Source organism: Anabas testudineus, chromosome 11 (assembly GCF_900324465.2).
Source record: "Anabas testudineus chromosome 11, fAnaTes1.2, whole genome shotgun sequence".
NCBI lineage: Eukaryota > Metazoa > Chordata > Actinopteri > Anabantiformes > Anabantidae > Anabas > Anabas testudineus.
This window is the reverse complement of record NC_046620.1, coordinates 11,495,940-11,640,118: the sequence shown is the minus strand read 5'-3', so window position 1 is coordinate 11,640,118 and position 144,179 is coordinate 11,495,940. Positions and strand designations below refer to the sequence as shown.

General features: G+C 40.5%; 8 protein-coding genes across 10 annotated transcripts; 3 read left to right on the top strand and 5 right to left on the bottom strand.

The window, feature by feature from the left end:
* Window positions 1–8,087: 8,087 nt before the first annotated feature.
* cibar1 (CBY1 interacting BAR domain containing 1) lies at window positions 8,088–14,508 on the top strand. The gene is made up of 9 exons (XM_026346921.1): window positions 8,088–8,234; window positions 8,855–9,089; window positions 9,167–9,235; window positions 10,000–10,101; window positions 10,357–10,362; window positions 11,224–11,328; window positions 11,612–11,725; window positions 13,070–13,189; window positions 14,122–14,508. The coding sequence occupies exons 1-9, from the start codon at window positions 8,173–8,175 to the stop codon at window positions 14,245–14,247; spliced, it is 939 nt and encodes a 312-aa protein (XP_026202706.1). The 5' UTR covers window positions 8,088–8,172; the 3' UTR covers window positions 14,248–14,508.
* Window positions 14,509–41,235: 26,727 nt separating this feature from the next.
* Window positions 41,236–48,496, top strand: trib1 (tribbles pseudokinase 1). Its single transcript, XM_026348646.1, has 3 exons — window positions 41,236–41,930; window positions 42,697–42,989; window positions 45,960–48,496. The coding sequence occupies exons 1-3, from the start codon at window positions 41,634–41,636 to the stop codon at window positions 46,432–46,434; spliced, it is 1,065 nt and encodes a 354-aa protein (XP_026204431.1). The 5' UTR covers window positions 41,236–41,633; the 3' UTR covers window positions 46,435–48,496.
* A 22,639-nt stretch (window positions 48,497–71,135) lies between these two features.
* On the bottom strand, window positions 71,136–73,155 carry lratd2a (LRAT domain containing 2a). Its single transcript, XM_026347792.1, has one exon. It carries the CDS (start codon window positions 72,627–72,629, stop codon window positions 71,805–71,807), a length of 825 nt encoding a protein of 274 aa, XP_026203577.1. The 5' UTR covers window positions 72,630–73,155; the 3' UTR covers window positions 71,136–71,804.
* A 4,257-nt stretch (window positions 73,156–77,412) lies between these two features.
* Window positions 77,413–97,868, bottom strand: fam91a1 (family with sequence similarity 91 member A1). 2 transcript variants are annotated; one of them, XM_026347790.1, is made up of 24 exons: window positions 97,325–97,867; window positions 96,569–96,653; window positions 95,912–96,063; window positions 94,281–94,338; window positions 92,241–92,308; window positions 91,739–91,852; window positions 90,200–90,290; window positions 89,182–89,244; window positions 88,812–88,918; window positions 88,624–88,662; window positions 86,782–86,894; window positions 86,592–86,701; window positions 86,345–86,457; window positions 86,143–86,229; window positions 85,857–85,986; window positions 84,056–84,204; window positions 82,258–82,392; window positions 81,172–81,285; window positions 80,915–80,987; window positions 80,061–80,207; window positions 79,521–79,622; window positions 79,240–79,363; window positions 79,054–79,123; window positions 77,413–78,141 (listed from the first exon to the last, which is right to left on the bottom strand). In XM_026347790.1, exons 1-24 carry the CDS (start codon window positions 97,394–97,396, stop codon window positions 77,956–77,958), a joined length of 2,502 nt encoding a protein of 833 aa, XP_026203575.1. In that variant the 5' UTR covers window positions 97,397–97,867; the 3' UTR covers window positions 77,413–77,955. The 2 variants fall into 2 exon arrangements, with proteins under 2 accessions (XP_026203575.1, XP_026203576.1); XM_026347791.1 differs by having other exon boundaries at window positions 77,956–78,141; window positions 86,345–86,454; window positions 97,325–97,868.
* A 2,045-nt stretch (window positions 97,869–99,913) lies between these two features.
* klhl38a (kelch-like family member 38a) lies at window positions 99,914–103,414 on the top strand. The gene is made up of 4 exons (XM_026349103.1): window positions 99,914–100,256; window positions 101,250–102,606; window positions 102,781–102,886; window positions 103,006–103,414. The coding sequence occupies exons 2-4, from the start codon at window positions 101,251–101,253 to the stop codon at window positions 103,293–103,295; spliced, it is 1,752 nt and encodes a 583-aa protein (XP_026204888.1). The 5' UTR covers window positions 99,914–100,256; window position 101,250; the 3' UTR covers window positions 103,296–103,414.
* Window positions 103,415–106,615: 3,201 nt separating this feature from the next.
* On the bottom strand, window positions 106,616–130,636 carry spire1a (spire-type actin nucleation factor 1a). Of its 2 annotated transcripts, XM_026348669.1 has the most exons (18): window positions 130,133–130,636; window positions 127,023–127,054; window positions 119,547–119,813; window positions 117,979–118,104; window positions 116,251–116,325; window positions 115,980–116,144; window positions 115,642–115,728; window positions 115,223–115,352; window positions 113,494–113,541; window positions 113,034–113,188; window positions 112,454–112,535; window positions 112,217–112,359; window positions 110,746–110,775; window positions 109,717–109,854; window positions 109,543–109,613; window positions 109,424–109,451; window positions 108,522–108,685; window positions 106,616–108,411 (listed from the first exon to the last, which is right to left on the bottom strand). In XM_026348669.1, exons 1-18 carry the CDS (start codon window positions 130,476–130,478, stop codon window positions 108,144–108,146), a joined length of 2,355 nt encoding a protein of 784 aa, XP_026204454.1. In that variant the 5' UTR covers window positions 130,479–130,636; the 3' UTR covers window positions 106,616–108,143. The 2 variants fall into 2 exon arrangements, with proteins under 2 accessions (XP_026204454.1, XP_026204455.1); XM_026348670.1 differs by lacking the exon at window positions 110,746–110,775.
* A 301-nt stretch (window positions 130,637–130,937) lies between these two features.
* Window positions 130,938–133,389, bottom strand: si:ch211-215i13.3 (brain and acute leukemia cytoplasmic protein). Its single transcript, XM_026349258.1, has 3 exons — window positions 133,116–133,389; window positions 132,738–132,862; window positions 130,938–132,270 (listed from the first exon to the last, which is right to left on the bottom strand). The coding sequence occupies exons 1-3, from the start codon at window positions 133,252–133,254 to the stop codon at window positions 132,145–132,147; spliced, it is 390 nt and encodes a 129-aa protein (XP_026205043.1). The 5' UTR covers window positions 133,255–133,389; the 3' UTR covers window positions 130,938–132,144.
* Window positions 133,390–134,735: 1,346 nt separating this feature from the next.
* On the bottom strand, window positions 134,736–140,276 carry atp6v1c1b (ATPase H+ transporting V1 subunit C1b). The gene is made up of 13 exons (XM_026350201.1): window positions 140,126–140,276; window positions 139,150–139,329; window positions 138,990–139,057; window positions 138,765–138,850; window positions 138,506–138,600; window positions 138,243–138,334; window positions 137,611–137,709; window positions 137,269–137,337; window positions 136,399–136,491; window positions 135,873–135,966; window positions 135,441–135,538; window positions 135,136–135,259; window positions 134,736–134,961 (listed from the first exon to the last, which is right to left on the bottom strand). Exons 2-13 carry the CDS (start codon window positions 139,279–139,281, stop codon window positions 134,863–134,865), a joined length of 1,149 nt encoding a protein of 382 aa, XP_026205986.1. The 5' UTR covers window positions 139,282–139,329; window positions 140,126–140,276; the 3' UTR covers window positions 134,736–134,862.
* Between the last annotated feature and the right edge of the window lie 3,903 nt (window positions 140,277–144,179).

The following is a 144,179-nucleotide window of genomic DNA, read 5'->3' as shown; positions in this document are numbered from 1 at the left end:
CTAAATAGGCTTTGCATTAATATAGACTAAAATAATTATGTTTAATTATTGATTGTTGGACTTGATAGTGAATTAGATTTGTGCTTTATTTTAAGTTGATCTACCAAGAGAGAAAATAACAAGCAGAGACTTTATCTGATTTTATCAGTTTTATCTATTATTTTATCCTATATTCTGTTTTTAGAGAGAGAGTTTGACAATACCACAGTTTTCACCGATGTGAGAAGTTATCTTGCTTTCTGCTGCTTGCAGTGAAGTGAAATCCTGCTCACCACCCACTTTTAAAATCCACAAGGGTAGAAAGTTCACGTGGGATACAACTCGGCCTCGCTTCCAACAGCTGCACTTAGGCTGCATAAAAATGGGACCTGGATGTGTAAACGCTGTTCTTCAGCAGCAGCGAGAATAACATCTATAATTTAAAATAGTTATTAGGTACGGGGTGGGGCTGTGATCACAGAATCCAAACTAAGCAACGTCGAGAACTTAGATCTTAAAAGCTTGTGCGCTCGTTGGGTCCCAAAGGTGTTCAGCAGTCAGCAGCAGGGGGCCCGTGGACCTGGCTCCAGCCTCATGATTTACACAGGGCCATAAAATTCTAAATGGAGATGGGAGGCTAGTTGCTTAATTGACCTTTATTGGACTTTCTGCTTCATTTGAAGACTGGATATTAAATTAACATGATAATTCAGGCCCAGCGTGTTAATGCCACTATTGCCCTCCTCACCCCCCACATTTTAATATCACCCTGTAACGTTTATGGCTCCCATTGATTTAGCGCTGCTTTTTATTAACTGGCTTTAATTTTCCATATTGGCACACACTTACACAAAGAAGGTTTTATTCCAATTGAGCAGCACGCTGTTACAGAAATGAAGGTTTATGAGGCCATTTCTATTAAAAACCTCCTCGACTCTCACTGTGACATGTATAGGCTGTAACATGAAGATGAGATGTAGTATGTATAGGTGGAGCCCAGGGGTTAGTTATAGTGCTCATGTCACGAGGTGTTAATGAAATGGTTTAATGATGCACCACGGTCAAGTATTGTGTATAAACACTGGCAGCTCTATTTTACATAGAGGGATTATAAGTATTTTTAGAGGTTCATGTAAAACTTAACTGACTGAAACTTTGTGTTATCACTGACAACTTGCACGTCATCTACATTCAGTTGATAAATATTTTCTTTTATCTATTATCACTTGTTCATGTGTCTGTCACTGCTTTTGGGGGTCTTTCATACATCAACAGTGTACTTAGTGGGTGTCAAATATCTTTCTGATCTTATCTCAGGTAGCTCAACAAAATCTGACCACAACATTGCATATACTCACTGCAATGCACGGACTCTACAGCTGATACAGTGCAATAAGATTTGCACCCCAGTGGTGAAGTTGCACAGCCAGGTGAGATGGAAGAGTTGGTCCATCTCAGTGTGGTCTCTGGTCCTAAAAGAAGAAGTTCAGAGAGTGCTACTGTCCTCTGGTGGCAGCAATGTGAACTTAATAAAGCTAATGACAGCCAGTGATTACCAGCATTTCAAAGAAAAAGGAAATCTAAATAAAGGGTGGCAAACAACAAGAGGAATGCTGTTGCTCAATAGTGGTGACAGCAGCGCTGGTGGTAGTGGTGATTGTATTCATTTTACCCCAGTTTTGGGTGAGGGTTGGGTTTTGTCCAACCCATTCATTTAGAGGCCCTTCCCTGTATAATACAGTTCAACATCAAGTCACCACAAACAGCATCAAGTAACACACCGAGTAGTGTGTGTTTGTGTTTGTGTTTGTGTTTGTGAGGGTAAGAGAGAGCACTTCAAATTTAGATGGGAACACAAATCCCACACAAAAGCAGTCTAGACAAACACACATACACACACACATCCAGTCTGACAAAAAGCCAATAACCCAGCAGCACATTAGAGGTGAATTGCTTCCTGGATGCAGCCCCCTTTTCCCCTCTCCTAAGTGGATGCATTATCATTTTGTCTGTCACAAAAAAAAAAAAAAGAGGAGCCAAAGAATATGAATATGCTTTTACATCTGTCTTCCATTAATATGCATGCCTGAATCCACATCTCAACACAAAGCCAATTTTCTGGCCATCTGGGAGATGGCTGGTAGAGGTAATGAATATTCTTTATGAATATGTTTTATTGTGTGAGGTGGCGATACATCACGAGCACGCCGCAATTTTTCTCCCCTCACTCTCTTCTCGCTGTCCCTCTCACTCACTCTCTGCCTCTTCGAGGTGCTGGGAACCTTCACTGCACAACTTGATGAATTTAATTAGACTGTAAAGACGAGGGACGGATGGATGGACAGATGGAGAGAAGGTTGGATGGAAAGAAAGAGAAGTGCTTTTTTTTTTTTTTTTTTAACCACACAGACTTTCTCTCTTTCTCTAATAGGAGCCTTAATAAGCCACACACCTGCTCTGAATGGTGATGCTGTGGAGAGAATTACGGCTGAAGTTAATAGCTATCATGACTTCTGCAGTAACTAGTCTGCAGTCCTGATGTTCATTCAATTACTAAAGTAGCCTATGACTGAGATTCACCGCACAGACTACTCATACTGAGTTTCTTTTAAACACAGTGAGAACAAGAATCAAAGTTTAGCATAATAAATGAACTGACTTAACATAAGAAGTCATAAACTAATACTTATATTGATTTTTTAAAATGTCACAACAATGAGCAGTTTCACTCTCATAAAATATTATCCAATTACCTCAAACCATTTCTGGCATGAATCCAAAAGCTGCATCTCTGACAAATGCTGTGCTGAGGCTCATGTTGCTTAATTATAGGCCACATACATTTTTATGACACAGTGTTAAGAAATAAGGGTGGAAAGGTGGAGCAGAGGATATGTCGGCCTGTAGGCACCTTTATATGTCACATCGATGATTCAGACATCAGTGACAGTATAACTGTTGCTTGCACAGTCTCTGGGGCCCTGGCACAGTCCATTGGCTAGTGGTGTCCTTTAAAGATTTATGATTGAAGTTAGCCCGTGAGGTCCCCAGAGAATCCTCCGGAGCAGAGAGGCACAGGGAGTGACCAGTTTTATGGCAGGACTGGGAATCAATTATGCTAACAGTGGCTAATGAATGCACTTGAGGGAACTGCTCCCCGCACTCAAGGGCCATTTTTTATCATTTGCATATTGATGGAAGAAGGACATTGGCCACTTTCATCTGGCTGTGATGGAGCACCATGGAAATACACTCCTGTGTGTTCCTTTCACTCTTGATGCAGCTCACTCACTTTCTCTCTGTCTCTTTTTCTTTGTTTTCACTATTTTATGTCAGAGCTCATCATTTATACTCATTCAGACAAGAATGACTGACCACACAAATAAGATTTTTCCCTACCTTTTTAGACTATAAAACAGACCTCATCCTCTTTTTTGATAGTCTGAAGTCATTTTCAATTAGACTGTTTTACAGTCGCTAGGTGAGGAGTGCTGGAAGTGCTCCAGCTTTCCTCCAATGAACGCTTATAGATCCTGTAAGGTTTAAAAGGAATAATGGCGAGGCCTTTTACTGCCACCAAGGTTAACATGCATTTAAGTCATCTGTTTGCAAGGATGGACGCCTGGCAATATTCCCCACTCAGAAATCACTACGCCTGATGCATCTCAGTGAAGTAAAGAAGGCTATGAATATGAAATGTGCAATGAATAAGTTATGTGGTGGCCGTGACACTGCAAAACAAAAAAAATGGGTATGAGATCAATGGGGTTTTTTTTTCAAATGCAGAGGCGTTGCCTTCCTCAAGGATGAAGAAAGTGAAATATGATTATTATTTGACATGTTTAAAGAAGCCGTTCTCAGCTTTCATTCCATTACATTAATGGCCTGGCAGATGCTTTTAGCCAAAGCAACTTACAAAAGTGAGGTATACACACAGGAGCAACTCTAGGTTCAGGGTCTTGCTTAAGCACCCTTCAACAAGTGGACTGGAGGAGCTGACCTCGACTCTGCATTTTGTTGACAACCTGCTCTACCTCCTGAGCCGCAGGCGTCTACAATGACTTACTTCCCAAGAACTGGAAATATATGAGAACATGGCCACTAAATATGAAGGAGCTGGTTAGCTATCCTTAGTATTAAGACCAGAAATGGGCATTAACAGGCACACTGGTTCTGTCTGAAATGGGAGGGTTTGTGCACGACTATTTCTTGGCTGGATGCAGTGGTTTACTGGCACGTTCACAGCAACAGCAACACATACAGCTAAGAAACAGTCAGGCACACAACTCCCAATGTAATTTTTACTCTGGATTCATTGGTAGTACATTTTAAAGCTAAGCCAATCATCTTTAAAATGCCAAACAGTTCCTTTAAATGGCTAACCAACTCATTTCATGAAGTCCTTGGAGCCACGGCAGCACAGCAGCAAGGCTGTGCAATTTGGCGTTGTGATTGATTGGTTTAAAAAAACAAAAACTTACACGGATCAAAGAAAAAATGAAGTAGTAACAATATATTGTGAGGACACATTGCTGCTCAAGTTATAGAGAATCACACCTGAGGAAAATAAAGTTTGGAAACAAACAAACTTCTAAAAACTTCCATGAGTGACGCTGTCACTTGGTGGAATAGACAGACAAAGGCAGACAGGCAGTGTTGGAGGCTCCAACTAATTTGATTTGGTGACATTTTCTTCCACAACTCCTCAGGGGGAAAAGAGCAGCAGAGAGAGAGTTGGAAAAGGAGGTGTTGGAGAGAGAGTAAGAGAGACAGGGCGGGAAAAAAGAGAGCGATGGCGAAGGAGACACTAATGAACGCAGACAACAAAGACCCTAACCTGAGCTCCGAGCCCGTGGAGACACGGGGAGGTTTTTCATTGGGTCAATAAAAGCACTGGACCGTGTCTTCGTCGGCTTGCCCTTCAAGCACCCGCTTAACTGCAGAGGGAGGACTTTTGTTCAAGGTTGCTGGAGTTAAAGGAGACTATCACTGAATTCCACATGTGAAATATTCAGAGAGCATTTATCATGGCCATCTGCGCACCAGAGGAAAAAGATCTGGATTTTGTTTATGTGCGATGTCAAACTAATGTGCATCTACATAAAGAATTCATCAGGAGAGATGGAAATGGGGGCGATGACAGTGGCTACATCAGTGTATTTCATTCAAAGCTGACAGCTTTGAATAACATCAGGTTTAAGGTTGGACATAAAAGCAGCTGAACAGGACTAATGTCTTGATTGTATGATGAACTTGCATCTTTTCTCTTTTAACTTCATATACAAAGTAATTAAAAGCTGAAAGCTCAATGGATATATATTTCCCACTGGATATCTCGGGGTTAAGTTCTGCAAGAGAGCAGCACTGTGTCCCTCTGCCAAATCAGAGGAATGTAGCAGTTAGAAGAAGGAGAGCAAGGTTAGCCAAAATCAGCATGATGAGATATTGACTCTTGGCTTGTAATTTCTTTTTATGCACCAAGTGGCAAACAAGATATCACACTGTTCATAATCCTGAGTGTCCCTGAACACACACACACACACACACACACACACACGCTTCCCACAGACTTCTCCTTGTTATTAACAGGGAATCTTAACCCGTATGTGTGCCTCTGTGTGGGAGGAAAGTCTTGGGTCTTCTCACCAGGACTCACACCTGAAGGGGAAGAGTCAACACATACTCACACAGACACACACAAGGACGCTGGGGGACACATTCATCGCTGCCGCACTAAGTCCCCCTACGTCTGACATATGTCACTCCCAATCTGTTCAGCAGGCCACATATCTCTCCGGTGTCATACTGCTGCTCTGGCATAGAGGGCTACAGATCGGTGGGGGCACGCTGTTCAGGCACAGAACGAAACAGAAAAAGCTGAAGACTGAACAAGAGGGCACAGAGGGACAAAGACAGCAAGAGAGAGAGAGACAAGAGTGCAGGGAAAAGGCAGCGAGAGCTGCTGCTGGTGGTTGATACCCTCTTGCTAATTGGTGGTTTGGAAACAACACCATCTGTTCTTAAAGACAGTCAGATGCACAGTCTAAAAAGATGCCACCACTCCTGAATAAATTCACCAACAGCCAAGGCAAATAACTCAACAGCCCCAGGCTTCTTTCAACGCAGAGATCCTGTAGGACACTGGCTAGACAGACATCTGTTAGATTTGTTATGATACTTCAGGATTTAGAATCTAGTCCTGGGTTATTGCCAGCAGATCCCAAATAATGAAAACATATGCAGATGATAACGATAGAGGGGACATACACAACTCGGTTTTCTCTGTGCATGAAGAAATACCTAAAATCCACCTGTAACCATGTCAATTACAGGTTTCCATCTTGGGCAATGTGACGAATGGAAGTGGACTGCCATCATGTGGATGAGAAGTGCAACTGATTAGAAGAAACTGCAAAACTCAGCGTTACACTGTAGTCTCACAGTTCAAATCACAGAAAATGCGCTGCACTCTTGCTGTTTGTTAGTTTTAGACTTTCGTGAAGTTTTATTAATCATTTTTATTCATGGGATTTTTGTACACACATTTTTTGTTCTGTTTTGCACGTGTAGCCTTGAAACAATAACAATAGACAATAAAATGTTGTAGCTCGTAAAAGGTCTTAATATTTCTTCCAAGCAATTTTATAATCAGCATAACTCTAAGGGGGGTTAGTTGAATAACCACACAAATGTATGTGCCACCTGACTTCCTTTTTTTATTTTCTTTTTCATTTAATTAAAAAAGATAAATTGTAATAACGTATCAGCCACAACGACGGACTGCTGTACAATAAACATTTAACCAATCTGAATCTATACCAGCATCAGCTGTAGCAGCTAGTTTAAACCAGGTACCAGTGGGATTCCAGGCACACAGCTCAATGCAATGACTGTGTTTTACATCAGCAGTCTGTTACAGTGGGATCTCCCCTGCTTCAATCCCATGGATGATTAAGCGTGATAATTAAGGTTTTTGGACATTTTCCACAGAGGAGCAGACATGGCAGCTGGTGACATTCATGCATTCCCAAACACGGAGGAGGGAATTACAATGAGGCCCCCATTCATTTCAGTGATCACAAAGTCTGCTCTTGGCACCGCTTCTAAAACAGTCAAGCTGTTGTTGAAAGGGACTATTTGTGGCACTCTTTGTTGCAATGTGGGCAATGTACCTTGATCTATTTGGGAAATTTCATAAACCATAAAGCAGCCAAATATCTGTATGTTTCAATGGGACATTCACTTGGTGTTTTCAAGGAAAGAGTAGTGATAAATTTAGTGTTTGAACTATAGTTGAAACCTCAAATAGACATGACACAGTATTAAAGGCTTTGTATGCACTTTGCATACTTGTTGTTTTTATATTTATAGTTGAAAATTGTAAATGGTACAGAAGCGTGCAGCAGTCTTAAAATGTTCATTTATTTATAGATAAAATTCTTTAATGGCATTATAGATTTCCCAAAACTAGAACACAAGAACAATGTGTATATAAGGTTACAAAAGCCCTGACAGAATTAACAGTGCAATGGGCAGATCATTAAATAAAAACAGATCATATTAATGCTGTAGCTGATTATTATTTTTTTATGGATTTTTTTTAGTGATCACTAATACAAAAAGAAGAAATCTCAGCACCACAGATGTGGTTAGGAGATTTATTGTAACAGTATAACTGTATAAGGTGTATAAGGGTGATGGGTGACTGGCTCCAGTGCTCCTGACACAGACAGAGGGGTCAAATACAGTCACGACCAGAGAGACTGAGATAATGATGAAGCAGACTTTATTAACCTGCACATCCCGGTGGAAGGACAGACGCTCTGGAGGAAATGTGCCCCAGAGGTGAGAGAAGATGGCAGGGCTGAGTTGGACATTTGCACCGTAGGACTCGACTGAACTCATTGCATGTATATGCACTTTGTTTATTGCTGAATCAGTAGTTCAGGATGCACATAGAAAAACTCTCAAAACATGCTAAATTGCCTGGCCTTCAAACCTCTAAAAGAAACTGCTCACAGCTGACTCGCCCTCTCATAAACTCGTGAAATTACTCCATTTCCCAGAATGCATTACTCAAGCGGAAACGCCGGGGACACCATGGAAACGACAGACTGGCGTGCTAGCTCTGGAGATAGCATAGTTAGCTAGTGTTACATCTGGATCCTGATAAATCTGGCTCCACACTGATTAATGATACACTCCATTTACTGCCTTTCTGCCAAGATGAGCCGTACGCCAGATGCAAGAGCGAGGTAAGAGGAGTAGAAACACGACGAACAAAATGCTCCGTTAATGTTAGTTTAAGACAAACTAATGCTTTGGAAGTTAATGTTAGCGTTGACAAGAATCAACCGAGCATGAGCGCCGAGTGCAAAAAAGCAGATTGTCTAGTTAGCTTTAAAATTATGCTGCACGTTTTACGCACTCATATTGTAAATATAACGTTTAAGAAGTTGTTGATGAACAGGCTTAAATTCAGGGATGTTGACTCGTCCTCATCAGCCACAAGCAGCTAGCTAGCTAAAATGACTTCCGTCAAAAGTATAGACAAACATTTATCTTATCTAATTAAGATTACTGAATATGTTCTTTTTTAGAAGAAAGACTAATAATAGTTTGCTGTTAATAATTACATATATTCTCCTAGAGTTTGCTAACTAGCTGAGTGTGTCATTAAGGATAACAATAGTTTTAATGAATGAATTTGGTACATCACATCCAGAAGTTTTGGTTGAAGGTACATATAGATGGAGGTGGAAAAGCCAATCTTATGTGTCTTAATGTACAAGAAACAATACAATAATTGTCATTGTGCACTGAGCTAAACTGCTATTTGATTACTCTTGGTAATGATGTCCATCACCTTCTCCAGAGACAACCAGACAAGAAAGATCCAGGAAAACATCACCAACGTGGAGAAACATTTCGGAGAGATGTGCCAACTGTTTGCTGCCTATGTTCGTAAAACAGCGAGGCTACGAGACAAGGCAGATCTCCTGGTTCGAGAAATTAGCTTGTACGCAGACACAGAAACACCAAACATGAAGAGGGGTATGAAGCAGTTTGCTGACCACCTGGCCAAGATTCAAGACTACCGCCAAGCTGAGGTAAGAGTAAAACTCGAGACCACAGTCTAAATGTGTAGGGTTAGACACAACCTAATATGACAATGTTTGCCTAACAGGTGGAAAGACTTGAGGCCAAAATCATTGAGCCATTAAAAAGCTATGGAGCTGTAGTGAAACGTAAAAGGGTAAGTGTTACTGCCATTTTGACTTCTACTCTGATTGCATGGTCGTCATTGACAGCAACAAAGCCTACTCCATACATGAAATAACTGAAAAATTAATAGTGAATGAGAAATTTGTCATACCGATTTGTAATAACTCATCCAGCTTCTCCATACAGTGTCTCTTAACTAAATGACTGCAGCTCTTTTGAAGCATACATTTCAGAAATGTGCTCTGGCCCACAAGAAAGTATTGATTATGTGAATCTGAGGATCCAGCTGGCAGTAGGAGGCAGTTTTGGTCTTAAGATGAAGTTAATATTGTCATAACCCACTGCAGGCACACGAGGGCAGCATCGATTTAATGATAATGTCCCTAACCTCCTAACCTCAGGAGCCATTTTTAATACTGTAATGCTGCACATACCTATCTCAGTATCATGTTTTACCAGTATCAGCATCACGTTACTGATAGGGAAAATGGTTCATTCTTTATCTGTGACATTTGGAGTTAATAAAAAATAAGTTTGTGCACTTTGAGAATGACTGGTCATTTGTTGTGCAGTGACTATGCCAAAATGTAATTACATCTGGCCAAATTAAGTTATCTCGGCTATTTTAAATTTTCTGTAAAAGGCAAAATAATATGTAATATATGTACTAAACCAAATTCCTCTTAGATTATGTCTTCAGTAGTTAAAGTACTGACTCAAATTTTCAATAATTGACCATCAGTGTTAATTGTCATTGTGAATACAGTGTCCTTGTGTGCTTGTGCATCCATGCAGGAGGATCTGAAGACAACTCAGAGTGCCAGAGACAGAGAAGCCAAACAGATGGCTCAGCTTGAGAGGACCAGACAGAGGAACCCCTCAGACAGGCAGATCATTGTATCCTTGCCTTTTTTTCTCTTCTGTTCTCAAATTCTCCAATAATGAATCAGCCAAAAGACTTCAGTGTATATACACATTTAATGCAGGTGGCATTTTGGATACAGCTGAATTCACTGTTAATGATAGTAATGATTCATAAGTATGATTATTGATGGAACACAACTTACATCCCAAAGTTACACTGTTGCTCCTGGGATCCACTTGCAGACAACAGGCAAATGCTTTTTGTTGTTTCCTTGACAAAGCATTCAGTCTCAGGTGTGTGCCATGTAATCTGTGCAGCTCATCACTGGTGACGTATGATCACAAATTGAACACATAATTTAGACATGCTTTAAAATTAAGGTATAACAACAGCAGAATTCATCCAGTATGTTCTAAGTCATGTTTTGATTACTGTCCAATGAGTGCTTGTTTTTAAGAGGAAACTAAACATTTTTTGTGTTTAACGATATGGTAATATATTAGCAGTATATTAATATTACCCTTGTATATTATTACTATTATGGACATGACTCGTAACTCAATCACAGATTCACCCACTACAGGAAGAAGGTGTTAAGTCATTTTTAGAATAGTTCAACACACGTTACCTTATAGCATATACAGGAAATTAAAGTAGTAGCAAAACTATTTATAAAAGTTTTTTTTCCCCTGTGTGTAGTTAGGGTGTAAAATGTGATATTTGCATGAGGCAGATTTTCAGAAAGTAAAGCAGTAGCTGATACTTTCCCTTCATGTAAAAAAAAAAGCATATTAGCATATCAAGATCTGAAGGGTTTTTGTAATAGGTAATGAAGTTTGGACTAAAACTGCAGGTCTGAAACTAGTACACACTAGTACAGTTGGGCTGTTGTATATTTGCTTTGTTTCTCGTGCTTCACATCAATTACACTTTTTTTGTAGTTTTGTATATTATTAAATACAGCTAGGGATCAAGTTTTCCCTTTTTATCTTTCTACATAAACCAACAAGCATGTATGGATACTGTTAGATTCCACATTTTTTACATCATTGTGAGTCACTGGTACTTTTCTGAAATGTTTAACCAGTTATGTTGGCTTGATAAGTTCTGTAGTATGTTGTTTTGTTTTGTTTTGTTTTGTTTGAAATCATCAGGCTGAAAGTGAGCTCCAGAGAGCCACTATGGATGCCACTCGGACCACCAAGCAGCTGGAGGAGACTATAGATGAGTTTGAGAAGCAGAAGATCTGGGACATCAAGGTCTGCTGCTCCAAGATTTCTATCCATCTCAACTTTCAATTGTAATATCAGCTGTAGTAAATGTCAGTTGAAGCAGTGGGTGACAGTGAAGTGAAACCAGACAGTGATAATTTTGAGGTTCTTTTCTGACATCAGCCCACTCCTCTTCTTTTTGTTGTTTGAAAGTGTTCTTGTTGTGTCATTTCAAAACTCTGCTAATGTCTTGTGGCCACCAGACCACTTGTGATTCTTTGGTGTCAAAGGTTACAGTGCACTTAAGTGTTGTCCTCATCTGCCCTTATAGAAAATCTTTGGTGAGTTTGTGACAGTGGAGATGTCATTCCATGCCAAGGCATTGGAGGTTTACACGTTGGCCTACCAGAGCATACAAAGTGTGGATGAAGAAGAGGACCTCGAGGTACGCTGATGCACTGCTCAGGGTCACCGACAGTTGTGTTGCCCAGTCGTTTTTAGCCTGCCAGCACTACTATGTTTACATTTAGAAAGATCAGGTAATCACTGGAGTCACACTGATAAACCTTCTGAAGGAAAGGGTTAGACAGTGGCAAGAAAAAGTATGTGAACCTTTTGGAATGGTTTTCTGCATTAATTTGTCATAAAATGTGAACTGATCTTCATCTAAGTCAAGAGTATGAACAAATATAATGTGCCTAAAACAATAACACAGAAGAAGTCTGATCTTTCATGTCTTTATTGAGAACAAAGTGTTATTACTTTGGGCACGTTATATTTGTTGATCACATAATTATTTGAAGATCAAATCACATTTTATGACAAATTAATGCAGAAAACCACAAAACTTTAAAAGGTTCACATACTTTTACAGGGTTAGCCCTTATGTACACCCCGTGGTGTGCACTTGATTAACCTGATGGGTATTTTCAACAGTTCTACTGTTCTACTATCACTGTGTTACGCACCCATTACTCTTTGACTCATTGCTCACACATGCAGTCCCCACCCTTTAACTGATAATAGAAGTAATCTGCTGGTAGGTAATCACTACTGCACAGAGTTACGCTGGATACTTTCTATTGTTTACAATTTGGTTTGTCAAACTATTTTAAGAGATAAAGCCTGTAGTGGGGAAAACCGTAATAAGTAGGGATCAGTAATATTCAGTGAGCGAGGTTCCTCCTGCAGATGCACTTTTTCCGCCCATCGCCATTTCATCTGTGTTTCTGCACTGAATCATCTCCCTTCCGTTTATATTGAAGCGAAACTCCTCACCCAGACAAGGCTGTTTTTCAGTGACTCATAGTACAAAGCATGGGAGATTGAATCATCTGAAAAAGGCACAATGACAGGCATGAAGATAATCCTGATCAAGAGCCCCTGTGGAATGTATTTTCTATACTGTGAAAGTCTTGGTGTGGTTTAAATCACAGTTTGCTGTCCTATCAGAGGCATACCTACTGATGTGCTTGGGTTATGTGTGACCTAAGCTGATTGGCAGCCTATTTGTTGATTTGCTGGATATTCCTGTCATTGTGTGTGTGTGTGTGTGTTTCCTTCTGAAACTCCAGGTTGTCCTTACAGTACGCATGATATAAAATATTGCCTAACATCCCTAAACTGTATGTGCTTAGTCAGTGTATACTGCGGCCTCTTTACAGTAACTTCTGTACTTTTGTGGGATATTCACTGCTCATGTGAAAATTACACATCAGTATATGCCGGCATTGCTCACATTTTTCTCTCTGTATCTCTGATGAATATCACTTCTTACTGTCTTTGGTAGGTGTTCAGGAGTTTGCTGCATCCCCCTGACTACCAGTCACGCTTAGACATAGTGCGAGCTAATTCCAAAACCTCTCTCGAGCTGACCGGATCTTTTCTGAGTACATCAGGGACCTTACAGGTGAGATACAGACGGTTCCCCTATTCTCACACAAAACTAGAATTTCCCCAGTCTTTTTCTCGATAAACCTCTGGTATATCTTTTAAACTGAACCAATGAGTTTTAGTATACTTATGAAATTTCAAAAAAAATAAAAAAAAACACTTCTTCTTTTTTTTAACCCAGTAGTTTTCCTCGTGCCAGTAGAGACTGGTGCTCGATAACCATGAGTCTTATCACCATTTGTGCCAGTGCTCATGCACAGTACTGCACCCCCCCATCTTTTCCTTTGAATTTCCACATGCCACAGCATGCCATAATGAATTTCCTCCTACATTGTTGGGCCCCTCTGGCCTTTTAACTGTGTTGTTTCACTTCTCAATTTATGTCATTGTCTTATACAGTATAATGTCTGGACAGCTAGTCGTCACTTTCTTAATAAATGAGGAGCATCATTTCGTAACGTCGTGTCCACATTGTTAACTGAGGCAGATTTCAGTTCACTCTTATCATTAGAATATGCCTCGAGTGCATCCTGTGTCACTTGAGATAAGCATTGATTTATCTCAGAAAAACTGCAATCACTGCTGAATAAAAATACACTTCGTGTACACAGCTAGAAAAGTGAATTGCAACCCCTGTTGCATACTGGATAAAATTACACAGGAAAACTGCTAAAAACTGTAAAACATGGCAGATCACATAGATAATATATTGTTCATCAAACCAGGCATAATGAGAGCAAATGTTTCTATAGAACTATACCACAATTATTGGAAAGTGTAACTTGTGTGTGTTCAAATCTGTCCCCGTATTGTCTCTGGTATGAACCACAACCCTAGAGCGAGAGAGAGAGAGAAATGTTGAGGAGAAATTCCATGAAAGCCCCAATTGCTTAATGACTACCTGCTAAGTGTTGTAGCTGCATAGTAACTGTTTATTTGTTGTCACAGCAACAAAGAGCTGGTAATCGGCAGACAAGAAGAAAGGAGGAGGAAGAGGACGAGGAGGAGGAGGAAGATCAATCTGAAGAGGAGGAGGAAGACGACGAAGAGGATGACACAAATAATGAAAATTAATGTCTCTTTCAAATGTGTTTGAATAGAACAGAAAGGATATTAAAATGTGTCTTAACTGTTGCTATTGTAAAAGAAAAAGAAAAGCTGCCATTGCCAAAATCACCTCACACAGGTGGCCTGTGCAGTATTGTAGTGGTGGAATACTGTAGTTATGTGATGCTTTGTCAGAGAACATGTTGTTCTTATGTCAGTTTGTTTTTAGTTATATTTTTATATCACAGACAGTAGCAAACAGTGTATTATCTGTTCTCTTGTCTTTATGAATTAAAAAAAATAAAAACATTTTTACGTATTGCATCGTTCCAGTGAATCGTTAGTCTATAATAAGCACATGGTGTACTCTCGCTTTGCATAAAAATGGGAGCAGCGAGGTTGATTGTTATTTTAGAAATAGTTTAGAGTGTGAATCAGTCTGAGTGACAGTAGTTATGTGACAACTGCCACTGAAAGTGACTCATCCCTTCCACAAACATGCAAAGGTGGTACAAATGAAGCCGGAGACATTTTGCACCAACGCTGTCTGTCAGAGTGTGTGTGTGTGTGTGTGTGTGTACACACAGTAAATGTGCATATATATATATGTATATGTGTGTTTTTGTATGTGTGTGTGATATATATATATATATATATATATATATATCTTTTAATGCATATGCCACTTTATGAAGCCAATTATATGCATGTTTCTTACAGTATGTACTTTGTGTCACAGCCACTGTGTCGACTGATGGCTCCTATGTTTGTCTTGCATGAGTCATTCAACACATTTATTATTCCTTAGCTGCTCAGTACTTTTGTGCTCCTGGACTGTGCACACACACAAATTTGTGCAAAAATCAAAGTCATGAAGCCACTTTGCAACCAACAAGATTTTTGTTCTTTGTTTTTTTCATATACAAAGTATGAGGACTACCAAAACCTCCCTTACAGCAACACCGGTTATCTCAGTGGCTCTGAGATGAAAGCTGCGTAGGTGGTGTGTCATCAGCCCTCTGCACAACAGCACCTAAATGCATGTAAAGGTTAATGTGTATGCAAACACAGTCACACTAACGCACGCTCTCATACCCGTTTGACTTTGGTGTACTGTGGATCTAAATGACCTGTGTTGCAGTGAGTCATCACCTATAAAGTGTGTGTTTGCGTGAGTGAGTCACAGAGCTTTTCCAATCGCACATAAACCCAAAGTCTCCACTCCCTCATCACAGAGGAGAAGAATGGCTGGTAAGCGCCGGGAGAAAAGGGTCTGAAATAATCAAAACAAGACCAATGAAAAGAAACACCAATGTTCATGCTAGCCAAGAGTCAGAGGTTCAAAAGGAGGCAAGAAGGTATTGTGACTCATTGACTGTGACAAACAAAGGCCAAAAAACAAACAGGAATAGCCATGCAAGAAACCAGATATGAAGAGAAAGAAGTAATATGGGGAAAGAGGACAGATGAGAGAGGTCAGTCACAGCCCCAGGTTCTTATCGTTGGCTCTGACTCATTGCCACTCCTGTCAAATCCAACACCCATGGCACACATCAGCCTCATGCAGCCACTTTCATTTGCAGTTAGTTTTGCCCTGAGGCAGATGCCACTGATCTCGCATCGCCAGAAGCCTTCTAGCCTGCCACAGGCTTTTCGTCTTTTAACATGAAACTAAGCTGCTAAATTGTTTCTTCAAATATAGCTCTGCAAATGTCTTCCATACTCACCAAAAATGCAACCGCTGGCATACGGTCTCCTTCTAATATATCCACTTCAAAAACAACCTTTTTTTTTTTTCTAGGATTGAGAAACCCCTTTTAATTCAATCACTGCCACAGTTCCCCTTCTGCAACCGCCAGGGGGTGGTATTTAAAGGTCTTCTTACCTGGACTGCTAAATTTGGGAAGCCCTGACTTGGAGACATTGTGTTCTTTTCAACCTGTGGGTAGCTGCAGTCTGTGTGTGCGTCACCTCTTATCAGTTACCTCTCTAGAGAAGCAGGCTGATCGTATTTTGACAGCCACAAAACTGCAAATCAAAAACATCTGAATATGCCTGATGAGATGTCTTTGTAGATATTTCATTTAGGACTGACTCTACCACCTCCGTGAGAGTTTTTGCAAACAACAAATCTAAACTTACCGATCCGTGCAGGGTTTGCAAAACGGTTTTGATCCATATTTGGAATTCACCACATCTGTGCTAAGAGCAGATGTTTTGTGTCTGCTTTGCCAGTTTAAAACTGTGGAGCAGGTGTGGGCACAGACTTCGGCTGGGTGTATTCGTGTGACATTTTATGTACACACATTTTCCTCCTTTTAAAGCTGCAAACATTCTCCAAATAGAACGTTTGGGGGCAGATCCAGTGAAGGTCAGTCTAATGAAGTCAGTTTCTGTGGGTGCAGACTGGCTCTCCTATACATCTGGCACACACGGAGGTAAGGATTCCCTCCTCTCTCCTTCTGACTCATCTGCACATGTTTCCAATGACAAGTGTGCATCTGTTTGTGTTTGAATAAAAAGGCACAAAGGTGTGTTTTTATTATTTGTCTGTGTCGAACAAATCCTCAGTCTTGTTAACTAAGGCTATAGAAAATGTGAAAATGTCTATGAACGTGCAGTATATACATATGTGAATGCATGTGCATGTGTGCCACGGAGTCATACAGTACGGTTCTTTGGAATATTAAATACAGTGCTGTGCTGGCGGCTGTTATAAAATCAAGAGGCAGCATAGCCGGAGTGTGACTCACACACTGACTCACTGACACCGCTGCCATGGTGTGTGTGTGTGTGTGTGTGTGTGTGTGTGTGTGTGTGTGTGTGTGTGTGTGTGTGTGTCTCACGCTGAGGTTCCTTTGAGACCCGCTGTGTGTTCTAAGAAGTCATAACTCTTCCACATTCCCTGGATTTCAGATCAGCAAACAAGGTTACATGCTACATGTCTGTCTCTTTCTATAACAGCACATGTGCTATGCGTGTGAAATGTGCACACAAACGATCTGCACACTGCACCGATAGCACCCAGCAAACTTCATTTAACGGGGGAAATATTACGGCTGGAGCAGAAAAGGAAAAGCAAACACATTTGGCGCTCATGTGATTGTATCCAGCATGATTCAGATTCAATCTGACTGAAAACTCTCAGACTGGACCAATTACGCTTAGTTTCAAAACTTACAAAGGGAAAGAGTTTTTTAAAATTACCAATTATAGGTCAGATAGAGAGATCATTTGATTCATGTCTGGTTATATCTAAATTCTAAACCAACCCAAACATGGAGACGTTTATTTAGAGTATAACAGATGAGCTACGTTTGCAAAACGTGTGTCAATCCAGCATAAATGACAGATTTACAGAACTAGAGTAATAAATGAACGAGTTATAAATACTGTGTTTTAAATTAATCAATTTCTTTTAGGGAAATTCATCAGGAAGTAAATAATAAACTCAACAGACTTAAACTCTGTCTCTACTTTTCCTGTAATTAATACCAAACTATATTGACCTTTTCTGGAAACTTTCTAAAACTGATTACGAAATAAGAGTCACAAAAAGCATTCTGACTAAACAACATCATACAAGCCCACGTTGAAATGAAACAAAACAAACATTCAACAAATGACATAAATTATCCAGTGAGCATTAAAACTACTACACAGTGGGGAAATAAACACAAATAAAAAAGAAATACAGCAACGGATATGAACTCCTGAAAGAGATAAACAAAATGTATTTGTACTAAAACACACAGAAGGATGCTGTGTAGTGCATTTTTGAGGAGGAGAAGAGGAGAGCTCGAGCTGCTCGTGCTCCTGTTATCTCAGATTTATGCACCAACATGAAAGGCTGTGCTCCTCTTGTCAAGGGCAGAAAGTCAAAACAGTTATTGTACAGTATCTGCCCCACATTCCAGATCACAGGTACACACGTAAATCATGGGACGCCTGCGCTTTAAAACAGGCGCTGCAATGTTGTACATTTGTGAGTGTCGACACTGTGCCGCTGTGCTCCGTTACAGTACTGCATGTCGTCTGATAGCGATAAAAGCAGAAAGTGACTTCTTGTTTACCCTCCGATACCTGATGGTGCTGGCGTCACTTGGATATCCCAGCATAGCGTAAATCAGTGTTTGCACTGAGAGCAAGAGGGAAGTGAGAAACACGTCATGTACTCAACGTGTTCTCCACAAACAGATTTTGATGCACGGGTATATTAAAAAGATGTGGGAAAGCTTTACCCTGCATGTAAAAGATGGATTATGTATCCAGTTTGTCTGGATTAGACATGGAGTTCCAGGTCTAATACTAAGTGTCCTTTCACACAGCTTCAGGGTCTGGTTACGAGAGCATGTGTCTTGAATACAAGTTGCTTTTTTTTTTTTCCTGTATCTGTTTTGTGTTGGACTTGATATCCCGGTCTAGCTTCAAACTCTGCCTGACAGTCCATTTTCGCCCCGTGGCTGTCGTTAATGATTTCGAAATCATCCACTTTCAAGGGAATGGGAAAGTGTGTGTGGCATACATGCGTGTCTGTGTGTGCATCTTGCGCAAGATGCTTATCAGACAGAGCCGTGTTGTGATCAGTGAGAGAGAGAGAGAGAGAGAGAGAGAGAGAGAGAGAGAGAGGCCTTGGCTCGGGCCTGTACAGGAGCTCGCTGTCGCATCACGCTTGGCATCTAGCTGTGTGTGTGTTTACATGTCTGGGTCTGCCTTGTTTTTTTGTTGCCAGCAGCCTGGTATCAGTGGGTCATTATGAGGTTGTTTGTGTGTTGGCCAAATTCAACCCATGCCAGGTGAGCTGCAAGTGTGTTTACAGTTGACCAACCGCTTCCTTGTGTAACACTGCTCTGATATCAGCCCTAACCTGCAACCCATCAGCCTTATCTCTGCTCCAGTCCATTACAATATCAAACTATTTTTATGAACTTTAACTCCATAAACAATTCCTGAACTTTGGCCACAGATTAATGTAACCACTGACAGATACGTTGTGTGAGTTCTTTTACTGTTAAATGAAGGCCATTGGGATTTACTTCTCCTACTGCCATTCATTATTGCTAACAAGAATAACTCACACTGCTCCGCCACCTGCTCTCTCCTTTACACTTGTTGTAAAATGTCCATTGATTTGAAAGTAGATATATGGAAGCAGCCACCCAGTGCCCACTCAGTAACAGATCCTCATGTGAGTCAAGAGCAGACGATGTGAAGCAGGCAGACAGACAGACAGACAGAACACATGCTGACGATTCAGTATTATTGTTCAGCTTACTTTCATATTCTGGGGCGTAGTGTAGTACTAGAGCTACAGTCAGGTTTGTAAGTAATGGACTCACATTTCTAGGATCTCATAAGTAATGGAACAAATGGCTGAACAGGTGGCTGCAGAACGTTTCTTTGCCTTGTGATGCTTCCGAAAAGCTTTTTGCTGTTTGTTTTGCATCATTATCCATCAATACAGCTTTACAGCCAACTGCTGGAAAACCTGTAAAACTGAGAAATGAACATAAACTTGGGGGAATCTGGGGGGCTGTAAATTTGTTTCAAAATTCATGTGAACTTGTTCATTTTGATCTCTGTGAACTGAACTTTGAGCCAGCTTAGTGAAGTGTGAACTTGCACAACACTGAATCCATAACCCCTCTAGACCTTCACCGTAGTCCAAAATCTGTTGAAAACACATAAGTGAGCGACATCATTGCACTGGATGATGTTTTTCTTCTTCACAAATCTTCAAAAAATGTGACCCTAATATTTTTGAGAACTCCACAAGCTCAGAACAACCATTATTCTCACTCTACTGTAAAAATGAATTCCCTTCTCAGCTTCTTCCTTTTATACTACAGTCATATAATCTTGGAGGTCTTGATAACAGCAAAAATATAAGAAATCACCTCAATAGTTTTATGTAATTGTAGTAGTTGTGTCTCTACAAACAGAAGGCAGGGGCTGCTCCAGTCTGTGTCCTAGGTGAGTTAGAATTCACAAGAATGTGTGAAGTGGCTGAACATGCACACCGGGTCATGAGAAGTGGAAAAAATATTTGTCTCTTGCACAACAAAGACTGCATTCTCCTTCCACATTTTGAAAAATCAGAACACACTGTTTCCCCTTAAAGCCTTACAACTCCCCCTTTCCCTTTTTTACTCTCCTCTGGCTGAAAAATAAAATGGAAACCAAAGACACAATGTGACACGAGAAGCTGTCGGGCCGGGCTCGGGTCAACAGCGGGGGGTCAAATGTATGTCTGCAGCCACAGAGTCACAGAGTGATGTGTGAAGTGTCTCTCAGGGAGCACAGGACAGCAGCGTGGTGGACAGAGAGACTGTGTGTGTGTGTGTGTGTGTGTGTGTGTGTGTGTGTACATGCATTTATGATTTGTGCAAGGCTGAGAGTCCATCAAGTACATCAGTACATCTCAACCACTTGTAAACTTTACTGACCCCCCCCCCATGTTTCCTGACTGAGTATCACACAACATGTCAAAACACAGACAGGAAGCCAGCTACAGCAGTCCAACCTGTGTTGTGTAACTACACGAACGCAGCGTATAATTGGAGCATCACAGAATGACAGAGAAGAACAGAGACAGAGACAGAGAGACTTTCGCAAACAGCCACAAGAGGACATGGACGCAGAATACGAGGATATGTACAAACAAACGCTTTCATCTTCACACGCACACACACACACACACACACACACACTAACACAGTGTAGCAGTGGCTATGAGACAGCCTGGGAACAGCTAGTCCACTAATGAGGTCTATCCCATGAGGATTTAGTACTGCACAGAGGAATGCAGGCTCTCTGCTCTCATGACTGACCTGCCTTGACACACACACACACACACACACACACACACACACACACACACAGATGGAGCTACTTTACTGTCCGAGAGCTGCCCTCTTACATATGAATGAGAACTGACAGAAGGCATCCAAGAATAGGACACTTGTGAGTTGGAAGGTAGTGCATTAGAAACAAACATAATAAGCACACTGGGGAATTTGACACTAATTTGAGACGAGGGTGAGTAGAAGCAGGAAGACGGGGGAATGAGCTGAGAAAACAGAATATGAGGAAGGAATAAATAAACACGGGCGCAGCGGGGTCAGAGACAGAAAGAGAGAGTTCTGAGGGTACGATCGTTGGAGTTTTATTTGCACCTAACATTTGTTCTTGCGATTGGCTCACGGTCTGGATGTGAGAGCCAACATGAGTTTACTAGAACAGATCTGGTGTCTGAAAGAGACAGACCCCATCGCTGGCGGCCTGTTGACGGTGCCTGCTGCCATCTGATAGACGGACAGCATGAGCGTGTCCGTGTCCGTGTCCGACTCTGTCACGACTCTCTCTGAGAACACACGAAGAACATTTCTACTGTTCCGAGAAAGTAGAAGTTCGAGATGAATAACTTCATAAGTGTGTTTTGAAACAGTTTGAAAAGCCAGTGCAGCAGCAGTTGCACAGCCAACCCAAACCATTTGAATGTGTGAATATATCACTCAACAGTACACAAACTCCATTGTATTCGACTATTAACATAAACCAAACTAAAATGTAGTGTAGTGCTTATACAAAGAGATTTTAAAACACAATTCATCTGAGAAACCACAGTGGACTTTTATGGTTTTAAGCGCTAAATTCCAGTTGTTCTCTGTTATTATTTGTCTAGTGAGATGTTCAGACTATTTATTTAACTCAGACACAGTAATGATATGTGGCTACTTAGGCTGAACAATATGGAAAAATAATTTTTATAAAGCAATATTGTGATTACAATTTAATACATACTCTTGACTCTTGAACTCAACATTGAATAGGAAACCATCATCATATAAACTCCTTTTTCGTGCAGGTCGCACACACGGAAAACATCCCAAAGACAAACATATTATTAGATTATATTATTCAACCATTCTATTCTTAAACCTTTCCTGGGTTTCCTCCACTTGGCACTATGAATAACCTTCCAAACTAGATATTGTAGCACTGCTATCCCTTGAGCCGCGCATCTTGCGTGACAAAAATATATTCATGTATATTGCTCACACATATGTATTCTCATATACATATATATATTTATATATTTGAAGTAAGTGTTTAGTACAGTGGTCTGGTTATTTGGTACGTATGACAGCCTACAGCGTGGCCTCTATGCTCTAAAAATGACAGTATTCAACCACTGTGCACCTTGAACTAGAAATAAACACTGTGCCCTGCTAATCGTCCCTGTGTCAGCCATGCGTAACACCATGTCACAGCTGCACATACTGAATGCCTCGCAGGCCTTTGTTTTGGAAAATGTGGCAGAGGTTGCCATGGAGCTTGTGTTTGATCTATTGTAATTAACCGAGTCCATTGATTGCACAACCCCTCTCCCTGCTTGTCTCCGTCAGCAAGAAGCTCTGGACGTCTCATCAAACACCACGTTAACCACTGTTTATGCAGTCGCCTCCCCACAATGATTTGTCTTTACATGGCCTAACTGGAATGAAAGGAGCACAGGAAGTGGAGTGGAGTGGAGGCAGGGCAATAAGGCTCACTGGGGGATTTAACAAAGCTGAGGGTTACCGTTTGAAATGAGTTTGATTGTGAGGATCGTGAGACCTGATCAGTGTTAACTGATTGCTGCTGATTATTTGTGCTCATGTTCTGTAGTGACAACACTGTTGACGAAAAATCAAGCATCATATTTGTCATTTTATTTTGTGGACAAAAGTAAGAAGCTTCATAGAAATACATGCTGATTGTTTATACTAAGCCAGCATAAGCTATCTCCAGACTGTACCTTTGTATGTAACACACAGATATGAGTTGTGTTAATCTCTAACCCCTGGCACGAAAGCCAACAAGCTCATGTTTCAAAAATGTCAAACGATTCCTTCGGTCGCATACTGAGGGGAACTCCTTGTGATTAACTGCAATCTTTTTATATTTTGGGAACTACGATATTTTATCATGACTAGAATTCTTCTGAAATCCACTTAACTTATATATAGTTTCATACTGAGGAAGTTCTAGATAACGACATCCCTCTGTAAATGTGTCCTTTGCACTTCAGTAGTCCAATCATCGTGTCCTGATGCGTGTCATGCAGTCTAGTTTAAAGTCCATTAGCCCTGATTCCCAGTCCCAGGGGTGACAATCCGGGGCTCACATGTCCCGCAAGGGCTGACTTTCACATGAGGGACTGTTCACATATGGCCAAGCCCTGGGGAAGGGAAACTGCCTACTCGCACCAAGGACAGGACCGTGTGTGAAGGGTGGAGGGATGAACATGGGGATGAGGCTGTAATCTCTAGATAACACACACTTGTTTTATTTTTAGATAAACACATGCTATTTTACAAGGATTCCTGTTTTTGTTGGACTATAAAAATATAAATGAAATTGAAAGTAGAAGAGAAATAAAATAAGCCCAGGTTCACACAAGTGAAAATGTGAATACAAAACACTAAGAAGTAGTATCTGCCGGGGAATTCCACTGAAATTCATCTCTACTATTTCTGGGCTGCTGGGAGGATAGAGCAATACTCGTAGAGCTAAATTTGAATCAAAACGCTGAATAAAGCCATTATATGGAATCTGGAATATGTTGATACGGTAGGCCCCCGTGACTCAAGTTTGGACTTTCCCAAAGCCTCTGAGAAAGCAACTTCACTTTTTTTCATTTCTTGCTTAGTAATCCACAGTGGATCAGGCGGGCTATCTTCCCCGAAGCAGAAACTTAGATTGGCTGGCCATGAAATATGAAACAGAGGACCACCCATCATTAAGCTACTGGTTGCAAGGAGGTCCACCCAGAGGAGCTAATCTGGACCAGGTTTTCACAAATGCAAATTTCAGGATGAATAACATGAGCTAAAAGCAGTTTATCTGTCAGAAGAGATTCCTGTGATGTAAGATACAAATAAAGTTGAGATGCATAACACTTCTGAAGCCATAATACAATTTCACAAGCGTTGGGGGTCAGCAAATGTGCTTCTTATGAAACTTCTCCTTGTGTTGCAGTTCAATAAAAGCATGAGTATAGGTGTGTGAGAGTGCTCACTATAGTAAAACAAGGCGTTGAAGGTCTATTAAATTAAACTGCATTGGAAAAACAGTGGTGTGATGCAGCATATTGCCCTGCTTGCTTTTCCCAACAGTGTTTACTGCAGTTTGTATGTGTGTGAAGTACTGGTGGCTGCACAGTTGTGCAACTGCAGCCCATTTGCCCAAAGCAAATAGCAACATTCTAAGAAAGAGGAAAGGGGTGGCAGGGTGGGGGGTTGTGCTTTGCAAAGGGTTTTCACATGTTTTCCCTTTTTTATTTTCCACCAATGTCATACGCTTTTAATCTGCGGGGCTTGCACAATTTTCTGTTTCATTTGACGTTGAGCAACACATTGATAAAGGTCACAAACAGCTGTGGCACTCCTTTAAAAAACACCTCAGTGGAATACAGTGAGGCATAAATATGAAACATGTACAGAGGCTTTGTAATAGTGTTTTAATTATAGTCTGCAAAGACAGGCTACTGGTGATTCTTCAGGATACTTGAAAAGGTCACTTGGTTTGCACAAATGTGTTGTTAAATAGGTGTTGGCTTTACTTGTAAGAGCCTGTAAGTCTACTTGCATTCCTGCTTAACCATAACCTCCGGAAGACACATGTGCCAAGTGAAAGCTTCAAGCTTTAGTTTGGTCTCAAACAAAAGGTAAAAGTGAAAGGTAAAATATAAACTACATACACGTGTGACAAAAACGTTCACTGAGTACAAAATGTGGACCAGTGCAAAAGATAAATTTAATAAAACTCAAACTAAACCCTACAACAAAACCCTAAAACAGTGTGATCTGTTTTGATCATTGCTCAGAAAAACTGAAGGACAAGATCTATTTCAAATGTTTAAAAAGCAACGCGCCCACATGATATAGTCGCTCTGCATTAGATTTACTGTAACCTGCAGTAAAACCTGACTCAGCCACAGCAAACAGGAAAAAGGAACACCTGTTTCAAAAGACAAATATGAAGGATGATGAAGCAGATGTTAACAATAACAAGGTAACCCTGTCAGCGCAGCAGTCAACAATGAGCTACGTATGAGTGTTTGCGTGTGCACTCACAAAGGGGTAATATCTTATCTGCCTTCCTGGTAGATCTGTTGAATCTGTGTTTACCGACAGGGACGCAGCCAGATGGATTTTACCAGAAGGCTAATGAGAGGAGGTGCATGACTGAGTGCACTGGGGAACACCGACCAGATTCTGATTTCAGATCACTTTTTCAATTTCCACCGCTGCTGAGAAAACGTGGCGAGGGCCAAGCAAAATTCAGATCTGTGTCAAGCTGGGATAAATTTCCCATGAGCCACAGTAACTGTTACTACCTTTGCTAATGGGAATCCTGTGTTTACTGACCACACAAACATCAGCCAGTGCCTGGTACCAAGATTGCTTACAGTTACTAAGCATACATATGTCAGCCTGTTAGTCAGTTCACTTCCCCATGCGGTGACATACGGATGTCTGCTCCTCCCATAATCAGGATGTAAGTCAGTCATCTGTTCAGTGGTTCTCCTCTGCCCAGTCTAATGCTGTTGGAAAGTCATCCTGTTTAATCGTCACATGTCCATAATTACTGTCCTGTGGCGACAAATATGGGTGGCTTCAACAGAGAATTACTGCAGCAGTGAGCGATGGCGGTTTCGCAGTGTAATTATAGAATCGGGCTTTGAAAGAAGCACTAAACTTCCACTGATGTTTGGTCTGCCTGTTTTGCACGACATAAAACCTAATGTTTGTTAAGAGGAAAAACACAATTTTCTGTTGTTTTATGTCTTCCATCTACACGGTTGGAATAGTTGCAAACTGAGGAATGAATTCCTTCTCGTTTCTACACTTCACTCGGCCTTTAAATCATCTTAATCACTCTGTATAAAGATACTGAACCGGCTCCACAGCACAAATCCATCATTATTCGATATGTTTTGTAACAGTGCAACAAAGCTGTGGGTGGATTTGGATGTTTGCATGTATATGGGTGTTTATGATTGTTTGCATTGTGCTCTTTTCTTGACCTTTCATAAATGGCATTTACTTTAATGGTATGCTAATTGTTTTCCAGTAGCTCATCTCAACTCAGGGTCACACACATTTCCAATTATTCAACATCGAGTATGATGCGAAACATGTTTCATATAAAACCAGTTCCAACACTGAAACTCAAGTTCACATTTTAATTGGCTGTATCGCAGCTCTGATACTCTCATATTTCCAGTAATAATGGGTTTCCAAGCTGAATGAATTTCTAACCACTGTTTGTCACTTGAGTCATCTCGCCCTGTGCAATCCTTTGTCTGCCAGCTCTATACGAGGCATAACCCACAGACAGAGGAGCTTTTCAAATGCAGCAAATTTGAAATGTAAAAATGTTCCTTTTTTTGTTTGATTAATGCCCCAGACCACACACTATGTGGGGGAGCGGTGGAATTTTTCTCCTTAATAAGCATGTTTCAGGTCGAAACAGGCTGTTTTCCTTTCATTCATATTCATGTTGCAGTGTCTGTGAAAACATTCATGTCTGAATCATCATAGCACATCACAAGGCAACTGTGTGTGGATGGTTACTTCAAAGCAACAGCCATTTACTTCCCAACTTCAAAATCACTGAAAATTATATTCATTATCTGAGTATAAGGAGCTCTTGGTTTTCCGAGGCTTCATTACTCTGCCGTGTGAAATTATTCGTTTGGCTTTTACTTAGCTCCAAACTTTTCTGAGTAACACTAAAAACAAAGAACCATCATAATTTCCTGCATAGTTAATGAACACGTTTGAATAGGTTGTAAATGCATCTCTTTCAACAATAAAAGCATCTGCTATGCAACGTGCCCAAAAGGCTTTATTTTACTTTCTTTCTTCAGCTCAAACACTGACTCGAGTCTGCGGAAAGAAATATTAACACTACAAAGTATGTTCATCCCTTGAATTACACATTCCACCTTCACTTTCAGATATCTTATCTTGACTAATGTGACATTACAAATGTTTTTTCTGACAAGGCAGGCCTTTATTAGGCATGGAATGCCGTCTTGTATACAACAGGAGAGATGGACAGAGACGCTGATCTTAAAGAGCTGGTATGTCACATTAAACAATAGATTGTTTGAGCTCACTAACAGCAGAGTTACTGCTGCAGGAGCCGTCGGGTCCACACTGACATCACACAGGTATCCTTTACCGTAATACTTGTCCATACCATAATCTGTGCTGTTTAAAAATTGTGTAAACTGCATTTGTCAGATTTGCTCTTGTCATATTAACTTTAGAGTGTATTTACTGGAGATCTTCTACTGCACAAACTTTACCTGAACCTATAGTAAAACTTAAAAGTCAGCGAAGTACCATGGAAAACCTCCTGTTACTGTGGGGGTAGCGATTAATTTGGACGGCTCCATCAAATCAAAAGTCATTTTTGACCACTGAGAGGAAGTGATCTGAAAAAAAGATCAGTGCTATGAAAAATGATACCACAAAATCCCAAAGCATGTGATGCCGAGTCACCGTTTCATCTCAACACGCAGCAGCAGCTCTGTCTTGTTTACGAGACACGTGAAAAAAATTGTTTCATTCATGTGACATGACATGAATGAAACAATTTTCATAAATGCTGAGTTAGATTGTTCATCGTCCTTGGTGTCATTTGCAAACGGGAAAGCTTCAGTTTAGTTTTGCTTTCTTCCACAAACACCACATTTCTTTCTTTATGATATTTTAAGATAATAAGCTCTGTGCCTTAAGAGTAACACAGCTATTAATGTAGTTCTGTTTAAAAGTAATTTTAGAGACAGCAGGAAGCATTAACTTAACTGACTATCAAGAAAATTGATGGAATGAATCATAACTATTTTTGACATATTAAATAATTACCTCAGAAATGTTATAAAACCTGGGGTTATATATTGGGAATTTATTTTTTATGTATTTTATATTTTATGAGACATCAGCAGACTTAAGGTAAAATATTGTTGACCTGCTTGAAGCTGGATAAAGAAATCACCTCAGAGACTTTATCAGGCCACAGTACCATCTGAAGGAATCGTCTCTGTTCATGAGTCTACTATACACAAGTCATAGTTCATGGCTGCTGCTCTCCAAAACAACGTCACCATGTGCTTGAAGTTTCCCCAAGAGCACTTTGACACAGCATTGCTGTGATAAGGGTTGAATTCTTTGGTAGGAACATGCAGCACTGGGGATGATTTTAAAAGGTCACAGCATGCCAACAGGGAAACATCTTCCAAAATGTGACATACTAATGATCAAGCTATCTTATAGGATAATATCAGGGTGTCTGCCCACTGGCTGAAGCTCAGGCCTTGGATAATGGAGCAGGACAATGACGCTGAACATCAAAAGAAATTTACGTCAGACAGACTTCTAACAAATAAAATCCACCTTTCGGAGTGATCCAGACTTTAATTTAAGAGCGATGCTGTGGAATGAGTTCAGAGAGTCGATCACACCAGACAAATATGTCTGAGCTGAAGTTCTGTAAAGACGAATGATCCAAAATTCCTTCTGAACATTGTGCAAATCTGATCTATATTTACTGGAAGAGGTTATTGTTGCCAAAGGGGGTCCAACCCATTATAAATGATTATTTTTCACCAGCACGATGAATGTTTAATTGGTTTGTTTAACACATACACAAACACATACATTAGTTGTGTGTGTGTTATTAACTTAAGGACACAAGGACTAAGAGGAAGAGGAGATTTTATTTTTTTAAAATAATAGTGTGTAAATGGATATTTTTTCTTATATACTATACAAAAAACTGTCTTCTATTCAGACCTACAGCATAGACTCTGTTTTATGGCCAGTTAAACAACCTGGGTTAAACATTTCTGGATGTTTTGCAGGTGATGATCTTTACACACTTCCTTGAATGAGTTCAACCATTACTTCATTCTTGCCTGTTGTGTCTCCTCCATAATGTAACAGTATACCGTGCCCCTGACTCTGGAGGGAGATGTGTGTGTTTGATCTATGTCTGCTCTGCTGACTAAATGTTAGATTGTTCATTACATCCCATCAATCATTCAGTGATGTAAACATCCCCCGAGTTTTGCTATATTCCCTTTTACAGAGCGAGCTTACAGCAGGAAAAGACACAGGACGAGGGAGATAACACATGCACTAGGAAGAGAGAAGACAGAGAGGGACACTGAGCCAGAGTGAAATATCCTGACTGCGAAGTACACTGAAAGTATCCTGCTCTCTCTACGAGAGGATTTGTTTTGGCTGGACAGGAGACAGGACGTACATCTGGACAGATTATTCCCAAATACAGTATACAATATCTTTCTTCCTGTGCTGTGTGAGACATGAAGAGTTTCCTGCAGGGGCTGTCAGTTTCTACAACTTCCTCCCTTCCCAGTTACTGTATGTGTTTCACAATACTGCAATTTGAACTGTAATGACAGGTATTCACATTGGCCATGCTTCCCATCATTACCAATAAGACTGTGGTTACAAAACTAATGCTGAGGTCCGGGAACGACTTCCCTAACAACTTCCCTAAAAAGAAGGGAAGCAGACGGTCATGCATCTTTTAAGATCAGTAAAATTATTACCCAACAGGCGGATTGTAAATATAAATCACAGTTTATACCACTCTCGATTCTTGTGCCTACTGTTTCCCTGAAAATGATTAGAACAATATCACACAGACCTGCTACGGGAAGAAATTAATGTCAGAATAATTTGACTGATGTACCAGACGACACCATCGCACCGTCATACAGAACCTCATATTAACTGATCTCTGATATTTATTGGTTCTCGGCTTATTTTATATTACAATTAAGCAGTTAGTATGTTCAAACAAAGTCAGCACAAAATAAGGCCCCTAATTCAGTCTGTCATACACACAGCCTTGTGAAACATCTGACAGCCCACTGGTTTATATTCTGTGGGCACCAACCTACTTGTCCTAGGTCAGGTTGTCCTGGGTCACAGCTACCAGCAAGAGGATGGGAAGTGATTTAGATAATCAGACTAAACTGCAGGCTGTGATCATTTGACTACCGTCTCTTTTTTAACCATGGTGCTGTTTAGTTCCCTCACACAGGACTGGACGTGTCAAAATGCTTGTAAAACCTGAGAAACTAAGGCGACTGTTACGTGATCAGAGCCTGTGGTGCTAAGGTGAGCGATCCCGGTGGCCTCGTTCTACTCTGGGGCTCATTCTTTTATCGTGAGTATTGAGCAGGTGAGAGTAAGTGTTTCAAACTCGGCACCTGAAATGTATCAGGAGAATGTCTGAGTTTCTCTTCTTCGGTCCGTCTGTTTCCAGTTACCTTTCAACCAGTGAAAAATATTTACTTGTGAAAATGAAGAGGATAACTTTCCATCTCCGACACCGTTCCAGGAGACATCTGGCCTTTGTTAGAGCACCTTCAGGGTGCGTGTGCGTGTGTGTATGGTGGAGACTGATAATCATAAGAGAACTGTATTGTTTCACTGTCTGTGTTCTCTCATGGGGGAAGTCAGCTGCAGCGGATCACACACAAGCACAAGCCACAAAGTATTTTTTTAAAAAAAGAAAGGCACACATATTCACTTTCGCACACAAAAGACCTTCCTATTATGAAAGTATTATATGTGTAGGAGGAGATTTTTGTTAAACTTCCTACTCACTTGAATACACATACTCATTTAAAAAGGATCCACCAGTGGAAAACTTCCCATTCATACATTTACCACTAACCTCTGAGGTCAAACATCATGTGTATTCAGTCTTCCTCTTACTTACACTGGGGACTTAGCTGTGATCTTTCAGATCTTTTGTGTCCTCAGTAAGTCTCTTGCACACTAAAAACCACCTTGAAGTACGGAGCAGCTCGCAGCACAGACTACTACTGTACTATGAGTACCATGCTGTAAAACCACATGGCAGACCAAGTCGTACTGTTGACACCTTTCAAATAAACAGTCAGGTGCAGCTGATGATCTGATCATCTTCTGGAAGGATTCATGTGTTTATAATTCTGTGCTGTGGCACAGATGTGATTGGTGTCCAGTTGTAAAACTATAATAAATACATTACAATAAAAAGGCTTCTCAGATTTCATAGTTGAGAAAGATAATAAATATCCAGAGTGCAAAGGCCACAATAAATCATAGTTAAGGACATTTTTCTGTGAAGTCTTGTAAACCCCTAAAATACTCAGAGGGATAGTTTGGACTATTTTATGGCACTTTAGAAAAAATGCTTATTTGTTTTTTTTCCCAAAATGATGATGATTGATAAGATTTTAATGTCTGCACAGTAAATATAAAGCTACAGCCAGCAACTTGTTAGCATTACTAGCACCCGAAATGAAGCCCCGTAACTACTTCACACTGCCAAAACACTATAAACACACACACACCTCTGTTTTTTTTTAAAGCTTAATTATCATTATTAAAAAGGTCCCAGATGAAAATTCACTCCTTTTGTGTCGTCATCTTCTCAAACATGTATTGGACTTCCCCGACATACGTAAGTGGGGGAAAAAGAAAGTTGCGCCTCCTTCTCTCTGCACTGTGAATATTTCACCCATTTTTTTCTAAGCAAGCCTCTGCACAGGTTCTCTCTCAGATGCACAGCCAGGCACAGTAAAGAATAAAAACACGTCAAAGAAGCTCACAACAGCACACACCACAGAAAATGGAAAATGCCTCAAGGTGGCAAATCTCTTCCAGATTTCTCACAGTCTTGAATTTGTTAAACGCCCTGACCCCTGCTGACAAATGAACAAAAAAAAAAGAAAACTGAACTAGTGAGTCACAACTTTCATGATGACCTTGTAATGCTACCTGTTAATTGCACCAGAAAGCTTTTTATTATTCCAGCATTACAGTAGTGTTTTTATTAGACTTTGCATAAAAAAATATCCAAATTGCTGAAAGGTTGTTGGTCTAGCAAACCCAATAACGCAATATTTATTATCATATTTAAACTCTACAATTGACAGTGTCACTTTAAAACAAGCTGCAGCTTTTAATCTTGCACTGATATGTATGATAGATTGTACAGACGTCACAGCATTGAGCTGATCCTTCATTGCCTGCAAACAAAAAAATCTTGATTTACTCGTTGAATGATTTAGCATTTCTGTGAAGTATTAAGTACAGTGTTCCTGAAAAGCATTTTTTTTTATCTGAAACTAATTTAAAGACTGATTTGTGCCCGTTTTCTGTGAATTCTTGGCTTCCTGTCTGAGCTGTGAAAACAACTTTCCTTAAGCTTTCACAGATCTGTTGTTCCATTTGTTACACCACTGCTCAACCTGAATTTAAAAAGGCCGGATCAACCTAACCCCTTCAGAATTTACCCTGAGGGAAAATGACATAACACTAAACACTAAAGGGAAAATCAACACCAAACATTGAGTCACAGCCTGGTAACTTGCCTAACACCTAAGCCTTGTCTCAACACTGTAGCACAAACAAGTATGGCTCCTCGTCAGCCCACTGAGCCACGAATAGAACATTTCTGTCCTCTTTTGTGTGAAGGCTCTGTCACGACCACACTCGCTGAGTGTCCCTTACAACATGTTTTTTTGCTGTGATTTGAATGGCAAAAATGACCTCATGAAACAAAAGCAAGATCGCATCAGAAATGGGACATGCTGTTTAAAGCACTAGCGCTGAAATAGGTCATACATGTATTTGTTTTTTTCATTCTTTAGTGAAACACGGATCGAAGCACGTTTTCAGTCACAGGCGCATGCATTAAAAGTAACACATCCACACAGCGTACTGTATTCAAGAAGTGTGGTTTCTTCCTGTCAGAGGAACCACTCACACAGGAAAAAAAAAAAACAACACACACACACACACACACCCCAGGGCAGTTAAAGTGGCCGGGCATGACAGATCACGCCTCTCCATTATTACGTCGTGTTACCATTAATAATGCATGTTTCCTGACACCTTAATTACCTCCGCCCACACCCTATACACACACAAACATACTCATACAAACCTTCAGTCAGCACCAGCTTTGTCACATCAACACACAAACCCTCTCCCCGTGGAGGAAACACATCAGCAGCACCCACAACACTGGATGTGGTCCTTGAAGTAACGGCAGCTGTTTGTCCCTGAACATACTCTGCAGGACGTGCTGTTCACTCGGCTGTCACGCGCCCATAGAGATCCTGTCACACTGACTCAGAGCTCACTGAAATGTGCAGCACTGGAGACAGACCCTGTTTCCTGCTGGTCGGACTGACTGGGTTGAAATGGGTGCAATGAATCATCATTCAACAATACAATGCATCACCATAATCTCAATAGGGATTTCTGACCTGGAGCTGACATCTGCAGAAGTGCTCTATGTCATGATCAGGTGTCAGCTGGGAAACCGTGGTGACATGCACCTTGTTCACCTTATCTGATGTTTAACTGATAGTGTCCAAAGCAGAAACCGGCACAATGTTGGAAACCTTTGCTGACGATGTTTCCAAGTCAAAAGGTAGTGAAAAATGTTTGGTAACACTGTGATTTATTGTGTAATTTGTTGCACAAATCATGTACTAATAAATTACTGACTTGTTCCAACTCACACCATCAATAAAACATGACTGTGGGGAACAAGGAAGTAACAACGGACTACTTTGGAGGAAAGGTGAAATAAATGAAACTCCCTAATTTTTAAAGATACCACGACTTTGTTAAGTGAACTGATCTGTTAAATACAAATTGATCATGGAGTATGAGAGGTCTCCAGCATCTTAATATACGGTACTGTAAGTTCTGACTGAGCAGTTTCAACATTTTCAAAAGATGCTTTTAAGAATGAATGAACCACGTTCTGATCTTTTAATTGGGAGGTGACAGGAGACAAACATCTGTGAATGAATTCCTTTGAAAGAGTTGTAAAGGACGCCTCTTCTGATAACACACTGTGTACTCCTTTATGATGACACTCTGCTGTTGAAACTCAAACACAAACTTCATGAATGTTAACTCACATTTTTAACATCCTTCAAAACTGATGAAACGCCAAGAAACGCGGGACCTATTTTTTTCGCCATCCATGGAGTCTGCTGTAAATGGATCGACGCTCGGCTTTCATCTTTGTCCCGTGAGTTGTAGTGCAATCATACTGTATCATTAAAAGCTCTGCGCTAGGTAATTTGTGAAGAGTGACAGGTTGTTGTTGCTGGCTAAACAGCAAGTGTGTATGTGTATACACAAACACTTTCATGTCTTTTCCTCCTGCTCCTTGCTTCCTCTTTCTCCCGCTGGCCTAGCCCTAGTTTAGGCAGTGTGTTCCAATGCATGGGAAATAATTGGCCATCCCTTTCATCACGGGATTATGAGAATAAATCTCCTTTTGGAGCGGAGAAGCACTAAGAGTCAATGAAATCCTGTTACACGGGGTATTATCCTGCAATTAATTGCTTTTTCCAAATGCTAAGCTCTTCTCTCCCTCTCGTGTTCGCACACTTTGATAGATTCAGCACTGGTAGACTCACTCTGGGATAGAGATTGGGGGCTATGGGAGTTGTACATGGGAGTGGAAACAAATAACCGTTTTCTACTCACCATATCTGTCCCCCACCCTTACCAGAAGTGTCATTAGTGATGATTCAACCTCTACAATTTTGGATGGAGGATGTACTTCGTGTCCTCACTGACTGAAATGAAGAGGGCCGAAGGATGTGCTCACTTCAGAGTATCATTTACTATAGGTACGTTAAAAGCACTCACTTCCTTTGACAGTAGCTGTATCTATCTTTCATCAAACAACACAGGAGATTAATGCTGAATGACTCTTTGATGTGCCATCCTCTAAGGCGGTGTTTGGAAAGGAATATTTTTAACATCCCTGATAAAATAAATGACGTGACACCGGGGGGGAACCGTGAGACAGACGAATGAAATAAACAGGAGTTTGTACGTGTTCATCCATCCTAATGACATGGTTCTGGGGTCAAACACTTTGCTTCACTCAAATACCGCAACAATATTTGATGCGGTGCCTTGATTTTGTCTCGAAATCATGTTTCGCTAACAATGGTGGTGAATCCCTGACGTTCCCTCTAGGTTGACATTTGGGGTTTTTGGTGAAATGTCAAGTACTACTGAACGAACTGCCATGAAATTTGGTCCTCAAACTGATGCTACCCTGAGGGTGAACTGTCACTTTGGTGGCTCTTTAACTCTTCATCCAGCATCTCCATCAGGTCGATTTGTTGGCTCTGGCATTATGAAAGAACTAAAAAGGCATTTTAAACATCTTGCACTTTGTATTTACAGTTAATTAGTAAATATTAGCATTGTGCCCTCTGAGCATGTTAGCATGCTGATACTAATAATAATAATTGATGCTGTTCCTCAGAGTTGGGTTATACTAGAAACCTTGTTAATCAGTTCATCTTTGTGTGCAAGTGGACGTTGCTGACGGCAAAAATCCTTTACAGGTGTTCCTGAGAGACCCTGTTCACAATGGATTATTAGACAATTTGAAAACATAATGCCATCAGCTGTCACTAGCATCAAGCCATAAAAACTGGATGTGACCGCATTTAAATACTATCAGTGTACATGTTTCTCATCATCTCTCCTGGAAAACATTAACAGTGCTTCACTCTTTATAGAGAAAGGTTCCAACTCTGGAGCACTTCTCATTTCTGCACAGCTGGCCAGTCTCCACACGAAGCAGGTGTGAATGTTGGATTGTTAATTTTGGAAAGTTACAGAAATGGTCGCCCACAGACTCCCCCTTAGTCTGACCTAAAAAAAAAAAAAGGTGTCTGGTTGGGGGGGGGGGGGTTTCCTATTCAACTATCTGACAAAAACTCTTAAGGAAGCACACAGGCAGTTTCACTCTAAGAGTACAGTTCTTTCCCAGCCGTAATCTCGCTTCACAATTTGATCTGATTTGATTCCCAGTGTCTAAAAAAACATCAATGATCAGCGAACAAAAAAGACACCTCCACATTTGTTCCCATCAGGTAAAATAAATGACATTCACTCATTGTTTCACTATCTAAATATGCCACCACCAGGGATGACATCATGGCCTCGGCCCGAGTGTGCGGAGACCGCTTGTGTAACTTTAGTGATGGGCAATATGGTGGTGACGTGTGTGTATTGTGGCTGCAACACAAACACGTCACCACCACATTCAGCCAACACAATAGCCCTCCACTTCCCATTTGCAACAGGAAACCCCTTGAGTCATCCTGGAGTGGAGCACTGAAAGTAAGGTCAACTATTTCAGTGAAATCATGTGTTGAAGAGTGACTGACAAAGACACAGCTATAAAATGCTGTTCAGAGAATGGAACAGGAAGTAAGCTGATCTGTTCAAGTGAAATTCTGCTGTTGGAGGCTGAGGGAGATCCCTGATACAGCATATGAATGGCCTTTCCAGTTAAATTGTGTTTTTGCTCAACTGGACAACTACATACAGTTTCACTATGAGTTTTATGGGTAACTAAAGTACAACAGCTCCCGTCCAAGTTGTCTAATAAAGATCATCATGTGTGGATCCTCAAAGGGGCCCTAAGGGGTCATGTGTAGTCTACTACAGTAGATGCTCAGAACACATTTACCTAAGTGAAGTGAAGTGTACATACTGTACTTATATGGTCTATGTGTTGAAGAGTCACGCCCCGCTAAAAAAAACAACCTTAACACTGTAGCTCTCAGAACATCTTTTTATTTGAGAGGGTCACACATGCGATACTTGTTAAATGAGTTTGAATGCAGCCAAAAAGAGGCTTCCAGCATTACGCCTGACAATCTGTTGTTTCTTATCATAGCCGCCTTTCTCTACAGCATTGATGGCGTCCAGGTTGGAGTCGTCTGATAAAACAGATCAATTCAGCACAACTCGGGTTTGAATCTTTAGGATCCAAACTTTCTCTCACAAGGCAAACAGCTCATGAACTTACTAGGTAATGTGATTATGAATATATTATTTCTGGAAAGACTGTGAAGCTTGACATAACTGTTTAAGATTAGTTAAAGGAAGAGAAATTGATTATTCCCAGCATAATAAAGAGGGCATCTCTGCCCATAGTAAATGCATTGTTATCAATGTATCACCACATTTCATCATTACTGGTTGCATTTTTGTTGTCGTTTTTATTTTATTATCATTACTAAAATGAAGGTTACAACTGGTTTTACACAGCAGCTAGAAGCACATCACATCAACACACTGTCGACAATTTTAGATTCAGCTTTACAGCTTCTCAGAAGACCTTTGGGGAAGTCTTAGTGCTGAGTATGTGCAAACATGACAACTCCCCTATGTGAGAACAAATGTTTTAAATCAGTAGGAAGCAACGTGTAAATGCGTGTTCTGATGTAAAAACAATTAGTGGCTGTGTGCTGCAAAATCTGAGCTCAGCATATTTAAAAACAATTTTAAGTATGTGTTAAATCTCAACTGGGTTTTGAATTGCACAAACATCTATGGAGCCAAAAACCCGGTCGCTCCAATCCAACTAACCCCGACTCAACCTAACAGATCAAAGAAATAGTGATGGACAGATCGGGATAACTAGCAAAGGAAGGCAGAATATTTTGGCCAGACTATAGGCTGGAGTCCATCCACATGAAACAATCCCCCATCCTGGCTCCTGGTTTGATTGATTGTCCTTGAGGCTAGTCGGGGTTGTGAAAATATAGAGCACATTCAGTGAAGATGGTTACAGTGGGCTGATGACTAATTCTGGATGAGACCAACACTTGAGTTCATGCAGTTCACAGAGTCTCGAAGCTTATGTCAAAATATGTACGGTAGACCAGAGGAGTATTGCAGGCTTCTAAACTTTTCTTTTTCTTTTTTGTTCTACAGACAGAATTTACTCCCTGAATAGAAATTCAATCATTTTTATTGCAAGTATATAGTTGAATAACCACTGGCCTACTTCTATCTCCCACACTGTGATTCTACATTTACAGCAAATTGTCAGCTGTCCAAAGATACAATGGTAATGGCAGACAACCAGACATTTGGAGAAAACAAGTTTTGTTTTATTAAAATTCATAAAAGAATCAGTGGCAGCAGTCAGTATAAAACTAACAGGGAGAGACGAGATGACGGACTTGTTGCACGAAGTACCCTTGCTTTCTTTTATCCTTAAGTGGTCTTTTTCAAATGCTCAAGAGGTTCAGCTGTAATTACTGTAAATACTCACTATACTTGAGGTATGCATGTAATTGTCTTAAAAAATACTGAACTGGTGTTTTGCAGCTGCAGAGATGTAAATATTTTAGCTTTTTGACTAGCGTATCCCAATAATGATGCTGAAAATTGTCACGTTACACAACCGGTGTGATTTTTGCTTTGAGATAAAACCAGCAGTGTTTGGCATAAGAGTGAGCACTGTAGGCTCGCTGTAAGGATATAACTAAACACTATGAAATTGCACAATACAAAAAAAAAAAAAAAAAGATGGTTGAAGCCCATTTATGTGCTACAGTTTCTGGGTTCTGTTTTTGAGCATGCTGACTCACAATCGAACAACACAATCATGCTCGATGCCACGTCCATGTCATGTTGGTTCGACCATAATTATGAGCAGATGAGTTCAAAATATATTCTCAAACAGCTGTCGTCACCTCTCGATTAATTATTTATTCATTATACTGTCAAAGCTCCAACAGGAAAAACTGATTGAATTTTAGTCGAACAATCATCAATATCCAACTGCGACACAAAAGACACATCTGGGAGGGAAGCACATGAAGCTTTTACTAGATCAAAACTGGCCGATATTTCAGGGTTCAACTCAAGACAATAAAGTCGTAACTGTGCATCTGACCCTTCTAGGCTCAAGTTTACAGCACTGTCTATTTCTTATATCTGAATGTGTGCATAAGTGTAATGTGACAGAGCAGCTCAAATGAAAAATAATTCACAGCGATGGCTGGCTGTCAGCCAGAGCAGACTCAACTATTCTCAGAGCAGATCAATTCCCAGCCTCTCTTTACCGCTGCTGGTGGTGAGTGACTCAGCTAATTATAACAAGGGAGAGCATGCCCTGAATACTGTTTTCTCTTCTGGCTCACTAGCTTGGGATTGCAGCCACACTCCTACACAAGCACTGTATAAACACCCACGTACATCATGAGGTAAACACCGGCTGACCAGCTATATAATGCTCACAGCTGCAGCATCTTTCACGAGTCTATGCATCCTACACATGTAGCATGGTGTGACATGTGTAATGACTCCAACCTAAACTCTCCCATTGTTACATTGAGATAAATTGTTATATCACACACACGCTGGATGCAAACAACCAGCACAAGAAAGTCAGTTTTTCCAGTGTACACTTAAACAGTGCGTCACACACAAACAAGCTAACCGACATGCATCATTGCTTTGATGAAGTGACACACACAGGGACAGACTATTGTCAGATAACAATAAACCTTTGGGCCTTCCATACTTCTGCCAACCGTTCCCACAGTGACAGTTCATGCAGCTTAGAAAGAGAAACAGAGACTACAGTAAGAGAGGGAACCTGTTCCTGTGCCTGCCTGACGGCATGACAAACACACTTGCTCACAGAGACACACTCACATCAATCAGTTGGTGAGTCACCTCATTCGTAGGACGACCACGGCACAAAGAAAGAATGAGAGGCCTAAAAATAACAACCATCATTCCTATGGAATCTGCAGCTCAGCCATGTTTGGACGGCCTGCAGAGACAGGTTCACATGACCTTTTGGAGACAAGCTGAGCCGGGCTGCTGTGCCCTGGTTGAGCGTATGACCTCCCGTGGAAGGAACTGAGTTGGAAATGTGAAGAGAAATGTTTTGGAACGGCAGTGCTTCTGTTTGGCAGGGGCGGTTGTGCAAAAGAGGGGTGACAGTGCACACACACACACACACACACACACACAACACACAGGCCAGCTGGTGCTCTGTTTTTTAGTCGAGCACTCGGCAAGCCCCTTCTGCAGCCACCGTGTTTGTTCAACATAAAGCAGTGGAAAAAGAGAAGTCTTGCGCAACGAGCACACACTCACACGTATATGCACACACCCCAACAAACACAAACATTCACATTTAATTAGGCCTAGCTCATAATGATCAGCTCATCATCACAGGAATGTGCTCTGGAGCTGCCTATATACTCTACTTCACCCTTCAATTTCTGAGTCCTGCATTCTTAAGTAACAGGCCACAGTTTATACTTTTATACTGTGTGAATCTTGCATAATTTTCACACAGATTGCACAGTGTTGGCTTGCTTGTTTGTGGTATTTGGGTATAGTTTTGACTTGAGATAAGTGTTGCTGGGTGCCTAAGCTGCAATGATGTTATTTACGGAGCCACGCTGGCATATTTTATGTGAATGCGTATAGCCCAGCACCGCTAAGGCTTTATGGGGGTGAGTCATATCCACATAACAAACAGGCTCTGCAATGGGAAAGTATCATGCTGATGTTAAAGCTAAACTTAAGGCTCATGCACTGGAGCTGTGTAACAACCAGTTCATAGATGGAGCTTAGCATTTGGCGAGTAAACAGCTCAGGTGCCATACAGCAGGGGTAATAAAGGTGCAACATTAAGGAACAACTGAGTCACAGCCAGAGTTTCAAACATGGTTAATTATTGTCTAAAACATGTGCATGCTTGATGAGGCAGACGTGATAAGTGGCAGATGATTTCTTCATCCTCACATGCTCGGGATCTTTCAGTATCAGCAGAATCTCGGAGTCCAGAGCAGAGGGTTTAGAGATTTACGACCCCAGGTGACAAACGCGTAAAATAAAATAAAATAAAATAAAACAGCATTAATGTTTGAACCGTGTCACGCAGTCTTGTGTCAAAGGTAAAGCAGCGGGCAGTTTCATCAGAGGCGAGCTGAGCTGGAGTCGGTGCCGTTACCAGGATTGCTCAATGGTTGTGTCACCAGGAGGCTGGACTGGTCGGGCGGAGTGTTTGAGCTCAGAGCTCCGTATCACCGGAGCGCACTCACTCTCTGTCTGTCTCTGAGTGTGAGGCGGTCTCTCCTGTCTCTCTCTGATTCTATCACCCTCTCTCTCTCTCTCCCTCTTTCTCTCCCTCTCTCTCTGTCTCTCAGTCTGGGCTCTGAGGGGTCGGGATTTTCTCATCCAAAAGTACACAGACCTCAGAGAAGTGGGCATTCACTCTCCACAAGGACCGGGCTTGGATTACTACCAACAACAACAAAAAAAAAGAGAAAGAAAAAGAAACGCGCCGTCACTGAAGCCGCTGAAGTTTCATTTATATCTCAACTAGAATGAGCGTCACACGGATGGAGCGCGCTGTTTGTAGTTTATTTTAACCATCAAAGGGACATATTTTTTTTAAAACAAGCCACGCTCTCGTTTGTTGCTTTCGTTGTGAATCAGTCTGTCAGGATGAACTTGCACTGGAGCCCGTCATCCTGCATCCGCACCGGGAGAGTCGCGCACAAGCGGCTGGATTCGGACGACCAGCCGCCGGCCAAATGCGCAAGGCTGAGCGCCGAAGCGGGAGACACACACGGACTCCTCGGCACCTCACCCGGGTCTCCGACCAGCCCTGTGTCAAACCCCACCCCGGCGACCCACCAGGGACCGTCCAGGATAGGACCGTTTCTGCTTCTACCTCTGGCGGACCGGGAGGGCATGCAAAGCGCGATGAACACCGACACTGGCGATGAGCTACTGTGCAAGGTATGCGCAATCCCGTCATTGTGCAATTTCTTTGAATGAATGGTGTTTCAAGACATCGCGTTGCTCAACAGCCCGTCTGACATGTCATCAGTATTTAGCCGACTTTTCCACCAAATGTCATTCTCACGCGAAATGTGTCACGCTTTGCGTAATACCAGGAGTCTTGCTTCATGATTTTTAAATCCCGAACTATATAAGGCTCTGTGATTCTTTTGAATCTGTGTATAAATAGCCCACATGTAAGAACAGGTAGCCCCGTCTAGTCTGTAGTGTGGGGACATCACTGAATGTAAATCCACCTATCGTGGGCACCACACTGTGGCTTCACACCCGTCTGTCAATTCGGCTTATTCCCATACATGTCGCTGCAGTACGCCACGCTATGACACAAAAATGTAAACATGTGACGCAAAGGAAGACTACGATGACAAGGAGCCGCTGTGATAACGTGAGGGCCCCCTGCTGTCTCAGATCCATATGTTTATTTTGCATGACAGAGCTGCAGGCGTTTGGCTTTGTTGATTAATAAAGTTAATCGCTTCATGCTTCGGTGATTCATTCGTCACGCTCTTGCAGAAGCAGTGTGTGGAGCTGGAATCAGAGAATATCCTGTGCCTTTTTACATTTGCCAAACTGTCACGGTTGTTTTCTCAGATGATCATTAAGAACAAACTGACCCGCTGCCTCCTCCTCCTCCTCCCCACCTCCCCTATGTGCCTAATTTTCATCATTGTCCCTCCCTGTTCTGCTCTCATCTCTCATCCAGGTCTTTGATATGGGGGTGTACCAGGACAAGATAAGAGCCTACGGGATCCTATCTGCACACAAGAATGTGGCCGGCATCAGGGACATCATCCTTGGCGAACGCAAGGCTTACGTGTTCCTGGACAAGGACTTTGGGGACATGCACACCTTGGTGAAGAGCTGTCGCAGGCTCGATGAGGAACACGCCTGCAGGCTCTTCCGTCAGGTGGCTCTAGCTGTGGCGCACTGTCACCAGGCCGGCGTCGTGCTGGGCGACCTCAAACTGCGCAAGTTCGTCTTCGCAGATGAGAAGAGGTGAGAAAAACGAGCAGGAAACCGAATGACGCGCAGGTGTCACCCATGAAATGTTTCTCAGCCCTGTTGAGTCATCCACCTGTTCAGCATCTCCAGTGCTTAATGGCGCTTAATTGTATGAGTTACAATAAATCCAGTGCAGTGGGACGTGTCAGTAAAGCCACAGAGTAAACATGGCAGCAGCTGATACGCACAGGCCACGTGTGCAGATACCAATGTGGGCACACGTCGAGTAGGAGGCTGTGGAGCTGCTTGTGGAGGCAAACTGCATGGCTTCCCAGATTCTCACCCTCTGTCTGTCTGTCTCTCCTGACGTGTCTCTTCATACACGTGTTGTGTGTTTGTTTTGCATACGTGTGTGTGTGTGTGTGTGTGTGTGAATCTAGTGGGTGGTTAGTTTGGCTGAGAGCTGCTAGACGAGGCTGCTGAATGAGACAATCATCCCCCTTCGCGGGCTATATCTTAGAATATATTCATTACTCATTATTTATTAATATATTACATCACAGCTATGCTGCAGGAGAACTCATGCGTCCAACAAAGATTCATTCAAATATACTTTCATCCATAAGGGAGTGAGTTCAAAGCACTAGGCCTTTGAACTCACTCACTCCCCCCACCACACACACACACACACACACACACACGCCTCACTGTCTGCAACTCTGAGTACTACATTCTGTTCGGGAAGACACAAAAATCCCTGCTTACCAAAGTATTTGTCGCCTCTTTGCCCTTGCGTCACTGGTTTTCCTGTAAGTACCTGCTGAGCCTGAACAACACCCCCACCCCCACCAAGCTTTCCAAGGACCTCTTTTTTCATTGGACACTTTTCAACAGAAACATTCTCCAGCCACGACCTGTGGGTTTGCAGGGTCACACTGGATGAATGAGAGCAGACAGCCAGTGAGAAAAGTTGAAGTTGGTTGTGTCCCTCTGATAGCTATACGGCTGCAGAGCGATGAGTCATAGTGTATATGTGCAGAGGGGAAGCGGAGGAGGAGGGAGGGGGGTGCATAGCTCATTTTCTCTCTCTATCTCTGTGTGTGTGTGTCCATACATGCACATTTGTATGTGTGCAGGAGCATTTTGTTATCTTGTGCCACATTAATGCAGGTAGACTGACTTTTCTAACACTGACTTCACTTAACAGTGAACGCCACAAAAAAAAACAAAAAAAAAACAATCGAGCTCTGATGCAAGTTCAACAAGAAAGCTGCAGATTTTGCTGATAACACTGAATAACTATGTGACATCATGGAATCTGGCTATAGTTTCCAGGAAATCAGTTTTGCACACCCTGAGATTTCTGCGTCCATCCAATCACAGCCAGACTTCTGACCCATAACGAGATAATACAGTCTGCTTCAAATGTTGCAAGTCTGCATGACCTCATTTAAATCATCATACATTTTTCCAAACTCGTAATCAGGCATCTGTGATGTAACGTCCCGGCCAACAATGCAGCACTCGAGCCAGAAACCCGAGAAAGTCACAACAATTTGACAAACGCTATCTCCATTCACTCACACACACACACACACACACACACGATGCAGTTGAAAAAGCCAGTTTAGGGAAGGTGACTAGCACTGTGAAGCATGCAGAGCTTCTCTGCCAGGCCAGCCTTCCCGTGCGTCACTGATGTGGCAACAGCCATTTGAGGGTAATTATGGGATGGCTGGCGCCGCGAGTGTGGGACCCAGGTGCAGATAGCCTCGGCTGGAGAAAGAGAGAGAGAGGAGAGAGAAGATATGTACTCTCAACAGAAGGATGAGTCACTCTCTCCACCCCTCTAACTCTCTCTCTCTGTTCCGTTTCCTTTTCTGTCTCCAGCTCTCTTTCTCCTCTCCCGACTTATCTCATCCACTATCTCAGTGTTTGAATATCACTTGCTTTCTGTCTTTGTCCTTCTGGCTCTCTCTCTCTCTCTCTCTCTCTTTCTGTCTGTTTCTCTCTCCAGCCACAGTGTCTGATGACTAAACTCTCTCACAGGGGGAGTCAAATCTCTCAATGTGAGATAAAACAGCACGCTTCCTAAATGTTTTTGTGCCACTTGATAAAACCTCGATCAATGTGGCAATGTTGGGTGAAAAATTCAAGACGAACAAAAAAACATTTTCTGTCTTGAAATTTGCTCATTGATAGATTTGGAAAATCTCTCTCATCATAGTTGTTCTGGTGCTGGACTGAATGTACAGTATGTCCTGCCATTAACATGGCTAAATATAGCAGTGTGTGTGTGAGCAGAAGAGGAGGAGGTGGGAGCCTAAGCTGTATTTTTATATGTGTGTTTATGTGACCATGTGTGTGGCAGTCGCTGGCTTATGCCGCTTCGTTTCTCAGATGAGACTCACTGTTGTGCACTTAGGTCACAGTAAGTTCACTGGTGTGTGTGTGTGTTTGTGTTGTATCCGTCTGCCTGTTGTGCAGCTTGAGACTCTTTTTCGTGTTGCAATCTGTGACTTGCATTTAACAGAACCCTGAAATGTTTGACAGTTTTAAACAGAGCTGCTGTCGTGACACACACACACACACACACACACTCGCACTGCTCTTACTCAGTGGTGTACTAGTCTAAAGAAAGGATGGCCTGTGCTTTAAATGTTATCACACACAGGAACTCTGGGAACAGTGTTTCAAGCAACAACATGACATTCAGCAAGATGTTCTACATGTGAAATGTCGATTTGAATGGGTTGACAAACATTATGTTCTTAGATTTCAGCATCATTTGTCAAGCTGCTTGCTGTGTAAAATAACAGATGATGTCATTGCTATTGGATCTGTCTCAGCTCTCCTAATTTACAGTACAGTCAGAGCACTTGTAGCTGCAGTTGTGTTAAATGGAGACTGAGGCTTGTGGATCGCTGTTGAAAGTAGACGAACAGAAATGAATCCCCTGTGTACTAAACAAACATCTGTGCTTTTAAAGGTCATGTCACATCATTTTGACTTTTTCCTTTGCAGGACACGGGTGAGACTAGAAAGCCTTGAGGACTGCCGCGTCCTTGAAGACCCGAACGACGACTCCATGTCAGACACCCACGGCTGCCCCGCTTACGTAAGTCCAGAGATCCTCAGCGGCTCCGCGCCTTACTCTGGCAAGATGGCCGACATGTGGAGTCTGGGGGTCATGCTGTACACCATGCTGGTTGGCCGTTACCCCTTCCACGACCCGGACCCTGCCACACTGTTTTCCAAAATCCGCCGAGGCCAGTGCTGTTTGCCGGAAGGTCTGTCGCCCAAGGCCAAGTGTCTGCTCCAGAGCCTGCTGAGGAAAGAACCCTGGGAGAGACTCACTGCGACCGAGCTGCTTGCTCACCCGTGGTTCCAGCAGCCGCCGTCGTCACAGGAAGTGGCACTGGGCGAACAGGAAGTGAGCTTGGCGGAACAGATGGTGCCATCCTTTGACGTAGAAGAGGACAATGATCTGTTCTGCTGACAAACTCAATTCAGCTGAGTCTGGCTGAGGGACCAAAACAAAAATTGCTCTGAGGGATTCATTGTTGTTGTTTTTTTTACATTGGCACTTTTTAGAAACTCATTTGTGTACTGTTGTGTGTACATACACCCTCAAGCTTTCTACAAAAAACGTACTGTACTGTATCTTGTTGTCGTATACGTGTTACTTGCGAAGGGCATTGTCCACAATGATCATTCATTGTGTTTTTATATGTGTGTTTTTGAAATTATTTGGTGCTAAAAGAAATATCAAGGATTCAAAACTCGCCAGGCAAACAGCAGTCACCATTTCTTGCTCTCGGCCTGGACTTAAAAGGCTTTCAGAAAGCATTGCATGAGACCTGAAGACAAGGCCAGGATGTTTTTCCTCTCACTCTCTGACCAGGCAGGAGGCCTCACCGGCTGACTCACTCGAGGAAGGACTAGCACAAGCTCGACGTCTCGCAGCACGCAGTGACATAGAGTGAGAAAGATGCTTAGTAGAGGACTGATGTGTCACAGTAGCGGTGACAAAAATGTGTCACTGGCAATCTGGCAACATTTCTGCAAATGGAGAGCATTTACAAATCTCACGCCATGTGCAGAAGGTTGAGAAAGGCATGGTGTTACTGGTGTAAGACTCAGAAAAGTGGGAAGAGTTTATCACATACACACTTATCAACAAGCAGCAAACACAAGTAACACTTAGTAAATGGCTAACAGAGAAAGGTGTGTGTCACTGATTTTGTCATCTTTAAACAGCTAAAATGAAATCGTGTACCCTTTTAAAGCATGGTGGAAGCTGAAGATACTATACATAAAGGGTCTGACCTTGCTAATTATACGGTCATCAATCCGTTTGGCTCGTCTGAAAGGCTGTGTATGCAATTAGCCCCACCTAAACTTAACACTAATGTTTCTGGTTTAAAAATAAATGCCGGGGAGCAACTCTAGTTTTAAAAGCTTGATCACATGTCTTAGCAGCCGCAGAGATAGGAGTCATTCTCAGTCAATTCTTAACCCCAAGGGAATGATACACTCGGATTTCAGTGGAAAAAGTAAAAAACAGAAAAAAGAAAAGAGAAAGAAAGAGATTTGTTTTTATCTCAATTCACTAATGTTTGTATTTTTAGGAAGATGTGTCCAATACCTGGCTTAGGAGCCAGCAAACATTATCACATCATTATACACATGAGCAGCTGAACCTGTTTTGTTCATTTCTGTCGGAACATTTTGTCAAAACTGAGTGAGTTGCCTCAACAAAGTCGAGCTGTGCTGAGTGTTGTGCCCGTATCACTGTGTTTCATAAACTAAATGGCTCTGAATCAGTCACAGTCAGGCAGTATTTGATGTTGGTTGTCTGATGATGACTCAACACTTGAGCGTGTCTGTGGAGAATGGTCCTGACCTTGGCTGGAAGAATCCGTTCTGACTGTTTCACCTCCTCAATGGTACTTTTTCCCTTTTTTCCTTTTTATTTTTGTTGCAGTCGGAAGCTGCAGATCTGTGGAGACTAGTCATCATAGTTAGCGACATGATGCACCATGTTCTAAAGGATCTTGTGACAGCCAGATGCAGTGTTTCACTGATGTTTAGCCTTTAACACCAGCTGCAACTGCAGGTCTGCAGCCAGCTATTTCACACTGGTATTTTGACGACGGTACAGGCATATGAAGATCACTGTGCATTTAACAGTTTGGGTTGCGCAGTGGGACTAATAAAACCTCTGTTTCAGTTTTTTCTGCTTGACATAGCAGATGGGAACAAATGTGTGACAACCTGAATTGTTCCTTGCAGAAAATGAGTGTTATAGATTTTTGATTCTGTTCCTCGTTCGTATATGTAGAGTGAGTCACACGTTCATGTGACATGTAGAGTAAACTGACACGGGTGCACTTCATATTGCACTGTGAATTATGTATTTGTGACACAGCCTAGAGGCTACTATTAGTCCAGACAGGTTACACACAAGAGTTCATATATTCATTGTACAAAAGTTGTAAATATGTATATTTGAAATATGTGTGGAGATGTCAAATAAAGATTATGATTTTTCATATTCACATGTTTTTGTTCTTGATTTTTTTTTCCTTCATTATCACCACTTGTCTTCCACACGCACATACTGTGCAACCACCTGCACACTGCAGCTCGTCTACATGCCTCCGAGGTTTTCCTGCAGGAATTCCTCCCCACGCAGCTCTTCATCACTGTGAGTGAAAACAATACGCTTTCTCATTTTTCTGAGCCGCTTCAATTTCATCCTCACAAGGGAAAAAAAAAAAAAAAGCCTCTCTCTCTCTCCATCTCTTCCTCTAACCGTTTACTGTTCTCTGACCTTTGCGTAATGTAACATTTAACTCCTCAAACACACAAATGTCAATAGCGGGTCAGTGTCTTTTCCTAGAATACACAAGGGAGAGCAAATTCACGTTCTCTTTTCCTCAGCTTCACCGGTGGATCTCAAGGCCAGCTCATAAACACCCGCACATTTAAACTCAAATACATGTGTTTTTTTCTATCCAGGCCACTTTTGCTTGTGAAACACCGTTTGACCTATAAGAGCTTGGCACGTCTCCACCCTCTGTGTGTTATGACTACTCTAGGCACGACCGGCTGGGGCTTGCGTAAGCATTGTGCGTGCATGTGTTCATGCGCATACCTGCCTGCATGCCTACATTTGTGTGTGTGCGTGTGTCTATGTGTGTGTGTGTGTGTGGGCATAAGAGTCAGATTAGGTATCAACAGAGTAGCTGGAGTGTCTCAGCTGCTGGGGAGCTGCCAAACCACCGATTGCCTAACACATCTGAGCCGGGCTCCTCCAGGGATGGCAGCAGAGCCCCTAAAAATTACACTAGTAGTAGATCAAATAGTGGACGTCTGCAGAAATGCATGAGTGCAGGAAAGGGTGAGTTTGAGAAGGGAGACGGGGTGGAGACAGTTAGCTTAGCTTATCCAGCATAACTGGAAACAGGGGGAAAGCACAACTATGACAAAGTCAGTCTATCAGGTCCTTCAAGGCCTTTAAAGGCCCTGTCAAATAAAACTAAACTTTTGTTTGTTTGAACAATTCTTAAGCACATTTTACTTTAGTTTTGATTTAGTTTACTTCCACCAGCTATCTGCTAACTATTGGCTGCAGGTTCATATTTATCATACAGATGTTTGAGTGGCATTAATAGCACATTTTCAACAATAAATAAACAAAAGTCAAACATGTCCTTAGAAAGTTATACACGACTAGCTATTAGAAAGTTACAGATAGGATTCAAACAAGTGTTGTGTGGTAAGATTAAGTCTTAGGTAATGCACTCAGATATGCTGGGTGGCTGTGTGAGCTCAGCCTGTCCCTTGGCCACAAGTGTAAACTTTATCCTTCCTTGTAATCTGGTATCATTAAAGTTTCCTAACCATGTAAACCTTTAAATAACAGACCTCACAAAGTTCCTCATGACGTGATGGGTATGACACCTGAGCATTAGAAGGTATTCCCTTTATCCAGTGTAACCTGATTTCCTCAAACAGTGTTCTACAGTATATAACACTAACAGTGATATATACACACATACACAGTAGTAGTGAGGTGTCACAACACCGAGCTCAGTAGGTAGAGTATAGCATAACACAGAAGATAAGATAAGAGCCTCAGATAAAAATATCTATGTTGGTTGTTTTTGTTTCACATTTTCGAATGTGGCTCATACAGGAAAGGGTGTAACATAGGTGTCAGTCTGCCCAGTTTTTGCACACAAGCCACACAAGGAAGTGAAGTAGCAGCGTTGAGATCTGACAGTAAAGCACCTGCTCCAGTCTTCGCGCTCAGATAATATTAAGTCCCTTTTCTTTTTCCTGGAACTCTTTGGCACAGCAGACAGATCCACTGATGCAATGGAAACTACCTCCTCTGTTTAAATAACTCTTTGACCTGATTTATCTCATAATACAAATCCCTGAAGGAATGTGAGGTATTGTGTTGATTGTAGATCAGTGATGAGACTGAGCACTTACAATAAGGCTGGTATTTTTAACCGTCACAAAATCACAAAGGTATACCTGGAATTTATTTGAATGAAAGTTGTGATCTCTACTGCAATCTTGTGGAGTTACAGCAAACTGCGTGGCAGTGGTGGATGACGTACTGAAATAGTTGTCGTTGTACAATAATATAGCAATCCCTTAAAAATAATAAAATACAACATGCTGCAATTTATTATTAGATGAACACAAATAACATAAAAGCTTCTTAGTAGACAGTCTTTACATTTATATAAAGTGTTACTGCACAGATTCTTTGTTTTACTAAAGTTTAGTAGTTGAGCTACCCTACACTGAGAAAGATTTTCTAATTAAACCTGAACCAAAGTGTGCTACAGAAAATTGCTAATTACTTATGTACGTTTAAATCAAGCTTTTTTTTTTTTAAAGCAAAATAAAATGTAGAGGTGAAAGGATTAGAGTATTCATTGATTAGCTGAGAGATTCTCTGTTATTCTACAGTACATGAAATATCTGGTTTTGCACTGTGAGCCAGAAGAGACAAGATGTTTGAAGTCATCAAACTGTGGCTAGAGATTTAAAATATGTAGTTTCCAAGTTGCTGCTGTTCAATAAACCAACAAATGAACTGATTAAAGGCGATTATGGGATCGTCTTGTAAACAAGGTTCAGGTTTATATTCATAGGTTTTCACCACAACATCCAGGAAGCCTAACAAACTATTTATTTTGAATAGTTATCACCCTGGGGCTCATGTCTGGGTGAGAAGAAAGACAACTGCTCTGTACAACTACAAGTACAGTCTTCTAATCACAGGCCCAAGAGTACCTTTAATTCATACATTTAATTAAGAAAACAATCTAATTAACAAGTAATGACAACAATCATTTGGACCTTCTCAAAAGACACATCCTGTCAAAATAGAAAAAATCATCTTCTGTTATGTTACCGTGTGTCAACAGTTTCTTAAACACAGAGAGAAGGAGAATGGGAAATGTTTGTCCGATGAGGTTATTTCAAGTAAAGTGGCCCCATTATTATCATAATTGTTGAGAACATTGTTAATATAATAAAATATGCTCATGGTACGGCCCAGGGTGGCTTGTTTTACAGGGTTTGTTAAACCAGGACATCTCTGACTCGTTGAAAATCAATTTTAGTCACAAAACAAAATACATAATGCCCCTTCTAGCACTAACTCTTATCTGCTCTTCTTATACACAGGCAAGTTTTGAATCGTGTAAAACCAGAGTCACCGGACTCCTCAGGCTAAAAACACTGTGTTGTTGATCAATTTGCTGATGAAGTCCTTCCAAAGCCAAATTCTGAACCTTAAAGCAACTGATTAACCATCCAATGCTTGGCAAGGTCAGCGGTTTCTAAGCTCTTAATCCTAGCTGGAAATGGAAATTACCTGAGATACTGGTGCAAGCAGAAAATAGTTTTTTATTAATGCCTACAGACAGTTCAGTATTTTTGATTTGTTTAATCTGCCTAAAATATAGACAAAGCATTGATTCATTCCTATAACATGAACAAAGAAAACAACATAAACAGTGAGAGAAACTGTTTATCTTGTGTTTTATGGATTAACACTTGTGTTTAACTCCTTGTAATCACCTGTTAGAACCTGTCATGACAGTAAAAGCCCAGAAGAGGGCAGTGTTTTCATGCACCTGGCCAGGTTCTTCTTCATCTTTCTTATTAAACTGTTCTCTTACATTTAAGGAACAGCTGGATCAGAGATTGATGTTCTTTTATATATTATGGGACTACTATCAGTGTAATAAGAGTAATAAGTGCAATATGACCAAAAATAATACACAGTTCTGTTTGCATTTGCTGAAATCTACATGATTAAAGGTTCACTGAGGTTTATATCACATGCGGCTGAGACTGTCACATACTCCCCTCCCACATTTTTATTGGTGGTAAACAACATGAAGTAATTTGGGTTTTATGTGGTCTTAAACAACAGCAGACCAAAACTGTTGAAAGTGTCTGGTTGTAAAGTCGTCCATCTGTCTGTGTGAACAATCAGTTGTCCCTGGCATTGGCTCAGACTGTTAAAGATGTTGCCAAATTATCCAGTCACAGCAACACACACCCGCACAGCTTCTGACCAGCGTGCTTTAATACAGAAACTGTGGAACATTGAAATTATTCTCAGTGGCACCTAAAAGTCACTAATTATTTTGGGAACATCTAAATGTGTCATTTTACAATTTCCTGCCTGAGTTTTGTATTTTATTACCAGCTTCACAGCATTGGAGTGATATCTGTTTTTTTTAATGAGATTTCATTTTGTTTATTATGATAAAGAGACACCATAAACTTGAACTTCCAACTCCTCAGCAAGACATACAGTATCTACCTAGAGAGAGCGTTTTCTCTGTTCATTATAAGCACTTCTCAGAGCATGTGATATAAATTCACACCTTGCCTGTCAGCATTTTTACTTCACATGTCAGATGCAGAAGAACATTACTATGTAATTATTTGATTAAAATAAATCTCTCCTGCCTAACTTACCGAATGTACTTTATTCTTCAATTATATAACAGTACATTATGTGTTCTACATGTCAGGTAAGCTCATTGTTCCATTACTTTAGCTCAAACAGCCGCAGTAGAACAGGAAAAAGGCTGTATGTTGATTCACTGTATCTCACTGCAGATTCCTAGAAATGAATTATTCTGAGCAACTGCTATGTTAACACTGACATCACTGACTCATGGTTGCTGTTAATGGAGATGGGCTGGACGGTTGTTCTGTGAAATAAGTAAATTAGGCCACATTTTTATTTCTAACACGCTGGACTGACGCTGCCCAATTCTGACTATTTGTGAAGAAAAGTCCTAAAAGGATGGAGCTTCTTCCAGTGTGCACTGGTAGGGGTAAAACCCGCACAAAGATAGAAAAGATGTCACACACACTGATCTGACTAACACACAGAAGCCAAAAATAAATAATAAAATAGAATCCAAACACACAGAAACAAAACAGACTCACAATTCAATCTTCCTTACTGTTGTAATCTGCCGCTGTGATACCATGCCTCCCATATTTTTCAAAGGAAATGACTTCGGCAGGAACTCTCTGTAAGATTTAACACCTTTACAATTTAGTCAAATTTATTTGGGGGAAATTAAAACAAAAAACAACATGACTTCTATCCCCCAGTACAGTATTTTCGTCTTCGAGGGAATATTGAAATGAAGCAGCGCCCCACTGTCATCCTGTGGAGTGTTTTCCCTCAAAAACACCCTCCCTCACATGTCGCTCTTTCTTTAGGGGCACATGGTGCGAAGTGCTTCAAGGGCTGCCGTGTTCAAAAGGCGTAAAGTCAACTTTAGTAATACCTGACTTTTTAGTTTAAGCTGTTGTTTTTTATCATCCATGCCATGAATTGGAACTTGGCCCAGCTCCCCAGGGTCGATCATTTTCTGTATATAAAGATCATCCAAACCAAGGCAATGGCAAGCTAAAAGTGTGAGGTTTGACCCAATTTAGTAATGTTTTACAATTTAGGGAGGAACCTGATGTTTGTATGAACATATGAGGATGTATTATATACATAATCTGCTTAATACTTAACCCCCTGGCTCTAAAAATGATAAATCAGCAGTATCTAACTGATGACAGAGAGAAAATAGTGTATCAGCCAAGGGGATTAGCTCAAAATGAAACAAAGAGCACAGTGTAAAGGGATTTGCTCTGCCACATGGGGCTGTGTGCACTAAATGAGTATAGTGTGGCTATGGCTGCAGCCTTTGTGGCCTTCCATGTCATTGAGCTTCATAATGATTCTTATTCTATCGAAATCCCCATTAGTCGACTTGCTGCACACTTTGAGCCTGCAGATTAGCTGCTGAGCACATAGGTCCCATTGTATGTTGGAAAAATACACACATTTGTATCTAACAGTAGCATTAACACTTGTTCTGCTTGTGCCCAACATGTAAAAATCGTATCGAGCTGGAGTGCCCTATGTTTGTGCATACTGTATACAGCCTAATCCAAAAATCATATGTGTCACTGCATACTATTACACGACATTTCAAAGAAAACACTACACTTGTTTTAACAAACTGTATAATGTAGATGATATGTATCTATTATGTAGAAAATAACTACATTTAGTGAACAACATTTAATTTGCGATGGAAAATGTTTACTCTGTGGTACAGTACTCCTCCATTTCCTTAAGTATTTAAGTACATTCAAATCAACTTACTTACAATATAACAAGCGTGCTGTTTTTAATTACACCAAGCTGTACTGATCCTCAGGTGAGGGATTAAACACACACATTCCCCTGGCATGTTGTCTGTGCTCTTGTTTAATCCGCTACCACTGCTCATTGTATTGGCTCCTCACCGTCTCATATCCACACTCATTGGCTCATTAGCTTGCCCCTAAGTGGGAGAAATTAGAAGCACTTAGTAGAGTGAGTGTTCTTTCATTAGTTGCAGTGCCAGCGTAGACACCGGACAGCATGCAGCACCTCAACTGTACCAAACGTGAAAAGTTGAAGAAGGGATTAAGTCACCAATCCACATGCTTTCCCAAGTATGTAGTATGTAGTTCCGTTATTCTCCATTTGCACTGCGCTCCCCATGGGTGAGCCAGGGGATTCGGAACAGCAGGAGCAGTGAAAGGGGTAATCTTTCACTCTTTTGCATAGCACAAAGGCTTAGCTGGAGATAAGCTCACACTCTGCAGCGTGCACGGCAAGTAATATTAGACACCCCACCTTTAAAAAGGAAAGCTATATCTGAGAGATCTAAGAGGATGTGCATGAGCTCATACATTATAGGTGCAGCGATACAGGAATACACATGTAACCACACTCAGAACTAACACACAGACAAGTGTGTGTTGTATTTAAGCTACGTGGAATTTTAAACTAGCACAACAGCGCTTTACGAATGGGGAGCGAACGAAACACTCAGACTAAAGGAATCATGAACAGGAGGAGAAGAAAGCAAGACAGGAGTTTGGAGGAAAATAGCCGAGGGTTGGGAGGCATGTACACTCTGAATGAAAAGCGCACAAGAATGAGGAGAGCGAGAATAAAAGAACAGTGAGAAGTCAAGAAGGGGTGTTGTGGCAAGCTGGGAGTGTAGTTTGCATGGCTCCACTCTGCGGGTGACTTTAATTACTTTTCAGCGTCACTGCCTCTCCTGTTCACGAGCTGCATGCTCCGATCACCAGCCTCTGATTATCGGGCCTTTGTGCGGGCCTCTGCCCGCTGTCAGGCCGTAATTACGTTTGCGCTGGAGAGCATCTCAGCACGTCAGGAAGCTTACGAAACCATTATCCAAGTGCACTCCTACTTTACAAGCTTGAGCTGCACAAAGCTAAGGAACTCAAAGGTTAAACGGGTCATATTATGCTTTACATAGTGTGTATACTTCAGAAAAGCTGGGTGTCTATGTTACACATAGTCAGAGGTCTAAAGCTTGACATAAACATATGTTTGCATGCTGGCAGCAAATGAAATGCTTAGGTTTCAGTCTGGCCAATTCACTTTGAAGAGTTCTTCAACAACCTGATGTTAAGCGATGTAGAATTTCACAACTGGTCATCCGTAACGGGCTCTACACACACTGTGCCATATGCATAGGTTAGCTGTCAGCTGTTAGCAGGGGATCTGTTCACAGCATTTCACAGATGACTTTTTCACAAGCTGCAGGATTGTGGGCTCGGCCATAGGTAGGCCAACAGGAACACTTTGACAGGCTGGCCAATCAGAAGTGAGTGGGATTAGGAAAAGGGGGCCCTAAAGACACAGGAGCCTTTCTCCTCTCAAGGATGGTGCTCTTGCATAAAACAGCATTATAACATGTATTTGCACTTATCTTGCAACTTGAAAATCATATCATCTTGGATCAGTGGAGTTAAAGAATAAAAAATAGCCCCTAAATTAAGCATTAACATGTATACTTTAAGGCCAGTACATACAGTACATAAAGTGCCAAATTATGTTATTAGTGGATTTACATTTGTAATGATTTATGTGTTGTGTTTCTCTTCTATTTGCTGAAGGTTAAGGTTAATAGAAAGTCCGTTTCAAGACACATTTGCAAACTGAAGCAGGAAAAAAGGAAAACTGAATGCAGAAATAAGTGATGATTCATTATGAGACATCACATTAAAGCACACAAAGGTCCAGCCATTGTGAACGTCTCATCTACACTTCTACATGCTTCTTCTATTCAAAGGGAAACGCTGCCTCACACACCCAACTTCCTCCACTGTGTAAGCAGTGTAGTAGTGACAAAATAAATAGCAGCCTTGAAGGAATACAGCCTCTAGCTTCCTGTTAAACACTGTCCCCATGGTCACCATGAGTGGGCTGCGTGTACACAAGGTGTTGATCTGTCTCCCAGGAGCTGCACAGAGACTCTCCAATGTTTCCCATCATCTCACGTCACAGAAAAACCTCTTCATTCTCTTATGTGTTTGCCAGCTCAGATCAGGGGCAAGATTTTCTCTTTCCACTCCACCCAAATTTCAGCCAATCTCAAAACTGCTGTTTCTGTCTGTCATTATCATGTTATTAGTAATATTTAAGAAAATTGAACATGGTAACACACAAAGCTAAGATATCAAACATCAGGTTATACCTGATAAACATCAACAAGTAATCACCCTGATTTTGATTATCCCCCCAATTCCCTACCTTTGCCACTGTCTTTCCTACTACAACTCTCTCCTCCAATTTCAACTGAACCAAAGAAGAGGGAATGAGATGACATGGAGAGAGGGATGCAGGTGTCTACTGAAGTGTTTTCCAGTCAGACAGACCACCTCCGAGCATCCGCATCCCACAAGCCCACCATTTCCTGCACTTTGCCTGAAGGTTGCACCTCTCTGAGCCATTTCCCGCAGCTGCTCAGGGCCTCTGAGCTCCCTGCTCATCTTGCAGTCCAATACCTTCCTGCTGAGTAAAATCAAAAAAGTTGAGACAGACCTTCAATCACACCAAAGTCAAAAGATTCTCAGCTGGTGCATCTGTCCAGAGGAGAGCTAAGAAACATCGCAGCATGACCAACCTGATGTTTGTTGCCTTTTTATGTTGTTTTTCTTGGTAAAGTCATAAGCAAACAAGAATATAACCAGTAGCCCTGCAGAGAGAAGATCACCAGAGTACACTTGATGAGCTAAGTTATGTGCCACACTGACATTGCTTTGTCTGCCAAGAAAAATCAAGAAAATCCATCACTAGTTTCAAAAAGCATTTCTGTTCACATTTAAATGTATATATAATTTAAGTCCTGGAGATTGTGTTCATCTGATTTAGGTAACAATTCATTCTTAGAGACAGCAGGGGTAATGATAGACATGAGAAGACACTGGTTTCATTCTGCAGGCCAAAACCTCCCCCTGTATGAAACAAAGATGAGGTCAGACTTTATTTAATGGAGTTATGACTTCAAGGTTTTCTATCACTTAGGACAGGAAATCTTTGGGGGTCAGTCAGCGTCACCTTACAAACGATAACTGGCTCTGCCTTTAGAGGCGTTTTAAAGGAGACAGAGGAAAACGAGTGCTGTGCCCTTTGACCACTTTACCACTGAGCAAACACCACTGTGAGGATTAAAAGGTGCAGGTCTAAGCAGACGTCTAACTGTAAAGGTGAGTCATACAGTTAGTTTATTAGTAAAGTAAACAATATTTTTAAAGAAAGACCTGTAATTATTCTAATATAAGTTATTTTAAAATGGCTGTAATGTCTTTTTCTGTGCACTTATGGGCATCAAAACAAACTGCAAGTCCAACATTCACTCAGATTTTAGAGCTGTCTTCCTCTCTGAGAGAAACACTTGTATCACGAGCTGACGATCTTCACCGACTAGGCACTAAACTTTGTCTGCATCCTGTTTGGTGCACAGAAGATGTGAAACTGATTTCAAAACTAAGATCATGTCTAGACCAAATTTGGCACTGGCTGAACTTTTTTGAAACCCAATGTGGCATCATCCAGTGCTGCACTGGCTAGTGGAATATGTGCAAGTGCACATTCCTGGTGAATTACTCACTATAAAAGGTTGTTTTCTACCGTTTCGCTTAATGTGTTTATGTGTGCATGCCCACTAAAGCTAAGTCATTAGGTAACAGTCTTCCCAAATTTACAAAAGAGAACAAAAACAAAACCTCCTTGGCAAAGTTACAACAGATGAATTAAGGCTGATATTGTAAACTAGCTCCCTGATTTCCACTGCTTGACTCAGCTGTCTGCTCATGAAGCCCGACTGGAACTTCTCCTTGTATGAAGGTCTGTATCCTGGCAACCATGGAAATGGCCTTGAAATGTGATTGAAAGTTATCCTACGCCTGGAGCTAAAACATCTCCAGGTGTGATTTCTAAGACACAAATATGTCACATTTCAAACTGCCTTTTGAGTCATGCATACCCGTTAACAGTGATAAAACCTTTCTTTACACACCATTCATTATACCTGTCATTTGCATGACTGTTGACTTTTCTGGCCACTTGGGTGGCAGATAAAAGCTACAATATGTAGTGGTTATTTTATCTGGAGCAACTGCTACAATCTGTGATTGTGTCTCTTTCAGGTGCTGTCACGTTCAGTGTGTTTGCTTCTCAACACATCGAGCCATTACAGGAGCAACAACCTACGCTCCCCGAACAAACATCCCTGACACACGGGGAGATTTTTGTCAAGCTTTTCCTAGAAGGCAGCATTGCTACCAATTACCCCGGTGGAGTCAGCCAGCCATCTTGCTGGTCTGACAGATGACTTTGACCTCCGCAAACATGAGGACCTTCTTTTGGTTGACACGTACAGCCGCTGTTGAAGTGAGAAGTTGATGAGTTGAGGCAGTGGTATGGGGAAAGTGAGACTTGCATCCTGTACAGTACAAGCCTCAGGCATGCAAGGACAGGTAAGTTACCTTGATGGCATCTTTCTGTTCGACCTCTGAGAACGTACCCCTATGCAGTCTTTTCAAAAACACACATATACACAGTGACATTTTTTCCCTAATGATTGGGTTCATAACCTGCTTCCTGCTGAGCCTGAGAGCTCAGCCACACTCATACTGAGCTATGAATTCAGCTTCCTGCGAAAAGAGACACTCAATGTGATGACTGACTCATGGCAGTCTATCTGAGGACAATAATAATCTCACGATGAAGCTTATTTATAGCGTAGCACTTATCGAAACAAACACCGCAACTGCTTGTCATAAAAATGAAATAAAAACCAAATTACCGGAATAAAATCGAGCGAGCCTCAGTCGCAACAAAGAAAACAATAACAGGACATTTCCTTGTTCTTCCAAACAACGTGGCTGGCTGAGCGTCTCAGCCTGCAGGCTCCCTTGTGTTTTCCTGATGAAGTAGATATGATTCCTCTATGTGCTGCAGTGAGATAGAGTGAATATGAAAAGCTGCATAACTGTTGAACTTTTACCCTCCAGTATGGCGGAAAGCCTCAGTACCCTCGTTTAACATCAACATCATGAACAATCAGGGCCAAACATAGTGAGCTCTAAATAAAATCATGTGAATTATATGCACTTGGCAGCGTAATTGGAGCACACTTGGTGTTTTTCGAATCGTGGCACTGCGTGACTCTTCACACTGTTATTAACATTCCCTCTAATATTACATGCTGCTAAAACACCCTTGTGTTAATCAGAATAAGGCTCTCAAGCCGTACATTCCCCACGCATCTGACTTGATCCTTTGTTTTCTGTGCTGCTGTTATTATCGTAATCAAGCCTCTTGAAGCAGTGGAATTTCCTCTGCTATGGCTGACCCACCAGGCAGAGAGTGATGAATATGCACCTCATGAGTGTGAGCTCATTATTCTCGGCTTTACGCACACTGTGAATATTAATACCAGGGTTAGTGTACCTCTGGTAAATACCAAAGTGAATTATAGTTCATTTGCTGGTCGACTCAGGTTGTTTGGTTCTGTTCACTTTGCAGCAGGTGACCGAAGAGATTACAATGATATTTACGTTGCTTTGCTTCTTGTTTATGCACCAATTTATAATCCTGATCTTAGATTTAGTGCTGGTACAGATTTTGCAGCTTAAACCTTTTCATTTACATTAACAATATTACGCCCAGCACTTGACACACTGTCAATCCTGCTGTGTTTTCCGCAGACTGGGGAAAAAAACAATTATTAAAAATTACATTAAAAGCTTCTGATTGTCTATGAGGAAATACAAATACTACACCTTAATGTGAAACAGTGTTTCTAATGACGTCTCACTAAACATATGATACTTGACTATTATTTGAAATGTCCTTTTATTAAATATGTTATTTCTGAAATGACTTGCAGATATGACTATTTTATCCCGGTTAAGCCTTATTGTCAGACTCATTTTCTCCAGCATACCAGCCTTGGGTGAGTATTGCTTTTCAAGGTTAGGATTTGAAAAGGGCTCTGCTCCTGCCTGGCAGCTGTGCGGGAGCTGGACCGCATGGTGAGCACCAGAGGCACACATCTGAAACGGTGTCTTTGACAATTTATCCTCTACCCTCACTCGTAACACAGTTTGGATTAGGAAATAATGAGGTTCAGCCTTCTCATTTCATCCACTGATGTTGACAGAGCTCTAAAAGCTGCAATAACTGATTTCTGGCAAATGTAACTCCAATATTCACCTCTTTCAGCTCTGTCACTCACTAAATCCTGAGAAAAATACCAGTCTATTAAACTGCTTGTCCTCCCGTATGTTCCCCTGCAAGTCGCTAAATTTGCCTGTTTGGTGCTAAACAGGTGGTTCATGGTACATTTTTAGGTCATACTCTGTGGAAACAGGCAACACAGTGACATGAGCGAGAGTAAAGTGGGTATGTTACAGTTAATAAATCCAAAACAATGAGCTGAGAGATAAACTACAGAGTCCGGGGATCGATATCTATGGGTTGGTCACTACAAGCAACTGCTTCCATATTAAACATTGACTGTAGCTGCTCTAAAGTTAGGTATTAGAATTAAATTTTAGATTGGGAACGGAGGTCAGAGTTCACTTACACATGCCAGAGAGGTGACCGAGCCAGCTGTTATCCGTGCTTGCAGCGCTCGTGGCATCTGGAAGCCACACATTTATGCAAATGAGTGGCAATTAGTACGAGGATGCTCATTTGGTCTAATGCCCTCCCCGGACATGACGAGAGATCATGAAGAACAGAGCCAAGAGCTTTTAAACAGGAGAGAGTAAAATTTCATGAGCACTGATATGTCATGTGACACAGTGTCACTACAGTCAAAACTCTGCAGATTTCTGTACCGTGCCAGAGGAGTCAATTGTCTCTTTTGGCACAGCTGTTAGTGACAGCACCTCGACCGCCTGTGGAATCATTAGCAGAGGAAGCTCAGCACACTGACACCCTACCTGAACAAATAGCCTCTCTATTCAGACAGGTAAGGCAAAACCTTTACTCTCTGTAGAGAGAGACAAGACTGCCTCGCTCCTGAAGCTGATGAAGTCACATGGGGCATCCGAGTCCCAGCAGATTATCAAGCCTAAAATTTAAATTCATTTCTTGTTATACACTATCACTCTTCAGTCCTAGACCGTCTCAGGTTCCCTGAACCCCGACCTCAGCTGCTGAAGTGAGAAATGGAAAAACGAGCTGAGATCCGTTTTTGAAAGTGATCGATTGCCATCCTGTTCTGATTTGAAAAACTAAGATGACAGTTACGCGCATATGCAGCAACACCTTAGTCCCCAGATCTCCAGACAGATGGCATGTGCCAGTTAGAGCGTGCCCTCAGCTGTGTGCAGCGGCCCAGCAGAGAGGGGCTGTCGCTCGCCAATCTAACCATCTACTACACACTCACTATCCGCCATCCAAATTATATGACCAATATGCTCCGTTTCAGCAGAGACTCTGGAGAATACACCATTATGGTCTATTTGTATCATGTGCTCTTCCGATCCAATACAACAGAATGTCTGAAGAGCTGGGTAATATCTGGGTAATAACCTTGAAAACATAAGAAGACCACAATTTACAAGAACAGCTTCTCCTTTACCATTATGAGAGCATGCTCTACTTTAATATCTAAACCATACCGGTACTGACAGTTATCCATCATCACTTTTGCAAATGAGATGCAACTGAAATCACAGAGTACACTGAAGTAAACAGTGAAAATTACCTTTTGTTTGAAAATAACTGCGAGCGAGCAGATGACAGTCATTACAAAGCCTCACGTGCATTCATAACTAATATGAAAACTGGCAACGTGTTGCAGCGCAAATCTCTGTGCTTTCGAGAGCATCACACTTTGAACAAGTAATTACTCAGGCAGCCTCATGAAAGTTGCTGTTAATTTGTTTGTTAAGGGGGGGGGGGGGGGGGGGGGACTGTGCAAATTGATTTTGGAGTAACTCCTTCCTGCTCGTTACACTTTCTAGTGAGCTCTCCTTTACTTTAAGCAGCCTCTGGAGAGTCTAAAAAAGGCTGATTATTTTAGACACTGGAACGATTGTGGCCAGGAGGGATTCAAACCAACACAGTTTGTACAGAGGCCATAATGAGGATGTAAATGCAGAGGTAGAGCAGCATAGTTCAGCTGCAATACGTTCCCAAGACTTGGCAGACACACAGATATGTTATATACAGCGTCATTCACACATTGCTTAGTGTGTCTAGTCCACTTTGTTCTGATCTTGGACTTTTTTCTTTGTAAGCTGGACAGAGACAGAACACTCAGTGCATCTTCACTTCGCACAGTCTGGAATTTATGCAAAACATCAGGTAATGACTCAGAGCTTTAATTCATTTAGGTGTTATTCACCAGCAGCAGCCTGCAAATCCTACAGACCTGAAGCTTATGCAGGATGAGCTCATACTTAGTATGTTACTAGAGGTATTACCGGCTAATCTTTGTCGGGCACAAGTTTACATGTAGAGAACTGCAGGAACACTTGACTGAGCAAACAAGAAAACAAGTTGGAACAACTGTGAAGTCATGAGATCATGAAGAGGACACTGATTGACAAATTAAGTGACACGAGTGTCCAGTGTTCAGATAGAAGCTGTTAAAACTGAAATCATAAAGGGAGAAGTCTGGTGTCCTTGCAAAACACACAAATGTAAGGAAAACATTTCATTCAAGTGTTTGTTTAAACTAAATTATATCTCTGCCTGATTATAAACACACCTCTAAACAGTGATAAGGAGAAAGTGTTGCACTACCGTGTCCTTTGACTAGCCCCTAGTGCTTCCGGTTCAGAAACTTAATGGCGCTTTGACACTGAAGAGAAAAGCTTTTTACTGTTTACTGTTGCTTTTGGTTTCCAGGCCTCACGTCATCCAGCAAAGTGACCTTCTAGTGAAATGTTCCCCAACATGAAGACATCATTGTTGGTCATCGAAGTACTTATTTGTTAAAAGCTTTACATAAACTTGACTTCTACAGCTTGTGTTTACTTAGCTGATGCTAATTGCATCAAAGCCGATTGGGATCATTTGAAACAACTTAATTAATATGTCTCGCAAACCCCCCAGCAAACACAAAGTCCCATCATCTCAAAATGACCAAAGAACCACTGGCAGCGGGTTCTGCCATGGGAAAGAGCAGAACAACTGAAGATGAACAAAGCCCGGGCAGAACAATGAAGCCACCTGCCTCTGCTGCATCTCATGCTGCTCAGCTGTGGACCTTCAGGCAACATTTGGGGAAACCTAATGGGAAATGAGAAAGACAGGACTGAAGAGCAGAAGTACGCCTTGAGACATTAAAGACTGAAAACTGATGAGCAATACATGCGGTAAACGTTAGAGGTGTTTATAGATAGTCTTTGATGGCTCACTTTAACTAATGTTTGCACTGTTTAAGTGACATTAAAGAGTCAGATGACTTCACAACTCCTCAGTATTTGTTTTACTCCTACACTATGTTTCAGTTCACCATGATCCTGTAATTGCTACTTCTGGCCAAAATTGCACATCAACAAAGGGTATTAAGCCAGATTTCTGTCTATGTGAAGCATAAATCTTAAGTGGATTTCTAGGAAATCTGCTAAAGTAAACTCAAGTCAATGTGCGTTTCAATCCACCACACATGCCACATTCATTTGATACTGTTTAAACTATAATTATGAGCAGCCTGGTGGGAAACAAACATTTACATCAGCCTCAGATTTGTAATTCAGAATCCGAGACTAGTCAAAAAAGTGGCTGGATGCACCTCCACCAACAGCTTTAAGATAAAATCAGATATTAACACTAATACAACAAGCCAATTTTATAAAATCTGTGCATTTTGTTTGTATCTTGGTTCACTTAAAAAGGAACTGCTACAATAAATTATGCAAACGTAGCCTGTTTATCTTGTGTGACTCTAATGTTACCAGTAGCCACCTTGGAATAATTTGAATAATGTGACATCATTATTGTTGTTTCATTATTGTTCCATAAAGTGCTGCAGATTTTAATATCTAATCATTTCTATTAAAGTTACAATATGCAAGTCCTGAGAATCAAACTAGTGATAGCATGAGGAAACAATCCACGCCACTCTGCCTCTGCTAGGCTCCTCCCAGCCCTTAAGGTATTAGAAAATTATCTCAGTCAAACAACCAGTCTAGTAAACATAAATGGCCTTCTCTAACTCTGATGTGATGTATTCATTAAGCCTATTTTCATTGTTTTCATTGCATCTTACTGAATTTTGCTGCAACTTTTTCCACCTCAGTCAAAATCTTTTTCTTCCATTCATAATTCTAGGAAGTGGTCACACGTTTGTTTTATAATGTTCTCTGTTAAAATGACACTGATTAATTTTATTGTTTGCTGCAATGCAACCTGGAATCCGGTCTCTTTTTTCTTTCATTTTTTGCTGTTAAGTCATTTCTCCTTTCAAAGTATTTTTGTTGTTCAGACAATTATGGCATCACAGTATTATAGTTGTCCCCCAGGGGATTAGAGTTTTTCCGAGCATGTGTGCTAGACTCATGCCAGGAAAACTGCCATCTAAAAGGGGTTGTGTTGCTTTTGTAGTTGACCATTAATCACTCTATTCATGGCAGGTGTAATCAAACAAACCTTTTCCCATTAGCCTCACTGTTCGTCCATAGAGGTCATAACACAAAGCGAGCAGGACTCAAATCCTGAGTGTGCAATGCAGCTTGAAATTTTAATCACACTTGAAAGGAGCCTAGGTTGGGCCTTCACGTTGTGTCCTACATTGGGGCTTTTGTTGCACTTTGTTTTGTTATACACAAGTTTGATTGTGTGTGTGTGTGCGTGCGCACTTGGTTTTGTGATTCAACACACATTTCTCTGTTGACGTATATATTTTTAGAGCTCAGTTGTTTATTTAGTTGGTAGTGTTATTTTTTGCCAAGCTTTATATGAGTTTTATATGTATTTCTCTGAAACAGTGTTGAACTATATACATTAACTGAATCCTCATAGAAAACACTATGCTAAAAAAAGAAAGACAAACTCCCATATATGTCTAGCCGCAATCTCTTAAGTCCTTAAAAGCTTTTTTGAGTTTTATGTGAAGAAAAAAAGCCAAACATCTTCTGAATTATGTGGTCTCTAATGGTGTGCTCCTTTGTTAGTGTTTGCATGACAGATTAGAAAAATGAGTAGCTCCTCTTTTCAAACCTGTGCTGGGAGAATGACAAATTAAGGACCAAGTCCAGATGAAACTCGCAAACAACTTTTCAATTTTCTGTTGATGACTCTTAATGTTTTGATGTGAATCTACTCATCTGCATGTGTTGTACATGGCTAAAGACACAAGCACAAAACTGAAACCACAGCTTGTTAAACTGCACTTTTATATTTCTCACTGATTGTCTACTAGTCACCGAGTTTTTGGATTTAAGCTACAGTAGGACATGAATCTGTTTGTGTTGTTGTCTTGAAACTTATCTCATCCGTTCGTCAGCATCCTATAGAAACTGAACCTACACAGCAGCAGCAGGCCTGAGTACCTCAGTTACTAAGGCACTGATGGTTGATTATAATTGGGTTAACTCTGCTGTCTAAGCATTCATAATCCATTAAGAGGAATTGCCTGGCAGTGGATGCTGGATGACTGTTGTGTCATTGTACAGTGAGAGCACTCAGACTGTAGTACGCCCACCCTTCATACTACAGAGTCGAAGCCTCTGGAACTTGAAAGTTTAAGTGTCAACGGACACACGGTGACTTTCCTGATCAGATGACTTCAGAGTCGAACCCTTTCCTTGTCTTTTACCAGATGCTTTCACATTCTTCAGGCGTTTCAAATGAAACTGTAGTAGAAGAAAAACTGCCTACAGCTTTTGTGCAAGAACCAAGACATCAACTTGTTTTAAGACATTACAAGCTACTGCATGTTGCAACACTGCATTTGATGTATCCAGAAACTTCTAAACCTGCTGAGGCCAAAAATCACAGACATACAAAACCACACATCATAAACAATGCAGCAGTCTAGCCTTATCACACTAAGATTCATATCTTGTTTCGTTCAGACCTGTTACACCATCTATCTACACTGCACCTCTTATGCAGGATGTTCTCACATTCACCTTCTTTGCAGCTACAGCAGTCTGTAGTCCTAACATCTGCACAGCTGCAATCCTGTCTTGTTAAATAACTCGCGCTTCTATATAAAGCTGTCTAATATACTCAGGAAAAGCTGAGCTTGACAAGACCCTGAGGAGGATTTACCATGTCCTAATTTGATTACTGTCCTGCAGGGAACATCAAAACCACCTTTGGGACATGCAACATATGGTAGCTAAAAAAGTCAGATCTCAAAATGCACCATATGTAGAATACTATTCTAGTTCGTTAGTTTCCTGTGGTTATTATATAAGACAAACTGTCACAGATTATTGCAACTTACAGTATACAGCTTAACTCAAAAATGCCTGTGTGTAAAGTGTTAAATGATGAACAATGTACCATTTATGATTATTATTTTTAAGCTGAAATTAGGTTTAGTTAGCACCAACTTGAAGTCAACAAAAAGACACTGGAGGAAAATGTGTCATCACTCCAACTTTCTCAATGTTAGTGTCTAATGGAACATGGCTCCACATAGCTGCCCAGAAACAGACTGTGAGACTTAGATGGGAGATAGACCATGATATCTTTTACTGGACACAAGCCAAAAATGTCTTCACACACAACTCACTACTTCAGCAACCGTGCATCGCAAAACAGACGAGCTCTCAAAGCCACGCGAAACTGCAAGACTTAATAATGGCAGCTGGCGCTCTGGTCAGATGAAACCAAAATAAATTAGTTTGGATCAGACGAGGTCCAGTCTGTTTGATGTGGACCTGGTCACAACTGCCACAGTGCTGATAGGAGGCTGCAAGACAACAGAAGGTGCAAGATGACATTTATACATGGCGCTCTCAGATACTGCAAGACAACTATCATCTCAAGATAGGAACTTTTCAGCGTGGCAATGATCCCAACTCACAGCAGAAACCAGTCACATCACTTTGGTGATACCACAAACAACAAAAGTAACTTAAATAATTCTTCTTTTATCAACATTACTACCCGGTCATATATGGCTTGAAATAAAAGGCTTTGGCCGGCATACAGTATCTGAGATAAGCTCTCAGAAAAACTCAGAGTCATCTCACAACCTCACCTCACACAAGGAGAAAACGATTAGTGTCGCCACTTTAAATGCAAAGCCAACTGTTTTTATATAGCAACAGTTCGACGCATGGTGACAAACACTACAAAAATTTTAGGATTTCTGTGCATCTTCAGCAACTGCATCGTACTCATAAATAATGGCCGTGATGGTGATACAAAAATATTTCATTTTAACTTCCTGTGGATAGGGACGTTGCCATTTTACATCACAGATTTGGATTTAAATAAGGTGATGACTTTCATTCACACCTACATCTATCGACATCTACAGAAATTACTTCACTTTCAAAATCATGAAAAACATAAAACTTAAAAGAATTATTCCAGAGATTTGTGTATAGACTTATGAGCAGGAGGATTGAATCTGTTATAGAAATGTGAATGAAGAAGAATTAAATAAAAAAAATACAAAATAAAATCTTATTAATGAAGAGCGTGTAGGCTTTTGTTGTAGTTCTTTTTTAAATATGATCCCAACATTATGGATTAATTTGTCATCTTAAATATGTGATATAAAATTTCCTTCCTTCATTCTTCTTTGGTTTTCACCAAAAACAAATATACCAGCTAAATGAACAGGATTTGTAATTCTGTTTCTGTGATGCTGATCAGGGGTGTACTCACATAGTCTTTGAATCTGTAGTTCAGACAGCTACAGGTTAACTGTATCCTTGTTCTATATTGCGAAGGAACAATCCCGAGCAACAATGGAGTCGTTCTGCATTAAAAACTGTAATCACTGAGGCACAAAGGAGCAGATGTGGAGTCTACCACACCGCAGCTGTCTGTATTTGCTGAAGGTCGACTTTCTCCTCCAGTGGCCGTGGTCCTCATTCTCGCCACAGCAGCCCGGATGCAATAATTCTTAATTCTGAGTGGGTGAACTGAAAATGTTTTGATTGTTGAAAAATACATTTGGTTTTCCATTTCACTTCAACATACGGTGGCAAGAAAAAGTATGTGAACAATTAGAAATTTCATGGTTTTCTGCGTTCATTTATCATAAAATGTGACCTGATCTTTATCTAAGTCATAAAAAAAGGTCTTTCATGTCTTTATTAAGAACAACCATAAAAACCTCACAGTGTGAGTTGAAAAAAGTATTTGAACCTTTTGAAAAATGACCTCAAAAAAGCTAATTAGATTCAGGTGTTAGCATAAGTTAAATTTTATTTGAAGGTGTAGACTAGAGGGACTTCGACTGACTAAAACCACTCTAACTTTTCGAGTTTGTTCCGCACAAGAAGAAAGTTCTTATGTGAGCCATATCTCGCCAAAAAGAGCTTTCAGAAGGTCTACGATCAACAATTGTTGATTTACATGAAGCTGGAAAGGGTTATAAAGTAATGTCAAATACTTCAAATTCACCAGTCTACAGTTAGATAAACAATCTACAAATGGAGACACTTTGAGACTGTGGCTACTCTACCAACAAGTGGACAGTCAGTTAAAATGACCCCAAGAGCACAAGAAACACTCATCAATGAGGCAAAGAAACAACCACGAGTGACAGCCAAAGATTTGAAGATGGAACTGGTTAACATCTGTGTCCACGGTACGTAAAACATTGAACTGAAGTTTGCCAAAGAGCACATCGACACTCCACAGCAGTAAAAATATAAACTTTTTGGAGTGGACAAGTCAGAGCTCAGACCTCAACCCAACAGAGATGCTATAGACCTATAGAGGTTATTGCTGCCAAAGGGGAGGGTTCAACCAGAAATTAATTCCAAGGGTTCACATACTATTTCTACTATCGCTATAAAGTTTTTATAGTTGTTCACATACTTTGTACCTGTATGTTGAAGTGAAATGGAATCTTTAAATCAATGTTAGCAGTGAGAGCAACACATTCACAAGGAGAATGAATAAATATGTGCAAAACCAAACAATCACATGATAAGAGTTTCTTCAGCCAAGGCTAAAAAAAAAAAAACACTAGTGAAAAACTTACACACTTCTACTGCTATAAATAAATAAGCTTATTATTGGCATCATCAGGGCACAGTGAGCGTTCTTGAACATCAACGCCATGTTGCTATTATCACATTAAGGTTATAAAACCACACTGTGTGTTCTTCAGGGCTGCAGTGAAACTTATCCACTGCCTGGAATTAATTTATGTGTAACAAGAAAATGTCGTTTATTGATATTAAAGCCAACTTGCCACCTGTTATTTGTCTCAAGTTCTAGTTTGACATTAGAGTGGGCAGATGGTGGGAAAATGCTGCAAACATTGTGATTCTGTCATTATGTATAAAGTTGTTCATCCAGAAATTCCTTCTGTTTGCTCGGCGTGTTTTATGTTTCACTTTTCTATTTGTCACTTTTAGTTGAATGTAGTAATTAAAATCAGGATCTTATGACCAAGCTGAAACTGTGCAAAATAAAATAGTGCAGTAGGCCACACTTCTGTTAATCTTTTATCCTGATATGATTTATGTGCACCCACTCATCACAATATTTCACCCAACCAGCGACAGTATTACTAAATGATGCTTTTGTCAGAGAGCTGACTGACGAGGAGGCAGGTGTTAAACACGCTGATAATCTGAAGTGCCTCAAGGTAGATTAGCCCTGCAGCATAGGTTACCGTGGCGACAACTGAATTAAATGTGAGACCAAAACACGAAAGCAAAGTTATGTCATCGCAACCCATAAATAAAACATAAAATCCTTCTATAAAGGCTATAGGTTAGTTATAAAACCTCTACCTCCTGGTTTGTTCAATGTAATAAAGTAAATATATGAATAAATGCTTAGTACGCAGTTATCTATTAGTAGCTTTAGTATGTTTAATTCAAATCAAAGTGGATGTTTATGCCTCATAAACTCTTTATACAGGACAATGCATTAGAAAGTGGCACCGTCCATCTACCCAGAGAGAGCCTCATGCTTGTATAGAAACTTGGTTGGTAGAACTAGTATGTATCTTTGGTAGTCGTAGAGAAGAATACTACACAGTAGAAATACTGAATATTTAACACATCAGTCTGTTCCCAGAGCTTTGGTAAGTCTTAAGTCTGCAGTTAGACGTAAGCAATAAAATATAGCAGCGTAAACAACACGACTCATTTCAAAAAGAGACAACGGATCATGGTTTACTTGAACTTGGGGTACAGTTAACACAGACTTTGATCAGTGTAACACAGACCAGCTCCACAACATTTGCTTCTGACGTGCTGGTGTGAGAATTACCCTTAAAGGCAGGAGGGATCCTTCTTGTATTCAGCGAGCAGCTCTGACACTTTACTTTTCTGGATGAAGTTAAACCACAGGAGCATCAAGTTAACAGGACGCACTGTGAGGAGAGAAGCTCCACCTGCAGGATCATGACAGTTTGGGACAGAAGTGGAAATCTTATAGAAAACTATACATCCTGTGTGTGTGCATGTGTGTGGAGGGAGGGAGGGAGCTGCTGGGGCTCCGAACAAGTCTATCAGCTAATCCAGTCAATTCAATTTCTCTCAGATAATTGAATTCATAATTGCTAAGGCCATTTAGCATCAGACAGTGTGTGAGGATCGAGGCTTTAAGGCAGTAACGTGGTTAGAAACTGGTGAAAATATGGACCAAAAACTGAACTGACGCGGCAACATCCAAGTAGAAATGATGACACACATGAAAAGTAAAAGGCTTGCTATAGATTAAAGCAGTGGGTAGCAGTTCATGTTTGGTACGAGCTACTCTACTTGCAAAAGCAATTCATAGAGGGGCGTGAGAAGGGGGGGGGGGGGCAGGCATCAGTCAGCGTCCGGATCACTTCTGATCTCCTCCACGCTGCTGAAATGAGTGGCCAGCTCCTGCAGCACGGCCGTCCTGCCCAGATGATCGTTCCTCCTCTTCTCCATGATCATGTCCTCCAAACTCTGAAACTCCAACACATGCGAATGTTTGTCCGATATGAATATTTTCAGCCGGTAGGGCTGCTTGCCTATGCGTATCTCCCCACCCATTTTGAACTCCCTCTTGCCGAACCGGCACCAGGCAGCAAAGCACTCGGAGTTCCTCCAGCTCAGCTCTCGGTCCTTCAAGCCCACCTGTTCCATCGCGTTCTGCACCACCATGTCCGCACCGAGGGCTTTGAATTTGTACAGGTCGTTCACGATCCTGCACCTCCTCCCCTGACTCGCGTCGGTCAGAAAGCTGTTTTTCACCTCGGCTCTGTGCAGGTGAACCACCTGGAAGTCTCCCACGTACACAGCCCAGTGCGGGTACTGACCAGTAGCCACAAACTCCACCAGATCACCCGCTTTACATTTGTTCAGCAGGTTTTCCGGGGAGTAAACCTCCAGGTTGGCAGACTTGGAGCTCTTCTCGTAAATGCATTCATCCCTGTTGAAGACGGCGCACTCCACCTCGTCACGCTGGTCGTATTGTTTCTCTTCCTGATTCGGGTCTTTCTCTGTGACTTCGACCGCACAGCCATCCTCCATCTCGTCATCGTCATTGGAAAATATATAAGACACGCCGATCCGAGGTCCTTCTTCTGTGTCCACTCCGTTCGGGTCCACTGTGGGAACTTCTGCGTAACTTAAATGTGACAGCTTGTCCATTTGGTTCCCCATGCCGCTGCTCACCTGTTAGCAGCCTGTGTAACACGATCTGATGCCGAGAGCTGTTAGGAGTCGCCTAACATCGCCACCATCTGTCACAAAACCTCATAGGTTCAAACTTCCTTCGCCCCTGCCGTCGGACAGGTTTCTTTTAATCCAAATTACGCATAGGAACACGCGTGATGTGACAGCTGGGGCAGCCTGTTATTGCTCCATCAATGAATGGAGTTTGGATTCTACAAAAACTGGACCCAAATTCAGCCCGTGGTGAAACAGCTCAGGTGAACCGTCACAGACTCACCGACTGTTTCCCTGCGTAAAGTTCCGCGTCCCGACTGTCAGATGGGAAAACACAGGGTTAACATCCAAATCCTCCAAACCCTCGACACACAGGACAGATATGTCCAGATGAACTCGTCCACCGTACCGACTGCGCAGTGTGCAGCAGAGACGCCGGTGAACTGTAGGCAGGTCTGTAGCTCGGCTTCTGAAGCGTCTGTCTCCAGCGACACACAGCTCCGCTTTTAAAGCGGAAGTGCGCGTAATTTTCATCACCGCATCTTTAACATCCGCATCTAGAGGGAGAAGACCCACTTACAGTTTGAAACGTTTTGTTTCTCCTGGGTAGTTTTGATCAAATCGTTTTTTTTTTTTTAATTGATCCATAGACTGACTTTATTAAAATGTAATACAACTAGTACAAGTCTTCTCAGAGGGATCTAATCATAGCCAACACAGAAAGTCTGGTTCATTTTAAGTTTTTCTAAGGTACCCTGGCTGGTTGTTTCGTTATTTGGTTATTTACTCAGTTTATTGTTTAGTTAGTTATTTGTATTTTATTCATCTTTAGTCAGTTTTATTTAGTTAATTTAGTTTGAGGATGATTGTGGAACAAGGATAAGATCAGTCTGCAAAGGCTGAGAACAATGTTTCCTTTCTGATTCACCTGGAAGTTGAGTCATGGCAGCTGGACTTCCTTTAGTTAGTTGAAACGTTTTGCTACTCATCCAAGTAGCTTCTTCAGTCTAACCCTAAGCCTTTCTGATTCACATGCTTCTGTTGTTTTTATTCATTTATTAATTAAATTAAAATCACCTTTGTTTTTAGTACCAGCATTTCTGTACTCATTCATCTTTCAGTTGCTTCTATAGGTATTTTTATATTTATATTTTATTTTATTTTATTTTTTTATATTTTACAATATTGTTACCAGTACACACAGTACAGCAGACTGCTAACTGGGGTTTAGTAGCTGAATATATCCATATTACAAAATTACAAGTAAACACACCGAGTTGCACGGTGAGGGGTCCAACATCTGCAGGTAATTCACAGATTTGACCACCTGTCTGTCCTTGAATGAACTGAAGCGGTGCAGTCATTTGCTCCGTCTCCATCTCCTGGTGGGACCATAATGTCTCCATTACGTTTGTAGCGACTCGCAGCCTTGCCTGGACTCGCTCTCAGTTATGGGCTATTTTCTCAGCACTGTATCCCACAGGCAAGGGGAATGTCCTCAGTGCACCCCCCCAAAAATGGCACACACTGCAGCAACCAGTGTCTGAAAACACTGTGCTGGAAATGATGAAGCTGTGAGTGAGAGACTGGGGGAGATGCTGACATGGGTGAGAGCATGTCAAAGACAAATGTTCAACTCAGAGAAGAAGAGAGAGAGAAAGATCCAAATGTTTCAACAGGAGGGTAAAACCGGGGCTCTGACCCCTGTAGTGAGCTGGAGACCCAACGGAGAGACCGGTTACAACTGGAAAGTCATCTAGTGCAGTGGGTATGATTGACGAGATGTTGCAACACTATTGTTCTATTTTGCACAGGCGGTAAGGGCACAGGAAATACACTAGGATCAGCAGATTAGCAGGGAGACCTCAAGGCAGCACTCTGAAGACTAACAGGTTAATTAAGAGATTGAGAGGATCACACGGTGTCATTTCCTACACTGTGTAATCCCGACTCAATGTTTTCCCCACTTACTAAGATTTAACCTGGGTCACAGGGTGCAAATCAAATTTCTTGATGCCGGTTTCTGGGTGAAGATGGGACAAAGGAATATGAAACAATTTGTGGCCACACTAGTGGAGCTCTTTCCATGTCTCTGGACAAAGTCCTCATGGAGTTTATATTCAATATAACAGTGGATCCTGTAAACTGCAGCGTCGTGACATGACAATAACAAAATGTGATTCACTGAAACGCTATCTATCTATGTCCAGTTTCCATTGAACGATGATAAAGCAGAAGAATGCAACACGCAAGAGGCCGTGATCATTTCATCATTCACTGACCTTTAATCAGCTTTGGCTCACATTTTCGCACGCACCGTGTACGTGTGAAACCTTTTTTCCCCTTTCTTCTATTCCTGTCTTTCCTCCTCTTTCAGCCTTGCAGCAGTCCCACTATGACGATGCATATGATGGGAGCCAAAAATAACAAATCTGCAGAATGAATTCAGAAGATGTATTACACCTTCTCCAGAGCACGAGGATTCATATGAGCGCATGGCTGAGGGTGTTAGGAAGGAAATGAACTATTGACATGCAGCCTATTTGACTGCTTCTTGGAGCTTCTTATCCTCGGGTGGCATGACCCAGTTTACACCCCTGGTGCCCCCTGATGTCACAGTGTAATTTGTGGTTCTGGGAAATTACTGGAGCAGGGAGGCCTGGGAGACATAGTCAATTAGGCAGGACTCCACCTGTCCAGTGGGGGCACAGCCAGTCACAGACTGGCGCCTTAATCTTCTACTTTAAAATGTGGGTTTTTCATAGATTTTCAAAGGTTTTACACCCATGTATCAGGCATTACTTTTCAGAACTGTGCCCATTTAAATCTACAAGGATAGGTGAACAAGTGTGTACTTGAGGCAGATGGACAGAGCATCCGGACCGCTGCGTCTTGCACACCATCTGTTCCACCTGGCTAGGAAAACATCTACCAAGTAAGGCCTAATATCACGTAATGTGATTGGCTCCATGTCAGCGCCACTAGGTGCTGGAATCAGTGATACAAAACAAAGTGCAAACCAGGAAATATGAAACTGGCAGACATTTTCAGCGAAGAAAAGAAGAGTTTGATCTTATTATTACATATTTATTTATATGTTCATATACTTTTTACATATTTATTTGTAATAACATGTATTTGGAGCAGAGGAGGGATGGGGCAACAATGGCGGAGGAGGGCATGTTGAAGGAATGTTATTTTCTTCTTTTTTTTTTTTAACCCATTTAATTACAAGAGCATCATAATTTTTAACTCTGTTAATGATAGTCACAGTCCCATTAAACAAACTACAACAAAGATTTTCTAAAATATAGGCTGACATATAAAACTAGCATTTTTAAAACACAGTGGTGGATGCATACCTGGGGGCACAACGGGGGATATCTTGACCGAGTGATCGCAACTAGATAATAGACAGGCAGGGGCGAAATCTTATTGTGAAAGGTAGGCGTGTACAAAAACATACCAAGAGTGAGGTGTACAATACACACGCGCACACGCACACACACACACACACACACACACACACACACACACACACACACACACACCAGTTTCTACACAGTCATCATGCATCAGCAGGACCTCACCTAAGTCAGCATCACATTTTAGAAACAACAACAACAAGTAGGTCAAAAACTGCAGTAGGCAGATTCCTTCAAAAGAAACTCAACAAAATGGGTTACCATTCTAAATGCAACATAAAGTACTCTATATTCTTGGAGCCACGCTCAAAATTCATGACAGACTTCAGACGCTTTTTGGGCCATCACATCTCTGAGAAGCTGGGCAAAACGTTAGCATTTGCATCCCCTGGGTGTGTGACAGCCTTCACAGAGAAGTGAAGTGCCTTCTTCTCTCTAGACTACAAACCCCATTTTTCAAAACATGGTGTAAACAGAATCCCTTGGAGAGTGTGGTGGGCTGGCCAAGAGTGCACTGCACAGCACACAAACTGGAGCCGCTCCAGGGAGAGATACTGGCAGGGAACAGTGGCAACAGGCCTGGGTCAAACACACAGACCTGACTGTTCCCGTTCTACACAATTAGATACACTCGGTTAATCTTGTTGAATTCTTGAGCAGGGGTGATGATAGATGGTTTGTGACCTAAAGTTGTTGAATTTACTGGTTGTATACACTCAATCAAAAGTGCATTAAGATTATGAAAAAGTAATTGTAAAATCTAAAATAAGAACAGAAAAACTAAACAAACCAACCAAACGTGGTATTCTCTGATTGGCTGGCAGTTATAAGGCAGATTAATTATAATTAAAAAAAAAAAAAGTACAGCAATCAAAAGTGTGTTTAAAAGTCATTGTACAGGAAAAAAGATCTTTGGTGTTCTCTTCTACTGTAAAAGATAAATAACAAAGAAGAAAAAGAAGCAGTTTGTCTAATTCCTGGTCAAATTTCCTGTCAGATTTTCCAAGAGAGGAAACATTTCCATGTGATAAACGTGAGCAATAAATCGTGTGCCGACTGTAGGGGATTCATCATTAAAAAAAAAAAAAAAAACACAACTACATGACATTACTTAATCCACAGGTTTGGAGAAATCCTGCACAGTGCAAATAAAAAAATGCCCCCAATACTGATTACAAGTAAAGACAAAAGTATTTCTGTGGTTTAAACTGTGCAACAGTATCATGCATCAGATCACTTATCATGAGACAACACAGGAAGGCAGGGGGGGTTGGGGGTCTCTATATGGTCTCTAAGCCCAAAGGCTTGGTCCTAGATGCATATTGTCAAATGATTCCTGAAGAAGTCAGTTCAATACTTCACTGTTTATTTTGTGGGTCATTTTTATAACATCTATACAATGTTTACCACTCCGCTCTCAAGCTTCACAAAATAGTAGGAGGGATGGGTGGAGGATAGTCAGTGGAGAACAGTGCTTGTGCTTCCAGTCAGTTAGTCTTTAGTCTTCCAGGTTATATGCTGTTTACCTGCATCACTGTTATATACTGTGATAATAGCACCACTGCAACAGATAACACTGCCTTGCTACGAATACGAGCAATCACAGAGGGAAACAGTGGGGGAACAGCGGGGAAGGGGTTGAACTAGTGTTTGCAAGACTGATTCCTCATACAGCAGTTAAATGACCAAGTGTTTGCGGGGGACTGGACACAAATGGACAAGAGGACAAAGTCTATAACTGAATGTTTCCTTGTCACCTGATAAGGAGATGCAGGGTTGAACCTTGAATAGGAACTTTCTCAGTGACACATGGCTCTGAAAGAGATGGTGGTCCTTTTCCGTGAGATACCATTTTCCTCATGATCGAATTTGAGTGAGGGTGGGGGTGGGAGGGTTTATGTGGACTGGTCCCTCTGCAGGGCTGAGATGTCCAGAGGAGGACGGGCCCGCCCACTCCACTCCCTCAGCTGTCCGTCCTTGAAGAGGAGGTTGAGGGCGGGCAGGGGGACACCGGACTCTGCCGGGGGCTGACTGAGAGGGTTCGACATGCCACTTTCTAGGTCAGAGGGCTGGGTGCCGTCCTGCCAACACAGGGCAAAGGTCACAGATGGGAATGCCAGGCACAGGATGATATGTGGAACAAGGATGTAACAAAGTCTGAAAGGCTAAGTACAATGTTTCCTTTCTGATTCACAGTGTGTCCCCTGTTTAACACTCCAAACACTGAATCATGGCTACGAAATATGCAGACAAGGTCAAGAGGCTCAGTTTCTCATCAACACAGCTAAATCAGCAACTTGTTTGACTTCCCAAGATGGAACATGATCTTTAACACTAAAGGTACATATGTACCATGTCTTCCCCTTTTCCTTTATTTATTTTTGTTTAGTTTCTGCTTAGTATTGTTCTCTGCTTCTCATCCTCACAGACTGGCAGACTGAACCACACTCACACACATCGAAACATCTGCAAACCAGCAGAATGCCTGATCTTATCTCAGCCTCGCTCTGGCATCGAGTGAGATTTTAGATTTTGTTTGGCTCCTATACTTTTCTTATTCTCTAACCATTGCATCCTGCTTGGTACCTTGTTTTTGATCTGTCAGTAAAAGAAAAATACACTTTTAATATTTAGGTTAAACTAGCTTTGAGTCCATATCATCATGTGAAAATGACACATGCTGCACTTATTTATTCTTTTAGCCTTTTGTTGCAAATAGATGTAAATAAACTATTTTTTCAAGCTTAATTATTTAATCTGCAATTTTACAGCAATAAAAGTATGGTTTATTATATTTAATTTTGAGATTTAAAAAAACTAAGCATCTTTACTGTATAACATCAGTGAAGGAGGCCTTCGGTGTGCCATACTCTAAACACTGATGTATCTAAACAAGTGTAAAATTTGAATTCAAACTTTATCCTTGATTCACCTGGATTCAACTCCACATATAAATTCTTCACTATTTATCATTTCTCTCAAGGCGTCTTTACCTGGAATGACTGAACGAAGGTTAACACTTTCAGTGACAGCTTTCGGCTCGAGTGAAGTAGCTCTTGAAGGCTGAAACGACAACACCGGAAGTCAAACATCACTACAACACTTCCTTTAGTGTTTTAAACAACAGTACAATTTTTGAGGATGTTGGCTTTTTTTTTTTTTCCCTCTCTTCATTTCACCTTTCGTTGCTACACAGCTTGTGTGAGGCGATCTTTCGACACACTTTGCGGTTGAGCTCAGAGCTGAAGAGAGGCATGCCAAAGCACAGTTCAAGAGGGACCCACTCATCTTCAGATGAAACGTCTGAAAGAAAGGGATCGTCAGAGGCAAGGAGGGATGTGGTATCTAACATTAGACCTTTGTCGAATTTTAACCACCTCTCGGCACTTTCTGTCTCTTCCGAATGATTAAGTTACTTGAAATTTTTCTCTACTCTGATAAATAAATAAGGTAGACCTACTGTCCGTCTTTCCTTTGCTTTCACCGTTATTCTCCTCAGTCACAAGCTCAAAGGACTCAGTACTGCCATTGGTGTCCAGGCCTCCACCTAGATGGGTGTCTCCTTGAAGAGAGGCAACAAATCTCCATCACCACTAATGTGCTGAAAAGTTGTTTAAGTCTAAAAAACTGTTCACAGTTCAATCAAAAAAGTGTAAAACTTTCTTTAATAATTTCCCCTTAACAGGATAAATATTTAGTTCCTTATGAGAAACTGTGTTATGCATAAAAATATATGTAAAATTAAATCTGTAATCATTTACATCAGAAAGATTAAATCAGGAAACCTCAAGGTAAAGGCTAAGAATGTTCGATCCGCAACCATTAGCAAAGGCTATCACACGAAGAGACGCAATTATGCAGACAAACAGCATAATTAAACTCGACTGTGAGCAATCTTTATCTAATTTGCACCACGAGTGCTAATGGCCACCACCAGCAAGGACAATGTCACTAATTGAACCATGCATCTTATCTTGAGTGTGTGCGTTCGTCTCACTACCTCTGCACTCAGTGCTGTCGCTGGCCCTGCGACGGTGCCTGTTGTTGGAGTTGAGCATGGTGATGTAGCCACACTGGTGCTCCAGATCCACGTGCTCCTTCAGCTTCTGCAGCGCTTTGTGCACACACATGTTGGAGTAGGAGAACTCTGCACAGGAAGGAGAGAGAGGGTGAGAACACATTCAGCAGGAATGAAACTTCAAGTGCAATCTCCAGAAAGACCAAAGCACACCGCTCACAACCATGAACAAGACTCTATAGATGGTAGAAGTGAAATCTGCTGTTCTGTGTAAGAGTGACATAAATTGTGTTTTTCCAAAGATTACATTTTCTGTAAGCAGGTGCATTTATCAATTAGGACAGAAATGTTACATTTCACAAAGAAAAGGATGTTCTGATGATTTAACTTCCTCTTGTGATGTTTAACAAGTTAAAACCTCAAAGGCAACACGGAATATTTCACACAGAATGACACTGATAAGACTTAAAATGACCTATTTCAGTTAATAAGCTGTTTATCCTGCATACCCAAGTAAAATGGAGAACACATTAAAGCAGCATTACACTACAGCAGCATGTTATCTTTCAATTATCTGTGTGAAGACAATGAAATAATATAAAAAACTCTCATTCTTTAATTTAAGCATGTTTTCAGGAATTACAAAGTACAAAGACAGCTTCATATCTGAGAAGTTCCTTGTTGTTGATGTTTTTGGTTAGCAGTATTAAGTATGCGCATATGTACAGACTGCATTACTTTTATTGACCGATTTATTCTTTATTACAGTGTCATCAATATAATATGGACTTATGTATTAACTTTGCATTTAGGCTCTATATGTGATTTTATCTTACCTCCTTTCAGATCCTCCTCATCAAAGGGGAACGGGATGTGAATTGTTTCTCCATGGCCATGCATGCCATGACCCTGAGGGTTACATACACATGCACATGGTTTATATGTAAATACGATGGCACAGAGTGGGTAAACACAAAACATTACATGATGCAAGACACAAGTTAAACTCTATTTCAACATTTAGCAATAACCTGAAACCCCATAGTAGGAAAATCAAGCTTATTTGTGTGTGTGTCTGTGTGTGTGCGTTTACCTGGATGAGAACAGCAGAGTGTGTGAGGGCGTCATTGAGCATGGTCAGCACGTTAGATGTGGGGACGACACCGGGGTCGTGACCCCAGGAAGTGATCAACAACCTGTCATAGACCTGGAGAAAGAAAAAAGTGTTAAACAATGGACTCCTCCACAGTCATTAATAACGGAAACCATGGGGAGCACATCTTCCTCCGGCAGCTCATCACTCAACATACTGAATATTAAAAAGAAATATCAAGAATAATACACTTAATTTAATATAGTAGGTGTCACCCAACTCAAAAACAACTAACTCTTTCAGATACACAGAAATGCTCCAGTATCTTCTTGTTTTAAAATTATAAAACATTTATCAAGTTTCTACATTCAATACATAATCTCACCACTATTCATATTAGAAATGGTTCATATCTGGGCAAGCCACTCAAACAGAAGACATATTATCAAACAAACATTAATCAATTCAAATAATTAAGTTCCACCCAGGTACTGATTTTGCATAACTTCACTTTGCTCCACATTTTTTATTGGTTGTCCAACCATCTTCTGCTCTAAGGTGGTGAAAAGGGTTTAAGGCAATAAAACAAAACTAAGAATAGGAATAAAAACGATATGTGCTGCTATATATTTCCATATTTTAAAAAAAATATTACCTCCCCTGAGAATTTACCCCACCAGATTTTCTGTTGTTCTCTGTCTCTCATTCCCAGGACAGTTAAAAATGTTCAAGACCACTGAGAAGCCTTGGAGAAGGAAAAGCAGGTGCATTTTGCGCTATGACTGTTCAATGAATCCATGAAGGTTGATGGGGACAAAGGAAACAGCCTTGAATTTTACCTCCAGTGTTTAGATTACCAGTTCTTCCAAATGTAACAAGGTGAAACTTTAAAAGGGCAGGTGTCAGAGATAAATGAAAAACACACCTACAACTGGACCCAGAGTACTGCTTTTCTTATCACATGTGGTAATTCTTAGCCAACTTTAAAGAGAACTTCCTTTGCTAATACTTGGAGCAGCATATATTTACTCATTCAAGAACACATATTTAAGTTACCCACCCGATTAATAATTAGTTTGGGCTAACCTGGAATATGTCCGGCAGTTTACGGAGCCTTGAGCCTTTAGAGAGCAGGAGAGATGGTGGGCCTTGGCCGGTCACATGGTACAGGTACAGCTTGAACCAGATGGAGCTCACCTCAGGGATCGCTGGGCCAATGTGCTGCAGGGAGAAACAAAGACACACATTACACGTATACAGTCGCAAGAAAAAGTATGTGAACCTATTGAATAATGACCTCAAAAAAGCTAATTGGAATCAGGTCTTAGCATAAGTTAAAAAAGAAATTGTTTGGAGGTGTGGTTTAGAGCTACTTCGACCGAAAAAAAACTACTCTAACCTTTAAAGTTTGCAGCCAGTTAAAAAAAGAGCACAGCAAACACTCATCAATGAGGTAAAGAAACCACCACTGAGAGACAGGCAAAGATTTTAAAGCATCATTGAAACTGTCTAACATCTATGTTCATGAGTCTACAGTAGGTGGACAACAGCGGACAAGCAGGGTGTCTATGACAGGACACCACGAAGGAAGCTGCTGTCTAATAAAAAGAACATTGCTGAACGCCTGAAGTTTGCCAAAGAGCACATTGACACTCCACAGCAGATTTACATAGTCTTTTGTGGACTGATGAAACTAATATTAAACTATCTGGAAAGAACACAGCACTACATCTGGCATAAAAAGTGCACAGCGCATCATCATAATAACATTGATTGAGGGGAAGATGAATTTCCAAGTGTATCTAAAAATCCTTCAGCATAATGTGAGAATGTCTGGACGTCAGCTGAAACTCTGGTGACGCTACAGGACAATGACCCGAAACACACAACAGAATGACTTTAGAGAAACAAAATCCACCTTTTGGAGCGATCAAGTCAAAGCCCAGACCTCAACCCAATAGAGACGCTATGGAACGACTTGAAGAGAGCCACACACGAGTCCAAAGACTACGACAGAAGCAGTTCTGCAGGAAGAATGGACTAAAATTTCTGCTAGGCGATGTGCAGGTCTGATCCAGAGCTACAGGAAGAGCCTGGTTGAGGTTGTCATCCAGTAATTAATTACAAGGGTTCACATACTTATTACTTCAGGTACTTACATTATATTTGTTAATACTCTTGACTTAGATCAAGATCAGATCATATTTTATGAGAAATGAATGCAGAAAACCATGAAATTCCACTTAGTGCCACTGTAAATGTACAGGAGCAGAACTAATGAACAACAATGTACACATAGTCACAAGACTCCTCCACGTCTTTTCTCACATGAATGAGGAAACGAAGAGATGAATTGTATGTGTGTTCTGTCTGAGACGTAGCAATCGAAGTCGCTATTAGAGCTGTGAGCAGGAAACAAAGAAGGACTCATTGAATTCCACTTCACTGAGTCGCAGCAGTGTGAGAACAACCAGCAGCATGAATGGCACAACAAGAGTTTAACTTCTTTCCCTCTGTGTCTCTGAGCCCAGCTAGAAAGCTGGAGTGTGGCCAGGCAGAGGAATTACTCATGAGCCTCGCCTGCACTCTCCCTACCTCCCTACCTCCCATCTCTCTCACTGTCATCTTGTTGTTGCAAGCATACACACACACACACACACACACAGTCACAAATCACCCTAGGCACATAAACATGCACACAGCGAGAGGGCAAGCGCAACCAAACAGAGCGCGCACACATTAACTGTTGACTAAAACACAAACATGCACAGAGAGATAACGCTCACATCCTATCACACACACACACACACACAACATTAGATCCAACTTCCCAGCATGCCACGCAGCCTCCCCTCTGCTCTCTCTCCCCCTCCAGGCCTCATACCTGAGGCGTGCAGCTGCTGATTGGTCTGATCTCATTGCTGAGCGGCGCCATCGAAACGAGCAGCTTGTAGTTCTTGTTGAGGACGCGGCTACAGGTGGCCTGGTCCAGACCCAGCAGGCTCTCACAGCGCAACATGTCCAAGGGGAAACCTAGTTTGGGAAAAACAGTGAGAGTCACAACTTCAATATAAATACGGTGTGGAACCATGAATATGTGATGCACATAGTTTGCATTTATCTGTCTTCTATCACATGACTGAATTGACTGCAGTCATGTTTCTATAGTATTTATGATATGCTAAACTCACCAGCTTTTGGCTAAATCCTTGTATTTACCACAGGTATCTATAGTGACAAACTATTTACAGTTTTTAAATTATTGTTCTTTCATTCCTTTGCTTCAGGCAGTGAAGTTGGTTGAAGAACAATAAACCAGACCAGTAAAGATTCTTTCTTTCCGTCTTCACAGCTGTGGTGTTAAGATGATTTCTCTCTCAAAGGTGACTTGTCAAGAACGTCTTTTCAAATCAGGCAACTGCCAACTTGCCATTCTTGGATTTTCTGATTTGCCTCTTGCTTCATGCGGCAGATAGAAATTTTAGAGGCAAGAGGTGTTTATGAACTACTGATGGTGATAATTAAATGATAAATTATTGCAGAATTTTGCAGATCGTCTCATGCAACACTAAATCCCAGCCACAGAGGTTAGGATACAGTACACCTATTACAAAACCCAGAAAGGAAGCGTCTCCTACAAAACCCTGGTCATGAGACAAACTGCTCTTTCAGGTGACTGAAGAGAGTTTGAATTTTGCAGACTGACTTTAATTTACTTCCACAGTGAACTTCAAACACCGTGATTAATGCTCTAATAAGAGTGTGTATGTTCTCTGGTTGTGTTAAACACTGTCAATCAATTCTGGTTTCTATTATTTCTGTTCTAATGCAGTAATTAACAGTTGCAGTGGAAAATAGTTTGGTCTGGTATGAATTTGCTAAATTTATTTTTGTTGGTCAGATCAAGCTTCATCACTAGACTCATCATTAGGGGCTCTCGCTGCACTCACTCCTCAGCAAACGCCTGGAGCAGCAGCTGAGGAGGACTGAGAGAGAGAAGACAATAAAGGAGGCACACAGCCAAAACAAACAAACAGCATCTGGTGGCACAATGGTAGCTACATGGAAACTCTGAGGTTTTTCTAGACGTTGTTAGAGTACTCACTCTACTGTTCCTTCTATACAAGATAAATAATACAGCTTAACTACAGATTCTCAGTATACAGCATCAAGAAATATCATCATATACACGAGAACTCTAAAGAGGTGAAGCTGACAGGCAGGGGGGCTGATATAGTTGGCAAAAAGCAGCACAAATACAAGTTTCACTTCCTCTTTGTTGTTTCCGTTCTGGTCTTATTTAAAACTTTCACAAGAAAAGTCATTGCCGGCTGACTTTCAAACATCACAAAACAATTTAATGCAACTGAAGTAGAGATATTCACAGCTGTTAGTTCAGCATCTAAATTTAAATACATTTATTGTATGCATTTTTTAAAAGGCAAAAATAATTAGCATTTTCAATCACACGCACATTCAAGTGCAAGCGGTAAAAATTTAGTTTCAAATTTGTTTGCTTCTGAAAAAAACAGGTAGAACCCAAAACCAGCATGGCAGCTGCGTAACAATAAACAAATCCAAATCTTTCCTTGGAGCTGCTGATTTACCACATGTATAAACATTTGAGGGTGCATGATGTCTGGCTCCTGGCTTCAAAATGGGAATGGCAGAGAGTGTATAACTACCTATATTAGGGATATCAGGCCCCTGGTCCTGAGTGAGTTCTTTGTTGTAGCGCAGGAAGAGGATGGTGTTTTTCAGGGTCAGAGCATGGTCAAAGTAACGCTGGGCCTCTCCCTCGGCTGTGCTCTCTACCTGGAGACAGAGAAAGGTATTAAAGTTGAGTGTTTGTGTGCATGCATGTGGCATTCATGTGTACACATGTCCTCAAATAATACATTTTGTATCTCCTGTTTCAAGAAAAATGCTTCACTAAATAAACAAAAAATGTTTTTTTTATTGCTTATTTACCTTCTCTAACTCGGCCAGGAAGCTGTCGAGAGTCTCATCAGACAGCTTACCCACCTCAAACATGGTCACTGCGTGACTCTTCAGGTTCTGAAAGGAAGACACACAGTGAATTGTTTTTGATTATGATAATGCTTTCTCTAATAAGCCTTTCAGCTTATGTGAGTGCGACTGTGTTTGCCCATGTTATCATTCAGATACTAACAGGTGACAGGTTGCCCATCATGAGGAAGGCTGTGAGGGTGGAGTCGAAGAGAAAGGCGATCCTCTTGGTGGGTGCAGCTGGGATGCTCAGGCTGCTGACGCTGCCTGTGTCTGCTGGAGAGACACACACACACACAAAAACAGTAAATACAGTTTTGTTTGAAACCATCAAACACATCTAAGGGCTGACAGAGGCCTAAGACTCTGTGTTAGGTTTAAGTTTAGGATTAGCATTAATTTATTCAGACCTTGGTCTTCCAGACTGGTGGTGTCTGTGTCAGTGGCTGAGGAGCCTCCTTCCATGACAGGACTGCCCTGTTCCCAGGACAGCAGCATCTTCTGGGGGTCCATGGTGCTCCTAACACAGAGGAAACTCTGTTTATTAGTTACGTTGATTTAAGTTTGTTATTTTCTTCTTTAATGCATGGAAGCACATACTTGAGCCTGTTGACAGACGGGGCGTTCTTCCAGGTGGGGTGGAGCTGCTCTGAGCTGAACACCTGACCTTTCTTTACAGCAAAGCCAAGGCGGCAGTACATGGATACTGCATTCTGAAAAAAACAAAGTCAAAAGATGTTTGATCCCACACAAAATATGTTTGTCATTAGTGAGATACTCTTTGAACCTGTCATCATACTGGATTTTTTTTTGTACCTTAACTGTCAGAGCAAGATGGGGAAAGGTGTGTGACAGCACTTACAGTAACATATCTTAAGAATGTCTAGTAGTTTCATCTCCTTCATTCTTTTATAACATGTGGTTCTTTTATGCATGCTGCTGTAAAACAGCCTCAGAGCAGACTATGGTGCACTTTTATTCAGAGGATGTTGTACAAACCCTTTAACTTCACTGCTGATGTTTTTACCACTGAATATTCTTTCCTGCTACAGAACTCCATTCAGCACCATCTACACAAAGGGACTAATAGATGAATGACTGAAGAAACTCTAGCTGCTTATAAAAAGACTACTTTGGTATCATATGGTCAGATTTTTATTTTTATTTTTTTTTTACTGTCATCAGGTTGGCTTGTGTCTAATAAAACTAGAAACCTGAATACGCTACTGGGTGATGCTCAGTTTGTGACCCAAATTATCTACAAGAAAAATTCATTACTCTATGTCCAGTGAATTTCAAAAAAGAATAAGAAAAAGGTAACATGGTAAACTTTCCACTTAACAGCTGGCTGGCTTTTTCATTATTTCCTTAATTTATACCTTTGTCAACTTGCCTTGCTGTTAAAACTATTATTCAAACCGAACAGAGCACCTCGGTCAGGTATGGAGGACTTGATTGCTTTCTACACCTTAAGCCCTGGAGGTACAAGCTGAGGTCAACTCCTAGCCATCATTTTATATCCAAAGAGACAGGGAGGAAAATTTTTCCCAAGCGACTCAGGCCACAACATTGACGATGGGGAAAAGTTCGACACAGAAGAAGTTCTCTCAGACATCTTTTTCATTTCTAAAGTGACAAGAGTTTCTCCTGGTGAAATCGCTGCCACTGCTGCATTCAACCACTTCTTTCAAGTGCTGATTTTCAGCAGCAGGGATGAGATGAGACAGAAAGGACAGGGGAGTTCAGCTCTTTACAATGGAGGTCATAACACTGAGAGGGAATTTGGCTCCATGTCTGATAAGAGAGTGAATGGGAAACTGGGGAAAACTGGGTCAGATTCGAGCACCAATTCAACTGGAACGGTGCTGCTGAGCACTCTGACAGAGTCGTGGAGCATGATGGATCGAATCTGAAACACTCCATGTGCATGTGTTTGTCTTGTGATGTGCATGTCTGTTACAGTGTATGTATCCAGAATGTCAAATCAGTAGGGTACATAGTGCTGTAATCTACATATTATCCCTCCTTCTTAATTACTTGTGCTTTGTTTCATTTGATTTGTCTACAACAAGAGGAACGTCAAAACTGCCTACATTCAAATAATAACATCTATTTCAAAATAACAAGACAGAAACATTACTTAAAATTAGTTTGGTTCCAACCTATTAATGAGCAAAAACTGACAAAGGGTGCCAACATTTCATTATTTAGTCTACACGCTGCCACACCATATACCTTCAAGTACACAGAAAGGCAAAAAGAATGTCTCAAAATCACTTCAAAAGCCAAAAGTGGAACCAGAGAAAATGACCTCCCTATTCTGTCAGAGACTATTTTCAAAGAGAGGCTATCTTTCTCAGATGTACCGTTTTCCATCCTGTTGCGAAAAGTCTATACATTACAACATACGACTCTGTTTCCAAGCAACTAATGGATACTCACCTTCACTAAGTCCAAGTCAATCTCCAACACATTTGCAAGCTGAGAGCCACAGTGAGAGAAGGGATCAGGGAGGAGAAAAAGTGAAAATCAGGAGTTGGGAAGTTGATCAATAAACCAGCGTTACTGAGTCATATGACATCCAATGAACAGAGCAAGGGAGAACAGGCAAACACATTTTTAAAGCCCACCTCTGCCACGTTTGTCTGCTCATCAATGGACACAAAGATTTTGTAGAGAAGCGTTTCAAAGTAATCACCCTGGACACGGTTCATGACAAAGCCTTCCAGCGGGGGCACTGAAAGACAAACAGTAAACATCTCATATCACATTTCTTTTATTTTGCAGACCAATTGTTTTCCTTCTTCTTCTTCCTCTCTTTCTTTTTTCTTCTTTTAAACACTGTATGTATCCATAATGACACTATTAGGCATCATATCAGTGCACGTCCATTACGCATAAAGCTTGCTTACAGTTGTCGTTTACCTACACACAATGTTTAATCAGGGTAATTACTCACAGAAGGTTTATTGCAGGACATTAAAATGCATGCTGATGTACCTGAGATGCAGCTGTCATCAGATATGGGAACATCCAAGTAGATGAAACCCCGGTTGTACAAGCCTGCAGAAAAAAGAATAAACTCTGTAATAACACCATGTAAAATATAACTGCGATTCTACCTGTAAACAACATCTCTGTTGATGTTCAGCAAACAAATCTTACAGTAAAAAAATTCAAGCGAATCATTTCTCACTGAAGCAGCTACTTGTATTCAGATTGCCCTGCGTCTCCTGTATTTCATTGTCTTTGTTCTTACCTAGTCACCAGAACTGCAGTGGCAGAGGTTCATCACAGCCAAACTGTTCTCTAATTAAAATTTAAACTGCATGGGCACAACCTCAACCCCAGTTCGTGGTCTTTGAAATGCACACCAGCACCAGATGCACAAGGTGCACACTTCAGCTGCTAGAATTTCAATTCAATTATTAAATGATCAATTTTTACTGTATTTTATATTAAAGTGCTGCGTGTCCAAAGCAACTAATTAAAGTAAATGTAGACATTTTATAGTTAGCTATTCGTGGATATGTAAAAAAAAAAAAAAAAAAGTAACCATATAGCTTTGAACCATCATACATCTCAATCTGACAACACTCCTTTCGATATTTTAATTAACCCATCACCATATTTGAATATTTTGAAAACAAATTTATTCAACAGTCGTTTTACATTAAATTACACACGTGTGAACACTAAAATTAACAAAGGCTGATTCAGTATTAGGGTCATGGTATTGTTCATGCTGATTCACACACTGGTTAACTGAAACAATTAAACAGAGCAGAGCCATTGTTCGTATTGTTAGCTTAGTTGAGTTCGCTTTTATACCATCGCCAGTAAAAATGTCCAATATAAACTATATATATCTGTCATAAACAGATACTAACTGATTCATGGCCCCGCCATATTCTTGTTGTAAAGGATGTGAAGTTGTGAGGTACTGTATTCCGCGATCGCCATCATTCTGACTTGTAATGTATGCAGATACAGTTGCATCAACATATCAGATACTCACTTAAAACAACATTGTACTCCATTGATCCAGCCAGCTGAGGACCAGAATCTATCATCTTATCAATGGCTTTCTTCTCTGCAGGTGAGCAGATCTGAAATTACAAGACAACATTACAGGATACAGTGGCAAGAAAAGAATTATGTGAACCTTTTGGAATTCATGGTTTGGCATTAACTTATGTCATAAAATCTGATCTGATGTTCATCTAAGTCAAGAGTATTAACAAATATGAGAGACTTGGAGTTTGGTGTTTTCATTTATTGTCCTGTAGCATCATCCAACTTCTACAGAGTTCCAGCCGACGTACAGACATTCTCAAATTATCCTGAAGATTTTTTTGATACACTTGGGAATTCATCTTCCCCCCCAATCACTGCAAGCTGGCCAGACCCTGATGAAGCAAAGCAGCCTCAAATCCATTTTCCAAATCCAATTTCTTCATAGTGTCCTGACAACCTGCTTGTTCAATGTTTTACCTACTGTAGACTCATGAACACAGATGTTAGCCAGTTGCAATGATGCCTTCAAATCTTTGGCTGTCACTCGTGGTTGCTTCTTTACCTCATTGACGAGTGTTTGTTGTGCTCTTTTTTAACTGGCTGCCCACTTCTTGGTAGAGTAGCCACAGTCCCAAAGTGTCTCCATTTGTAGATTATTGGCCTACTTTTAGACTGGTGAATTTCTAAAGTTTTTGATATCACTTTGTAACCCTATCCAGCTTTTTGTAAATAAACAATTATTGATTGTAGATCCTCTGAAAGCTCCTTTTTGCCAGGCATGGCTCACATAAGCACATTCTTCTTGTGTGGAGCAAGTGTTTTTTGTCTGTCAAAGTAGTTCTGATCCACACCTACAACTAATTTTCTTAACTAATGCTAGCACCTGACTCCAATTAGTTTTTAGGAGGTCATTATTTCAAAGGGTTCACATACTTTTTCTCACTAGCTATGAGGTTTTTATGGTTGTTCTCAATAAAGATCAGAATTTTTTGTGTTATTATTTTAGGCACATTATTTTTGTTAACACTTTTGACTTAGATGAAAATCTGGTCACATTTTATGATAAATTAATGCAGAAAATCATGAAATTCCAAAAGATTCACATACTTGTCTTGCCCCTGTATGTGTTCATTTGAGTTTATTTCCACGGGTGCCAAAAGTCACCTCCAGCGAATAACAGTGGTAGTGAGTTCTCTGGGAGGGATGAATACATTTGCATGTAATAACTTTGTGGACTTTTTTCCAGTGTTGCCTGTTTTCTTGTGGAAGGAGGAGCAACTCTGCAAATACTTATTTTTAGTCAGGTAAGATTTCCAAATGCAGCAGAGGCTCACAAGTTGTAAACAAATCATTCTGATTAAATCTGTAGATACCTTATACATGTAGTGTGCATAATGTAAAGGTGCAGTGAAGGAGCAATAGATAATGTGGTCCTACTACAGCGTTTCTGCAATACAGTAACTGAAATAGCTCAAATTCAAAAGTGCCTCTTGGAAACAAAAGAAAAAAAACAAAAAAGCACACAAAGCACTTGTCTCACCCTAATATCATCCTCAGTGATGTAGCCTGTCTGAGCCACCCACCACGGCTCCACAGAGATCTCTACTGGTTTGGCTGGTAACAGGTCCCGTGCTGATTTCCTGCGGAAGAATTTCTGACAAGAAAAACAACAAAGAAAACAGGTGAGGCGCGCTGAAGTCACCAAATTCCAATGTAAAGATCAGTATTTTAATTACATTGGGTACAGTGGAACAAATATCTAACATACGAAGCCTGACACTGATTGAAAATGGTTTGAGGTGTACTAAATATTACAGATGTCGATGTTTTATTACTAAGCAGTTTGTTGCTCAAAGTAAAATACCGGGAAATATTACTGGGTTTGATATTCTTTCCTCCAATATTTAATTTACACTAAATGTGCAAACATAGGCAGTTTCCATATTGCAACAGAGACATGAAATATATTTCTAATGTATGAGGTGTGCTTTCTGTAAACAATCCAATTATTTTACAAAGGTTATTTTAGAGACATGTCTTACTTTGGAGGACCTGCACTGGTTCATTAGGTCAATGTACTGGTTTCTCCCAATGCCAAGCAGCCGCAGACCTGTGGGATAATGGGAAAATGAGAAAGTAAGTCAAACTCAATCATGCCTTTGTAATTGGCCATGAACTTGTAATACTGTTGCTGCACATTAACGCTAGAGAAAATAAATCTGGCAGCTGCAAAAGTGTCTCTGGCATTTTTCAATTACAGCCTCTTAGGCTTTAGAAAATAAATGGGAAGAAATTACAGCAAGAAGCAAAGTTTGGGAATGAGCTTTTCTGGACATGTCCAACTTCATGTTGGAGTTATTTCGGCAAGCAAAGAAGCTTTGCGAGTGGTGACTCACCAAAACTCTGCTGAGAGAGTACTTCCACACAGAAATACCACACACTTTCTCTGGGACAATCCTCTGACATACACACATATGTGTAATCTATGGTAGAGTCTGTGTCTGCATGCATATACCTATAACTAAATTAACATATATTATATATAAATCTGACTAAATTCTGGGCCATATAGCTAACGTTTAATAAGTGTTATAGTGCAGAGGTAAGCTTCTTTACAAATTCCACCTCGTCACCTCCTCTTGCCTGTGCTGCACCAGCCTGGAGGGGACGAAGAAAAATATGCTAGGAAGGCTGCCAATGAAAGGGATGTTTGCATTTCTGACCCCTAACGCAGCAAAATCTTACACACCTTATCAACTTCCCAACTGTTTCACCAAGACACAGACACAACACACAAACATCTACCCACATACAGTCTCTTGCACACGCTCTCCCTGCCTCTCTATCCACCCACTTCTACATGACACACTTCCAAAGCTCCTCCAGGGAGATTAGAGGAGAGAGAGGACCCTGTGAGAACAGCTTGCTGGCAGCCTTCTGCCTCCGCAGCATGAAGGCCCTGTACTGCCAGGACTCAGTCACTCACAGGCCAAAAGCCAAAGCCTGTTTCACTTGACAGCAGAAAGTCAAAGAATGCTAAGACTGCCCTCACATTTGGCTTTCAGCTCTGGCACAGCTTAATAAGTTTTTGTTTGTTTGAGAATCAATTTTCTGATTTATTAGGAAGTGGGATTTATAACAATTACAAAAAAATATTTGGCTAGTGCCTTGCTTTGAAATACAAAGAAATAATTTATGTTTATTAGTTATGTGCCTCAGTAGGTATGATAAACATGTATATCATCAACCAATCACATGTGATTTGTTTAGTATTAAAGAGAAGTCGCAGTAGGCTTTCTAAAGAAACCCTGTCATATCGAAAACACTTAAAAAAACGACACATCTGTCAAGAAAATGTAGAAACAAACAACGCATGCTGCTCCTGCCAGAAGGCTGTGCAATCCTGGTGCCAATCTTCATCTTTATCAACAAACAAAACAACAGCTTAACGTCGTAAAAGGCATCTCAATTGAATTAATGTATTGTTTTAAATGGTGTATTAAAAAGCTGAAACAGGAAAAAAAACATAACAAGGCATAAATTAAGTAAATTAATCTGCCAATTATTTTCCTGATTAATTGTTTGGTCTATAAAATGACAAAAAAAAAAGTTTTTTAAAACGCCCATCACAATTTCCTAAAGAGGAACTGCAAAGCTGAAACTAATGAGTGTTTGGCTGTAAAACAATTCACTGCTATTCAGAATAGTTCCTCATTAATTTTCTGCCAATCAAATAATCCAGTAATTGTTTCAGCTCTAGTTTCATTCTAAGTGGTAAGCACCAATACTGAAGAAATAATATTCGCTATGAATAATACAGAAAAGTCAAATAACAAATGAAGATCTGTAAGTTTAAAGTTTTCCCTCCTGCAACCTCCTGACCCCTGAGCTCTCTGAAAACCTTTGCACCTTTTCACTGTGACTGTTCCACCATCCTGTAGACGAACAAGGATGGAAAAAGATGTGAAAATAGAGACCACAGACACAGAGAGCGTAGGTGTAGGAGGTATACAGAGGAGGGGAGAAACTTATAAGTAACTTATATATATATAAAAAAAAAAAAAAAGGATAAAAAAACTCACAGTCAGCAGCAGTGAAGTTGGGCAAGGAGTCGTAACTCTTCTCACTGTTCATAATATCCTGGAGGTACAAAAAAGAAAGAAGAAGCACACAGAGAGGGAAAAAGAAGAATTAAACAAATTTTTCATTTCCCCTTTCTCTGTCCCCCTGCCTCTGATTAATAACAGGATTAGCAGATCTGGGCGGTCATGCTAATTTCTACTCCTCATTTTCATTAAGTGCTTAAGATGGATTATAAGAATATGACATAGCCTTTGGCAATTCAGTGGCCACAATTAAAGCTCAGTTAAGTTTAGTTTAGCATACACAGGAAAGTGGGTGAAGCCATTTTAGGTATGAGCTAAAGACCAAACGCTTCGTCTTCATTCGTGTTTATGAGTTAAGTCATATTAGTCACGTCTGTTCTGGTGAAATAGGAAGTATGCTTAATGTGGAACAACCAAATGTGACAACTAGCATCTGCAAGCACACAGGCTTGAGAAGAAATGGAAATGCATAATTACATAAATGTATCAGTAGTCAGCTAGAAACCAGAGGTAAATTAATTACATGTACTTCACCATCAGTAAAAATCATTATATGTATCAAGCATCTCTCTCAGTCATGTGAACACACAAGCTCAGCATTTGTAATCGAATAGAGAATTATAGAAGTCAATAAGAACCTGACTGGTCAAAGTCTATAACAGACTGGCTCTCTGTGGGCCTGACTGTGCCAGCCTCAAACAACAGACTGAGCTTTACCAGTGAGAGTGAGCCGTCATGCAGGCGAAGCCCAAAGTGACCGCAGTGCAAACAGAAAAAGATTTTCTCTGGGTGTGTTTGTCCTGGGATCGGTCCTCTTTGTCTCCCCGAAATGACAGATGACCCTTAGACTAGATGCTGACTGACACCTAGTGCCTGACTGATGCCAAGTCTATCAACACTGTATATTACATTTACACCACATGTGCTTCTAAAGCAGTACGGTATTTTATAAACTAAGTTGATATATCTAATTATCTAATGCTGGCTGTAATGTGAGGTACTATTTGCCATGTTGCAACATGTAATTTTAAGACTAGCACTTATGCTTGTCAGTGACGTACAAAGGTTTATCCTCTATACTTGCTGAGTTTACAAAAACAGCGTAGCTGCATTAAAGGACACCTTTTAACTATGTATTATGGGTTATTCTTCAAATAAGGTACACCACAGTGCATGTGGCAGCAAGGAGTAGTAAAAACTCTTGATTCTTCTTATTATACTGTTATTTTATTAGTTTCTTGGATTCCCAGTGTTTTTACCACTATATTTTTTGTGGTAGGCCGGCTTAACTCAAGACTCAAGACTTTCTGCTTTTATTTGTTATTTTATTCATTAATCTATAGCTAAAATCTGTAAAACTACTGCTATTCTATGTGAACAGAAAGAAGCTGTAACAAGGTTAAGCCAGTTCCCCTCTGGGATCAATAAAGTTTTTTGAATCTTCAATGAATCACTGTTTTGGGTTTCAGAAAAAAACTGTCCTGAATCAGCCAGGGCTTTCACATTCTGTGTGTTCAGGTGTACAGGTACCCAGTCACTGAGATTATAATAACAGACAAATGGTTGAAGCTGAGCCACGTCAAAACCCCAGGATTGCAAAATCTTACCTCCATGATTCCTATGTAATATGAGAACGGAGTGACTCGCAGCCCTTTGACCATGATGTCAGACAGATGGTAGGGATACAGCATCAGGTGATCCCGACTGTACTTCAGAAGCTCCTCATAATACTTGCGCTCATCCTTTCTCACATGGCGCACTGCACGTAAAACACACACAGCAGTAAGGTCACAACCAGGGTGAGTGGTCATACAGTTACACTTTGAATAAATCTATATCTTCAAAATAGGACTATTGATTGGTAACAAGCTCCAGAATTGATTACATAAAGCGTATATCATGTACACAGCTATTTACACTCAGATGTCATTTTTGGGGGGTAAGATAAGATAACCTTTATTGTCATTGTACAACAAAATGTCTTTATACAATGTACAACTCACTAAAATTTACAGTTACTAATTTCAATACTGGTAATTAGATATTGCAGAGCTGTCTTTTCACAATCCATTCATTTTACTTCATAAACTGAGGCAAGTGAGTGTAAATTTGGCCAGTAAAGAAACATCCACACATACCTCAAATAAAATGCAACAGGATTTGTTGGCTAGTCATCTTTTAATCTCACACTCATGTCACAATCATGACATGTCTTACAAATCAAGGTGTGTGTTTAGCACTGCTGTGAAGGTCCACCTCCTTACCTAAGTTATTGCGGAATCGCAACTGGTTGCGGATGCTGTACAGCAGAACATGTTTCTCATACTCGCGCTGAGAGTTCCCCAAACTCTGCAGAAAGAAAACACAGCACACAGGTAAAGGCCAGAGTCATTAGTTGCATTGTTCTGCTATTGAAAATGTATTGTCACTATTTTAATTTCAGAATTAGTATCAGGAGGGGACACTTGGAGCTGGCTGCAGAGCACTCCCCATAATCACAGCGTCTGTGGTTTGAATCCAGCTGGGGACTCAGCTTTGGTGAGGATGTGCAGGGATGCAGTCAGCTCAAACTGCATCCCTGCACATCACCACGACATGTTGGCGTAATGGCACAACGTTAATGCAGGAGGAGGGCTTTACGCAGACTATTAATGGTAATACAACCCTCACAATTTTCGACAGCGCAAGCCAAAAAGCGCACGATGTGCACACAGGTGCGACTGCTGCATTTGCAGGTGACACCGACGCGCTAAAAAAAATCACGTGGCACCACCTATCAAACAATCTGTCATGTGATGCCAGAGAGGTTAGGAAGAGGCGGCGTAGCTTCATGGCTCCTATACTGATGCTCAGCTATGGCTCCGGCTGAATGGTGAAGCTCCTGCAGAGGAGCAGAGCGCGTCGTGCGACACTGACAGCTGCCAGTACGACACACAAGAGTTTGACATTGACAGGCACAGCGTCTCCACACGGCGGTGTCCCTCTGTCCCCTGCCCTGTGGAAACATTAAGACACGGTACCTGTTTGACATTAGCTGGGAGCTTGTTCCACGGATAATTCTGCCTGATGTGAAATTCCACGTCCGTGTTCATCGCTAGCTAGCTAGCAGGCTAAAAGCAGAATCCCTGGAGATGATCGGAAATTGGCTCTCGGGCAAGTCCACGGTGACTTTACCCCCCGACACCCAGCAACCGCGCGAAGACCCCCCGATGTGCGGAGATGTTTGGTCCGGGGATTATTTTCCTTTTCAATAAACGCTCACTTCCTTGTTGTAGTTTCGAACCAGCCGTTCGTCACGCTCGTGGCTACATTCGTCACTTCCTGTGGAGGCGTGGCCGCCGGTGTGAATGGAGCACGAGACGGAGGGACTAATGAGGTGATTGAAGATCAAAGCGGATCAATGTCCCAGGAAATAAGAAAAGATCTCCAACAGCTGTGGTTAGGATCCATCCATTAGTGACAACAGGTTCAGAAATAAACTGAACAGTCTCTATGTGTTTTCCAGGTCTCTCTTAATAATGGGTAAACTGGTTAGTGACTGTATTGTTAATTGAAATGACAGCTTACCTTATACTATCTCCAATAACCTATCTGTGTTATGTACTTGACACATACACAAAAAGTAGTTTGATGAAGCACAACTTTATAACATCTGAGTGTTATATTAAAATGTTTTAATTCGTCTTAGGACTGGGGTTTGACTTGTCTTTCTTCAAGATTTAAGGCCCCAAGACCCAGGATTAACGACACATCATAGCTAATGTTGCATTTTACCAGGAGTAAATCGAGCTTTTGTGCATGAGCCATAACTAATTCTTCAAAATAAGAATCTCTGATTTTCATTTGCCATTCGCCATTATCTTCAAACCTCAGATTTAAGGGGCTGTAAAATCCACATTTGCAACTGCACACTTTTGGTCTTGAGTTCTGTCAATTTAAATAAAAGTCCCCAAAGACACAATTATTCAGCAGTAAAGCTTTAGATCTGAAAATCAAGTCAGTAAGGTGAAGTAAAAGTGTAAAATTATAATTTCCCCTGCACCTAGATTCTCATATTTAGGCACTGCCCTTTTTTTTGTCATATTTTCGGCTTCACCTATGACACACCATGACCTATGAACATGAACTTACTGTTAACAGAGTGTAGGGTTTCACCGTGTGACAAAGTCCACCAAAGCTTCTTGCACTCAAATGTCATGATGTCTGACTTGTTGACAGCTTGCTTTTTTGCAGCTATGTCATTCAATCTGTCTATATGAAACTCCAGTTCCTTGTCATACTGTGCTAAACAAACATGACAATAATTCATTTCACTGCCTCAGGAGCTGCATGGAGTGCAAGTCTTGAAACCTCCCCTCTGGTTGCAGATAAAGCTCCTTTGTGTGATAAAGAAATCACATTGTGGAGACTTTGAGATAAAGGAGGGTTAAGAACTATATTTTACCCTGGAAAAAATAACTAATAAGACTATACTATGGCATACAGGCATTATGTTTATTTGGATTGATTTCAAATAATATTACATGAGAGATTCATTTTTATCTTTTAGTAAGGAACTACTACTGTTTGTTCCTTTGTTTCATGGCTTCTCAGCCTTGTTGGACTGTGACCTCTTAAAATAAAATGGTATCTGACTGCGACCCCTTATCAAAGTTCCTGGTTTCAATATGGACTTGAAGAAAAAATGTAGCTGTGCTGTTGTAAACCTTTGGATATTACTGCTATATATCTCCAGCTTAACAGGGCATTTTCATTTCTGCAGGCACATACAGAGAGAGGGTCTGGGTGCTCAAACCTCTGGCCTTTTCCCAAATTAATCGTAGGTGCCACTCTACATGGGCCGGGAGTCTCAGCCATGTTTTGCTGCTACTGATGCCTCAATTCTTTATTTGAATACGCTTTCCACTGTGATGTTATAGTACATTAAACCAAATTATAAAAACAAGAAAAGAAAAAGTGAAATCTGAAAAAAAAATCTGCAGGCAAATTTCAGTCTGTTTCCAAAAAAGAAAGTTGCTGTTTTCAAACAATGATTAACAACAAATTATTTTAAATTGGAAGCTATTAGAAATCTGGATTGCAGTTATTTTTTCACTTGTTTTAAATTTGTCAGATATTCAGATATTAATTATCTCTCTACATAGTAGTTTTCTGTTTTGGTGACCTGACTGTCCATCACCACCATCCTACCATCCCACACAGTCGTGATTCACAGGAAATGATGAATGAAATCAACATTACAGTTTTTTCCTTTTTATTCTTTTTGTCTTTATCAGCCTCTCTGACTTTTGTGCAAACTGAACATTTCCTGCAGCTGCTAGCTTACATTAGACGTATTCTGCCACCTCAGGTGACAGGTTGTAGTCATGTCCACTTGTGCACACTCATTACCAGACACACAGGAACACACCAGACCGTGAGGCAAACTGAGTATAGGTCTTACAGCTGTTTTTTCCAGTCAAATGGACCCATCAGTGCTGCTCTATATTTACCTTCTTACTGTGTTACATGCATGAGAGGAGGATGGGAGGACTTAAACAGCACATGAGGATGGACAAGGGTTAGCAGCTCGGGGACACTTTGATTAAACACCGGCCCGCCTGGATCGGCTTAACGACTGAGTCAGGACCCTGTGATGATTCTCCCTCCCCTGGCTATTGTAAACACTCTCTCCAGTGGACCCTGGGAGAGCTGTTAAGCTGGCAACTGGGCACCAAAGAGCTCTGTGTCACATGAGAGGCCTGGCTGGAGTCGCAGTGGCCCAGGAAACTATTCTTAGCTGCAGGAATGTACACAGTGGCCTCATGGCGAGCTCCATAGCGCCTAACTGGAAATCCTCATCGTTTCTCTGCGTCATGCTGCTTTTCTCTCCCTGTCAGTAGCCACTTTCTCTCTGGACCTTATTTTGATTATCATTTTTTTGTTGGAACTGATATTTCTTCAGTCAAGAAGGTAAGGATTCTCAGGTGTTACTGATGCACCAACAGCAGGTGCATTAGAGAAATGTTTCACCTCAACTTTGGCTCAAAGGCTTAATTGTGAAACTTTTATATATTTTGTATAACAGCATTACTTTTTAAATTTGTCAAATAATAGCAAATGAATATGTAAATATTTTATATGTAGATATGTAGGACAAACTGTAAATAAAAAGGGTAAAAAGTAAAATTGGTACATGAATAATGTACAATAATATTATTGATGACTAATTGCGATTGTATAATTCATACATTAGGGACAGTGTTAACTTTTATAAGTTATTATTTATTATCAGAAGTTGTGGATCTGAGACTGAGATAACTGCTAGTGGACAAGTATCAGTCACTGGCATTTTATAATATAGAATAATGATTAAAGGTCTAAATATATCAGACAGGCTGGACAGTAATTGTGAGTAAATCAGGAGTGATTAGAAGATGTAGAGCTGCTAATAGGCCAACGAAATTCCTGCACATTAATTGGAAGGATCCCAACAAACCCTTTAACCAGGGTGAGATAGGTTGAGACTGAGCCGAGGGAAATGGTAAAAAAAAATGAAACATTTATCAAAAAGAGCAACACAAACATAACAGGGAGAGAAAGGCCCAGCGAGACTAATTCAGATTGAGAGAAACACAGATGGTGTGTTGACACAGCTCTGATAATGTTAGAAGTGATGGCCAGCTTGATAACAGATGTGGCCTAATGCTCCATGGATGCATCAAGATAATTTAGAAGGGGTTTAAAATAGAAATCTGTGAGGCAGTAATTCACATTAAGGACAGCTGCTCTGCAGGAGTTTGTGCAAGCTAATAAATGAAATGAAGAGTCTGAGGGCAAAGTTGGAAGCCAGATAAAATGTCAAAGGAAAGGGAGTCAAACTGTGCATGTACAGTATTTGTTGTACTTTATTTACACTTCATCCTTCTACTTTTTCACCTGTTTGTCTTTTTCATCTTCGCACAGAATGGCCTGCAGACCGCGAGACGTTTTCTCTTTTAAAGACTGTGAACTTCCAGCTCGCCTGCTTGCCCAGCTCAACGTCCTGAGGCAGGAGCGTATCCTGACAGACATCCTGCTCTGCACGGAGCAGCAGGAGATCCCCTGCCACAGGAATGTACTGGTGTCCAGCAGCCCTTACTTCCGTGCCATGTTCTGCAGCAACTTTCTGGAGAGCAGCCAGACCCGTGTGAATCTGAAGGGGGTCTCTTCAAATGTTCTCAGCGGCATTGTGGACTATGTTTACACAGGCTGCATCACTATCACCATGGAGATTGTGCTCCCGCTCATGCAGGCAGCATCCATGCTCCACTATGGAGCTCTCTTTGAGGCCTGCTCATTGTTTCTCCAGGAGCAGCTCAGTCCTGAAAACTGTCTGAGCATGATACGACTCTCTGAGATCCTTCACTGTGAGAGTCTGAGGGAGAGAGCAAAAGAGATGGCGGTGAGGAGTTTCTCTGACGTCGCCGCAACAGAAGACTTCTGTGAGCTGTCTCTTCCTGAACTCATGTGCTACCTGGAAGATGACCGACTTTGTGCTGAGGAGGAGCAAGTGTTTGAGACACTTCTGGCGTGGATCCACCACGACCCGTTCTCACGGCGTGGTGCAATCCACGATCTCTTTAAAAAGGTCCGTCTCCGCTACATCCATCCAACCTACCTCTTCCAGTTTATTGCCAATGACCCCTTGGTGCAGTCCTCCACCCTGTGCACTGAGATAATTGAATCCGTACGTCGCCTCATGCTTACTGTCAGCACCAAGTGTAGCCGTGAGCTCAAGCCACTTTGGACCACACCACGACGTTACACATGCAGGGAAACACTGGTGGTTGTCGGAGGGCGCAAAAACAATGAACAAACATCACGAGAAGCTCTACTATATGACGAAAGGACTCAGCGTTGGCAGTGGTTGGCCAAGCTCCCTCTGCGCCTCTACAAAGCTGCATATGTGTGTATTCACAGCATCCTCTATGTGCTTGGCGGACTCAGCCTCTGTATGACCTCAGGCGACAGCTCAGTCAGTGCCACAGTTTACACACTCTCACTTAAGACCAACCAGTGGAGGACTGCTGAGCCCATGCTGGAGCCACGATATGCCCACCAGAGTGTGTCCTATCTGCACTTTATTTTTGTGTTAGGTGGCATCGGGGTAGACAAGCAAATCTCTCAGTCAGTAGAGAGGTACAACAGTATGTTCAATCAATGGGAGGCCATGGCACCAATGCCCACAGCAGTACTGCATCCAGCGGTTGCAGCCACTGATCAGAGGATTTATGTTTTTGGAGGAGAGGATGCCATGCAGAACCCCATCAGACTGATTCAGGTAGAGAATATGTCTCATAGAAGCATCATTGGACCAAAACTGAAGTACCAGGACATGTTGTCCTTCAAATTGGCATGGCCTTCAACTCAGTTTACTCATTTTATTCCCCCGAGAAGGTTAATTACAAACATTAATACTTTAGAAGACACACTGTAATTTGTGTTGTGTCGACAGGTGTATCATATCTCTCGCAACCTGTGGTCCAGGCTAGAGACAAGGACTGTGAAAAATGTTTGTGCCCCTGCTGCCATCATAGAGGACAAGATCTACATCATTGGAGGTGAGTGGGAATTTTATGATAATCAAATATCAAATTGTCACCAGGCTGCGTTGTTTGACCTAACAGACGGGGACAACATAAAAAGTAAAGATGTTAGTGTCATCTTACCCTATTTTCAGGGTACACCAAGCGAATGATAGCCTATGACACCAAAGCCAACAAATTCATCAAGTGTGAGAATCTAAAGGAGAGGCGGATGCATCACAGCGCCACAGTGATCAACAACAAGCTTTACGTCACCGGTGGACGCATCCTCAACGGCCACGATGTCATCGAGGACTCCGACTGCTTCGAGTGTTACGACCCGAAGACAGACGTGTGGACCTCAAAAGGCTCTTTGCCATACAAGCTGTTTGACCATGGTTCTCTGCCGCTGGTCTGTGTGTCCAACAGACCCAACCCACCATGACCTACCATCCCATAATCCACTCTGGGCAAATGTTTTTCTACATATTCTTCACTTCCCCTTTGCCATGATTCAATGGTCTCTAACTACACAAATGGGAAGCCTTTTCAAACTGAATGAATTCTTTCACGCATCTCAGTCTGCGGCTTGTGAGGCCTGGCTGACTCTAACACGAATCAGAGGAGGGCTCAGCTGGCCTGCTGAGGTGTGGTTTGTGAGGCACCTGTAGTGGATCTGAGAACCCAAAGGATGGCGAGAGGCACTCGTCCCTACGCAGCAAGCAGCTGTTCAGACACATACGTAATTCAAAAAGCTTTTTGCACAGATGGCTGCACTCGTTTCATGTCAACTATAAGTGTTAATGCTTTCATTTCCTAGACATTTATATATAGGATATCACTGTGACTAGCAGCTGCTGACTTTTCTGTAACAAAAGCACAGGGAATTCCTTGTCTTGGCTACTTGTTAAGGCTGTGAGCTCATCTTGTAAAACTGAAAATGACAGATCAGACAGCTAATAAATTTGCACTACAAAAAATATACATTCCTCCTTAGCCCACCTGCTGTCAGAGTGCACCTTATCTGCACTTTAGTATATTTGTGACAGGACATGGATAAGCTATCACAGAGTACAGATCATGTTTGTTATCAGAGCTGAATAACAGTACTGAAATCAAATGATCTGGGCCAATCTTATTCCAGTTTAGCTGATTCATGACTTTGAGAATTACCACTGCAACACCCAACAAGACAACTTCTGTAAATCATTTGATTAATTTTTTGGAGGTAGAATTAAAAGCCAAAGCGCTGAAACCACCAGTACGTCTCAACCACAGTGAGTAGCTAAGTGATGGCTTATTTTTAACTTCATGATGTTAGAAAAAGAAAATGGTTTCACACGCAGCTACTGTGTGTTGATGTAAGGACACGTGACAACGCTGCCTTTGAATCCAAGTGGCCTGGTGGGGGCAGTGACCTGCTAAGAGCAGCTATGACTTGAAATGGTGTCACAGATTTTTAGGGGTTGTAGCCTGAGTTCATGTAAATGTGTGCAGTGCACATAGCCGCACACAAGTACAGATGATACTGATCTATAATAAACAAAACAAAACTGTTGGTAACCTTCAACAAAAAAAGGAAAAAGCCAGAATTTTATCTGACGTAAATTACAAATGTCAAATATCAAATAAGAAGATTTTCAATAAAGCTAATAGTTTCTAAACCACAATTATAAATACCACAAATAATAATTTGCTGAGGAAGAGGGAGCCAAACATTAGTTGTTGTCTTATTTTAAATCTGCTGTTGGGTGAAATATCAGTCAGATTTACTGTATTACTTTTGTCAGTTTTAAATTATTTCAAAGAAGATGGTGGGCTCTTTCTTGTTTTGTGGACCGGTACCAACAAATTCATTTTCTTTACAGTCATCTTTTCATGTTGTATAATGAATGTGATTACATTTTTGATATTGACACACTTATGTGAGACTTTTTAAGAAGACTCTTACTCATCTCAGTGAGAGCATGTATGATGAATGTGATATGAATCTTAATACACGTTCAGTAAGAACAAATCATCAAATCTGTTTTGACTATGGTTCAAACGTCTGTGTTCTAGTTACTGGTCTTCAGCTGAACTATGTGCAGACTGGTTCTCCATTTGACTGAGTCATGTTCCCTTCATTCACAAGAGAACATTGTTGACATTGATTCAGGAACAAGTTCACTAACTATCAGGTGACACATTTAATCTAATTACAGTAAATACCAGTGTAGCACTGACAAAAATACTTCTGCACACTAACACTGAAGGGATTATGACAGAATACATATTAGATGCATTAATACTAGGATTGATATGTGCCAACTTTTTCTTGTTGGTAAAGAGTGTCTGGCATGAGGAACTACACGTCTTTAGACAAATCTTTAGTCACCAGTTTCCCCCTGAGGCGTGCACTGTGAGTCTGGTGTAGCCTACACTCAGTTGATTTGGGATCAGATATCTCTCTTACATTTTAAACTCTGCCAATTAGTGGCTGAACGCTGAAACATACCCAGGAGCACTAGCCGAAGGGGAATTTCATTACACTCCACATTAACGAGCTCAGACCGTCATTGGGTTAAATGGCTCCTTGTTGGCCTGGTCAATTTGAATGATTCACAGTGATCCTGTGTCTGCATGTGAGTTCATACTTCACAAATACCACTAACTAAATATCACTACACACCTAAAATCTTACTCATTTAAACATACCAAGTGAGTCAGATGTCAGATGCTCGACTCAGTTAGTCACAATAGCATTGAGAGACAACACACTATGAATCTTTTTTAATGAGCTGCTGCTAAATACACAGCCTGTTTCATTCTGTTTACAGACCGAGTGTTTGCTGACTGTCTTCCATAGAAACAAGAGTGTGAGGGTCACCCTTCAGGGAGGCTGCGGCCTGGCAGGTTATTTTCAGTGTGTTACTAACCAGCAAAGGATAGCATTTCATTGCTACTGTAACCCAGTGCTGTGTATGAACACACACACACACACACACACACACACACCTGTGGCTGAGTGAACTATATGTGTATGTAGGAGCAACGTGCATCAGTATACACAGTAAGTCACCAATATATAATAGTGCACAGATTTTCAAGCATCCTCTTGCTTTAGTGACATTTAAATACAGCTACAGTAAATAGTTTGGATAACCCACTGGACAATGTTAATGTAAAAAAGTAATGACAAACATATTTGCTGAAATCTGTCACTGAGATCCTTTCTTGAATAAGTTAGTGAGAGATGAGACGTTATTAGGTTTATACGTATCATTTTTTAAGGCCTTTTGGCACTTTGTTCATTTACCCTCTGTGTTAACGTATCGAACACAGGGATTGAGAAAGCTCACACCTGAGCAGCCAGTGTCAGTACATTACGCATCTCAGGTATAACTGAGATACAACTTTTAGTGGTCTTAAAATTTGAATATACAGTAGCTATCAGCCGCTACTAATTTAACCAAATAAAATGGTCACTTAAATTATAAGTAAGATGCCGCTTAGCATTTCTTAATTAAATGAGTAAGAAATGTAAAGATAAGAAAATATAACTAAAATGTACACATATATAAAGTAACAAACTTCAGTCTCCACATAGCAATACCCATCAGCCACCACCTGATGTCACCGAGACAACAGTGATGTTAAGTCCACTGACTGATCGAACGCAACTGCATCACCAACGCCCTCTGCTGTCCGACAGGGCTTTGCTCTGTAACACTGAACATTAGTAAACTACATTTAACACCAAATTTGAAAACAGTAACAGCTTAATTGGGTCAAACATAAGAATCATGATTTTATTGTTTCTTTGATAAAAACAGATCACAGTACAGCATGCACACATTCCTAGCATTGGTCAAAAGAAAAACTGGTCAGATGTACTATTGCCTTGGAACATGGCATCATTCTTTAGCAGGCCAGTTAGGCTTTGTGTTCATTAGGTGAGGAGTTATACACCTACGCCGACATTCAATTGAGTGGAGTTTTGTTTTAGCCATTATTCTCTCTTTACAAACAATTTGCAGCCATTCACACACATTTTCATTGATGAGGAAAGCTGGGAAATGGCACTATGGACTCCCAAAAGGTGAAAAACAAAGACTTCAATAATTAATATTAATTAGACAAAAACCCAACATAAACAATAACTTGGTCCAATAAAAGTGCTTTCTGCAATTTAGAGAAGTAGCATAACACTGAGGAGTTTATAAACTATACAACAGAAATAAAACTTTAATATTACATATTGACATAACACATATAATAAAGGTTTTAGAGAAGAATTTCAAATAAAGAAACTCCAGAGGCAAAAATCTTAAAAGATGGTTCTACTTAGTGTTTTATATTAAATTTAATTTGGAACAGTTAACATATAGCATATACACATTCATAAACCCAGAACTGTGCTTCTATTGCCCATCCTGGAACATAGGTGGGCAAAACACCAAAACTCGGATTACCCTAGAATGTACGCTTTTGAAGCTATTACACATATGTACAAGGTCCATAATTACAAAGGCATTCAAAGAAAGAAATGACATTTTGGCACCAGGCACAGAATAGTAAATACATTATAACTAGCTAAAACCCACCCTAAAAAATAAACTGGCTGTTCTCACCCTTTAACGTGATGTCTTAACAACGTGAGATAATAGTAAATATGAATTTCAACTGGCTTAAAAAAAATGAATTAAAAATTTTACATTTGGCATAATTGTTGCTGGAAGAATAATAGAGGGGCAGGGGGTTGGCAGAGATCTGCCCCAGCAGACCTGACAGGAGGTTCTACAGTGCATTTCTGTCAAAAAGACAATCGGTTGCTCTTCCTGAGTGCTAGAAGTAAACAGGAACTGGAAAACATATTCATAGCTAAGATCGGGGTTGGGCCTCTGTACTATTTACACTGCTGCCAACTTTTGGATTGCTGGCCCCGCTCTTATGACAAATATACATTAGCCTCCCTGGTTCTGAATAGCGACATCAGTAGCTCAACTAATCCATTTTACCCACCGTGTCCTGAATTATCTCTGATTTATACATGGCTCTCGATCGTTGTGTGGCAACTGCTGCAGAGACCTGAACAATCATAGCATGCCAACTCTTCCTGAGAAGGGGTAAGGTACAAGAACCTTGACTAACTTTGGGGCGGGATGAACTGACTTCACAGTCACTCCTGATTTTACAGAAAAATCAGCAGTGAACCTGTTTGTGTCAAATATAGACCAAGGGCGGGATTATTGTTTTCCCCATTTTCCAAATAAGCGCTGCAAGTAGCAAAGTGCGCAGGATGATCCTACTTTTACACCTCGTTGATGGTGCGCTCCGAGGGCCTAAAGTTGATCGAACTGGACGATGACATGTAGAAGGATTGAGTTTTGCGATTCAGACGGGCACGCTTAGTGGCCACGCACAGGCTGCGTTTGCTGGAGGAGATGATCTCTGTGATGAATTTTTTGCAGTCCACACAAACCTCCATGGCAACCCAGTCCTCAGTTAGCTCTCTGGGCAGCTCTGGCTCATCTTCTGACCGCCCATCTTTGCTGCTACTACTGCCATGCTTGGACAACCTGAGGGCAAAGAGAAGCAATCGATAATCAACTTCGAAAGCATGGCATGCACATTGAATATGCTTAGTACTGTATAGATAATAAGACCTGGTAATTCTTAAGTAACCTACTTGTAAACGCTTCTGCGTAGGCTGTGTCTGCTGTGTCCAGAACCAAACGGGTGCTTCTCTGGCTCGGCAGGGGCAGAAGCTACAGTTGCCTCTTCTTTAGCCATAGTGCTGGGGCCCAGAGAGTAGATGGGCAAGGTGGAGTAGGGTTTAGATGGCAGCCTCATCTAAGGTACAGAAGCATAAAAAGTTACAAGAACTGCTTATTTATTATAGAAAACCTGACATTTAAACAGCCTGGGGGCATCAAAACTCCCAGATTCTATAAGATGTGTTCTGTTAAATATGCAAACTGACGTGTCTTCCATCTTAAAGATTATTTAGAGAAATGTCCTCATTGTGCTATTTGGTGTCATTGTGTGCACCACTCGGAACATGGACAAGAGAACACAGCTGCTATTATTAGTAGCAAGTTTAAAGAGCCGTGGAACCATCACCAACTTCCCTGGACTCGTCCACAATTGGAAAATTTACCCCAGGAATATAGGTTAAATGGAGGGAAAAAAAACAAGGAGAACCTCTAATGAAACAAAATGAGAGCTTAAATGGTAAGACACATCAGCAGTATTCACAGTTGAAGGGCACATTCAAACAAAACACAGAACACAATCCCCACTGTGAAACAGAGGCAGTTCAGTTTGCTACATCTGACAGAGTGCCTTGAATTGCCATGTAAAGAGAAGATCATCAAGCACCAGAAATGGATGAGAGGAAAACACTACACTGTTTTAAAGTGCTTCTACTACAGGTCCTGTAATTCAACCTCAATAGAAAGCGCCACATTGATAAAATTAAATGCATCTATTCTAATAAATATGCAAGATAACAGTAGATCTGTGAAAACTACTTTTGTTTTAGTTAGAGGTGCCAACACTTTTAGCCACATCTAGTCAGCAGCATCCTACCTTTCTGGAGCACTGCGAGCACACAGGCCTGTGGAAGATCAAAACAGTTTAAGTTAAATATTACCAACCACCTTGCTGCACTTCAATGGACTGATTCCAGGAGAGGTGATTCAATTTACCTTTTGCAGAACTGGCAAGTGTACGACCAGGTGAAGAGGGAGAATCTCTTAGTTCGACACGAAAAGCAAAGCTGGAAAGTAAAGCATTGGAACATTACATGCATTAGAATGACTGTTGCAACTCATCACACTGATTAAAACCAGACATCAACAGATGCTACGGGTGGCGTCTACCTTTCCTTTTTTGAGAGCGGTGTAGATGTCTTTGTACTGTTGAAACTTCTCCAGCTCAGCCTTGACCAGGACCTGTCTGATGTGCATCACCTCTTCCACTGTAAGAGCCAGACACTCAACTGGGTAGCAGAACTCCTCCTGGAAGAAATGAACACACTCCTCTTACAAACACAAGTAAAAGTGTAAAAGTAACAAAAAGTGATGCATATTTTGCCAATGATCCCATCACCATGTGAGTGTAGCTAAATGCATAAAACAGGCAATACAGTCAAACATAAAACACTTAATCCAAAGACCAAACATGCAGTGAGATGGTGAGGGTGAAAACCACAGTCCACTACATAAATAATGACGATGTAACACACCCAGATCCACATCTTCTCAATATCACTTTGCTTTGTTCAATTATTCTATTCACTTTAAATATAGTCCTGTGGTCAGGAATAAGGTTAAGAAAAGGCAGAAACACATTTCTAAATTTAGAAGTCCTCCCATTTAGCATAGTGAATTTTCTCATCTGCACTATTTATTCAGTTTAAGGCTAACAGAGTCTTTTCCATCCAAATTAATAATTCAAAAACACATTGTGTGGCCACATGATGTTGCAAGCTGTGGTCATACCTGGAGATTTGTTACATAACTGGAGTCATTTAAACTATAATTATATGTTATATACTATATATTTATGCATCTTTGACTTCAACTTAAAAAGGTTGATGCAATCACAATCAAACTCCACAGAAATGAAAATTGCTCAGGGAACTTCACTAATCATTTTCTCTCAGCTAGCTGGGATTAGAAAATGCAAGTGTCTACTGTGTTTACTGAATATAGTGCATCTTTGTATTTAAGCTTTTATTTAACTTCCACTGAGCTATTTTCAGTATGGCATGGATCCTCTGTTCACACAAATGGTCATGACACAAAGTCGCATTAATCTACAAACAAGGCTATTTGAGTACATAGTATTCTAGATGAGTTCCCCACACAGTTATGTGCTTTTGATTATATGCAGTAACAGCAACATACCGTGCCCTGAGCACCACCTGCTGTTTCCACCTGACCAGGAAACACAGGAAACAAGACATTTAAACAGCAGGTCCTTACATTCAAAAAGCTAACCGCATGCAGTGCGATTCATAAAATCTATTACAAGAACTCCATGAGATTGCTGAGAGGCTGTCAGTCAAATCATTATTTACAGCTAAACAAAACTAACATGTTTTGGAAGGACTCCAAACACATGGATGGCAATTCAATAGGTTATGGCTATTATTTCATTTCATATGTGGGATGATATTTAATTTCATCTCACGGTCAAAAAGTCATCTGATAGCATGAGCCTGAAATGAGGAGAGTTCATTGAGATGGCAGCCTTTGTCTCATGACTGTACTCTTTCTGCTTCATCATAAACACCAAGCATCACAGCTGATGTCTACTGACTGAACTGGTGAACTACATCTCACCCATCACTACAAGACTTTGTCAAAGCCTTTGCTTCATTGTGAATCGTCTACTCTCAGTTTGTTTACAGTTTTAATACAGAAATGTGTATGTTCAGCACATGTGCAGCACAAATGCCTCGAATATATTTTCGAATTGACTAATGGTGATGAATAGACAGGATGTTGGCCAAGTTACCTTGGCGCTGGAATCCGCCATCAGCTGCAGCATCACAGAAAACAGAAAACAACTGCAAGCAAGTCTTTAGGACTGAATGAGGTATGACTGCAACAAGATCTTACTGTTGTAGCATTGACTATAAAAGCCAACTCCTAACATCTACTGTATGTGGAAAGGTAAACCATGTTTGAACACGTGCTTGTATGAAAGAGAGAAAGAAAGAAAAAAAGGCATCTTATAGGACATAAGATTGAATAGGATGACTAGAAAACTCTGTTTATTACCACAAATAGGCTTAATTATTCTCATTAGTAAGATTCAAGAATACATGTTTTAAAGAAAACATGAAAATAAAGTTTGAAAAAATTACATATAGTATGACTAGTCTTTGTTAACCTCGATCAGAATTACAATAGCAGCACAATAAAAATGGCTAGCTGAAGCTAAAGCCCCTGGTGTAGCGCAAGTGGTCTGTCAATAATCATGCAAGTAGAGAGAATGAACCAATCCTCTTCATACAGTGGCATGTCCTGTGGTTTCAATTATACCGATCAACCTCACTAGAATCATACGACCAGCTCAGAGAACCAGTGACCTCATGGCAAACAAATGTCCAGTCACAGGACGAGAGGAAATTCAACAGATATATTGTACCTCCAGTGTTGTTGGCTCATTCAAATTAAATGCAGTGTTCACGTGTCGGCTTGCATTTAGTTATGTTTTTGGTACATTTGACTGAACAGATTAGAAACTGAAGGAGATTAATTATAGCAATAAAAAGAAAAATCATTTAATGTAAGTAATATCTTTAAATTATGTAGTAACAGCGTGAAGTTATAGAAACAATCCATACATTCATAATATGCAGGAACTTACCAAAGACTTGGAGCTCTGTCTGGAAGGAGGTGCAAAAGGGCGAACACTGGTGGGGGCCTCCTTCTCTATAGAGTGCCTCCTCTGTGGAGAATGATGCTTGTCTGGCTGTGGTTTTGCAGAAACAGACAGGAATTTTGGCTGAGCTGGGGGAAGAAAAAAAAAAAAGCACGCATGAAAATACAGGTTGTGATTGAAGTGTAGAAGAATGCAATTTATTAAACACATTCCAGCTCTTACCTTTATTCCCTACAACAGATTCAGGAGACGTGTCCTCCAGCAAAGACGTTGACATACTGGAGCTGCTCCGTGTGGGCTCCTCCTGTCAAACAGAATATTATAAATATTCAATACCATGATACAGACCACTTCAAAAATAATGTGAATGCTACATATATTTAAGAAAAAAAGCTCAAATTTGCAAAATAAATATTAACAAGTTGCTGTAAGATAATTTTAGCAATATGTCTGAATGATTTCAGTCTGAAGTTGCAGATAAATAATTAATGTCTTCAGAAATAAAAAAAATAAAAAACACACACCCACCCAGCTTATAATTTATTCATACAGTATGTGATTCACTGCTTTTGCAAAATTAATGAGCTTCAGTCGGGACAACAGAAATTAATATTAGGATATGATTTTCCTCTTGAGGAAACAGGGTTGCCTACTTCCTATATATTCTGTAATCAAACCTGTTAAATGTTCCCTTTCAAATCACTTAATAAAAGCAGCTGACACAACTACAAAGAGGTCACCATCTTAAAGAGTCAGCCAGTAGGAGTTAAACTTCCCTCACCATAAACCATCAAACACTTACATCAGATTCGGAGCTGTCCAGCTCAGCCAGCGTGGGCGCTCTGAGCAGCCTTTTCCTCTGGCTAAGCGGCTGCACTGCACCTTGACTGGATCCCATGGTGCCACTGGCCAGAGATTGGGTGCTGACAGCCAACTTCCTGGGTGCATCAGGAGTGTCTGTGGGTCAAAGGGGACAGGATAGAAGCTTTTGACAAACTGGTTTCTGTTTAAACATTATACGTGAACCATAAATCATTACAGACTGTGTTCTTATCACAACAGCTGGTCATCATGCTTCGTAAACCTTTTGACTTTGTATTCCAAAGACACATCATTTGTGATATATGATACCACAACATCAGGACAAACACACACACACAGGTTTTAAGAGTAAGATAAGCCGTCAAACATATGGTGATTACAACAGATGCCCCTCTAATGCTGGCTTTATACAATGAGATGTCGCCTGATGTGTAATTTACCTGAGCTACGGAACAAGTCCTGAGGGGTGCTGATGCTTTTTCCTGCGCCTGTAAAGCAATTGAGAGAATACATCCTTCAACAGGACCACACACACACACCCCATTCATATTTTCATCCCTACAAGCAGACTGGCACCACAGGGGGGGACTTGACATACACAAGCATCTGTCAGGACACGTATGAGCTGACATGGTGCTGTGTAACTTGGAGCTACACTCACACACATAGATGCTTTGTGCAAAGCTGGAAAGCACAGAGGGAGAGGTAAGTGAAGGAAGTGCCAGAGAAGCAGAGAAAGACGATGACTGCAGCCACAGACCAAAAGATTATTCCTGTGCATCCATTTGGATTATGGCCATCCTGTGAAATGTTATTTTATCCCTAGGCTGTTATCGGTCATTCAACAATTTATCTGATGTTGGCTGCTGACACCACTGTTATGCAATTTTTCATATTCCTCAATGAGAGGGGATTACAATGACAAGCAGGGCAGACTGGCTGCAGACAGAGTGTTGATCTATAATCTCAACCCATTGGCTCAGGCTCAATGTGTGTCCCTTATCACATAAACCAAGTATCTAAGTAGCTAAATCCAGAGCATATAAAGCACTGTTTAATTTATACCATTCCTAAAATATACTGTGTGAGCCTGCTCTTTTGAAGCAGTATGTTTGTATGTTGCTACTAGGCAGACCCTGATGTAACCCAATTTAACACCTTGCAAAACTGGGTAAATACCAAGATAACAACTTCACACAGGCAGAGATTATGTTGCACTGTGCTGCAGTCTTTTTCTCCAGGTACAGCAGGTGTGGGTATTATAATAGCCAGTAAGTGACAGTAGTGTGTCAAACACGTTCTACAACACAAGTGTGGGGAAAAAAGAAGGGTGTGTGTTTGAAACAGAAACAAGTGCTAACCCTAAAATAGCCTGGAATGAAACACAAGGAATAACAACAACAGGACCACACTAGGTGACTTTACCTGATGAGTCAAAACTGTGAGACATGCTAAGAGGCCGCATGACTGACAGAAGTGACCATGTATGGGGAAAACAAGAAAATGGAAGCAAATAGGAGAAAAGAAAACCATAAGAGTTAAAATGGATGCCAAAGTCAATTAAGTTTATAAAGCACATTTCTAAAGACAGGCTGAAAAGAACAATTTCAGAGAACCTGTACAGTCTCCCATATGTATAATTATGTAACAAATAATGAAAGTTACCCCCTTAAAGCCCTTAACAAGAAGGGTCTTTGTATACTGCACAGCAATATTATCCCCAACTGACCACTACATACCAGAAGGATTATCTACCTCCCATGCAATGCTTGCTTTTATGAAGAAAACCACAAAAGGCAGCATTACAGAACATGTGCTAGTGCAGGTCTGGCAAACAAGTAAAAGCTCCCAGTTCTTGTCAAAGTGATCCCTGTTCAAACACTATGACACTTCTGATTAAGTGAACAGATCACAGTAGGAAGAAAGCTTTTAGGGTAATCATTATGGATGCAGTTTAGAATGATTAAGTCATGGTTAATGGTTTCTGTCCTCAGTGGAGCAGTTGGGCTCATAAAAAGCAATCATGCAGAAAGTTAACAGCCATACTCAACCAAGATTAGAAACACCCAAAGCATTTCTTCAACTACAACAAATGGGTTTAATTTGATAGTCAATAGACAATACAATAATATATATATTATTTATAACATGTCTGTGTTGGTTTCTCACCCAGACGGCTTCTGCGGATCATGTCCGGTGATACAGGCCTGAGCTTTCTTTCAGCCTTGATGTCCTCCAGCAGTCGCTCATGGAGGCTCCTGGGTCGTGGAGGGTGGGGTTTCAGTTTACGGGCTGCAACCTGTCACAACGACCACAGCATTGAGATTCTGACCTTTTGATTGCATTGATTAAGTGTTTTTACAATGGTAACAGATTAGGATAGTAATTCTTGTATTGCTCGTTTTATAAATGTTGCAAACCTGAAATTTTGACGGAAAATACAAGAGGTGTCAGTAATGAACTAAATCTCATAGCTACAAAACGGTGTAGCTTCAAGCAATCATTAGATAACTTGATACTAAAAGTATTATTTAATGGATAATAGTATCTTGCAACAGGTTCATGATGCTGTACTGTGTGCTACTCACAGGGTTGAGAGGAGGTCGTGACCTGATGAATTCAAGAATGATTTCATGGGCACTCTTCTTTAACCTTGGCGGGATGTCTCCATTGACCTGGAATGACATTTGTCATCTTGTCAAATGTGATGCAAATACTCATTTGTTGAAAAAGTCCTGAAAAACTCCTTAAATGTCAGAACAGCAGAAACGTGTATTAAACCACTATTTTAGAGACAAGTAAGAAATCATATTATCATTTTATTAAAATGTAGGTAAAGCCATCTTGATTTGATTGTGATGTTTTAGTGTTGACAGAGGAAAAAAATAGCTAGACTTAAACAAATCAAGTGTAAAGAAATTCTCACCATGACTTTTCGCAGCTTGTAACGTTTAGAGCGGATGTCATCCATCAGCATTTCGTAGGGTGTGAGTTGGTATTCGGTGGGTAATGGGTTGTACTGACGTTCCTGAACCTTCTTTAACTTTACACCAGTTCGCAGGTCTCGCATCACCTGCACCCAGAACCGTGCCTGGCGGGAATAAAAATAATGTAAGTGTAGCAAACAGATGGTCACATAGTTACATAGTACAACATACAAGTGTTGCTTGCGGTAGTTGAGTAGCTATGCTTCTTACCCAGTCTGCATTTTGCAGCTCATTGAGGTCTTTAACCGGTTCCTCCTGAGTCTCACCTTCCATTCTTCGAAGGTTCTAGCCAAGAAAAGATGAGAAAAATGTAAAAACAGGAGGAACAACATTTTCTTTGTAAAGTCATGACATTCAAAACATGTAAAAAAGCATTCAAAGCATGGCCTGAAATAAATCTGGGGTCAGTGGGAAACCTGCCAAATTGACATAGCAGCCTGGTTAATTAATCAATGGATGTTGTTTCACAAGAGCATGTCAACATCTGTCCATATTCACACTGTACCGGGGGATAAACAGAAGTCAATAGCCAACTAATGACTGTCACTAATGAAGTCTGCTGAATCCTCATTGCACAAGATGGTTATTAAAAGCTCTGGTAGATTATTTCAAATGTCAAACAGGGTAGGTTTAAGCCCTTCTTGTTTACATATTATATATGTGCATCCTTTATCATTACTGACTTAGTGAACTGCATGTGGCAATCCTGGACATCGTTAACCAGTATTCTGCTGGCTGTTGACACATTATCCTCTCAGTTGAATGACTTCTTTAACGAAGGCATATATCTACTGGTTGAAGAGAATCTAATTATATTTTTTCTTTGTTATAAAAACACAACCAAACACTTATAAACAGATCTAAAATGGTTCTTGTTTCTGCTTTTGAAATAACTGATTTAAACTCAAGCTTTTAGATCAGAGAAAGAAAGCTTTAAGTTCTGGGCCAGCAGCTGCAGCTGCTTTTCTTCTTATCCATGTTCTTCATCCATACCTGTGTTTACTGCTGAAACACATTTTCTACCCAAGCATAATATTTTTTCCTTGGTCTAACTTTTAGCTTCTTAATATGCAAATAATTTATTCTATCAAGTTTTCCACACATTGGCTACCCAGGACTTTTTTCTTTTAACAATGAGTACTTGTTGACAAGTTATGAAACCACGATTTTCACAGCAAATGAAGGCTTCAGGTTATTTTTAGACTGTGTCCTCTTTGGATTCCCTGCCAACAACTCCTTGACAAACTGAAACAAAGATGTGATGAAAACCCTCATAATTTGTGAGCATGTGCTGAGTGTTACAGTGTATGGTTACCAATTAGCAGTCATCTGGTGGCATTCAGTGCAACAAGAAGTGCATTGCAGCCCCCATAACCTGGTGGTCCTCTCCTGTAAGCTCTTTAGATTGCTGTAATAGGGTTACGCTTGATTCTTTTGCCATATATTACATAAGGTACATGAATCGTGCCTTCTGCAGAAGTCACAGTGTACACATACTGTCCAGTTAAACTACTCTTTCTGGATAGCTATGGAGCAAGTCATGTGGTCACATTGTCTCCAATACCCAATTCAATCAGAACAAATACACACACAGTAAATTTAGAAGAATTTAATTTGATGTCTCTTTTAATTATTGTTTTTTATAATTTCAGGTTTAAAATTACAGTGTAACACGGTATTTCGTAGAAATAGTGTAACTGATTACACTTATGCAGATACCACATGTAAATTAGTCAAATGTTCTTAGGATGACTCATGGACAAAATTATGTGACTTTAGAAATTTGGATGAGTGATAATTGAAAGTCAGTGTTGGGATTTTGCATTATTTTTGAAAATAGTTTAGGTGACTCAGTTGATGTGCAGAGAGAGAGAGCTGCTCAACTGAGACTTGTCCTCAGCGGATTTCTCAATACTTCCAAAATTAAGAGATTAATACCTCCTTGGCACTCTTGATCTTCTCCAGAAAGGTTCGCAGCTCCCTGGTCTCAGCATAGAGAGCTCGACACACAGCCTGGTAATGACTGGGAGCATCTGATGGGCTGGGCAGGTGAGAAGAACATATCTGTAGAGGAGAAAGGAAATTAACCCTTATGACTGATCGGCATGATGATAAAGGCTGCTTGCCTAATTAATGACATCGTGGCTCTGCTTTTACCAACATCCTACCTTTTTTATCCTCTGACCTTATGATCATAAGCTTGCTTCTCTAACCTTTAGCTCACTGCCCCCTTGATTTTAGGGACAAAGAGGTAGAAGAGATCAACGCTGCCATCCATACAGTCATATCACTGGCTTGACTAATATGAAACAGTGCAAATCACAACATCTTGTGAACCTGATTGTCCAGTAACACCAACATTGCTCCACTAGCATCAGCCATGCACCATTTAAAGCTCTGACCCTTTAGGTATTTGACTGACTGTAATGATGACAAAAGGTGTTAGTCAAACGTGGAGGAGCTTTCAAATTACCTCCAGCAACAAAAAAAGAAGAAACCAGATGAATGACATTTTTCCACATTGTCTTGAAGGGCTTGGCAAAGCACAGGAATGTCTAATGTTTTTTTTTAATCATCCACTGACGAAGGATTCACATGTAGATGAAACCAGAGCAGTGAAAGTATTTACTGATGTGCCAAATATACTGCTGAATCTGTGGTTTCCATTGTTTCTGGTAAAAACAAAGATTTGATCTTTCTATCACAAAAACACGAAACTGTGCTGTTTGTTCACTGCCGTTTATGTAGTTTACACATTTCAACTAATACTGAGAAGGAGGCGTCACTAGTCCTGGCATCTTTTGTCAGCTTCATGTCTAACTGAACCATCACTGACCCAGCCTACCTCTGCGTGACAGAACAGCAAAATACAAATAAGGAAAGAAATCTGCTAGGCATGTGCAGTATCCAATGTATGAACCAACACAATCTAGTTTACACTGCAGAGAATTATAATTAGGGGCCAGGCCAGACATGCACTTGGTAGCATCACGTTTATAATATCCAATGATCGAGCTGTGAAAGTTTCTATGCCTATTCTCCAAATATACACGTGTTTATGTAGCTATAATTAGCTATATTCAGAGGCTACTTGGGGAAAGTACAGTGTGACAGCCACTCTCAGGGGAGTTTGTTTGAGGCTGAAGAGATGATAACATGTAGATTTACTGCTTTGTTAATAGGATAAGAAAAATATGTGTACACACCCAAGCAGGTTTTAAGGCATGAAGGGTTTTAAAACTCCAGATGTTTGTTGTGAAAACTTTAATGTCTTAAATGATTAAGTTATAGTAAGTTATTGTGGGGGTATTAAAGACACAGGCTCAATATTTAACAACCAAATCCAAACACTTTGTCACAGCTGACAAGTGATGAACTGTATTGTATGCTGCAACATTTTGAATGCACAAGGTATATTGAATGTGTGCATCTTAGATTTCACTGCTCATTTTGCGCTGAAGAAAAAAAAATATATATATTCTCTGCTGTTACACCAAATAACCTACCATCATGATGTCTTGATATGTGCGAATGCAGGTGACTGTGCCAGTGGTGGGAGCAGAGACAGTCTCCTCTTCCTCCTCCTCACACTCATCCTCCTCCTCCTCTGTGGCCTCATAGCCCTCATCAGGACAGGGGTCGCTCTCACTTTCTTCAGTGTTGGTCATCATGTCGATTAGGTGCTCCAGCGGTGGGCTGAGTTCTCGCTCCTCATTTTCTTTGAGGCCATAGTCCAGAGCTTTGTAGATCATGACACCCAGTGAGTCAATAACCTGTGGGACACATGTGATGTCTTAGACCGAAGAATAAACAAATCTTCTATGCTTCTGTGCAATAACTAAAATTATTTTTATTCAACTCGGTTTCTAGGATTAGGATTAGTTTTGTTTTTTTTTCTTTATAGGGGTATCGGACTGTAAAGGGCTTTACAGTTACATTCTCAAAGCTCACATTAAGACCAACTTCCACTGCGTCCCATTATATCAGATCACTTACTATATAAACTTTAAGAACAAAAACAAACAATCACAATTCTAGACATTTTAGCAGTTCTTCACCGTCATGGCTGCTCAGTGCCATTTTTCCTGTTTTGTTGTCAGCTGTAGGCATGGTGACTGGGATCACATTGTCAATTCATAAATATTCTGGTATCCACCCAACCATAACTGACAGTTACTAGCTTGACAGTTACACAAATATATTTGTTCTAACCGTTTTCTGTGGCACAGCGACACATCTTCATGGAACAATAACAATTTTATATCACCCTTGTCTTAGATAAACAACGGATAAACTAAATTCACCTGAACAGACAAGAAGACAGTTCATGTCCTCAAACCACAAGTGAAACAAGGCCACAGTGTTCCTCTAAACGACATAATTATTAACATAATCTGGAGATGATTCATTTTCATCATTGCTTCCCATCTTTAATAAGCAGCATATGACCCATCTTATTTAGAAGCTTTTCCCAACTCATCTTGAGGTCTCAAATTTCCACAGGTCTATGACAGGACAAACTTGTTCTTTCACTGTTGACATGTCCTCTCCTGACAATTTAAACCACTGCCCTCTGATCAACAAGTGTTGATATCGGGAATAAGGACTAATAATGGTGGAATAAGACACATTCTTCTTAAAGCTGACAGGGGAAGGTGGAGTGTCCTTAAAAATAGGGTGTGTAGGGCAGTCACTTCTTATTCAGTTAGTAAATGCAATTTCTTGAGAAAATATTTTCTAGATATTTTGTTGATCGTATTGTGCTATGTGACCAATAATCTAGTGTAGCCTACACACTACACACACAGTTCTCACTCAGCTTGCATGCCTTTGCTTATTGTTTTCTATCATATTGGTGGAAAAAAAGAGTTGTGAAACTGCTGTGGCTGTGTGCAGGAGAATTATCTATGTCCTTAATAGAAACTGTTTGTTTGTGCTTCTCTGCGGTTAGCTCACTCGCAATGCCGGACTGTTTTTGTGTTTGTAATGTGCTTAGGGTCTGAATGTTTTTAACAGACCGCGCCCACATATATCTGCACTTTACTGCAGATAAAAACTTTTGTTTTCTATTAAAGCATATAGTCAATCACTCAATGAAGTCCTACAACGTTTGAGTCACCTAGAGAAAAAGCTTTTGAACAGTGACAGCCCAGTGCTGCATTAAATTCTATATATTTACAAAAAAGGCAACACTGCAGATCTACATATACTGTATACAATGAGCTACACCCTTAAGCTATTTTACAGTGGCTTTGTTAGGGTAATAAAATTATCTGCTCAGTGCTCCGACAGCTGCTACAAACTGACTCATCACTGTACTGTATGTTCTCATGGAGAATGGAATGGAGCCACATTGTTGAAAAAGGGAGGTGTCCAAATAACAGTGTTAATGTGTGTGAAGCTTGTGGTAACAGGTATTCCTGCCCGTGTTTGGGTTTGGTGCAAGGGAGCAGCAGGTACCTGGCTGTGGAGTCTGGGAGTGTACCACGCAGAAGGGAAGGGTGTTGACTGAGCGTGCTTGGGCTTATGACTTCAGCAACTGAGGCGAATAATCATTACATAACTGGTATGACATATAGACGCCCTAATTTTTCAGCAGGTGCCATTAAAATGTGCCTTTCAGTTAGTTTCTGCCTGAGTTATCCTCCTTAAACAGTGCATTTTAAATCAGTATCCAATGCTGTAGGCCCTTAACTACATGACATTTATATCAAGTTATTTCACAGTACACCACCTGACCTACTATAAACTATGACCTATTGCTTTATCTGTATCTACTAACAAGGTGGGGGATTATTCCAACAGTTTGAAGGAGAATATTTTATTCTAGTCAAAGGGCTGACTGAAGTACAGTATGTCTTTGTGCCAGTTATTTCTCAATATATAATTAGAAACTGAGATTGTGGTTCCCTTATTTATTGATAAATATACCTGTCAGTTTTATACGTTTTATCTTAAAATACCATGAAAGTAGCTTCCCCAATGCTAACCTATTGATCCTATTTTTTCTGGACAAAGATCAGTTTTATACCGTTATCATTTAACAGCCATCTCTGGTGCAGCTGATAATCCTGTTCCAGGGCTAAAATAAACATCCTATTTCTTCGTGTCTTATGTAACTTCATAATCCATCTGTAGGACAACGTGCACTATAGTAGGTGGCAGATACTGAATTGAAAGACAGCACAGGGGGGCTCCTTCATTGGTCACATTGGTTCAAACAATTATACTGGACCACATGCAGTAAATAAACAACAATTAAGTGCAGAAAATCTTCTTGCATGCATGTCTAATCTAACCAGTTGCATTAAACTATATTTTCAATTAATAATTTGCTATTCTGGAAAGGAATGGCTAGATCACGCTAACAGTTACTATTTTTATTAAATATATTACCAACATGGAAATGTTTGGTAATAATTAACTGCCCAGTGCTTCAACAGTAGCTTGCACACAAACACTCACTGTTCATTAATCAAATTAGTGTGTATAATAATCTGGTGTATATCATCCATGGTTTAGGCACTCTAGAGTATAAACAATGACAACTTGGACTTAATGTGCTAAATACAGAGTGAAGACAAGACATAAATAACTAAAAAAAAGTTATAATAAAGTCAAGTAAAGCCTGGATCACCCTACAGCTTCAGTTTCTTCTACCAAGCATTGACCATATGAGTTTATACCAGAGGAATGAGGAAGAGGCATAATAAGTATCGGTAGCCATTACCCAGACAGACTGAGAGACAGAACAGGAAAGATGAAAAACTCTGCTCATTTTTTCAACTATGCATCACAATATCATATGAGGTCTTGTGACTCAGTGATGAGGCAATGAGACAAAGGAGAGGAGCAGCAGGAGGAAGTAGAGGGAACAAGTATAAACTGTTGGGAAACTGTCATAAATTCCATTGCTGGGTTTCAGGCATAGACTGAAACGACTAATTGCTACAGGCTCTACCCAGGATAAGTGGAAGCATGCCACAGTGAATAAAACACACTTATGTTTCCATCAGTAAGGTTTTAGCCAACCGCAGGTAATACAGAAGTCACCCACACTTTCAAATACATATTAGTAATGTAGCAGGCTGAGTCATCTGGGCATCCAAAAATAAATAACATAACGATTGTCACTGAGGATAAATTCAGTTTCTATACTGACATAGACTGACCCATTTCCCATAAAACAACCAGAAACCTCCTGAAAAATAAGAATCTGCAACTTTTCCCATGCTCCACAATACGCCACAAGACACCACCGGATGACATCATTGCCAGAGGTAAGAAATGCAGCTTTCCAACAATGACTTGTTTTATACGAGAGAAACCCCTTTTTCCCATTAAGACATAGAGAGAGACAGCATTTAGATAATCAATGACGAAGACGAGGAGAATTTTTTACTCATGAATAACCTTAGTCTCCTGAGACAGAGAAATTGTGACCAAATAATAATCACTTTTTCACATTTCCTCTTGTATACACACACCGTTAGCACTTTGATGATTTCCAGCCAAGGCAACAAAAAAGCTTAAACAACATTAGGATTAAAAAAAAAAAAAAAAGATACTTATTCCCGGTTGTATAAGCTAGCTCATTAAACAGGGGACGAGTCAGTGAATCAACCAACACACAGATGGGCAAAGAATGAGTTGTTTGTGTTAAAGAGCACCATAACACTTACACATGCACAAAAAAGACACACACACACGCACGCACATGCAGGCGTATGTGCTGTTGAGTCCAGTAAAAAAATTAATTTATACAGAAGTTTATGACTATTCTTAACTTTCCATTAATTGTTATTGAACTGTCAACATTTATTTTAGTTATTAAGCCAAAGCACAAATCTAAACTGTTGCAGACTGCAGCAGCTGCCGTGACATTATTTTTTTTAGGTCTGACTAAAAAACAATCCCACTCTTGACTTTTGCACTTGTAGCCCAAGGCATCACTGTGGCCACCCGAGTTCACAAAGCAGTCAGATAAGCAGCCTTCATCTTTTCTGCAGCAGTGGGGCAAAGTCATCACAACACAGACAGTTACATAAGCAGAGTTAAATCTAGAGGTCTTTCTCTGCAGGAGCGGATGCTCAGCATCCCTAGTTCATAGTGACAAAGAACATAATGCTGTTCTTTCAAATCTTCTTGTCAGAAGCTGTAAAGTTTGCTTTCTGTGAAGTCAACCAGAATTTGCTGAGAACTAAATATTTTGTCCCAACTTTGAATGGCTTCTAATGACCTGGAATGCTGTCAGGATGCATCTGTGGCTTTAAAGGCAGCTTCTATTACAGATCATACACACATTTGTCTTATCCCAAAAACTATGGCAGACTCTAGCTACTGTAAAACATCTGTGGCAAAAGAGCTGGTAACTTTAAGAACTTGACAGACTGAGATGGAAATTCATCTCACACGTGACTGGACCAAGACAAAAACAGAGAAATAAGTTTATTCTGTTGTAGATATAAACAGAATAATAATAATAATAATAATAATAATAACAGAAAAACTGCACTACTGTGGCTTTGTTCAGACTGTGAATATGTATGACATGTAACCGCACTGTAACACTAGCCGAATGGATGCTTTTAAGTGGAGCTGTCAATGTCCCAAAAACTAGTTCATCGATTAGGATAAAAGCAGAATGTAACATAATGAGGCCACTGGTACATATCATACTGAGATCAAACTGGGTGCCACTTATAGCCTCCAGTGACTGAAATGAAGAGAAAGAACGACAACCACTGCACAGCCACACACACTCAGAAAATAAACATTTAAACCTCACAGTCACAGATTTTCCTTTAAAACTAGGAAGAACAGATCAATGGGTTCACTAAGTTAGAAACGGTGTATAATGTGTCCATACTATTTGGAGTTAAACACATAAACTTTACAAATATTTGCAGGAACAGACTGCATCACTGAAAACTGAAGCCCAGCCTATTAGGATCCATTTCCAAATCTAAGGCTTTACCTCGCGTGTAGTGCTGGCAAACTAATGGTCTTGGGTCAAAATTAAGCTACAGAAACCTAAGCAGACCTGGCAAACTGGTGAACTCATAATAGGATACTACAACTAATCTCACCTTAATCTTCAAGTGAGGAGAAACTGGGTTAAGCTCGTCCTGAAGGCTACAACTGAAGGTGCATGTCTCATAAATTATTTTCTTTCAGGAAATATTTTCAGGAAATATTTCCTGTTCACCACAAAGATAACAATGCACCATGACCAGTTCAAATGTAAATAAAATCCGTACCTTTGGTTTTGATTTTACATAATTAACAATAACCCAAACACAGGTTCCATGATGTGAGCAAGGAAAAGTGGGTCAACTCCACACAAGTGATTGGCTCCACAAGACTCAAGTGCGTAGAATCAGACGAATGAGAGAAGGGTACAGGATGACAGGTCAGCTGGCTGACTAACTTAGACAAGAGGCAGAGACACAACAAACACACAAAGCCAAAACCTAACAGGACTATGGCCAAAGTGTGCGAGCACTGCCATGCATATTGTCAACAATTAAAAGGATAAGACTGTGTTTGATATGATATTTGTCCCATATTGCACACCCCTAGCTTAAACTATGTATTAATAAATGAGAATTTAAAAAGAAAACAAAAACATTTTTTTTTAAAACAAGGTGTGACCTTACAACTATTGTGTAAGGCATATTTCCAAGAAATCAATAAGGCAAACACACCCTGTTCAGGTTTGGTTCACGGCACATTTTAAGTAAAGCTAATCACGCAAGGAGCAAGTCAGCATCAACTACTAACAGCAAAGGTAAGGTAAGCAGATGAAGATAAGCAGGAAGGTGACTATATGAGGAGGGAAAACAGCCGTGCTCATCATTTCCACATGAGCATCAGTTAAACCATGGGATTTCATCCATGTTATGCCTGTCCACTGAGTCATGCAAAAGCACACACATACTATGCATACCAGGGATCATATGAATTACAAGGCAAACATGAAGGACCATCTGATTGCTCAGAATTCACAGGACTCTGTGTAATTACTCTGTGTACACATAATAAATCCTAGATAGGCTTCTCCTCCCAGGGTTAGAGACAGACGCCACATGTCCTCTTCACGTGGTTTTGGTGCTGATGTTTCAGTGTATATTACTGAGAAGAAAAACAAAGATGTGCTCTCTTCTAAGTGCTTCTTTTGCATTAGAGCACAGCACAAACAATAACTTACGAACAAAGTAGAGAGTGCTATTTGTACGGCGCTCACTCCCACTCACTCGTGTTTAGTGCATCACAGGTCAGGACTTAATACCTGGGAAAACACTTAGATAAGAATTTCACACTTTCTGTTATATTTGGATAGGTAATAATTCCATCTATGAATACAAGATGCTGAATGTTATGATCATTTTTTGCGTGTATGTCTACACAAACAGAAGTGTGAATACAAGAAAGCAGCTCCCATCTGTGCCTCTTGAGCATATTTACATTTTGACTCTGCTGATGTGATAGACCAAGCAGATTTCTACCAGTTCCACCAGGGAGGAAATTGGAGCCTACACAAGACGATACAACACTTTTCACCAGTGTGGATAAGTTAATGTCAATTAAGATGTCTCCCCGACATTGAATAAATGTAGAGGAATTGTTTTTCTTAAGGCCAGTGTCAACAATATTGCAACACAGCAGCCACACCAGCCTATTTGTGGCTACTAATAATGTCAATGGTGGGCAAACTGTGAAAACAGATTTTGAAACACTTCTATCTGTGTTGATGTGTTAAATGAAGTAACTAATGCATAACAGCTGCAGAGTGAAAACAAATCTGAAATCTTAATACCCTGAACAAGTTTTTTTTTTAAAAAAAGGAAGGTTATAAAATCATTCAACTGTGGCTAATGAAAAATCCACAAACCTAGGCTGCCAGCATTCACTGAAAAGAAAAACTAATTTTCTAAAACTGAACTCCTGAGTGAATAAGGAGACTGTGATGTGAAACTCACCTCTAATGAAGTGGGGGCCGATCTGTATTTATCTGTAATGACAGAACAGACAGGAAAATTACTTTCTTACTTTCAAACACTGAGGATAGCCACCATTAGATCACCATTTATTTTGCAAGTAGTTATCAGTAACTTATCAGTATCAAGCAAAGCACACCCCTCAATTATTTAGGTTCATGTACTGCAAAATGACGCAAGGCATTAAGTGAATACACACACCTCATACAGCATTACACAACATCAAATATTAATTCACGTGTCTGGATTAGAATTGAGACTAAATGTAACCACATGAGGAGCTAAAAAGCTCAATTAGTCGACATCACTGCAGTTGAGTGTCAATCCAGTGAGTGAATAAACAACTAGGTTTTCACTGCAATGTAAAAACCTGCCTCTTGGGTCTGACTAACGTAATATTAGCCTTCATGGTAAACCAAACATATTCTTAAAAATGAAAAGAATTCCAAGAACTTAAACGGATGGGGAAAAACTCTTCTTCAAAATACTTTGACTTTGCCCTTACTGGACAAAAGATGAAACAGATAAGCAATCTTATCTCTGCCCTGGCGGTGGAATTTTGACACACCTGTCAGATCAACTTTTTAATTAAGCGTGCAAAAAGCATGCGGAAAGAACATCTTCCCTAAACTGAACAATAACATACATTTACTTACATTTTTTTTATTAAGAGAATCATAAGCAATTTGTAATTTGGACAGTGAAAAAGGTCACTATGAATTAAAAAAAAAAAAAAAAAAAAAAAAAAAACTTTGATCCACTAACACTCATCTGAGAAACACTAGAACCTCCGTTTGTCCCAGCCAGGTAGAGGTGGCTTAGCCATGGCCCTTTTCTTTCCAAGGGCAAGTAAATTACAGATGGCATATTTGGAGCAGTGACTATTCAGCTACTGGAGTAGAGTGGGATACACTTGGGTGGATTATGTTTATTATACCCATCTTTGGCATGAGATTTAATAAACAAATATAGAAAAAGCATGTTTCAAACATGAAACCCATGAAATGAGACCAAATTAAATATGTGGATATCATTTGTTTAAATACTGCATGCACAAACATACAAAAAAAAAATTTGTACGTTAAATTTTCTGTACCTAACGTATGAATCACTGAATATATTGGAGTAAACAAGTCTCATCTGCAGCATTCAGGCTTTGCCATGCTCCATGTGAATTGATCCGACTGCAGCAGAATGTTTGTGTATCTTCCATCAATTGAGTCTAAAATAAGACTTGACTTAGACTCTGCTACAACATCTACAAAGTCTTAATACAAAAAGATTTTAGCCAGAGAGGTTGTAGATTGTTGTGTCGCTGGGGTGCTGGCCAAATTACGCCACCCTGTCACAGACTTATGTGCAGGTCATACATGGATTGCATAAGCATCGATTTCGTGCTGGGGTAGTAACCTCTTAAACTAGCCGCTGAGCTAATGGAAGCTTAATAGGTCTCACGTCTCCCTCATCGCCAGGCCTAATAAGAATCAGGACAGGGCCAAGCTGTCCCAAAAATACCTCTGCCACAAGCCAGAAAAACAGCTAAGGACTCTCCCCATAATCTTTAAAATCAACTGCAGTCAGAGTTTTAAACCACATTTGTTCCATTTCTAGCACTCAGCAGTATTGAATTTGTTTAATTTGAACGAACATGTGGCAAAACTGGTTAAATAAGGCAAGATGAAGGACAGCTGGGCAAAGAGGTTAGCTCAAGAGAGGGACAGAAGAAGAAATAAACACAGCGGGGGAAAATATGAACAAAGGTGGCTAATTGGTTCCCAGGAGAAATAGGACATGAGCTTCAGGCCTGAGACACTAGCGCCTCCTCCTTACATATTAATGGAACGTAGGAATGCATTTAAAAGGGTAAAATGCTGACATTATGTACATCTCTCTGCAGGCCTGAGGTGGTGTATATGAATAAGAAATGCTGGGACATTGCCAGGTCCCAGCTGTTCTTAGGACACAAAGTTGTGTCGGTTTTCAGCACAGCCATCAAATCTGGGACTGAGTGACACAAGATTTACCTACGACACCCAGGACAGTGTTAGTTTTCCCAACTACTTGGATACTTTCAGCATGTATTCTAGGTGTAAATCTCTGACTTTATTAAAACAAAGACCAGACAACAGGACTGGAATTACTTGACATACCTGCGGACAATGAACTGCCTATTCCTGTCCATGAGGTCACAAAAGGCAAAGTAGAGCCTCACCTGAAGATTACTTCCATTAGAGGCTCATCACTACATCTAACGAGATGTCAGAAAATAGTTATATAATAGTCAATAACCTAATCAGTTGATCTATTATTTATCATATTCGTGGGTGCAAGTACCTGGATTTCCATGCCCAGAACTGTGTGGATCTACCACGGTATGCAGTCCACATTCATTCTTTTGTGTTTAACATCCCCTTTAGGTGACTGCAGACCACACAGAGCACCTGCTTTTGGATCACTGGATCTCATATTCCCTGGACATTAATATCCACACACAGATGGGGCTGTTAGCACTAATATGAGTCAGCTCCCTGACTTTTTGCCAGCTTCTTTCACGGTGGCATGATGAATGATGCTGGCTTTATTGCGTAGCTTTGGACTGGGCCCCAAGGTGCTCTGCACTTTGTATCCATCACATTGTTCATTGTTTACTGGAGCTAAGTGACCTCTGCAGGAGCATAAAATCAAACTGTCATTCTGGACGAGCTTTGCTAACACTCCAGTTTGACTCCAGTGGTAATATGAGCCATGTTTACAAAGTAAATATCGGACACTGTTGTGAGGAGCCCGTTTGTTAATAACTACTACCATAGCCTTCTTGGTTTGTCGGGTTTCCAGCAGCTATGCTGTGATCTATGATTTTATTACCAACCGCGGCATCAGGCGTCTGTAAACAAATTCGACACATGGCTGGAAGCAGCCACAACAACATGGCTTCTTTGTGAGGATGCTCCACTCGCTCGGCCTGCGAGGGATGTGACAGAAAACGCATCACTGTTGGCAGCCTGTTGAGATAGCAGGGTCTGTCGTTTAACTGCGCAGTTACTCAGACTAAACCCGTGTTCCCCACACCTGGCTGGCCTCGCTTCGTTTACCTGTACCGTCTTCAAAGTGCTGTTTGACAGTCCCGTCTCTCCCGATCCTCACATCCCCGGGTCCTTCAATCCTCCTCGGATAGTCGACCGCTGCGGCGCCGGGAGACCTGGAGCTTTTCCTCCGGTGTTTCTGCGCTAAAGTCCGACAACATTGATAACACACAGCCCACGCCTGCTCCTCGTTTATCGGCTGGCTGTAAAGTGACAGGATGTCTTCCAGGGAGATCTCGTCGGCTCCGTCGCCGCAGTCCATGTCCACGTCCCCAGCGTTCAAATCGGCGGCGAAATCCCGGAGAATGGTCGGCGAAGTCAACATCCCGTCATCAGTCCCCGGTCGTTTAGCCATCCTCACATCCTTATAACCACATGACTTTAAGGGGGAAAACGTGTCTAAATTTGTCTTAAAGTGTCTTAAAACCAAAGAGCTCCTCGCATCGGACCGTGAGCTCACTCAGCACTCATCTCCCGGTGTGAACGAGGAGCTCCAACGGCTGCTCCTCTATAAATGCGCATGTCTGCTGGTCAGCTTCAAACCGGAAGTCGTCATTTAGTATCATAAACAATTTCAAATATGTCTGAACATATGGACTAATAGCTGTGTGTTAATATAATAATATTTAAAAGACAACAACTGTAATAAAATCAGTAAGGATTAGCATTTCACAAAGGTAAGGGATGGAAAAATATCATGTAATGTGGGTTTGGTTGAGGAAAATAAGATAATTCATATTTAAATGTAGGTTTTTAAAAATACAAAGAAAAGGAAGATAATAATTCAGGCTATCTAACCTTTATGCAACCTGGCTTTATAATACATTTCTGCATCACTTTTTCTGGGTTTCACCGCTTAAGCTATTTTGAGAAAGTAAGAAAAAATCCTGTGTTAAATTTTAATTTAACCTGAGCGTATTTCACTATTATCTCATTCAATCATAAAAACTATTGACAAGCAAAAGTTAGTCAGACTCTACATTTACTGAAAAGACATGACCAGCATATTGCTTTTCAATTATCCCCTAGCAGAGTTGAACTGAACATCCTGTAATAAATCAGTGGTTTTCTCAAAGTGCCAGTAGCCTTTAATCAGTGACACTCCAGCTAACCCATCCTAAATCACACCCTGAATGTACTTTGTAATGCATGTTTCTATTTTCACATGTAGTCAAAAGGCAAAAATATTTAGTTTCAAACATCTGTTTTTTTGTCATGCAGTCAGTGCAAGTCACACAGATAACACACCGTTACAATAGACTGTAGTAAAGAATAAAGTGTAACATCATATAGTGTAACAGAAAATGTAGAAGAACTGAAGAACACATAATACTAATCAACGTTTAACAAAAACTGTCAAAGTGAACACAGGAGCAGATCAAATCAGGATAAATTGTAGGCACATGCAGGTGTATTTGTTTCTTTATCTTGCAAAGGCTGGAAAAGACTTCAAGCCTTCAAGCTTATAACCTCTGAATCTGAGCTTTTAAACAGCACTTCAGGTTCTTAAAATCTGAATTAAAATCATTTACAGCTTTGACTGAGGTTAAACAACATCATCATTGTTTTTCATTCACAACAAAATTAAAATACTTGCACTAGGAACTGAAGCAATTTCTTTAAGATGGCCCCACACAGAAAAACATTTGATGTGCAGACTGTGATTATCATGGGGCGGTCTGCTCTTGTTTTCTTAAATTGGCTTAACACAGTGACACATTCCCTGACCAGCACCATAAGCATGAAAGAAAAGCTTGGTGGAGAGTGTGAACACCACTCCCAGCTTCACACATGCATTTGCAATAGCACGATGAAGATGCAGCCTCCCAAGATCTTTAGATAGAGACATATGCAGGTGCTTGTTGTGTGAAGTTGTAAATCACTGAGATAAACAACCATGACCTTGCAATGTAGCAAACATCATCCACACACTTTTGAAAGTCACCATCCCAGCTTCTGGTGAACTGCGGCTCCAAAAATCTCTCTCTTCACAGTCTCAGCTTCTTCTTTTTTTTTTTTTTTCATCTTTCATCACACACATTTCCAGATTCAGCGTCTCCACTGCTGTTGATATAGACAGGCTGCCCATCCTTAGACAAAGCGCTCGCTTCTTTTGATGCCCTCCTTTTAGAGTCGCGAGTGGTTTGCTGTAAAAAAGATGCACGATTTTGAATGTTACGTCATTTAAATGTCACCACGCTGGACAGAGGGTGGGCAAAGAACTGAGACCTGAGTCACTGAAGCACTGCCCGTAAGTGAAAGGTTAAATAAATACAACAGTCTATATTTCTCAGATGCTGAAAATGTAATATATTAGATATTAGGGACTGATTGAATTGAATTTTGAATGTTTGAGTTTTTATAAAGAAGAAAAAAAACATCAATACTGGAAATCAGTTAGCGAAAAAGTACATTTTCCATTAACTGATAAACTAAATAATCATTTTAGGTCTTAACTTTTTACTGATCAGTACAAAACTTATTCCAGCATTGTTTATACTGTAATACATTTTTGCACTAGTTCTACCCTAACCACGCAGATACTGCAATATTCAGAAATACTGCCATGTTCTCCACCATGTGTGTGCAAAGACACAATAACAGTGACACCTACATCAGTCAGGGAGCGTCTGGGTCTCCTCTGGTGGTTGGAGCCGGTGGTAGTGACGGCCTGCTTCCCACACTGGGTGCCTGTGTTCACCATCCTCTTCTCCCTCAGGCTGCTCTCCAGAGCTTTACCTTTGGACAACAGTTGAAGGTGATCACTCAAAACACCAACCAGAGTATTGTCTTGGCTCCATTCAACAAGATACAGAACCACTGTGTCAGAGAGTTGACAGCTGAGTAGCTGTGTTTTGAATGGCTCATGAATCTGTTGCAATGTTTTATCACAAGAGGCCAACGCATACAGCATTTTTATGAGGCCTATGTGCAGTGATGGAGCGTTCATTTTCCAGTCAAACTAGACAACAGATATAATGCAACATCTTACTGTTTGCTACAGGGAGAGGGGTCTCTACGTCCGTGTTGGTGAGCCACGTCGATTCCGTTTCCCTGGTCCAGCTTTCATGATACCTCGGCTCGATGATCGCGTCCGCCCGACTCCCTCCACAACCCATCAGGAAAATCATCCACGGCAGGTGTAGCTGCAGCTGACACCGGCTAAACACGGCTCGGTTTGTTTCACAGCAGCTGCAGCATCCTCCCCGGGTCTCTACTGCAGCTGCATCCGTGTTTCCGTTTCCATCGTCGCCAGGAGCCACTGCTGCTGATGCTGCTGCTGCTGCTGATGCTGATGCTGCTGGTGGTGGTGGTGGTGCTGTCCTCCACAGAGCAGCAGATACACAAACCAGAGCTATATCTGCGTCACCAGAGAAGGGAGGGGGCACCATCACCACCACCACCATCATCATCATCATTATCATGAAACTAATGTGCATTTATAAGCATTTTAAACATGGTTTATAACACACTAAACGTGCAACACTATTGCTAGTGTGTTCCTCTTTGTCCTTATTACTGAAGAAATCCTCAGTATTAACTGAGTAAAATAATCACAAATATGAACTGAAGAGGTTAGTTTTAACATTGCAAAAAATGTAGTTTATTTAGTATTTAAAAAACATAATTAGTGTTATTGTTTTCAGTATCAGGTTACCAGATAGACCTAATAAAATATTTCAAGTCATGTTTAGGTCTTCAGTTTAATTTAGTATTTATTTTTTCTACATGTATTCATTTCATAACTTCTTGGTGCTTGTGTCTACCTGACTCAGGAGAGGAGTTTAGACATATAACAAGTGGACATTTTCAGAAGTATTTATTGTATCATTTATTAATCCTTAATAAAACAATGTTTTATATCTGTATATTTTATACATTATCAATGTGAGTTTTAAAAGTGGTATGAAAAAATCTATTTAAGCATTTAGAGGTAATCCTGAGATATGCAGTATAGAACATGTATACTTAAAATATGTTTATGTTCAGCATTAAAAAGTAAAGTGAGCCAAACCCGTGTTTGTTTTTCACAGAGTATTTATTTTTACATTTATATAATATACCTGGGTTAATTTGATGCTGACAATACAGTAGTTGCACAAAGACCCATTATCATTTTTATAACTGCTTCATATACAGAAATTACAGGAGCATACAATCACCAAACATATTGCTTCGTTGTACTGTGAAATAACAAGGTTCCACATATCTCAGGATTATACAGTATGTTGAGTTAGGAAAATGATGGTCAACATCTATTTTTAAACAGACATTCCTTACACGGAGCTAAAAACACATCACATTCCAAAACTGAACAGATAAAAACATGTTCACTGATTTTAGAGGCTTTTAAATAAATACTATATTTAACATACATTTATTTCTCCCCATTCTTCTGCACATGTACCTTTTGTGATCCATTAAATAAAGTAGAATGGGGGGAAAACAATATAAAAGCAGTAGTTCACATGTCCTGTGACGACATGGGGGAATGTAAACAGTTTCGGTGGGTGTAAGCTCATAAGCTGTTCACTTTTACAGAGTAGAGCAGGTGAGGGAGGGAGGACAGGGACGTTAAAACTATAAATGACCGATCTGTAACAACTTCTTCCACATGGACCCAGGAACATTACTAAAAATAGAAAAACAGGTTGAGAGAATAGCGTGTGGAAATAAATTAAAGTTCCAGAAAACATGATGCAGAGCACATGACGATGACGACGATGATGGCAGAGTGTCTAGACTTTGAAGTCCAGCAGGTTGCAGTCGATCTTGTAGTAAACATAGGGGTAGTACTCCTGCTGACTCAGATTCAGCCCTGGTATGTCCATAGAAGCCTGCAGGCACAGACATACAAAATGTTATGCACATAACTCTTCTATATTTCGATAGCTTTTAAGTAGGCATGAGACTTGTGATGCATAGAATAATGTTTTTCCTACATAGGCTGTGATATTGTCAAAAAATCATCAGTCACACACGCTAACCAGTCTGACTGTGAGGACACTCACATCAATGATCGCAGCACTGCTGTCCAGATGTTTGTACAGGTCATACAGCACCTCTCTCAGCTTCTTCATGTTCTTCTTGTTGGGCTGAAGCAACATGGCCTGGAAGTTGACTGGTAGCCCATACCTACCATAAAACACAATGCCGGACATATGGCAGACGTTTTAGACATGACGCACACCTTATATTAAAAGTATGAGTGACTAAATATACAAATGAATTGAGCACTAAACTTGCTGTGACTGCAGTGTGAAAGGAATATAACACTAATAAACTAACTTACTGAAGCTGCTTTGTCTTAACTCACCTTAATACTGACTCCACAAACACTCGCAGAGCTTTTATGTGAATCCACGCAATGAAGGCTTCACTGAAATTCACTTTGAGCCACCGTACCAAGGGCCCCTAGAAGGACAGCCACAGCATTTTTTTTAACATACCTCTCAATTTGACAAGACACTAATTTTCTCCTATTTGACCTTTCATCTTAGGTACAAACAAAATTCAGAGAAAGGTCTGAGAAATTCATAGTTGCATTATTAGAATTAGCTGAATGAATGAGGACTCTTTTGTCATTATTTTAAATAATTAATTCAGCATTCATTTAAAACATACATATTGTCTGCAGCCTGATATCTATGGAGACAGAGGTTCTCAGTAGCAAAACCGGTAATATCGCTCCAGTAATGTCCTCCTAAAAGGTCAGTAGCACTGTTTGTGAACAAAACAGCTGTCGTACAAACTGTTTCTTCTTGTCCGTGGACAAACGTGTCATCTCTTCTTTGTCTGCCTTCATCTCCTCCTCATTGTACTGGAAATCACGCACCGTAAACCTGGGTTAGGACACACAGCATGTAGATGGATAGATGTCAACAAACATATAGGAAGAAACACACACACACACTCATTCAAGTACACTCCTAAAAACTACCCACAAACACTCAGATCCCTCTGTCGTGATAATTGGAATGACTGTCAAGTGCGGACAAAGTTGTTTATTATAAAACCTCTTTCTTTTTTTAGAGCACAATTAGCCTGTTTTTGCATTTTCAAAAAGATAGGCTACTTCAGTCACACGCTGTCAACACTACTGTTCATCCGTGATCCATTTCCTGAAGGACAAATAACAAAAAAACAAAACATAGTCTGTCATACATAATAAATATCTGTCCATCTCTATCATGATCCACTGAAACACAGCTCAAGTGCTTACTTTAATTAGATGTACCCCGTTAAAAGTGTATTAATGAAAACAAATAACTGACTTGTTTTCTCTGGCCTTGTGTTTGAAGTCATCTACAGCCTTCCTGAACAGAGTCACGCTGAACAGACCGCTGTCATTGTCTTCAAACAGCAGCCTGGAGGACACAGGACGGCAGATCAACATGAGAGGTGGATATCAACAGCATATTGACAGTTTTTCACATGCAAAAGGACTTCCTGTGGAAAAAATAAACAACCCTGTTACCATAAGACTCCACTCACCATCGGCAGCCCCACTGTTCATCTCTACTTGCTATAAAATATGATGGTTGGTTACAATATGTGGCTGCATGGGCAGGTTTTTTGCCTCAAAGCCAAAAAGTTTATGATGTGGAGGCTCTGGCTGCTGAAGCCATCAAAGGGCAATGACGCAGTCACTGCAGCAGAGCTTTAACGGCTTCATTTCAATGACTTATCATTGTTATCACTATATCTATACAGTACCTTTAACCTTAATTCGTGTTCAATGTCCAAACAAAGCAAATAAAGGCACAAAGATCTTTTTATAGTTCCTTGAATAAATAGAATATGAAATCCAGAGCACTGTTTGTTTTTGTTCCCTTTTGTTTGCATTTTACATTGTACTCCATCATAAAATTCATTCACATGTCGTTGTGAAACAGATGATTTTATGGGCCTTGGACAAACTTTGTGCCATCTACTCATGTATCTCAACTGACTGTAAACCCTTACAATGCAGTTATGATTAACAGTATGTAAGATAGCCCTGATGTGCTCAGGTGAACCCTGCAGTGTTCTTCCAGGTCAGTACTACAAAGGCCGGTTGCTTTATACAGGTCAACCATGAAATATTCAATAGCCAAGCAGGAACTAAACTGTCTCATCCAAGGATTTCTTTAGTGCATGCTTACTTAGTGGAACGTGGCACAACCATTTCTGCCAGGGTTTCATATGTCTTCTGCCACTCAGCATAGCTTGTCCTGGTGAGGATAGGGCAGGAAGGAAAAAAGTAGTTGTTATATGTGAACATCTCATTTTTATGGCTGATATATTTTAAGCACCACTGAAGGTCAGACAACTTTTCATTAATGCTGAGGCAAAATGAATAATGGAAATCAACATAATGTGTTTTCAGGCTGTTTTTATGTAGCTGTATGATGGGAGATAACGGCCATCATATCTGTCGTAAGCAAAATGAGAACTTCTGCCTCAATCTATACTGGACATATAGAAACTCGTATTCAAGTACTCACTTTGGGACAACCACAAGCATAGTGATCAGGTATTCTGAGTCCAGTACAAAGTCCTCTTTCTTCACTATGTCAGCCAGACTCCTGGTCAACAAGCTCCCTCTAAAGGAGGATACACAACAACACAAAAAGTCTTTCTCTTAAGTCCAGAGTCACAGATACACATAGTAAAAGTACTATTTCAATCCTTGATCTTCCTTGATGATTTATAGAGGTCTTTCATTAATATGAAAAGTTAAAATGTTATTATAATTTATACACTTTGTTAGGAACACATAGTGTTAAACTCTTGTAAGTACAGTAGGAAAACAGAGCAGTCTCAAAGAGGGTGATCTTTAAAAATTACCTTTATTATGACAACAATGTAAATGGAGTTTTACTCCATGGCTATATGTCAACAGACAGGAAAAAACGATAAACCAACTAATAATATTTGTGCAAATGTAATGTGAAGCTCCTGCTCCTGCTTTTTTTTTTAAACTATAAGTTTCAAAATCTATAGAAAAATAAGCATATGTTTTGTTAATCAGTTATGTTTTGTAATATCAGGTCACTTGTGTGTATATTTGCTCCTGTTTAATATAATAAGAGAAATAAAGAAAAGAATGACAGATTTTTTTTTCTGTATTACTCACGCATTCTTCCTCTCCAGATTCTGCAGATTTCCCTTAAGGTTGTTGTAAGCTGAAGCTCGAGCCTTCAGATCATTGTCTATCTGAGTCGCTTGCTAAAATCCAAGTAGGGGACAATGAAAACCACAGATTACTTCAGTGAGGATCAACACATGAAACACACACACACACACACACATCATCATCATTTCTGTTGATCACAGGAGAGGGGAACATAAAGCAATAACAAAACCATACATGTACTATTACTACAAGCACAAACCAACCTTGGAGATAATCTCAGAGATGTTTTTCAGGGATTGTTTGATTGGATATTTAGCCATGTCCCACTGAAATCTGGTGATGTAGGTGACCAGGTCAACTGTACAGTGAACCAAAACAAATATATTATGTTATAAGCTCATCTGTTTCCATGGGCTTTGTATGCTATTAAAATTAATGATGCACAGCTGAACACACAATAATCCATGGCTTTGATTTCTGGCAGCTACTCATAATATTTACTGTCTAAACATCAGTTATTACCTCCATTGGCCAGAAGATTCTCCTGGACTTTGTCTCGGCTGTCCTCCAGAACATCTGCCATGTACTGAGCTACCTTCTTCACCACACTGAAGACCAGCATAGGACGAGGAGAAGAGTTTAAGACCAACATAAAGAATCAATACAAAAACAGTTAACATTGGACTAAAGTGTGGATTTACAAACTCGACAAAGACATTACAGCTACTTGTTATTTGCCAAGTTTACCTTTCCACAAAAGTGTCCAGTTTCGCCAGCTCATCTGACAGACCCACTAAGACGTCCAAAGTTCCAACCTGTAGGAGACAGACCACAAAATATTAACAAAAGGCTCCACAGTGGCCCTTCGGTGTCGCAGGGTGTAGTTGTAGATGCTGCTGTGTCCAACCTTGAGGTCAGGGATGTTGAACTTGTTGTTGGTAGAAAGATTGTTGGTGCGTGTGGTGACCACCATCATTTTGTCCCACGTCTGCTGGCACGTCTTCTCCCCCGGAGCGGAGATCAACCAGAATTCTGTCATGGCTGCTAGAAGGAGTTTGTCCACCAGGTCTCTGTTGCAAGGACGTCACTGAGGATTAAAGTGAGAGTAAATGTCTGATTGTGACTTGATTCACAGCCACATGATAAACTACAGTTTACTTTAGCTGAGGGACTTGTGCTGTTTTTCCATTATTTCTATTATTTCTATTAATAACAGTGATGACAACTATATAAACAAACAGGAAAATTGATTAACTCACAAAAATAATGTCTGACTACAGATGAAAATACCTGGCAGAACATAAAGAAGCAGCACTGACTTCCACTCAACCAGTTTCAACATGTTAATGCATCACAAAGTAACAGAGTAAGTCATTTAAAAATTTAGCAATATCCTCATGAGTAATTCTACTTTTCTTACTGATATATATTGATGATACCTGTACATGAACATTGTGCTATTTAGATTTTTCCTAAATGAATCACAGTCGTAGTGTTAATCTCTTTCTTCCTCTTTCAGATACTATTTTTTCTCAGACTGAAGAACTTCCTCGCCAGCGTGGTCACTGAACAGAAGTGACTGATTGCAGCAGAGGCAGCCATATCTCCATGTCTGCTGATTGACTGTCATATGATCAGTGTCTCAGCTGTAGGAAACATGCTAAATACTGATCCCCCTGCTAATTAAATACAGCAATATCACATGATTAAGACCTGCTGTTCATCGTGTTTATTTGTAACAACTAATAATCAGTGATGGATGATAATATATAGCTGGCTAACATATGGTTAAATTCAGTGTTAGCTTGCTGCTGACACGAGCTTGTTTGCATTGCAGTCTGACGCTGTCACGACATCAACAGTCTGCGTATTTTCGCTCTTACCGATGTGTTTAGCGGCCTCAGTGTTTGATCCACACGGTGTAATTCAACCAAACAGTCGCAGCTTCCCATGCATAGCGGAGATAATAGCAGGTTTCGCCTCAGAGGTCCTTCAACAGAGCATCTCACTCACAGTCAGCTGATCAGATGCGTCTGCGCAGAGGCAGCTGCGCACTGTGCTGCATTCGCGTGAGCCACACCACCTCAGGAAATTTTAAACGTCTGAATAAAATTTATAAAAAGAAATATAGTCAGAAATTAGATGTGTTTGTGTTGAATGGCGAGTTTAGAACATGTATTTAATTGAAAAAATATATAGCCTATATACACGTACGCTCCACTGTAAGTAAAAAACTCAATGTTTTTACTCAAGTTGAAATAGTGACTATGAATTTACTTCAGTATGAGTTCAAGTAGTCCTTAATAAAAATGGATTTTCTGATCTCTAATTCAGCAGTGTTACTAATAAAGGTGTAGCATACTGTCGGGTAGTTAATCCTCAATAATACATTATCATTTGTTGGTTAATTATGTCACTAAATCCGCAAACATTTTATATATGGGTGCTTTTTTAGAAAGCACCCGTGCTTTTTTGTACACCAGTGGCAGGACAGAGAAGATCAACCATATGGTATTGAACCTATTTTGTTCAGTTCACATTGTTTAGATATGTTTTGCTATTATTATATGATTATCTCCACACGCTGAAATTCTCAGATTCCTTGAATGTTTGCACTATTTATTTCGGCTGCATCACTTTTGGTGACACGGTAATTTCAGTATTTCCAACAGTCTTTAAGGGAACATGAGTGTTTGTTTTGACAGCTCAATCAGTGCTGCTCACTATCGACCTCTTCTGGAAAGATGTCACTACTACATAACATACAACAGTTGCTGCCTTCAGGTGGCAGTAAACGACCATAAATCACTGAGCTGTTTTGCTATTTTTAAGTTCTCAACAATTCATCCGATTATTATTACATAAAATGAAAGTCTTCAAACAACTAAGGCTATTTCAGTCGAATCTCTCTGGTTTTCTGAGCAATAGCAAAGTAAAGGTCATTTTCTCCTGGTGTAACTTTCAGGAGTAAAGAATAAACTTGAGTTTCATGTGTGCACAAATTTATCTGCACTTCTGAGCTGTACATGGACAGGTACTGGGAAAAGTACCCCAACCAAAGACACACAGGCTGAAGAAGAGACAAAACACCTCAACTAGAGTTGATTGTTGGAATAAATTTTCTAATGCAGTTCACACAGCATCAGGCTTAAGAGTTAAAATGTATAACTACATATTATCTGACATTATTCTTAGCATGATTCCTGGAAACATTTAAAATTTTTCATAGCAGACATTTTACATGGAATCAGTAAAACTAAAGATTTGGCAACTCCAACATCCTCTGCACTTTTTGAACTCAGCATAGTTTGGGAAATGTTAGACATTCGAATTAGAGTCTGTGCTGGAGTATTAAGAAAGGATTATTTATGCTGTTGTTTGTCTGATCTGTTGTTTCCTTCCTGAAGACAGTGATGACATTTGAGTAAACTCAGTGGAACTGAAGCATAAAATCTAATTTCTTCCTGTCCCTGTGAATTTTAAAGCACACACTTCAAAGTTTTACTGTACTTTGTGCTTTAAATGTATTCATATTGTTGATTGACGGTTGGGACGATGTTAAAGAATATAATACAAACATATCTATTAACTGTAGCTAGAAATTATGCAAACACACTAAACATTTATTGACAGGATAATGCTTTACTTATGCACACCCTGTTTTTATTGTCATCTGTGAATAATTTATGGCTTTGATAAGCACTGTAATCTAACCTGTTTAGTGCAAACTATGACTTTACAAATTATCAGTCACTTGACACAATCCCACAAATACAATGCAGTTGTATGTAGAAGCTTTATTTCTCAGTAATGTATGGTACAGGTTGATTAGCCATAACTCATTAGCATCAATCCATACATTTAGCACAGCCTGTTCATCCTGAAGGCCAGGCAGCTGAGATCCTTCTACACAGGACTTTCCTTGTTGTTTAGACTCTGCTGTTTTCTACTTCATGCTGCTTTGTGAACAGTGTGTTCCTTGAAGTGACTATCAGCTGCAGACACAGACGAAGCCATGCTGTATGTTGTTTCAGCACCACAGAAACACAAGTCATATGACTGAGGTGGCTGCAGGCTGAGTTTCTGTGCTCATCTCACCAGTCATTTGGTGTTGTGCGCAACTCCTGACCACCATGCTTAATGAAATCAATTTTGGAAAATGAAATCCTTCCCATCAGACCGGATTGCATAAAACTTTTAATTATCATGGTTGTGAGTGTGACGGAATGAAATAAACAAAATATTCAATATCAATAAGCTCTAAAATATCCCCACTTCCACAAGAAACAGCAGAAACACATTTACATTTAGTAAATAGTAGTACAATTCAGTGCAGTATATATGTATATATAGATATATATATTTTTACAGGTTTTAAGTGCAGAGAAAGATTCGGAAGAGTTTTGTTTTCAGCTGGTTTTTTAAAATTGAGAGTGGGGCAGCTGAGTGTCAGAGGTCGGTAGGTCATTCCACCATAATGGACGCACAGAGCTGAAAAGTTTTACCTGGGATCTTTTGAGGTGAGGGGACGCTTGCAGAGCGCAGTGGGCAGGAACATCTTTTAAATCTCTCCTTAAAACATACCTCTGCCTTTTGTGATCTTCTTTAAACTAAAGCAAATCTGTCTTTAGGAAGACTTTCCATTAGATTACAATGTCTTTAATGGAAAGACATTGTAATCTAATGGAAAGGACTGATGCGGTAGTTGTTGTGAGTTGTGTTTGTATTATTGTTTTATTTGTATCACTGTTTCCTGCTCCCCAACCGGTCGAGGCAGATGGCTGTTTAACCCAAGCCTAGTTCTGCTGGAGGTTTCTTCCCCTAGGGGGAGTTTTTCCTCTCCACTCTCCACTGCCTACTGCTTGCTTAAGTTGATCTTGTTGGGCTACATGTGTTTTTGTCTCTCTTGTGAAGCACTTTGTAACATATGTTTAGAAATGTGCTCTATAAAAAAAATGTATTATTATTATTATTATTATTATTATTATTATTATTATTATTATTATTATTATTATTATTATTATTATCCCTAGGTTGAGGGGAGTTCAGGTAGACAGGTGCTGTTGAATTGAACACTTTGTAGGCGTAATGTGGTGTAATTATGTTCTTTTTGGCTGATCAAAAATGAGACGTGCTGCTGCATTTTGAATCATTTGGGGGGTTTGATGGTAACTCTGTCAGTAAGACATTGCAATAGTCAAGCCACACATATATAATATCCTCTATCTTTTAGACAGTTGCATAATATGTGTGTTTTATCGTCTCTGTGCCCTGTTGTCTTAAGTTTGTTTATGTTTCTATACATATCTAGAAAAAGGTGCACAGATAAGTTCACCAAACATGTGAGATCTAATAACGCGTAATTGACAGGCTACACTGTTGTAATTAATAAACATTTGATAACTCATATTTTCCAAGTCATAAGCCTTGTGTTTACGCACACACAGGCATGCTTTCATAAGTCGGTGATGAAGATTTGGTTGTTAGTAGAAAAAAAAAAAAGTTACACAAATAAATGAATGAGCAACGTCCTCAAAACATCTGACATTCAAATATTTCAAGGGTTCAAATAAATGACTTTAACATAGTTAATTTATTCAGTGTCACAATTTTAAATTTCTGCACATTTAATCTCAACTTTTTACATGATAAAATGTTACACTAAACAGAAATCCAAAGATTTACAGTGGGCTATCAAACTAAGGGCAAAAGTTTACAACAGATTATGGTTTAATGAATGTTGTAAATTTAACAAAATGTTTATAACTATAAAAAAAAAGACAATACAATTTCTACGTGTGTGTGATGGGTTTTTGTTTACTTGTTTGCAAATGCCTGTCAATTCTGATCATTAATAATTGCTTGAAAATAAACAAAGTTCCATGTTACGCACCTATTTTTTCCCACTTGTTAACAGCTAACTGTTGTGTTTAAAAT

Coding starts and splice junctions, on each gene's coding strand:
- si:ch211-215i13.3 (XM_026349258.1), bottom strand. CDS start 133,254: ATGATTTTCCTGATGGGTTGTGGAGGGAGTCGGGCGGACGCGATCATC. Junction 132,863..133,115: donor CCCTCTCCCTGTAGCAAACA/GTAAGATGTTGC, acceptor TGTTGTCCAAAG/GTAAAGCTCTGGAGAGCAGC. Junction 132,271..132,737: donor CCAGACGCTCCCTGACTGAT/GTAGGTGTCACT, acceptor TCTTTTTTACAG/CAAACCACTCGCGACTCTAA.
- klhl38a (XM_026349103.1), top strand. CDS start 101,251: ATGGCCTGCAGACCGCGAGACGTTTTCTCTTTTAAAGACTGTGAACTT. Junction 102,607..102,780: donor ACCCCATCAGACTGATTCAG/GTAGAGAATATG, acceptor TTGTGTCGACAG/GTGTATCATATCTCTCGCAA. Junction 102,887..103,005: donor CAAGATCTACATCATTGGAG/GTGAGTGGGAAT, acceptor CCCTATTTTCAG/GGTACACCAAGCGAATGATA.
- atp6v1c1b (XM_026350201.1), bottom strand. CDS start 139,281: ATGACAGAATTCTGGTTGATCTCCGCTCCGGGGGAGAAGACGTGCCAG. Junction 138,335..138,505: donor TCTCTGAGATTATCTCCAAG/GTTGGTTTGTGC, acceptor CTTGGATTTTAG/CAAGCGACTCAGATAGACAA. Junction 136,492..137,268: donor GTTGTGCCACGTTCCACTAA/GTAAGCATGCAC, acceptor TGTGTCCTCCAG/GCTGCTGTTTGAAGACAATG.
- cibar1 (XM_026346921.1), top strand. CDS start 8,173: ATGATACACTCCATTTACTGCCTTTCTGCCAAGATGAGCCGTACGCCA. Junction 11,329..11,611: donor AGAAGATCTGGGACATCAAG/GTCTGCTGCTCC, acceptor CTGCCCTTATAG/AAAATCTTTGGTGAGTTTGT. Junction 13,190..14,121: donor GTACATCAGGGACCTTACAG/GTGAGATACAGA, acceptor TTGTTGTCACAG/CAACAAAGAGCTGGTAATCG.
- trib1 (XM_026348646.1), top strand. CDS start 41,634: ATGAACTTGCACTGGAGCCCGTCATCCTGCATCCGCACCGGGAGAGTC. Junction 41,931..42,696: donor GCGATGAGCTACTGTGCAAG/GTATGCGCAATC, acceptor TCTCTCATCCAG/GTCTTTGATATGGGGGTGTA. Junction 42,990..45,959: donor GTCTTCGCAGATGAGAAGAG/GTGAGAAAAACG, acceptor TTTCCTTTGCAG/GACACGGGTGAGACTAGAAA.
- lratd2a (XM_026347792.1), bottom strand. CDS start 72,629: ATGGGGAACCAAATGGACAAGCTGTCACATTTAAGTTACGCAGAAGTT.
- spire1a (XM_026348669.1), bottom strand. CDS start 130,478: ATGGCTAAACGACCGGGGACTGATGACGGGATGTTGACTTCGCCGACC. Junction 113,189..113,493: donor GGACTTGTTCCGTAGCTCAG/GTAAATTACACA, acceptor TTTGACCCACAG/ACACTCCTGATGCACCCAGG. Junction 110,776..112,216: donor GACAGAGCTCCAAGTCTTTG/GTAAGTTCCTGC, acceptor TTTCCTGGTCAG/GTGGAAACAGCAGGTGGTGC.
- fam91a1 (XM_026347790.1), bottom strand. CDS start 97,396: ATGAACACGGACGTGGAATTTCACATCAGGCAGAATTATCCGTGGAAC. Junction 96,064..96,568: donor GCGATTCCGCAATAACTTAG/GTAAGGAGGTGG, acceptor TTTTACGTGCAG/TGCGCCATGTGAGAAAGGAT. Junction 92,309..94,280: donor CAACTTCACTGCTGCTGACT/GTGAGTTTTTTT, acceptor ATTATCCCACAG/GTCTGCGGCTGCTTGGCATT.